We start from the raw sequence: 120,195 nt of genomic DNA on the forward strand, positions 1-120,195 counted from the left end.
ATGAGTCGTAATGTAAATATCTGTGTTTTCTGATGATCTTTGGTGACCTCCGTGAAAGAATCATTCAACCCTCAAAGGAGTCACGACCCGCAGTTGAGAACCGATGTCCTAGGGCATCTCAGGGTTCATGCGCGTCAAGGTGGGCAGGCAAAGGACATCACTTACTGTGGTTGCTTCAGGAGCAGCAGGCTGGGGGAACAGAGTGAGACCTGCCTGCAGTGTTACCATCAGTGCTGGGGTGATGGGGGGGGGGCAGGCGACTGCTTGGCTCCTCATATGCCAAGGGAGACATCCGGCCCCTTCGTGTTCCTCAGAGCAACCCTCACGCTGAAACATAACTCAAAGGAAGAAGGATTTGTTTCCCACATCCTTGTTTCAGGGGGTTTTCATCTATGTTGGGGGGGGGGACACATAGGGCATAAGGAAGCAGAGAATTTCATATCCTGGCAAGCAGGAAGAACAGAGCAGTAACCAGTAGGGGCCAGGGCAAGACAGCACCCCTACGAACACACTCCTCGTGGCCTACTTTCTCCAACCAGGTCCAACATGTCAAAGTCAAGGACAGAAGGGAAGGTAAAGGACTGTTCACCTGCGGTCCACATACATGTCTGGGGCCAGGCGTGCCTTCTGCTTGCCTAGCCTCACCCCTGCTAACCTCATTGCTCTGTCTCCAGCCTCACCCCTGCTAGCCTCATTGCTCTGTCTCCAGCCTCACCCCTGCTAGCCTCATTGCTCTGTCTCCAGCCTCACCCCTGCTAGCCTCATTGCTCTGTCTCCAGCCTCACCCCTGCTAGCCTCATTGCTCTGTCTCCAGCCTCACCCCTGCTAGCCTCATTGCTCTGTCTCCAGCCTCACCCCTGCTAGCCTCATTGCTCTGTCTCCAGCCTCACCCCTGCTAGCCTCATTGCTCTGTCTCCAGCCTCACCCCTGCTAGCCTCATTGCTCTGTCTCCAGCCTCACCCCTGCTAGCCTCATTGCTCTGTAGCACTGCCCTACTGTAGCATGAGGGAATCGAGAGTGGCAGTACGGCCATGCTGTGTGTTCTTCACAGGGGACCACAGACCCAGAAAACACTAGAGCTGGGCTGTCTCTGGCCATAGTGGTGTGTCCCATGCACGCATGTGGCCGCTTTCTCTGGCTCATGGTGGGCAGCTCTTCCCCAACTTGCAGCCAATGTTGGCTCCTGAAGTTATGGAGTAAGAAAGTGCCTGATGGTGCCTGCAGAGGTGGTTCAGCAGTCAAGAGCACTTGCTCTTACAGTGAGTCAACCTGGGTGCAATTCCCAATGCCCATACCATGGCTCACAACTATCCATAAACTCAGCTCCAGGGCATCCAACAGGAACATACATGGCAAACATACATGCACACAAGCAAATGCCATACACATAAAGTAAAACACATAGATATGAAAGAAAGAAAGAAATAAGAAAGAAAGAAAGAAAGAAAAAAGAAAGAAAGAAGCTGCCTGGGAGCTGGCTGGCTGCAGCTGGTCACAAAGACCCTCTCACAGTGATGCCGCGAGTGGAATCACGTGCCTTCCTAAAGTCATATCCTGGAGCCTAACTCCCAGCAGCCACAAGGTAATTGTGTCTGGGAACAGGATACTGAAAAGGTAATGAGATCATTAGGATGGTCCCATCCTATAATGTCTAGTGTCCTTCTAAGAAGGTCAAACCGTGGCTCAGCGGTTAAGAGCACTGGGTGCTTTTCCAGAGGGCCCAGGTTCAATTCCCAGCACCCACAAGGCAGCTCACAACTGTCTGTAGCTCAAGCTCCAGGGGACTCAACTCCCTCCCACAGACACACATACATGCTGACAAAACACCGATGCACATAAATTAAGAATAAATAAATCACTAGAAGAGGAGGAGACCAGGATACAGACACCTGCAAAAGGAGCATGGTGTGGGGACACAGCACGAAGGTAGCCATTTGCAAGTCGCGAGAGAGGGAACCTTAATCCTGGACTTCAGCCTCTGGCACTGTGAGCTTTCTGTTTGTGTCAAAGGCCTGTGGTTCTTTGTTATGGCAACTGGAGCCAACTAGTGTTATGCCATAAACTAGGAATGACAGAGATGGTCATGTGACAGTACAGGAGAAGGGGAATATCCCAAAGAAAGACAGGTCACTTGGATAGGACAGCAATTTTCATGGCCCAGGGCACAACCCAGGGCCCAGGAGACATGGGATGGCCTTAGTGCCCACTCTTGCCCAGGGTCTGTGAGGCTCAGCTAGGGCCTTGGGTACCCCTGAGTTAAACCTAGGGATGCAAATATTAGTTTGAGACTGTGTTCCTGCTAGGGACTTGGATACTGTGTGCTAGTGCCTTCTTTGCCCGATGGTCACTGAGTTTGGCATGCCCCACCTCCACCCCCGCCTGCCCAAACGGTCTCCAGGCCAGCAGGTGTGGTGGGGGGAGGGGGAGGGACTCTGGAACCAGGAGGCAGAGGAGCCATTTCTGCTGTTGGCTTCTAGGGATTCTGGGCACGCACACCAGGTCCTTTGGAAAAGCAGAGGCATCTCCTCTGACACCACGGTGTCCCACCCACTCTACCTGTCGCAGTTCCCTCCATCGACATGGCCTTCACTATTGACACTCAAGTCCTTCTTGGCTACCCTTAGCCTGGGAGTCACCTTAACCAGTGTTGCACAAGCGGATCTTGCTCTGACAGGGGACAAACTCCTGCTTTACTCACACCCATGTGATGCTGGAAGGTTGTCAACCCCAGAAGGCCACCCACTTCTGAGCAAGAGTGAGTCTGCAGCCCCAGGCAGGCCAAGAGCATGGCAGCCCCTCCTGCTGCACTTGCCTGGATAGCCTAGTGTCTTCCCTGAGCCTCGCAACCTGGACAGGTTCCCCGCCATGGTCCTTAGGCTGTAGTTTGTAAACCTGAAGCTACTTGTGGCTAAAGCTCCTACTCCTTGGAGTAAGATGTCAACATGCCAAGCAGGGCAGAAGGGAGAGGGGCAGGGAGCATGGCCCATTCCTTAGGCTAAGCGCTAGCTCTGCCACTGCAGGCCTTCTCCCTTCCCCTCCCTCCTTCCCCTCCCTCCTCCCCCTTTCCTTTATTATTTCTACCTTTCCTTCATTGTGTCTTAGTTTTCCCTTCTTTCTTCATTCGCCCCTCTTTCCTTTTGCTTCCTTCTCTCTCTCTCTCTCTCTCTCTCTCTCTCTCTGTCTCTCTCTCTCTGTCTCTCTCTCTCTGTGTGTGTGTGTGTGTGTGTGTGTGTGTGTGTGTGTGTGTGTGTGTGTGCACGCGCTCGCGTGCCTGCCTAGCTCAGTACTTACCCCTGGAAGCCTCTTTTTGCTCAATGTCTTCCCTGTTCTCCTTTTTCTAAAAAAATATATTATTAATTTGTTCATATTACATCTCAATTGTTATCCCCTCCCTTGTATCCTCCCATTCCTCCTTCCCTCCCATTTTCCCCTTACTCCCCTCCCCTATGACTGTGACCTCTTCCCCCTGTATATGCTCATAGAAAATTTCATCTCTTGAACAACTCTGTTGAAGGTACTTTCAACTTCTGCAAAATATCCCCCGTCGCTTCCCCCATGTGATGTGCCTTTGTTACACAGACTCAGATACTGATACAGGGACGGATTCCTACGATAGCATCCAGGCAGGCCCAGATTAGACTCACACAACAGCCAGGGAATGAAGGAAGTCACCGGGAGAGAGAAGCAAAGAACTCAAACCTGGGCTTACTTTTGGGTAAGTTACTCCAAGGGAAAACGCTTTTTAATTTCTTTCCCTTAGCATGGCCCCGATGCATTATGGGTGATTCTGAGTTTGTGACTGATGTGTTCAGTCCAGCACAGCGCACACTCCTGCTCGCACTGGCGAGGCACCTCAGGTACCCCTGAAGTCACTGATTAGTGAGTGGGGGCTGGGGGACTGAGAACCTGAGGTAACAGCCTCGTGAGCCCTTTGGCAGCAGTGGCCAGTGTCCTGCCAGCCATATGCACTGTGTTCTTCAGAAATCAGGAGCTGGGATGCGCGTCACTTTACAGAGAAGGCCTTGTGTCTCAGGAACAAACTATCCAGCAAGCTAGCATTGACTCCTGGACACGTTTGCTTTTCTCCTGCCAGCTGTGCCCTTGAGCCAGGTAACTGGAATTAAAAGCACCTGGCTTGCAGAGCGACACAAAGCACACCTGTATATTGCCCCTCCCACTTTCTCCCTAAAATGGAAAGAATCTTTCGCACCTACCACAGGAGCAGAATTTGTTTTCCTTGGCTTGCTGCCTTTTTGAAGTGTTGGCTATTTGGCTTGTGCGATTAACCACAAACCTGCAGGAGCAGAGGCTCGAAGTGTTTCACTAGAACCTGAAAGAAGCTGGACAGGAAGTGAATGGGTTGGAAGGCAATGACGAGCCGTGCCTTAGAAAAGGGTGGCAGGACCTTCTGGCTTGACAGGAGTGAGAGCGGCTGACTTGGCAAGCTTGGCTCTCTCCACGCCGTGGGCACCAGAGGCACCCCTCACCGTGGCCATGGCATCCACACAGCCTCCGTAGTTTCTCTCCAGCTTATGGCCGTGGCCTTCTTGCAGGGCCTGGCATCTCTCTCCACTGACTTAGCACCATTTCCCACAAACATGAGAGCCCTCATGTCCTCAGTCATAGCTTTGGAGCCTCCAGGGATACCTGTTTGTCACCAGGAGACATTCTCTTCCTCCAGTCCTTCTCCAGGCCTGAGATTTAGCTGTGCCCACATTGCTAGCTCCACATGGATCTGGCCACATACAGTGCCCTTCCATGTCTCTGTGGCTGTGTGTTTTGACCAGCATCCATGTCCTAGGGCTGTTTTGCAATGCACCTTGATGTCCACAAGGGGGCAGGCTCTCTAGCGGGGGCCTTGCTGTGTCTCAGCTGTCTTGAATCTACGCCAAGCATGTGTTCTCAGAAAGCATGACTAAAATTGGGCAACTTTTTTTCCTCATTGAAATAGAGCAGGGCTGTTGTTATCAAAAGCTGTGACAGATTCTGTTTGTCTATAATATGCAGAAACTATTTTTGAAATGACACGTGCTACCACACTGAAAAGGACAGGAGTTCATGTGGGACTTTTTGCTCTGCCCCCCATTTTAAATCCCACTTTGCTCATTCAGAAGTTTGGAGAGGTACAAGGAGGAAAGACTGGACCAGATAATGATGCTTATCTACCTTTGTGGCCTGAACTCTGTGGCCTCTAAATGTCCACTATAGCCCTGGTCCCCAGGCCAATGTGTGTGGAGTATGGAGACCACAGGGCACGACCCCAGTGCCTGGTGGATATTTTTTTTTTCTTGTAAACTTTTTATTGGAGTCTATCCTGGGTTGTGGCTGTCACCTAAGGTGTCTCTTGGGTCTACAAAACCTGCCTTTGAGCCTTCCCCGTCTTCTGCAAGGTGCACAAATGCCTTTTATCCATGCTGTTTGCTTCCCAGTCTCATTTCTCTATTGAATGTGTCATCTCGGGTCTGTGCACGGTGTGCTGAATGCCAGGAGCTGGGCCACAGCTGTCACAGTGAAAATGAAATTGGAAAAAAAAAATGACACACAGGCTGTTTCTTGGCATTCTCGGGAACTGGATGTGTTTTCTGCATTTCTGTGGAAAGGCGCGTGAGCCAGGCTGTGAACGGCAAGCAGACAACGTTCTGAACCCTCAGTCTGTGGGGAAAGGGGACTGGATGGCGTGGATGCCAATTGGCATTGAGCTCCCTGGGGGGAGCCTAGAACCCCAAGCCTAGAACAAACAGCCCCTCACTCTAGCAGTCTCAGGTCTCCAACCCCTCAGGAGAACAGGGACTTCCAGGTGCCTGGACCCTGGGCTTTGGTAACTCTGCTCCCATTTAGCTCAGGCACCAGCAGCAGTGGGCTATCCTAGGAATCCTGTGACACAGCCAAGCACCAGGGCACACCTGAGACTGCTCAGGGAGGCAGACGTGCAGAAGCACAGCAGGTCTTGAGTTTGGGTCCAAAGCCAGGGTCTGCTGTCTCCTAGCTCTCTCATGTGGAACACAGGACCGGCAAGGTCCATCTCACGGAGGTTTTGTGAGTTGTAACCTACTTTATCATCAATTACCTGACACCTAGCAATTCATATCCACTGGTCACAGCTACTTTTGAGTAGGATTTGGCAGGCTTTTTCGGTATGGAGCTGCATGATAAACATCTTAGTTCTGCAGCCCATGTAGATGGCAATGTACTTGTTACCTGTGGTCATGGGGCAAAAGAAGTAACAAGAGCCAGGCATGGTGGCACTTGCCTTTAACCCCAGCCCTCGGGAGGCAGAGACAGGTGGATCTCAGTGAGTTTGAGGCCAGCCTGGTCTACAAAGTGAGTCCAGGACAGCTAAGGCTACACAGAGAAACCCTGTCTCGAAAAACCAACCAACCAACCAACTAACCAAACAAAAAAGTGACGTGGTTGTTTCTAATAAAACTTTATTTATACCGTCTAATTTCTAAGAGGATGCCCCCTTGGGCAGCTGCATAGCCCAAGGGTGGGAGAGCAGCTATGGGGCGTGTGTGTGTGTGTGTGTGTGTGTGTGTGTGTGTGTGTGTGTGTGTGTGTGTATAATAGATATTCCTGTGTAGGAGTCAGAAGAGCTGGTAGGGCAGGAGCCTCTTCAGTCAGACACCACCTCTGGACTTATGGGAGCTGGTAGCCTATATTTCTCATATGAACACAACATGGCTGTATATGAACATACGGACACTATACCGCAGGCTAGCCTCACAACACCCTCTCAATTAACTTGGAGTTTCTACAGTCAGATGTTTTGTTAGGGTCATTGCTAGGCTGAGCCCCTTATGCATCAAGGCAGGACAAACAAGGAGCCCATACAGACATGGAGGGCATGCGGTAGGGCTAATGGAGCTGGCAGATACTGAAATGTGTCCGAGTCTCCCGGCTTCTCCGGCATAGTCACAGATTCAGAGTGGCTCCTGGCTCCTTGTCACTCAAATCACACAGAACTCTCCAGACTGCTTCCAGTGTAATCTTTGGGGGCACCCTCATTTCAGCATGCTTCTCCCTCCAGGATAGGAAGCAGTCAGCCCTCCCATGCTGCTTTCCCCCCCCCCCCCACAGATGGAAGGGTGGGGAGAGGACTAGCCAGAGGGCGTGGCCATGGATCTTGCTGTTCCCAAGGATTTGGTAACAGGTGGTGATACTGCCTTCCCTCCCTACCTCCTGGGATGAGTGCCTAAGTAGGCTCAGTCCTGTGCTGTCAGGCATGGCAGGGCCATGGCAGAGACTCCCCTCCAGGGGTTGATGCTGCAGAGCTGAACCGGATACAGATTCCTGCCCTGCCTCCCTGAGGTGTTTGTTCTGACCCCAGCCACGAAGAGCATCCACCCCCTGAAGACGTCCAATGAAATGAAGTTGGTCACAAGTGCTGCCCCATGTGCCAGAGGAATATGTGAGCCTCCACTTAGGCACTTGGTGCCAAAAGTGGCCCTGAAATGCAGCAGGCAACAGGCTACCTACCCACTTCTCTGGGTGCTCCCAGGTCTGCTAGAAAGACCTCAGGAGAAGGTGACGAGGGCTCTGTGACTGGGTGACCCTGGTCTCCTGTGGATATTAGCCTGGGGGGACTGATGAAAGGTGAGGTACTGGGGCCCAGGTGACAAGGAGCAATGTCACTCCTGAGGACACGGATGTGGTTTGGTCAGATGCCTCTGGACAGCATGTACAAAGAATGTGGCCAGCTCAGGGTTTTTCAGGCAACGTCTCCACCTCCAAGCCTAGGGTTCTGGCTGTGAATACAGGTCCCCTGGGGCTAGCTAAGAGGACACCAACTCGACTTACTGGCAGATCACTTGTAGGCTTCTTGCGAGGGGGGTGGGGGCTTTGTTTGCCAATCGCCTTGGGGCTGTGGGATGGCTTTGCTCAGAAGGGTCTGCAGCTTCCCTCACAACCAGTCTCCTGTGCAGTGAGCTGGGCAGCCTTCTGAAACGCAGACACCAGTCTCCTTTGGTGGCTGCAGCTTATGGTAGAGCCAGAGAGGAGCTGGGAAGGGCCATGGCCCTTGATATGAGGCCAGGGTTTTGCTCTCACGGGTCTCCCTGAGGTGTAGCCAAGGCACTCGACTGAGCCACTTCCTGGGTCTGGAACCCAGATCTCTGGCCCCGACACTCCTTCATTAAGGGTGGCACTGCTTGGCTCCGAATATTTTCTCCCAGGCCAAGTTGCTTGACTTTCTAAGCCTCGGTTTCCCCATCTGACCAGCGGAGACTATAAAGTCTTGTTATTCCAGGTGATGCAGCATGAGTGATGGGGTGCTGTCAGCGCAGAGGTCACCATGGGCGGGGGACCTTCTCTGTCACTGGCCGATGTCCTCCAGCCACGGTTTAAAGCTATAGCCGAGAATGCAGAAGACTCCTTAGGAAGAAGAGTGTTTCACATTGTTTGCAGATCAGTGTTACTCCTCCTGACGTCCACTGCTGAAGGTCGTCATAGTTGGAGGGTGGGGGAGGCAGAAAGATCACATCAAGCTACTGATGATCTCCAAAGCGTTTATTCGGAAGGGAGATAGCATCTACAGTTGACTATCGGGCACGGGGCAGGGGATGTAACAGTCCTGAGGGGAGAGGTGTGCAGAGGAGGGGAGCCTGTCAGGGTGCAGGACGATTGTCTCCTCCCAAAAAGGCACTGATGGGTGTGCACCCTGGAGCAGGGGCGGGGCCTATACACACAGGGTTGGCAGAATGCAGGCGATCTCGAAGCTAAATACAGCCAGCCGAAGGTGAACAGCATCGTTTTGAGGCCACAGCTGCTTGGGGCTCCTCCAGACACGAAGGAAAGGCCCCCAGGAGGCGGGCAGATCTTAGGAAGAACAGCCCAGCCTTTCATCTTAGTGTTTTGTGCAATTAAAACAAAAACAAAATAAATATAACTTAAACTCTTCCTAAAGGGCACTAAAGCCTAGTCTAGGAAAGCGGTTGAAGCAACCTTCGGGGTGTGCAAAGCAGGGCTGACCGCCAAGACATCTGGTAGTCCAAAAGCAGGAGGGCCCGTGGACCCTGCACATAGGTACATGTAGCCTGTGCCATGTCCCAGCGCCTGTGTGGCTGGGACCTTGGGAGGCTCCACCAAGACTGTGAACAGAGTTTACCAGACTGTCAGAGGTTCTGGGAGTAATTCCGTCTGAGCTCTGTCCATCCCAGTGGGGCAGGCAGGACGGGCCTTTGGCAGAGTGGAAGCGGGTTTGGGAAATATAGTGTGGGTGCTAGCATGGTAAATTAAAAAAAAAAAATCCAACGAAGAAAAAAAAGAAAGAAAGAAAAAAACAAACAAAAAATACAACCCTTGGCAACAGAACAACCCTAGAAAGATGCCTTTCTATACCACTTTCCCACCTACGTCACCCCCAGCGCAAAGCACTGCCCAGCACTGTCCTAAGGCTCTTGCTAACTGGCCCCTGTAACAGCATCTTAACACATTATTGTGACAGGTGGCCTTCCTAAGGTGCTTGGCAAGGTTTGCTTTCTTACAGACATTAAATGGTCCCTGGCGTTTTTGTTCGTAGCATGGGTTGCTTTAGCTAACATTTTTCTGAGATGGCAGGAGGGAACTTCCGGCCAGATCATAGGTGTAGACTCTTGCAAGTAATGCCTTCTTTCCCAGAAAAATGTGGGGTCCCCTCAAGCCCTCTAGCAACTGGCTGCCGGGTTGCTACTGCCCCTCCCCCACTCCAGGCTGCCTCCCAATCACGTTGCTGTCACAAGGTTTGGGCTTGTTGATGGGGGCAGGGGGCATGACCTTTAGCAACTCAGCCCACACAGGAGCTCACCCACCCATCCGAATAGGAGGCAGGAAGTTTAGATGCGTTCCTTTTTAAAAATCTGTACTTATACATCCTCGTGGGTCCCACCTCCCGCCCCCGCCAACTGTCACTCACCCACCCAGCGTGAAAGGGGAAACACATGTGTCACATGAGCCAAGAGTTCTTCTAGAAGCCCCAGGAGCTGGAGTAGGAGGCCAGGATGACTGCCCCTGTCCAAAGCACATCTTGCTATGTGCGTACCCCATTTCTCTTGGTCCCTAAGCAGTGCCTGCTGGTCTGACACCCAAAAAGAGCACCTGTATGTGTGACCCAGAGTCTCTCAGTAAAAGAAGAAGTGACAAGCCCAGAGGAGCAAAAGATAGCTCCAAATGGCAACAGAGCTGGGAGGTTTGCCTTTTTTAAAAGTCACACAAATTGTACTCTCTTCAGACTGGCTACCTGTTTCACAGCTGAAATGGTGATTACCAATGGTCCCCCATGGCCCTCCAAGAAGCTCATGACTCCAGGAAGGAGAAGGCTTGGGGCAGCCCTGGGCAGCCCTCTCAACCCTGGGAACTACCCGCATGATTTGGAGAAACACTGGTCTAAGTCCTTCAAGCTGGAAGAGCGAGTGATTTAAGGAAAGTTAGAAACCACTCCAAGAAGCCCAAACCCGGCTTCCCTAAGGCCTAGTGAAACCGGGACTGTTAAGAGGTCCCCCAAGGAGGGAGGCAGGGGTGTGTGACTACTATGGATTTGAAGGGCGTGGCAGGATCTCAGAGCTGCTGCAGGTCCCTGGAGGCTGGTGTGAGCCTTGAGTAACTCTACCCAGCTCTGGACCTTTCCATAGCAGGGCAGATCAAGGTCAGCAAGCCGTGGCTCCAGGAGGCGCCATCATCCCTGGAAAGCTCAGCTTGGCAGAACATCCCCTCTGAATTAATGGGGAGCGATCCCAGATGGAAGGGTGCCCTTCTTTAGAAACAGCTGATCCCGGTACTCTTCCTATCCTTACCCAGATCCCAAGGGTTTAACACCAGCGAGCTGGGGGCCTGAGTTAGCATCTTTAGAAAGGCCACACAGTGTCCCTAGAAGCTGGGGCTTCTCACTGGAGGAGTGTTTGCTCAAAAACCCAGAGGTTGTATTCCCAACTCCCGGAGACCAGGACTCTGGCCTGGCTTCAGGGCCCCTGATAGGGAGGCACAAATGGGGCTGCATATACGGATAGCACCAGCCACTAGGGGGCACCAAGGCTCCACTGGTAGCCAGGCTGGGCCTGATACTTCCGGGGTGTCTCCCAGAGGGAGGTGAGGCTTAATCTCTCAAAACTCTCAGCAGCCAGATATCCTGTGGCCTTCTAGACCCATGCTGGCTCGAAGACCAGCCGAGTGCAGGATGCAGGGCCTAGCTCTGTGTGATCCTCTTTCACAAGGTAGCTCTATTTACGGAGAGTTAGAAATGCCACCTCCAGGTCCTGGTGTAGGAAGGAAAGGAAAGGGGGAAAAAAAAGACCTAGAAAAATCTCTCTTTCTTCTTCAAAGTGTCCTGTAGTGCAGATGGAAGGCTCTGTTCTAGGTGGGCGTTCAAGCAGGGATGAAAGAAGACTTAGGGGGAAGCAAGAGAGATGGGGGGGAAGGGGGGGGAGAGGCAGAAGTGGCAGGCAAGGCGGCAGTGGCCTCAGGTGAGTGGGCTGCCCTGGGACATTTCTGTCAGGATGTCGATGAGGTTGTTCAGCCCGGAGAGGTAGCCATCCTCCCGGTTCCCCTCCTGCCAGGGGACGTCGTGTTGTAGGGTCTGGCCTTCCGGCAGGGGTGTGGTTTTCCCAAAGTCAATCATCCACACCTTGGCTTGCTCCTTCTTGTCATGGATGAAGAGGAGGGAGCTGCCAATGACCTGGAGAGAAGCCGGGCTGTGAGAAAAGGAGCAGGAAATGGGGCCGGGCCGGGGTGGGGGTGGGGCAGGATTGAGAGGAGAGGAGGGGGGTAGACATGACAGGGCCAGGAGGAGGGAGGGGAGAGGAGCAGGGCTAGGAGGGTACAAAGCTGGGGTACCCAGGTATTTGAGGGGCGAAGGAAGGCTTGGGGCTATATGATCCTCAGGGAGGCTTGGGTCAGCAATTTCACTTCCTATTGGAACCAGGGGTGATGGCAACCCGTATCAGTCAAGCAGGCAAGGTGTGCCTGTCAGGCTGAAGGCTCAGTGTCCTACCTCATGGCACTTGAAGAAGGGAGAGACTTCCAGGGTTTCTCGAATGGCCTTCAGCCGGTCCCGGTAGGCGATCTGAGGGCAGAGATGGTTAGCGTTTTACATACTCTGTGTGTGTAGGGGTGGGGCCATGGCATCAGATTGATTTAGTTCATTAGAGTCACTGACTTACAAGTAGCAGTGACCATGCACCATTCACTCCCTCCCACGTCCTCGTCCTCATCTACCCCAGCTGAGCTCAGAGTGACACCTTTCCCAGGCCACTATTAGCCCCTCAACTTCCTCCATGAGGGGGCAGCCCATGCCAGCATACCAGCCAGCAGAGGAGGGGGGGGCGGGGCTCAGGACTGGTTGCCATGGTAACTACCACCACAAAGGCTGTGCCCCTGACTAAAGACGACACACACACACACACACACACACACACACACACACACACACACACACACAGACACACTATCTCTACTAGAGTCACCTCCACAGAGCCCCCTACAGATCCTTCTGTTTTAGCTATGGGGTACCTGATCATCCCCAAGGATCAGCTCTGTGAGTCTCATGCCCCAGAACTACAGGGCCACTAGGGAAGCCCACACCATTCAGGGTCCCTCAATGACCATTTGCACATAGCAGTGACACAGCCAGGCAGGGCTAATCAGCAGTGTCCCTGGAGTCCCTCGCAAGAGCAATCAGCCCCTCCTGGAAATGCAGTCAGTGGTATCACTCCGAGGTCTGAAGTGATCTGAGCAGGTACCCCAGAACAGAAGGACAGGAACTGCAGACCTGCCGTGTGCATTCCAGCCTTATGGGTCTGGGTCTGGAGGCATCAGGAAGTCAGGGACATGTATGTGTCAGGCCAACTTAGGTGTAAATCCTATCTCAGTCTTTTCCTACCTATGTGTCCCTGACCTCTCAAGTCTTCTTGTCTGTCAAATGGAGACAAGAATGCCTGCTTGCTTATCTTTACCAGATGGCTGAGGGGACCTGGTGAAGACTCAGTACAGCCCCCACCTAGCAACAGTAGGCACAGAAAGTTGTTGTTAGCTGCCACAGGTGTTCCATGACGTGGAAGGGCTGTGTGCAGGGATAAAGTGAGCGAGGGGAATGAGTTAGTGTCCCCAGCTTCTCTGGGGACAGCCATGCCATCTTCCTGCAGAAGTATGGGGCTAGCGTTTTGGCATCATTTGCTATGTCAGAGAAAGGATGGTCCCCTGACCCCCAAACCTGTCACTCACCAGGATGTTCTGGTTTCCTTTAGTGAATTCTCTGAAGGCCTCGGTGACCTGCTCCCTTGTTTTGGTCTTTTTGAAGTCACGATTCACAGAGCCATCTTCTTTCTGAGGGGGGGCACATGGGGAGTCAGCAGAGGGCCCATGGGACAGACTACATATGATCCTGACCCTCACGCTGCTCTGTGGAGGTTGCCAGGGGTCCAGGGATGGTACAGCAAGCCAGGTGCAACCAGACAACTGTCAGCCTGTCTCAGGCCCCAACAGAGGCATTCACAAAGTGGCACTGGGTCCCTGGCCACATACAGCCTTAGGAAGTCTTGGCTGTGTGAGGGTAGCTGAGATGACAACAGAGAAGCACCCTGTTCTAAGTTAGGGCAGCAGGGGTCCAGGGTAGTGGACAGCGTCACTTCCTCCTGCTCAGAAGCTTGGTCCCTGGACCAGTGACTCACAGTGTGTCCCGTTAGTGTGTGCTAGAGGCCATCTGTGTGATCAGGTCACCCTAGCATAGGCTTGTGTTCAAGTGACCATCGTTTCATAGTGGTCCAAAGCATGAGAGCGATGATGCACAATGCTGGCAATTTTTATGATATGCAAACAAGCTGTAAAGTGTCTCCTTTACAGGAAAAGGTAAGAAAGAAATGTGCATGTGTGCGTGTGTGTGTGTGCATGTGTGTGTGTGTGTATGTGTGTGTGTATGTGTGTACATACCTACATGTGTGTATGTATATGTTCCTATTGGGGTTCTAGATTCCCGACATTTAGTTTGGGTCCTGCAATGCACGGCAGATCAAGGGGCGGCTATGAAGATTTTCCCAAGGTCCAGGCCCGCATCACGCGTCTGTACTTCATGATTCACCATCCCAGTGTTCCGAGCCCAGCACTCCTTCTGTTCAGGCCAGCCTGGGCAAACACACAGATCTCTGCCCTTTTGAGACAAAGGGGGAGAAACTCTGTGTCCAGCAGGAGCCCTGACACTTGCACCAGTCCACCTCCACTTGGAGACAGGTGCCAGCTGCAACACAGGAAAGCAGCAGGTGGCTGGCTCTGAGGGAGCCGTGGAGGGGATGGCACCTCAGGGAAGCCTCCCTCTTAGGGCTCTCTGCTAGCCAAGATGGGGTGGGGGTGGGGGATGGGCAGGTGATGGCGCACACAGTCGGCCCCTCTCTGGGCCAGTGGATGCTGTTGGCTCTACGATGCAGAAACCAGAGACCAGGAGCATGTTGTGCCTGTGTGACAGGTCCTAGGGCATGATGTTCAGACAGGTGATGGAGACAGAGGAAGTGTGTACATAATTTACATCCAGTCTGAGAGCTAGATATTGCCAAGAGGGAAGGCCGGTTTCAGAAGACAAGGAAGGACGAATGGCTTTCCCGGTCCCCAGCTCTAGAAGCCAGTGAGTCTCTGGTGCCGGCAGGAACTCACATCCACACACCATGTGAGAGAAGGCTGTAGGAGCCTCCCTGTATTTCAGCTACCCAACTCTGACTCCATGCTGGCGAGGGGGCCAGGAGGACCAGGGCCCCTGAGGGGACTACCACCTTCCCTGAAGGGATGGCCCCCTGAGGCGATGAGGAGCCTGCATCCCTTCTCTATGCTCTTAGCTGGGTCTTTCAAATCTAGAAGCTAGGGACCTGGACTGGAACACAGGGACAAGGACAGTCTTCTGAGGTCCTTCTCAGGGCATCCAAGAGAAAAGGATGGAGGATGAGGTTCCCAAGGCGATCTCAGGTAGCCGCACCCCTCCCCTTATCTGCATCCCACTGGCAGGTGAACCAACATCTTCCCTGCGGCAGGCATATAAGCTGGCTCCTATGTAGGTCCTCTGTACAGCTGCACAGATAAGCCACCCCAGCCCCCAAATCCGATGGCCTCAGGCTCCTCAGGCCACACCTCACAGGTCTCACCTTGATGCCCTCTATCCTAAAGCCCAGGGTAGCTGTAGAACTGATAGTTTCCCGCCACTGCATGTAACGCGGTTTGGTCACGGCTCGCTGGGCTTTCTCCTCCTCAGTGGGGGCCTCGGGGTCCACCTCAACCATCTTCTGGTACATGTCCTTCCGCAGGCTAGGCTTTTTCCGGGCCTTGGTGAGTTCTTCCTCCAGGTAAGTCCTGCATGGGAGGTGGAGGACGTTAGTCATGGGCTGGGCCACAGCTCCCTGTGGTCACGTCTGGCGGACTTAAGGGCCTGAGCTGGCTTGTCCAGGACGATGGTCAATATAGTCACATCTAAGATGAGGCGTATTCATCGTGAGAGCCACGCACTGTGTGGGCTGATTGAGGAAGGGTGTCCTCGGCGCGCCCAGAGCAATACGAAGGCCTGACAAGCTCTGAAATCTCCACAAGGAGGCTTTACTAGGGCCAGCAAAAGAAAGAATTTGCTGGGAGAGAGGGTTCCCCCTTGGAGCTCTGTTGTGTCCCCCTGTCCCCACGCAGTGTGAGTCAGGGTGCATCTCTGGCTCTTTGCAGCGGGGTTCTTCTAAGCACCAAGGGTAGCATAGGATCTGTGATGACCTATGCTGGGGCGCACTGCCCGGGGCTCTGGAGCCCAGTCGTGTTTATTTCAGAGATAAAGCTGGCAACCTCTCCGCCTCTCCACACCAGGTCACCGAGCCTCTGATCCCAGGACGACTAAACATGCTCCCTTTGCACAGTAAGCATCGCCTGCAGGCTGACCCCGTCAGGTCACTAAGCCCCTAGAGGAGGTGACATGCAGAGACAGGCCAGGCTCTAAGCAGCCTGAGGTCGGAGTCATAGGCCCAGAATTCTGGGGACATCCTAGCACTACCTCCCCGCCCCCCTCCCTGCCACAACCCCACACCAGCACCTCCAACTGGAAGCGTGACTCATCCCAGTCTTCTCCCCCACTATAGCCGGTCCACCCATGTGCGCCCAGGCAGCAGTCAGCAGTTAGCTGCAGGATAGGGAAGTGGGCCCCCTGTGGCCTGTGTGGGTGTGAGCTGCCTTGAGAGGCACCCTCTCTTCTCTCCTGTCCATTCTTCCCTGTCCCCACCCCCCGCCCCCCAGGCACTGTCCCAACACATCTTTCCACACCATCCTCAGTCTGCTAGTCTCGGCCGCAGAACAGATCGAACACAGATCTACCTCTTACAAAGAAGATTTCAGAACCTCAGCCTCAGCCCCGCCCCCGCCCCCACCCCAAGCCCATTGGTATTTTTATATGGAAAAGGAACCTCCCAACTGCCTGGATATGCATGTATAAATATGTCCTGGTTATTTAGCAAGTGGAGGGCTCAGTCCACTGTCCAGCGTGAGTGTCTGCAGCCAAAAATCAGGCCGTCACGCCATGCTGGAAACCTCAGAGGCTGACCTCCTCAAGGTAGGGGTGATGTCCACTTCTGCCTGAGGCTCTATGCCCTCCAGACTGAGGAGCTCAGCCTGGGCTCTGCAGCTCTCAGCAAGGTCTGGAATCACCTCAGGCCCACCTGCCACAGGGGCCACGGCAGCGGCCAGTCTCCATCCTTAGTTATACCCTGGTGTCAGGTCCCTTTTTTTTTTTTGAAACCAACATAAGCCATCTCTGTGGTCCCTCTCTAGTCCTGTCTCCATGGCAGTTCACTTAACAGGAGGTGGTTGTTTTGTTTCCTTCCTGCTGGCTATGCAGGACCCCACCTGACCAGTGTGCAGCTCCTGCCTTCTCCCCGAGAGGCTCAGCACCCAGCCAGGGCCCCTGCCTTGTCTTCTCCAGCTCAATAGAGAAGATCTTGGCAGGGCCGAGCCCGCATCCTGGTGTCCTCCACACAGCCAGGCACGGTGGGGAGGAGGAGGCATACCCTGCCGGGCGCTTGGCTCACCTGATGCCCATCTTGCAGTCCATCACGCAAGGCGACTCGAAGTCAGCCAGCAGGTCATCCATCTGGTTGTACCGCTCCCCGTCCTTCACCACGTCCCCATGGTAGGCTGGCACGAAGGGTCTCAGCACGTCGGACATCAGCCGGTCCAGGCAGCGCTGTTCAGACTCGCAATGCTTTTTGAGGATGCGGCCGTTGGCAGCTGCCTTGAAGCTCCCTGCAGAGTAAGCGGGAGGAGGGAGGGCTTCTAGCCTCTGAGGAAGCCAGGGAGATATGGGACCCTCTCCCTCTTGGAAGCTGCATCAGGATCCTCCCCACCCCCTCCTCCTGCCTAGAGATACTACAGCACTGAGGGTTGAAGGTACGGACACTTGCAGACAAGCCCCTTAAGGCAAACGGCCTTGAGTCCTGGCCACCTATTCATTGACTGCAACCCTGGCTGCTCCCTGTTTCCTCTGACTCCAAGCTCCTCACCACCAAGGTTATCAACAGGACTGTGTGTGGTTCCACTCACTCCTCAGAATCACTACGAGCACCCCATCCCCACTACAGCTCTACTTAAAAAAAAAAAATTAATGATTCACTTTACATCCTGGTCATAGTCCCTTCCCTCCTCTCCCCCTGGTCCCACCTGCCTTCCCTGCTTCCCTCCTCATCCCTCCTCTACTCCTCAGAGAAGGGGACCAGCCCCCATCCCAGCATATCAAGTCACGTCAGGACTGAGGGCATCCCCTCCCCCTGTGGCCCAGCGAGGCAGCCCCACCAGGGGAAAGCGACGAAAAAGCAGGCAGCAGAGTCCATGTCAGAGCCAGGGCCCACTTCCCTCACTAGGGACTGAGCTGCCCATTGGCTACATCTGTGCAGGGGGCCCAGGTCCAGTCCATGCATGGTCCCTGGCTAGAGCCCACCCCCCCCCCATCTCCACAGGCCTCCCCCTGGGCCCATGTTAGTTCCTGTCCCTTCTGAGTCCTCCGTCCCCCCGCCCCCACTCTTCCTCAAGACTCCCCACACTCCACCCCACGTTTGGTGGTCGCTCTCCGCATTTGCTTCCATCATCCACGCTACTTCTTAACCAAGCAGGTGTCCCCGAGCCTTAGGAGGAAATGCCCGGTGCCTGGACAGGGGACAGAGTGGGCTAAAAAGTGGGTGTCCTAGGCACAGGCCGTCTGGGCAACACTTCTTCAGAGCCACACACTCAGGGAGTATTTACAAAGGGTGTCCATCTGTGTCCTGGTCTGAGTCTTGTTATCCTTTAAAGACCCTACAAGGCCTGTGGCTTCACGGGGGCCAAGTTCATGGGTGGATATGGAGGTGTCCCCAGAGAACAACACATACGATAAGGCTCCACATGGGGGCTAGCTGACTCTGCCAGCGCCTTGGTGGCCGTGGGGTGACCTGGCCGCATCTCCCGCCAGTTCAAGTTCCTGGTGGAGACAGTATCTCCGCTGATACTGTACCCTGGAGAACGAGGTAATGCAGGCCTACACCCTGGCTGCTTACTGACGGGGTTTAGCTTCGCCTCTTTGTCCAGGGTTAGAAAGGGTAAACAAGCTATAAGGAATTGATCTAAAAGTTCCACCGAAGTGCGGCTGGGAAGCAAAGAGAGGGAGAGCTTGGATGGGACAGGTGGGATGGCTGTGTTCTTGGGGACAGAGTGGCAAGAACTTTGGAAAGGTCAACTGTCTGTCCACAGGCACTTACAAGTCAGTGTAAGGCTCACACCTTCTGCCAGGGCCTGTGCACCGGCCTCCCACACACATTCACCTGGGACCTCTGTAGGGGGGCGGAGTCTGCTACCTGCATGTCCTGCCAGCTGGATCCAGGGGTACTTCTTCTTGAAGGACATGACAAAGGGGGACCAGTGCACCATATTCTTTATCTTCCTCCATGACTTGCTCTAGAAAGCAAACAGAGAGCTCTCAGTGACAGGCATTACCACCCTTTCAGATCAGAATCAGTTCAAACAAGGTCACTCAACGCCCATGGCTACCAGACCTGAGGGGCCACACAGACAGCTCAGGCACCCATAGGCGGGCTCCAAGCTCCTTGTTTGTCCTGTAGCAGGCACAGCTACAGGTAGCTTTGCCACAGTTTACAAACAGGTTGAGCAAGGGGCTCAAGGGATTTTCCTTAGGAGCTGTTCAGAGGTAAGTGAAAGAGGCGAGCAATGTGCTCTGAAGCCAGGGCTCCTTAACCCAGACCCTTCCCCATCAGGAACAATGAAATGCGTATTGCTCCTTTCCCACATACCCTCCCAATGGCTCCTTCATCTGTCTGGTTAGGGGCAGACAGCTGGCCCATCAGGTTCTTGAGACTCATGGATACTGGGACTCTGGAAAATGACTTCCTTTGTACCAAAGCAGTGATCTCAGACAAGAGAGGTCACTGTCACTCAGCAGCAAGGTGTTGCTGCACATTTTATTTGTAGATGTTACGGTAAATAACCACTAACGAAGAAGTGCTTCACAGAGGGGCATTCATAGATGATAGCTGAGTACCACATGAGGCGGTGCACACCTGTGACTGATGAGTGCCAGGTGGAACAGTGCACACCTGTGACTGTTGAGTGCCAGGTGGGGTGGTGCACACCTGTGACTGTTGAGTGCCAGGTGGGGCGGTGCACACCTGTGACTGTTGAGTGCCAGGTGGGGTGGTGCACACCTGTGACTGTTGAGTGCCAGGTGGGGTGGTGCACACCTGTGACTGTTGAGTGCCAGGTGGGGCAGTGCACACCTGTGACTGTTGAGTGCCAGGTGGGACAGTGCACACCTGTGACTGTTGAGTGCCAGGTGGGGTGGTGCACACCTGTGACTGTTGAGTGCCAGGTGGGGCGGTGCACACCTGTGACTGTTGAGTGCCAGGTGGGGTGGTACACACCTGTGACTGATGAGTGCCAGGTGGGGCGGTGCACACCTGTGACTGTTGAGTGCCAGGTGGGGTGGTACACACCTGTGACTGATGAGTGCCAGGTGGAACAGTGCACACCTGTGACTGTTGAGTGCCAGGTGGGGCAGTGCACACTTGTGACTGTTGAGTGCCAGGTGAGGTGGTACACACCTGTGACTGTTGAGTGCCAGGTGGGGCAGTCCATACCTGTGACTGCTGAGTGCCAGGTGAGGTGGTACACACCTGTAGTCCCATCTACTCAGAAGGTGGAGACAGGAGGGTTACACAAGCCTAAAAGTTTGAGTCTAACTTAGCTGTTATAGTGAGACACCCCCAACTCAGCCCCTCTCCCCCAGTCACCTTCTAAGGAAGAAAGGTTCTGAGAGCTGTTCAGCAGAGGCAGCTGAGGACAGACTCTGGAGAAGACAAATTTGGCACAACTGGAGCCAGCTGGCTGGCATGGAGGCTGGAGGCAGTGGGAGGTAAACGTGTGCAGGAGGCTACCATGACCAGGGAGTTAGCATGTTCCAGGCCTCTTCTCCCAGTTAGGGCAGGTAACAACAGAGGAAAGGAAGGCAGCCCTGTGACCTGGAGGAATTGCACCAAGGGGCTAGATTGCTCAGCCCTGGCTTTCTCCCAGCAGAGACTTTATCTAAACTCAGAGCACCACCCCAGGCTCTGAGCTTCTAGAGTGGGTTAAGATATCTCTCCCAGATGACAGTGTTTCCAGGTCTGCTACTTTGTCATCTTCTACCCAGCCTCTGTGGCCCCTCCCTGAGTGTCCTTAAAGGTTCCAATGAGTGACAGGTCCTTCTGACCTCTATACCCACCAGGTCCTTTAACATGACTCTGAGGACGGTGGTCAGCTGGCTGAGTGACGTTGGTCAGCTTTGCAGTGACATGTCACCACCTCACTCAATGGCCTGAGTCAGTCTCTGGATGACAAGCCTAATGATATTATTGTGGGTGCTGAGTATGACAGCGCAGGGGACCCACTTCCAGCTGGCATGGCTTCTGTGACACACACACACACCCTGTCCAGTGGTGGATGACGGCAGAACTCACATCAGCAGACAAGCCAACACAGGCATCAGTCCCAGCCAGCACAAGGCTTGCTGTGTGGGTGCTTGTGACAGGCTGGGGTCCTGCGGCCTTGTGTTGTCTGCCACAAGCCCGATAGTGACAAGAACGTGTTTCATCTGTTTCACAGATAAAGCACCTCAGCTTCTGTAAGATGTTGCCCCTAGTCCAGTGGTTCTCAGCCTGTGGGAGGCAACCCTTTGGGGGTTGAATGAACCTTTCACAGGGGTTGTCCAAGACCAGGAGGCATCACAGATAGTTACATTATGATTCACAACAGTAGCAAAATTTAAATTATTAAGTAGCAACAAAAAGGATTTTATTGTTGGAGGGTCATCAGGACATGAGGGACTCAATTAAAGGGTCGCAATGTTAGGACAGTTGAGAACCACTCTTCTAGTCCACTTTTGTCCCTTGCTGGTAAGATCAGGTCAGACCAAGAACCTGCAATCTCTCCTCTGTGCCTGTCCATAGTGAGACCTCTTTCATGGCTGCTCTTGTCTAGGCTTGTGACAGCCAGCACCGGGACAGGAGACAAAGTCAAAGGAGACGTCTCCCTGAGCAGCTAGGGCTCTGACTTGAGCGGACTCTGGCTGGCCACCCGCTTAGTAAAGGAGCCCAAAGCCTTTGTAACATGCTGTTAGTTGTCACCAAACCTTGGTGATGTCCTGTTCTGGGGCTGGTACCTCTCCCAGCATGGTCACCAGGTGACATAAAGTTTATACTCTGCTGGGTGGGATTAGAGCTGGTGTGTGCTTGCCAGCTCTGGAGGAGTGTGTGTGTGTGTGTGTGTGTGTGTGTGTGTGTGTGTGTGTGTGCATGCGCACGCACGGAAGCTCACTGTGGACAGTAAGGAGAGCACCACAAAGGGAGCAGGTGTGCCCAGCAGGAAGGGAAAGGGTGCGGGACTGCTGGAGACGCGGGTCTTCCACTCTGACGTCCTAGCAAGTGCTTAAGCCAACTAAATTACAGGCATGAAGCCTCCGGGCAATTCCTTAAGTGAGTTGAGCTGACCCAATCCCTGGGTTGTTGTCCTCTTGATCAAACCAGCGTAGCTGAGCCTTGTTATGTGTCATTTCTTATCCATCAGACTTCAGGGTTGTACAAGGAACAGGAGGGCCCTGGCTCATCCAGTTAAATCTGGGTCAAAAGGATCAGAAAACAGCCAGGTTGGGGAAGGTGGGTTTTAAGACCCAAGATGAATAAGAGCTGTTGAAATGCCACTGAGATTTGAAATCACTGACGCTCCTCTGGGCAGCTTCACCGCCTGCGCCTCATTGGAATTTGCTAAAATAGCCAGAGAACACGGACAGGGGTTTGTAGTGGGGAGAGGGAAAAAAACCAAACCAAACCAACCAACCAAAGAAACAACACAACCCAGGAGGCCCTAAACCCTCTTCACAACTGAGGCATTTGGAAGTCTGGGGGAGAGAGAGGGAAATGAGAAGTTGGCCACCAGCAGCGAGTGCTACCAGCTGAGCTGGGGCCACTGGATCTGCAGGCAGGAGAGGGACAGCTTGGAGCTTGGGCAGCCATAGCTTGATCCACCTTTTCCGTTTTCCTCTTTCCCATGAGCTGCTTCAGAAGCAACTTGGCCTTCTATGTCCAGTACACAGAGCCTCCTTGGGCCTTGCCACTCCCTACCCTGGCATCTCTGTCTTTCGGTAGAAATGACCAGTGTTCGGAGGACCTGCCTCGGTCCAGGCTGGGCTCACAGGAGGAAGCCTTGGTCAGGTCGGCCTCCATGTGTTTGTGTAGGCTTCCCAGAGCATGCCACGCTCTGGCTGCCTCTCCCTCCTGGCATCTGCGGATACTCTACAGGGGTGTGTTGGTGCCTTAGACCAAAAGGAAGGAATCGTTTCTAAGCGTGGCCCATGTCTTCTTTCACAAAGCAGCCAGAAAAGGAATTACCAGGGATGTGGGCCTCTTCCCCACCTCTTTCAAAGTGCAGTAGCTATCGGCAAGGGCCTGGCATAAAATGGAAACGGAGGGTCCCTTGTCCAAAATGTGGTAGGAATGTTCGGGTGGGGAGGGTGGTGGAGTGTGGCCTTTCCAAGGCCAGGTGGGTATAGATTCTGCTGCACCCCTGACCACACCTTTCAAAAGCCCCTGGCCTTCAGCCTTGCTGTAGCCATGCCCAGGCTGTTGCTGAGAAGCGGAGCTGGAGACCGTCACTGCAGTCCCTGGTGGATCCCTGCCTGCCTGTCCTCCATCTGGCACTGGCTTGATGGGTCCTCTGCCAGGTTGGGGACTCACCACCCCACAAGCGAAGAGCTGAAATGACATACTGCCCTCCCCCCCCAAGTCAGATGTTGTCTAAACACTGCCTAGATGCCACAGTGCTGTTCTGTCTACAGAGACAGGGTGATGGAGCTGAGAGCCGTCAAGCTTTGGTGTAGAAAGGAGCCTCTGTTCTCTCAGTTCCACTGCCCTTGGATGGACAAGGAGAGACCTCGGTGTCCCCATCTGTAACCGGGACCCCAGTGGCCCCGTGGAGTCCCTGGTGATACAGACCTCCCTCCCTCCCTTCTCCCCCCCCCCCCACCACGTGCTCTACTCTGCACATGGCCAAGCCCAGGCAAGCCATAAATATTCACTTTGTCTTGACTTCTGATTCTTTTTGTTTGTTTTATTTTTCCTCCAAGACACAGAGTGCTGGCTATAATTCACTAGACATTTCCAAAGGGCCAGGGGGCAAGTGGGGTGGCCATGAGGTGAGCCAACATGTGATTGATTGTTTATGAAGCTCCACCCACAAGGCCCACAGCGCTAGATCCTGACCATTTAGCCAGCGGCTCCGGACCCCATTGTCTCCATCTGCTTCTGCCTAGACCAGCGGTTCTCAACCTTGCTAATGCTGTGACCCTTTAATATAGTTCTTCATGCCTGTGGTGACCCCCTCAAACATAAAATTGTTTCATTGCTACTTCATAACTATAATTTTGCTACTGTTGTGAATTGTAACGCAAATGTCTGATAGGCAGGATGGTCTGAGGTGACCTCTGTGAAAGGATCATTCAACCCCCACAAAGGGGTCATGACCCACAGGTTGAGAACCCCTGTTCTAGATGCTCTACAAAGTTGGATCCCCAAACAGCTGACATCACTATGGGGGGGGGGAGTCATATTTTGTGGGTCAACAAAATTCATTTCACAGGAGGTTTGGCTCTTTGGGACAGTCCCTTCACCATCTGACCTGGGCCCCCAGCTCACTAGTTCCCTTCCAGCGAGTCTCTCTTATTTCAATCCCCTGATAATTCTGTTCCTATTTTTATAATTTTAAAGAAAAAATATCTCCCCTTCTCCCTCTGTTTAGGGGCAAGAGAGATGAGGGGGGACAATATCTAAAATATCACTGCACATTGACTGTCCTAAAAATCTTACCAGACTAATGCTGGACTGTACACGCATAAGGACACGTGTGTGCATGCAGGAAAATCACATGTTCAGTAGTGTCTGTGGCGTTGCTAGGCCCAGGGCTGACATCAAGGGAAGCCTCACAGTGTTGGCATGCCTATTTACATTTTTGCCCAGAGGCATTAGCGTTGCTCCAGGTCACACAGCCTCTAATTCTTTGCCACTCATTTCTGAAGATTTTGTTTCGGCCAACAGGATGCCCAGACCCCCCTTGCCTCTCCCCTAGTTATAAAACAGCCTCACACAGACAGCAAGCACTTTGTCACTTTGTCACAAGACTGACCTTTCAGATGGGGGAGGCCTGAAGAGACCTGCCCTCCCCTCCCTCTGAGTCCCAGGCTTTTCCCAGAAGGTCCTGGCTGACACACACTCGGGGGAAGGCACACACACTTGAGAAAAAGGGGACTGGAAAGGGCTCATTCTGCAATAGACCTTCTTGCTGAAGTCAAATACAATGGCTTTGAGTTCTCTGTTTGGGGAAATTGCCCTTCCCCCACCCCCTTCTCTTTCCATAAAGGCAGCTAGGGTTTCCCTAGTGATCGGTGCCCGCCCTCTCTGGGGAAAAGCCTGGTGCTTCTCCCAGGACTTAGGGCCAACTTTGTTCATTGTGTTCTCCTGGCAGAGGCCCGAGGAGGGTGGTGTGGAGCAGGCCCAGGCAGGTAGGGCCCTCAGTGGCCCTTCCTGGATCCTGCTTAGAAACTGTGCCTGCCGCAAAGGCCAGTAAGCTGCCCTCCCAGATGACAGAAGGTTCAAGAAAGCAAGCCCCAATCGCCAGTAAGGCAGACAGCTGCAGTTAAAAATAAGGCTGTACTTAAGACGGACCACCTCCGTCTCCTTTAACAAACAATATTTTCAAACCTCCCTGGCTTTGCACTGCCTTGCCACCTAGGCAAGAACTTGCATTGTCCCCACAAGGGGGCAGCCTGGAGCCGTTGTTAGAACTGTTCGGTCTACAGCCGGCCTGCCCAGGGTGGGGGAATTACACAGAGAGCTGAGACAAGGTGAGCCCACAAGGCTGAGGATGCCCTGTGTGAAATCTCTAGGATCAGAAATGTTTCCGACTGTCCCCAGGTCTTACAGTGTGTGCACATTTGCCCTGCTGTATCTTTCATGTGGACCCTCATTCACACGCCTCATCACGTAGTTCCAAGGCGATCCTACACAACACTTTTGGGGCGCCTGCGTTTTGACTGCTTGTGACTCGTCAGGAGAAGCTTAGGCCTACAGTTTCCCCGTGTGTGGCGACTTGAGTCGATCACCGTTGAGAGCATTTCAGGATGTGGCCTAAGGATGCACATTCTGTATCTCTTTCAGAATCTGTGGTTGGTCTTCACCAGCACCAACCCAACTGCTCAGGTGTGGAAGGCATCACCTTGCTGAGGGGCAGCTGTCAGTGTGCTCCTAGCAGCACATCCTGGGTAGAGACAGGAAGCCTTTGTATAGCTGCCCCGGGGCGGGGCCCCTCCTGCTCAGCTGCCTTTTACCCCTGCCACTCAAGGCTCAGTTTCTAGACCGAGCATAGTACCCCAACTGCTGCCCTGGATGCTCCACCAGCTGCTCTCCCTCCCATCCTGTCATCCAGAACCCTGGGGCAAGGCCTTGGACACAGTTGACAAGAACAGGTCGGCTCACACCCCTTTCCCCAGGAGTGCAATCATGTGTCCCTAACCGCCCACAGAGAAAGAGGGTCGCAGCATAGCCACAAAGCTACTGTGGATGTCCCCCTACGCCCACCTCACACTCCCACTCTCTTGTATGCCTGAGACCCCGCAGGGCACGTCATCTTCCTGTCCCCAACCTGTCCATCTCCAGGTAGTGCGGCCCTTAGGCAAAATGCCTGAGGACCCGAAAGGTTTTGGGTTTCAGGCTATTTCTTTCCTTTCTTTTCCCTCTTTGCCCTGTGACCCTGGAATGTCTAGCAACTATCACACGCAGCCAGGACACTAGGGACCCCAGCAAAGAAAGCTCTCTCACTGCAGACCTTGCTTCAAGTCGCTCTTCTCCCCACGTCTGGCTTTCCTGAGCTGCTGCCAAAAAGGGCCTGCAATGCCTTGCAAACCAGGCTTTGTTGTTGTCATCCAAGAACTGAGGTGCCCTCCATGTTCCTGGGCCTCCCTCCCAGGCGGCCCAGCGATTGCCCCCTCTGGTGTGAAGGTCACCATTTGGCTTCTCCCCTCTTCCTCCTCCTCCTCCTCCTCCTCCTCCCAGAACTAAAAATAATTGCAGTCGAAGAGGAGGAGGCAGCAATGGGGAAACGCCTGACCACGCAGAAGCCATGCCTGCACCAGGAGCTGGCCCGCCTCGGCCTCCCTCTGGCTCGAAAGGCTGCACCAGGCCCAGGGAGAGGGAAGTAACAATAGTCGGAAACTGGGAGTGGCCGCCAGGAAGAGCGAAGGGGGGGAGGGGGTTGGGTCCGCTCCTGGACACTTCCTCATGGAAAAAGGCAGAGGACAGAGGACGGTTAGCTTTGTCTGGGAAAAGGAGCCAGGCACCGAGGCGGTCCCACAACCCTCCTCAGGCCCCCACCCCTCCCTGTTTCCCCAGAGATTTTATTTTTACTTGGGTAAATGCAAAAAAACAAGGCTGAGCTACTAGAGGGTGGAAATTTACTGAGGGCCCTTGATGGGATGGACGGTAGATCTTAGGGATTGATCCCTCAGCCAAGATGGGTGAGTGGAGGGCAGTCCCAACACACCTAGTAGGGAGAACTTCACAGGCTTCGGGCCAGAGAGTTCAATTCCTCCTCTGCCTGAGGCTCGGCAGGGTTAGGGCAGAGCCACAAGCGCATGGAAACAGTAACAAGCAACTCATGTGTACTAAGGGCCTTTGACAGGCAGATGCAGCGCCAAGCATTTAATATATATAAAACGAACATATGCTAATGTTATCTCAATGGTGCCGTGGAGGTATTCTCATGGTCCCATTTTACAGATGTGAATACCAGAGACACAGAGAGATTAGACGATTTGTCTGAGGGTCTAGAGATGCTAAGTGGCAAGCCTGTTGAGGGTCCCAGGCCTGCACCATTCAGCTAGGTTGTCTCCTTTGTCATTGGTAACATGCAGCTTTGTAGCCAGACGGACTTGGGCTCAGATCCTGTTAGTCCTGGGTAGGTTACCAAACCTCTCTGAGCTTCAGTTTTCACCACCCTTGTAGGATGGAAATACCACTTGGCCAATGCCATCAGGCGACAATAGGCTGTTCTCAAAGTTAAACAGAACTTTGCCTGTGTGGTGGTGGGGGGACGGGTGGCTCTACACTAAACCTCTTAAAAGTCCTGTCTGCTCTCTGAAGTCAACTACAGCAGGACCCTGCAGGAGATAATGCCCAACAGAGGCAGCTATGGACTGGCTTGGCAGGTGTCAGTAGCAGGGCCCGACACCCTCCTTCTTCTCCACCCTGCTCCCACCCCGACCCCCATCTTTCCAGGAAGAAGGAGAAAGGGGAAGGCCTGTCCAACTCCCCACCAGATGAATAGCTTGCTCCAAACACCTAAGCCACTTCTGAGCATGCGTGAGTGTTCACAGGCAATTCAGACCCAGGCGTCAGGCAGAGGCCACCAGTGGGCCTTCTGGTTCCATCCCAAGCCAGGGCACCGTGGGCTGCCGTGAGCAATGTCTGTTGTTCCTGAGGTAAAAAGTCACACAGCCAGCGAGGGGGACAGGGAGTGGGCGGGGCGTGGGGGAAGACTACAGGCAGGTTCTTTGGGTGGCCACATGCGCATGCGCAATGCGCACAGCCTGCGTTCTCCTAGCTGGAAGATGACATTTTAGAAAGCCAGGCTCTGAAAGGAAGCGAAAGGAGCCACCAAAAGCGGAAGGAGCTCAAATGTCACCTTCGCTCCCCTTTCACAAGCAGCTTGCAGAAGGAAACCTGGTTCTGAAACGCGGCCTCTGCAGCACTCCTGTAACATTCTGAGCCTGTGAGATGAAGAAACCTCCAGGTTACAAGTGCAAAAGCCCAGAGGTACAGGTGGACATGTAGAAGGGACAAGAATTCTTAACTCCAGCTAATTACTGGGAACTCCCACCTAAGGAATTTCTAACAAGGAAACTCTTGAGGAAGGGCTTTACAGGCGGATCACACAGCTATATTTAGAAAATTATTTCCAAGCGAGACACACTGGAGCAATTCATATTTCTGAGAGATAGGGCTGAGTTGCTTGTGGCTACGGCATGCCGTGTGACACAGTGCAGACCTGCTTAGAACCAGAACCGCCCCCCCTCCCCCAGCCCCCAGCCTCCTTCCAAAGGCACTTCTGCAGCCCTGTCCGGCAGAAGCTGATTGTAGCTCCTGACTGGGCCATGAGTCACCCAGTTTCCTTCTCCTGACAGGCTGTTCCCGGTCCTTAGTTCAACAGACATGCCTCTGTTCACGTGCAGACTGCTGGAGGCGAGGCACAGGAAACGGGTTGCCAAAAAGGCACACCAGTGAACCCCCAAGTACGAGCAAGATGCATCACCCTCAGAACATGAGGCCCGGGTCATCCTGACGTCTATGGGGATGTGTGACTTTCATAAACAGTGTGAGTCATCAGCGTCCTGCTTGTATCTGTCATCTTGGGGCCCTGTTGCTGGCAGTGGGTGCTTACTTAGCCTGTTCTCCTCTGTGGTACGAGGATCCCACAGGGCCATCCCAGAGATAGCACACTTGCCTCCTTCTCTCAGAGGAACAAACAGGGACGCATTCCACCTCTGCTAGTGTCCCCAAGGGAACAGAACTGGGGGGATTGTGCTCAACCCCATTGCTCTGGCAGCTTGTGTGCCCACTGAAGTGGGTAGTGGGGATCTCCCACCCAGGAGAGCAGGGGCACTCACAGTGTTCCCTTCACTTTTTGCCTTAGGCTACATGGACTTAACATGTTTGTTGAGATACCACGAAGCATCTCCAGACCGTTAGTTGACAGATAACAAACCCAGTAAATGCCACAGCAATACCCATATGTGTCACTACACTCTCTACCCAAAGGACCTTTGCACCTGGTCCACACAAGAGTCCCCGTCCTGTCTGCACAGCTTATAGAAGGCTCCTTGTTCTCTTAGCCAAGTACCACTCTTTCCCTCTGGGCAGGGAGTGAAAGAGTGAGGGGCGTGAGTGAGTCATTTGGAAACATCTGGAATGGCAGGGGCCGAGGAATGACAAGGGACCCGACCAGAGGATCCTCCTGGCCAAGGATCTCAACCTTCTTTGCAGACTGGATGCAGGCCTCACACAGCTCCAGGAGGCAGGACTGAAATGCTCACTGCCTTTGAGGATCTGGCAAGAAAAGGATGCCCTTGCCCATGTCAACCTGCTGTCTCTTGGGGCAGTGTGTGTGTCCCAGGGCGAGGGTGGGCATCTTATGAACTCTGAATCTGGATGGAGCCTGAGAATGGCACGGGGTGAACATTGTGTCCCAGGACCTCCGTCCTCTCGCAGTGACCAGACCCCTGTTTGGGAAGCTGGGCCCCCCCCCCAAGGCCTCTGGGGACAGTCCATATTTAGGAACTGTAGCATCTCTTCTGGGGAACGGACCAGCTGGTTGATTTATTCCCCTTAACTTTTGATGTTATTATTAGGCACATCTGTCTCTGAGTGAGGTCACCAAGGAAAAACCTAACTAGAGGAAAATAGTTTCAAGCAGTCATCATTTCAATCTTCGGGAAAGGAAGCAAGTGGATAAACGAAGTACCAGAGGATTCCAGAATTCAGGATGACCAAAGAGGAAAATGGAAAGTATGTGTTCTGGGAGGGGGGTGGGACACAAGCTGCTTCCGCTTCCCTTTCCCCAAGCTTAGCCCTTTCCTTTTCCCTAATACAAAGGCCAGACAGACAGACACTCTCCCCCACGCTCAAAGATCCAGGACGGGACCCTATTAGTGATAAGTGACCAGGTGATATGGGACAGAGCTTCCCCCACCAGGGGCCATCGGACTTTGTTCAGCGTTAATTTTCTTTCTTTCTTTCTTTCTTTCTCTAAATTAGTTGCCAACCTTTTGTAAATCAGATTTCATAGGAAAGTCCAATGCCTCTTTGACACTCTGAGTGAGTTGGCAGTCCGGGCAGCCTGGAACCGAACAGTGGCAACGTGAGCTGGGGTCCTGCCTTTAACCTGTTTATCACCAGGCTACCCCTGATGGCACCTGCATTAGGAGGCAACCAAACATGAGCGCACCAAAGAAAAGCCAAAGACCCAGACCTCAAACATGGCGTGGGCTCTTTCTCCATCTGTAACCAGGTGAAAGCAACGGGCACACGTGGCTCTTGTTCTATAGGGAGGACGAGGGAGGGAAGCCAAGGGTAGGGTTTGAGGAACTGAGCGGTGCACCATGGGCTGGATGCGTGTGGCCACATGGGTACAGAGATCAACACATACACACACACACACACCCACACACACACACACACACACACACACACACACACACACAGAGTCAGCCTCTTGAACTGGATTGGTAGCCAGGGAATAAACAGCCCGGAAGCCTCAGAGGTCACCTAGGAGGGCAAAAAGTGAGGCTGAGGTTTTGGAACTTGCCAAGTACACCTAGTGCCCGGGTCAGGTACCTGGTCCCACTGGTTTCGTAGGCCTGGGGCCAAGGACACCAGACCCCATTCATCCCATGTGCTTCTCTCTCTTACAGGAAGTCCAGTTTTCCCCCAACCCTTGCAGAGAGACACCAGTCTATGCCTGGGGACTCTCCTGGGTTCCTACCCTCCATGCCCTCTTTCCCTGCAAAACTGGCCTATTTATGTTTGCCTGTAGGCCATGCTGTTGGGCCTGGGGCAGCCCATCTGCCGAGGATAACCTGCCTCACCCAGGGAACAAAGATCTATTGCTTAAATTGCTTCAACCTCTCCTCTTTGCACCTTCCCGGGCCCTGTACATCTCCCACTGTGTGCCCCTGAATGGCTTCCCAGGCTTGGAAGCTAATGGAAACACACACAGCTAAGTAGCCATGAGCCTTCCGAGACCTAGCTCGTGGCTGAGAAGGCAGAAAGGGAAATCTCGCTCAATATCTATAGCCATAACTGAAGGTGTCTGGCTGGAGGAAAACTGAGATTTCTAGACCAGAATGATGCCTCTTACACTCTGGAGAAGCAAGAACCAGAGGAAGAGCCTCCAAACCCTGGCATGAGCTGGCCACATGGAGATTAAGACATTAGCCTAGCCCCTAGGGACAGAGGTGGACAAAAGCCAAGCTGGCTCCCCTAAGGTTAATCTGGAAGTCCCTGGCCCCATCAGACCATCTGCGTTCTCTGACCTCAATGCTGTTCCTGGCTGCAGATATCAAGGCTGGAGCTACTTTTCTCCCCTAGAGCTAGGTCAGGGCTGGCCAGGGCCAGGCAAATGAGAAAGGCGGGTCCACAAGGCTCTGTCAGCTGTAAGACGAACATTAGGTCAGGAAGAGCTAGAGAGAAAGATATCCTAGGCAGAGCTCACTGCCCCTCCCCCATTCTCTGGGCATTCTCAGCCTGCGCTAGCTTCCTTTATGAGGGTTTGGGAAGTCGGCAGGTTGAGTGAGAACAAGCTGGTCCTGCCTGGCTTTCCCCATGTCCAGCCAGTCCCTTTCTGGAAGTGACAGCCTTGCTACCTCCCTTCTGTCTTGGGAGTCCAGTGGCCCTGGTTTATAATGCCTCCCCCCGCCCCCCATTTGCTCTGTTTTAACTAGCACAACCAATCCCATAAGTATCCACTATGGCTGCCCCACTGTGTTCTTCTGGCTTCAGGCTTGAGCCCCCGGGGAGCGTGTGGCCCAGAGGGGATGAGCGCAGGCCTGATAACCAAAACAGCAGAGGATGCCAGGCAGCTGTATAAATGAAGGCACAGTCATCCGGCTACAGATAAGGGAGGCATTACTTTGGGGGAAAGGAGGGAATACATAAAGGAATTTTTAGAGGGAAATGAGGCATTTCTGTGAAAGGAAAGCAGACCATGGGTCAGAGGGAAGGTAGACGGGAGGTGGCCTTCAGGCTTGGAGAAAGCTTTGGCAAAGGCAGAGCAGCAGGCGGGCACACAACAGAGCGGCAAACCCTGTAGCGCCAAGGGACAGAGAGGGTTAAACTGTAGGGACGGTAAAATGCAAGTATCTTGTTGCTTCAAGTGAAAAGAGAAAAAAAAACTTTCTGAGCTGAACATGAAGAAAAAAGAGCTGTTGACTAACTCAGAGAAAAGCAACATCAACAATAGGCGAAGAAGAGCCATTTTCGTGAAATCTGATTAATTTACAGACGTCTCAAAACCAGAAACTATAGTGTTGTTTTCGGCACTGCTACAAACCAATGCGTAAGTAGACTCTTTCCCAGTTTCCAAAATAAGGGAACTGTTGTAATTAGCAACTGTTTAACTCCGCCTTTTAGAATGATCATATACATAAAATCCATTAGCAGGGGCCTTACTTTCTGCATTTCTTTCCTATTATAATTTACTCATTCATTCATTGATGAACATAACTTTTGTCATTACAGAAATACTGAGTTGTCGTTTTTGTTCTTTTTAAAATATATTTCTGATGCCAGATATGCTAGAAACACCACTGGCCACTTCTGACGAAAAGAGGGCGAGTCATCTGCAACAGCTAAGCCCACGTCACCCAAGCAACACGGCACAGAAAATGTACCACTTGTCCATCAAAATTATCAAAAGGTTAAAAAAATAAAGATGAGCTCTGCAAAGGAGACTGCAGTGGAACACAGGCCGACACACTGCTGAGACAGACGTGCTCCCAAATGTACATGAACTTCTGGGAAAAAAAAATCAGCCCAGGAATATATTTCTACGGTTCTAAAAAGTCTCAGCTTTTCATCTACTTATTTTTACCTCTGGAAATCTACTTAAGGAAACACGCTAAAATGTGGAAAAAGTTACAAACACAAAAATGTTAATGAAGCCATTGTTTCTAATAACAATGGTATTGAAAATAACCCAGCATCCGACAATGGAGGAATGAGTAAATAACTGTGGGGTACTTCCACCCAGGATTTAATCGATCACAGACCTAACTGATCATTCGGTCCTCAACTATAAAGACTGAAACGTGACAGGAAAGTTGTTGCTATGATATTAAGCTGGTGGGGCTGGGGAGGAGGCTAAGCCATAAAAATGTGCACAGTGCATTTCTTTTTGCAGTGCTGACGTTCACATCTAGGGTCTTACAGATGTTAGAGACGTGCTCTACCACTGAACTACATGCAGTGCCCCAAGTGGACTGGCTTTAACAGGCTGCAAAGAAATACAGCCATTGGTAAGAGTGGTTCTATTGAGTGCACATCTCTGCACTGTGTTCCTACGCTGACCTCGATAAGCTCTCTGACCCTTTGCTCTGATTTCTATTTTATTCCATCCTGTTGCATGCAAATGAGCTGCCAGGTGTACTCACTCCCTTTCTAAGTAAGATGAAATAGAAACTGACAGATTAATAAGCAACAGAGGCCAGGTGTGGTGCCACCCGCCTTTAAGCAGGTAGAGCTCTGTGAGTTTGAGGCCAGCTTGGTCTAGGCGGTGGGGTGCAGGCCAGCCAGGGTGCTATAGTGAGAACGTGCCTTGAGTTTGTTTACTTGTGATGACAGCATTACAACGATATGTTTTTATTTACATGTATGGATGTTTTGTATGTATGTATGTATGTATGTATGTATGTATGTATGTACATATGTATGTATACTGTGTGCATGCCTGGTACCCTTGGAAGCCAGAAGAAAGTACCAGGTCCCTTGGAACTGGAGTAAAATATGGTTATGAACTGTCATGTTGTTGAGAATTGAACCTGGGTCCACAGCAAAAACAGCAAGTATACATATATGTATGTGTGTGTATGTGTGTGTATATACATATATATACATACATACACACATATACATACAAATGTACACACAGAGAGAGAGAGAGAGAGAGAGAGAGAGAGACAGAGAGAGACAGAGACAGAGACAGAGAGACAGAGAGATGTTTCTGAGGAAAATAGTGGACTTATCCACAAGCATTTGTGTTCTCTCCTATAATGCGATCCTTGGGCATTCTTCATAGGTATAAAGTCCTCCCAATACAGCACAGACAGTCTATGATGCAGACATAGTATCAACACTTTCTGAAGACAGAGCAAAATCGACACAAAATAGAGACTTTTGTATAAGAAGATACAGGGTCAGACATAGCATCTTTTTGTGATGGTAATGACCGATTGTTAATGACTAAGAGACTAACCTGTGGGATGGCCTATGAGGATGCTCTTAAAGTGGGTTAGCCCATCCCAAATGTGCGGCAGTAACCCATTCCATGGGTTGGGGTCCCATATTGAAGAAAAAGAAAGACAGCTGAGCACTAACACTCATCTCCCTCTGCTTCCTGACTGTGGGAGCATCATAGTCAACTGTCTCTGCCGTGACCACCCCACCCTTGAACTGTGAGCCAAATTAAGCCTTCTCTTCCCTAAGCTGCTTTAGTCAGGTATCCTATCAGGACAACAAAAAGGTAGCTAACACACTACTGGCATCCAATATCATAGTATGCATGTTGTAGAAATAGGTATCGTACATAGTGTATTTATAGTATAGGTACATACACTCTCTTACCAATACATACACACACACACACACACACACACACACACACACACACACACACACCACATGCTATTTACAGATAGTTGTGACCACCATGTGGGTGCTAGAAACTGAACCAAGGTCCTCTGGCAGAGCAGCGAGTGCTCTTAACCACTGAGCCATCTCTCCAGGCCAAAGCTATTTACATTTCTTGGCCTTTCTGCTTTATTACCTAAACCATACGGAGTAGGAAGCATCATGTGCATGGATGTCTAAATCTGGATGTCTTGCGAATCTGCCAGAGAGCTATAGGAAACTCCCACCTATTCCTCGGAGAGAACGTGGCCAATGAGGCTCCTTGCCCTTTGCGTTCATTGTTCTAGTGAACAGTGAATAAAGGTTAAATGAAACACAAAGGATGTCTTTTGACGTGCTTCCTCCTCGTTGGCTCAGTGACAGCAGCACGTGTGCAGGACAGACAGAGCTGGGATGTTTCATTGCCATATGTTGCCCTCCTCCTCCTCCAGTTTCCACGTGACTTCAGTTGTCCTGGTGAGAGTAGCTTTGCTCTGCGGCTGTTTTCAAATCACGGCATTCCTCAGGCTTGAAAGCTCTAAGAAACCAGCTTAGTGGGCTTCAGTGAGGTGCAGTCACCTCACACCAGCCAGTGACTTTTAAAGTGGGAAGGTGTTCTGCAAATATCTAAAACCAACTTGACTCAACATCTCAGCTGCCTTCTCCTTGCGTCCCTCACCCGCTTCCCAGCTTTGCCATCCTTCCTCGTGTCCTTTCGCTCAGAACCTGCCCACCGAGGGCCGCTGTGCGCCCGTCCCACATTCAGAACAACTGTTGTAGAGTCTGTTCCGGTTCATTCTAGATGACGCGCCAAGTCTGTGACCTTCCTATTTAGCCACATGCACTTGGCTGCGGTGTTACCCCAATAGCTAAGGACTCTGCATCACCACCCTGGTGACTGTTGCTTGTTCCCTCTCTTACAGGGCAGAGGACAAGGCCACTCAGGAGAACTGCATTTTGGGTTTGCTGTTTCCAAGGCCACTGCTGGGGACTGTCAAAACTCTATGCAAAAAAAAAAAAAAAGGAAGCCTGGAGCTCTCTCTGCAGCAGCTCATGTGCACCCGCCCCCTGGGTGCTGAGGAGGAAGGTGGTTGCTGTAACCCCAAGGGGAAATACTTGCTTGACACAGGAAAATGGAACACTTAGCAGTTTCCATCAGCAGCCTGAGGGCAGAAGCCACACCTGGAAAGACTTGCAACCAAAGCTCTTCTCCCGCTCCCTCCACCACAGTCACCCCAAACCCAGGCAAAGACTGATTCAGAGCCACATACAAGTCCACTTTTTTTTCTTTCAGAAACATTTCAGCCCTCGGAGAAGTGACTCCCTTACTACTGGTAAGAAATGTCCAGAAGCCTCTGGGAGCTGTGGGGAGGAGGGAGGAAGGAGGCTGGAGTGGGGGGGAATCATTGAGAGAAGTCAGCTGACCAACCAGAGTTCCGGCACCTGCCTGGCCACCCTTAACTGTGGAACTTGGGAAAACTTAGAACCGACTTCCTGTGCACTGGTGGGAATCATCACTGTTGGGCCTACAGGCCCATGTTGCTGTGAAAATCACATAGGGCTACAGACAAACAGAGCTCTTGGGGCCTGACCCTACTGAGTGTCAACTCTCACACATTAAAATCTGCCCAGAGCTTTTCCAAGTCCTGCCTTGGCTCCCAAGCTCTTCCCCTTAGCTTGCTCCAGCCTGGGTCACCCTCTGAGCACCGTCTCAACTTCTGCAGTTTTGCTAGAATATTCTATGGTGTCAAGAATAGGGAATCCCCCCCCCCACCCTGAGTAGCAAAGGTGGGAGGAGCCAAGCCCCAGCCCTCCACTCCCAGACTCTACAATCCAAAGGCAGTCTTCATCTTCAGTGACTAATTTGCCTGCTCAGAGGGTCCGAGCAGCCCCAATTTTCCATGTAGTAAAATGAAGGTCTGGATGCAGTGTGATGCCTTCAGACTCAGACCTACCTGCAGGGGGTTCTTATGCTTAAAGCAATCCAGAAAAACAAACAAACAAACAAACAAACAGTCACAGACGCCTCATCCCATCTCTTTTCACTTTAGCACTGTGCAGGTTAGGTCTGGCTCAGCAAGTCAGCCATCTTGGTTTCAATATTACTGGCAAATTCTAAGGAGACAAAGAGTGGCAGTTTGTATAAACCACTACCCACAGGCCCTGACACCCAGGAGGCTGCTTCAATTGGAAGTGGAGTTCTATTGCCGTTTCCACGTGATACCCCCTTCCCCACGGTGACCCCCAAAAGCAGCTCAACTTTCTGGCAGCCTTGGCTTCCTCGTCTGTGAAACAGGGCTAACGAGACAAGCCCTGTGCCATCCCAGGTTGGTGGGGGGGGGGGGAGGGGCAAGCGAGAAAAGAGAGGTGAAAGTGCTTTGTGAACCACAAGATGCTCTCCAAGTTCGCCATGCTGAGACCCAGAAAACTGCCTTGAGAAGAGCCCAGAAAGCTGGGAGTATTGTGTTCTGATCTGGTCAGGGATTAATGCCGTACCTTGACTTAAGAGGGATTTGGGGTCCTCGGCGGAGTGGCACTCACCTATGACCTCAGCATTCAGAAGGCTGATCCAGGAAAATGGTAAAGAGAGGCCGGCTTGGACTACAGTGACACTCCATCTCAAAAAAGCCAAAGGGGGTGGGGTGGAGAGGCCAGGGTAGCTGCCCAGAAGTGTCCTTGATTTCCAAGTCAGCTTCTCCAAGCAACCACACAATAAATAGCCTGTTGGTTCAAGCAACCATAGGAGAACGAGGAAGATCTAACTCCCTCCCTTTTCTCCTTCTACTCGGTTTGGGTTTTGATCCCTGAAAAGAACACGGACAACCTTAGCATGCCTTGTAGATAAAAATTAAAGGTCACCTCCCTCTTCCCACCTTGGCAGCTGGCTCTGCTGTAGGCAGCACACCCGCTCCAGATCTGTGCTGCGTTGAAAGCCTAGAGCTATGTGACATGTTATTTAACCAAGATCTCAAGGACAAAGACATCCCCCATCAACCTTCCTTCTGATGCTGTGACCCCCAGGAAGGGGACAGAAAGAGTTTCCAAGGCACACAAAGACTCATTCTGCTCATAAGGGTATTTACCAACCCAGCCTACTAGACTGTGCCAGGATTGGCGCGAAAGAGCCGAGCTGGGACAGCTTCTGCCTCACCTCCTGGCAGATGCACCCTTTTCTATTATTAGCAACCCCGGCAAGATGCCACTGGGCCGGGGACACCCCTTTGTGTCGAGGAGAAGGAGGCAGGAGGAGGAACATGTGCAGGAGAAAGAAGCAGGTGGAGCTGCCTGAGAAAGCAGAGAGCAGGGTGAGGTTTCCAACAGTCTTTCCTAGTAGCTCGCTAACCTCAGACACACCTAAACTTCAAAGTTCACCCTGGATGTGGCTTGAGGTATACCCCCTGCCCTGCTAGGCCCAGCTCAGTCAACCTGAGGCCTCTGGGTGTGGAACTGCAACAGTGAAACCGGAGAGGGCTAGAGAAACAGAGGGAGTAGAAACTTGGAGAAGCACACCCCCCACCACTTACCCCCTACCCCCACCCCTGTGACATAGACGTGATGCACTGTAGCGCCAGTCCACTTACACGCCCTCCAGAGGAGAGCTACTATGAGTGTAGTCCTGTTCCGTGCGTCACTTTCAGTCCAGTGCAAAGAAGGGAAACATGTTTGTATTACAGATGAGAGCCTAAGTAACTTGTCCATCCACGGGAAGAGCATGCTATATGCTGACTCAGTGGGTCAAGAGGAGAAGGAGAAGACAGTCACCTCCATCCACACATGCAGACACCCACGCCCACACACATAGCAACTGCTATAACACCTCTGCACTCAGGAAAAGCCTATGCAACACCTATGTTTTGTATATAGCACCTTTTATAAAAAAGAAAATAAAAGAAAAGGGATTTTTTTGTTTTTGTTTTTGTTTGAGACAGGGTTTCTCTGTGTAGCCCTTGGCTGTCCTGGACTTGCTTTGTAGACCAGGCTGGCCTCGAACTCCCAGAGATCTGCCCGCCTCTACCTCCCGAGTGCTGGGATTAAAGGCGTGCGCCACCACGCCCAGCAAGGGATTCTTTTAAAAAGACAATTGCTGGTCAATAGTGGAGTATAGATTTAGGTAGGTTTGTTGAACTCCAGAACATGCCCGCTGGTCAACCTTGTCTAAATGCCAACTATGGTATGAAAAGTGTTCAGATGGGGAGTTCTGTAAAGGAACCAACAAGTAAATGACATTTATCTACTAAACAGGGCACAGTGGCCCAGGGGAAGTAAAATAAAATTCCACAAAAGGGAGCTGGCGGGCACATCTGAGACAAAGTCAAGGATACTGTTTTACTCAGTGCCTGCAGACTCTCTCTGGCTCCCTCGCAGAGGGCTGTAGATATGTTAACAGCGTGCTGCCAACCCAGGGCAACAGCTGAGCCCTAGCAGGAAGCTGAGTAGCCTAAAGTGGAAGAAAGGTCAGAAACTGGTCTCTAAACCACAGCTCAGTGTTTGTACTGGCCCGGCCTTCCCTGGCCCTGTACAACTTCAAGCTGACGTACGTGTGTGTGTGTGTGTGTGTGTGTGTGTGTGTGTGTGTGTGTGTGTGACCACAGGTTTCTCTATCTGTATCATGAGCTTGGGTCATTAACAATTGATAGGAAAAGTGTCTCGCTGTAAATGATACCAAAATGTTCGTTATTATTATTATTATGATGATGATGATGATGACTAATCTCGGTCAGGAGGGGGAGGAAGGGTGAATCCAATACTTGGAGGGCCAGGGGTGCTGGGGATCCAAGCCACGGACCAATGAGTGCGTGCTAGGCGGGCACTCTACCGCTGAGACACACCACCCAGCTCCGTTGACTTTTTAGACATTTGTTGTTATTTGCTATCATGTTTTTGAAACTGTCTCACTTTGTAGCACAGTTTCATGGCCATCCTCCTGCCTCGGCTTTCGTGAGCCACCAGCCTGGCCCCATTTGCCTAGTTGTAATAAAAACAAAAACAAACAAAGCAAAACAAAACAAAAAAACCCAGGGCTGAGCTAAGGCTTTTGTGAGGTTTGTTCACAAGAGACTCACTCTAAGGCACTCTTGTTATCCGGAAGGTGGTTTCCTGTGTGTAGAGTGAGGCCTCCCCAGAGGCACCCACAGGTGTCAATCAATATACTCTCAGATGGAGAAAAGGGGCAGGCAGCCAGGGTGCAGGAAGAGGGGTATCCCCAGGGGCCAAGCCCTAGGCAAGCATTACTCCGAGGGTAAGCCTGCCTGGGAAAGGCTGTCTGTGGGAGTCCCAAGCCACTTTCTCCAGGGACTGTGCTTTGGTCCCCTTCCAAAGTGGCGTTTACTGCCTCTCAAAGTCTTCCTGCTGTTCCACTCGACGGTAACCTTGCCATTTGTGAAAATTAGAATGTACCCACATTCCAAAGAAGCTGTCTCCTGTGTCCCCCCCTCCCTATCCCCCCCAAATCCCTTCGCTGCCTTTGATCTCTTTTAAGTCTGGTGTTTTATGACCCTGGGGTTTGGAGAGGAGCTAATCTGGCCTGAGTCTAGCAACCGCAAGGCTCCATACAGAAAATGGGGCAATTAACGACACAAAAGCAGACACCAGGGACCTCTGAGATGCAGTAACGGTTCTTGAGGAATATCTTTAGTATTCTATTTTCCCTTTCAACTGGTGTTGGGGGGGGGGGAGATAAGAGATGGACATTTTCCTTTATCAGGGTAACTCAAGGCTATACTTAAAACTGTATTAGAACAGTTATAAAAGCAAGCAGCGCTTATGGAAAAGCCTACCAATGTAACTGCAAAGATTATTTTGTTTTCTGAATTAATCTACAACAGACGTGAACTTTTTTTTTTTAAAGTTAAATGTTGCTATTTTAAATCGCATTTCACAGGGAAGAGCCAAGAACGCGTCGGATTTCTGAGCACCCCCCCCTACCCCTTCCTTTCACCGGTGTAAAAGGCCTCATTTTCAGCAGGAGAGAAAATCTGAGAGGGATTCAGAAGACAACTCCACGCAGGGGAGAAGGCGGAAATGTCTCTATGGTCTCTAACTGAGCCTCGGGCCTGCTCGCGCGGAGGCCCAGTCAGCAGAGCCCTCAGGCCGCTAGGGACCGCGCCAGGGTGGCACATCCCATCTTCACAAAGGGTGTGGCCTGCGGGCAAAGCGAGTCCAGGACTTGGCTCCACCCCGGCTTTCCATGACGCCATGCTCTGGGGGAAGGGCCAAGTGTGTGAGAGGCGGGGTGGAAGGCGAGGCACAGAACCAGGAAAGAAGGGCGGAGCCGACTAAGGGGTGGGCAGGAAGGAGGGAGGGCATCGCAGAGGAGGGAGGGGCGGAGCAGAATTAGGGGAAGTCTGAGTTCCTAAGACCCTAAAAAAGCGCTAGACTTCTGGAAATCAGTTTACCTTCCTTGAAGGCAGCACCGACTCTAACTCTAACTCGGCTTGGAGGGAGAGATGGGAGGTAGGAATGTCGGTGGCCACGGAGTTGAAGGCACAGAAATCTGTCCTTTCTATGGCCCGGAGAATGAATGCTAAACAATCCGGTATCTTTACGGAAAAGGAAAGCACCGGCGCCACTATACAGAGAGGAAGGACTAAAGAGTATCCCAGCAAGGACAGGTACACAGAGGCGGACGTCTGTGTAGGAAATGGCCAGAATCGCGACTCAGTTTAGTTAAAGCAAAAGCAAAGTCAGATGGTGGGACTGAGCAGATCTTCTGATGTCCCAGACATAATTTAAAGCCACTTTGTCTATCAGGAGGACTTATCCTGTTCCCTTTCCTTGAAGCCTCTGGACACAGAGAACCTGTCCCTGGGGTCAAGCAAGGGAGAAAGTTCCATGTGGAATGCAAGATATCTCCGCCCAGCTCAGGGCACTCAGGCTTTGTGAATAATGGGTGCAACTGGGTTCTTTCAGATTGTTAAAAAAAAAAAAAAAGTTCCTTAGATAACCAAGTGGCCAGCCTCTGAGGCCAAGTCCCTGCGCCTGCCTTGAGAATCGCTGAAATCTCCACGGGGGAGGGAAGGGGGGAACAGGTAGAGGCAGGGAGGCATGTGTCACCTGTGAGGACATTTAGCTGAGTGCCTTGCTTGACTTGCCTCCTCTCACCATGTCAAACCCAGTGATTTTTTTTTTCTTTCAGAAAACCGTACTTGGGACACGTAGCCCCACAAGCACTGCTCCAGGCCTCTAGAGAGAACCTAATTTTCTTCTTAACCTGGGAACCACAGTCCCACGGGCTCAGCAAGTCGGCTATGATAGACATTACCTTCTTTCAAACGGGTCAAAGGAGGAAGAGAAAGGAATTAGTAATATGCTTTGGGTTTATATTACATACCTGACATTACTCAAGAGAGCTTTCATCCATCCCCTGAGGTGGGACAGAGTTGGGAAGTCCAGAAAACCTGATATGTAGCTCAGGCTAGCCAGATACCAGGCCAGAGAACCTGATATGTAGCTCAGGCTAGCCAGATGCCAGGCTGCACTCTGCAACTGCCTATGGCATATAGAAAAAAACGCCTTCATCAAGGCAAAATTTGATTACAATATTAAATATAAGCTTTAAAAATCAATTTATAGCCGGGCGTGGTGGCACACGCCTATAATCCCAGCACTTGGGAGGCAGAGGCAGGTGGATCTCTGTGAGTTTGAGGCCAGCCTGGTCTACTAAGCGAGTCCAGGATAGCCAAGGCTACACAGAGAAACCCTGTCTTGAAAAACCAAAAGGAAAAAAAAAATCAATTTACAGCTGGGTGGTGGTAGCACACACCTTTAATCTCAGTACCCAGAAGGCAGAGGCAGGTGAATCTCTGAGTTGGAGGCCACCCTGGTCTACAGAGTGAGTTCTGGGATAGCCAAGGCTACACAGAGAAGCCCTGTCTGGGGGGGGGGGGGGGAATCAACTTACATATGTTTGCATGGTACAGTTGGGAGCTTGGCTTTCTCCCTTTTACATAGCTCAGCCTTTGCACTGAGAAGTGAGCAGTACAAGTCCATTTCCTGGACATCTTAGCATCCTGAAGAACGAACATAATTGTAACTCTCAGACAGATGCTCCATCTCCCCTTCCTAAATAAGTGTCTTCTAGCAGGGCATGCTGGCACACAGCTATAATCTTAGCATTCCGAAGACGGAGGCAGCCTGATAGCAGCTCAAGGTTATCCTCGGCTACATAACAAGCATGAGGCCAGGCTGCCCCCATTGCCTTGAAGCTCTCTGGACACAGAAGAAGCCAGTCCCTGGGACTTACAGGTGCCTCAAAAATAAATAATAAATAAATGTCTGTATTTAAGGCTACATCTCAGACGTCCATGCTACGGCGCTATGTTGCGCACAGAATGAATGGTGCTAGCAGACAGTGGCAGGGCCATCTGGAAATGATGGGCTGGAAACATCTCAGCTTCCTTAGAGGCCCCAGGTAGCTCCTATCTCCACGAGGCAAGCACAGACGAGGTTGGCAGCGAGGTGGCTCTTAACCTTGGCCACATACCAGCATCACCTGGGACTTGTTGCCGGTGCCCCTCTCCCAGAGTTTCTGACCTAAGCAGCTTAGAATGCAGGCTGGCACCGAGGCTCATTAAAGCTTCCAGAGCTTTCCCAAAATGCGGCTTAGGCCGGCTCCACCTGGCTAGTGTTTAATCAAAGTGGTCCAAGACGGTTAAGAAAGCGTAAGTACATCAGTCAGCAAGCAGGTCTGGTTCTTGGAAACGGGGACAACTCAAAGACACTTGTGTGCATTCACAGGGAAATAATATATGACGGCAAGGAGGCGAGAGGGCTGGGAACCATGCAGGCAGGCAGACGTTTGCATCCAAGCGCCCACACCTTCTGTCCTCTGTGTGACTTGAGCCAAGCCACCTGATTATTGTGCTCCTTAGTTTTGTCATGCGTACAGTGGGCATGGCAGTGATAATAACCCTTCTTCTGCAAGGTGGAAGATTAGCTGTAGTAGTCACTACCTGAGCCATTCAAGGCCCTCTAAGTGCCATCTATGGCTATTAACAGATAAACTGACCACAGCATTCAAGGCGTTGAATACGTGAAGAAAAGATGCAATAGGCTAGTGGTCCCCTCCCGAGGGATCCCTTAAGAGGTCCCTATTTCTTTGGAAGTAGTTATGAAAACTAAGAGAAACTAGAAGTGGTGTGGGAAGCAGGCAGGGCAGCACCCAAGCATCCAGGACGCCTCTCACTTTTGTTCCCCACCCCAGGTCACTTGTAAATTCCACCTCAGGAGAGGGCGTGTGCTTTCATTTTTTTTATTTTTTTATTTTTACAAGGCCAGCCTGGCTGTATCTGGCTTCACTTCTACCTCCCACAGTAGGTGGTAGACACATTATGCTATCGCAAAGAGTTCTGCAGAAGACAGGTCTGTCTGCCCCAGCCCTCACGCCTACCTTCTTTCCCCACCCTACTGTGAGACTCTGAGAGATGCCCAGCCCCAGAGGAGCAGCTAACAAGGCAACCTGTCACGTGTAAAGCTGGGTAGAAGAGACAGACTCTGGCACTCGGAGAGGTGAGGCGGAGAGTAGGGGGAGGGGCCCCAAGCCTGCAGCAATAGTGGTTCCTGAAATAAAAGGACCTAGTGCTATCATTGCTATAACCTTTCCTTGTCTCTCCTTTAATGCCTATGGCGCTGAGGAGCAGCTTTGGCATATGTTATTTCCTTTGATGCTCAGAACCAGCCCTATAAAGTGGTGATGGCACAGGGATTGAGACCAGTACAATTCACTAAGGAGAAAGCAGAAGCTCAGAGAAGCACAGACTCGGCGGCGGAACCAAGATTTGAACCCATGTCCGTGTAACAAGAACTCGTTTGCTCCACCATGCTGTGTATGCACCTTGCCTGCAACCAATTCAAAGGCCCATGGCAGCTGTGTGGTGTGTCATCTGTGAGTGTGTGTGTGGGGTGTTGGAGGGTATGTGAACATAGAACTAATCCGAGCTCTAGCTGAGTCCCACTAAACTGAGCTAGTTGGGCAACACATCACACCGGCCAAAGGGAAAGGGCAAGATGGAGGAGGACCAAAAGTCACAAAAATCAACCCTGGAGCCTTTACAGCATCTACGTCCACAGCACAGATTTCTCCTCCCCCAAATGCCATTGTCTCAAAAGGAAGTCAGGAGAGGACATCAGACCCCCTGGGACTGGAGTTACAAATGGTTGCAGATCACCATGTGGGTGCTGGGAATTGAATGTGGGTCCTGTGCAAGAGAGAGGAAAAAAAAAGCGCTCCTAACCACTATGACTCATCTTTTGCCAAACCTTTACCAGTCAGCTTGCCTGGATGGGGCTTCCTGGAGGGACATACTGGGCTGTAAGCAGCAGGAGGCTAGCAGGCTCCACTGACTTGCCTACATTCCTGTTCAAAAAGCACGCTTCTCTCAGTGTCGGGGAGGGGATCAGAAGCTACATCTCCTTTTAAATGTGTATGTATGTGATATATATATATATATATAAAACACTGTAGCTGAAGTCACCTACAGCTGCAGTATATTATGGACCTGACCTGGGATCTTAAAAAACAAACAAACAAACAACAACAACAAAAAAACTTTCTCAGGCAGAGTCTCTTTCATGATAGAGGACAGGAGAACAAGCCATTGAGAAAACCAGCCTCATCACAGGAATGGTCTCAGCAAAGAAATACTGTCCATCGGTTTCATGGAGATGTACTGAGTCATCATGACAAACTTTACAGACCAGAAAGCCAAGCACTGATACCCCAAGACTTCCTGGAGGCCCACAGGTAGGAACCAAGTCTAGATCTGCCAGGGCCATGAGCGATCCCACCTCCCAACCTCCACTGTTCATACCCTCAGGCCAGCATTTCCTAGGTGCAGAAGACAAGTCTCACAGTCAGCTGGGTTTCAAGCCTTTCATGGAGAACAGTAAAAACCGATCACATTTCTTCCTCCATCTCATTTTTTTTCTTTTTCTTTTTCTTTTTCTTTTCTTTCTTTCTTTCTTTTCTTTTGGTAAGAGACCAGATCTTGCTATGATGTAGAGCTCTGGCCTCTGGTTAATCTTTCACATCAGCTTTCTGAGTTACCAGGACTATCTGTGTGGGCAGCTTCTTTTCCCTTTCAAAACCTGGGCTGATCCAAACCTTGTGGCACACGCCTTTAATCCCAGCACTCAGGAGGCAGAGGCAGGCGGTTCTCTAAGAATTTCAGGCCAACCAAAGCTATGTAGTGAGACCATGTCTCAAACAAACTAACAAACAAACAGAGCCTGTGTAGATGTTTAAAGAAAGATGACATGGAAAGAGGTCACCTTCCAGGTACCAGGAGGGACATAGTCCTTCATCAGTACAGACACGATCGGTCCTTGTCATTGGGGTTATATGTCTTTATGACTAGATCTGTTAATGTTCCCTTCAAACTCTGACACGTCCTCTTGTCATCTGTGTTTTGTTTGTTTGTTTGTTTAATAGCCTTAGAATGCCTCCCTTCAAAATTTGGCCTGTGCTGCCTTGACTGTTCAGTACCTGCTCTATAGCACGTTTCCAGTCAGCTGGGCCCCACCCCCGCCCCTAGGTGCTAGCAAATACAGGCCCACTCACCATTTCCCAGTCCTGCCGTGTCCTCTCAGGTCTCCTGGCCATTGATAACACAGATTTCACCTTTTAATCCTTGTTCCTTCGGCAGCCAGCTACTGAAGTCCAACTCAACAGTGAAGCTCTGGCCCAATACTCTCCTCTTCCACGGAGGCCTTTCCAGAGAAGCTTAGGCAGAGAATACACCCAGCAAGTCCCGGGGCAGGCATACCCCTCCCTGTCTGCCCACGACACCATAGCCCTGCCCTTCAGGATCTCCCTGCAGCCTCTGCTCTGTGATCTGACCAGCGACACCTCCACCTCCACCAGGCATGGATCTCGCTCAGCAGGAATGTTTAGCATGTAACAGGTGTTTAGCTCAATGTTTATAAAATGAACACACAGGTTAGCCGGTTAAAAGCCTGAGGACACTAGACAAGATTGAGTGTCTCTTATGTAAAATGCTTGGGCCCAGAAGTAGGTTGGATTTCTTTTTTTTTTTTCTTCTGAATTTTGAATATTTACATATATGTGTATATATATAAAAATTATGTACCTTAGAAATAGAACTTAATCTTAACATGAAATTAATCTTTGTTTCATGTATGCCATATATACACAGCCTGAAGGTAATTTCATACAGCATTTTTAATGAGACCATGTTTGGACTACAATTCCATCCTATGAGGTCAGGTGTGGAATTTTCCACTTGTCGGTGCCCACTTTTGGGATTTTGAGTGTTTGGAGAGTTGAGACTCTTGACCTATGCAAGGGAGAGAATTTGACTTTCTTGCCCATGCAGCTCTAGTGCTGACAGCAGGTTGCGGGGCTGTAGCTCGGCAGTGAGGAAGGTTGTTCTACAAGGAGCTGTTGGCAGAGGAACAGGGTGGATGGGGAGTAGGGGAAGAGCAGGGTGAGGACGGAGACGCCAACAGGAGACACTGCAGAAACCAACTCCAGAGTGACGAGGCAAGTTGCCGCAAGAAAGAGACTGGCAGATAAGCTCTCAGACCCCACCCGACATACACAGGGCTTACCAGGGTACAGCCAGAAGACAGCCCCAGGGAGGGCCACGTGAGCCTGCATGCTTCCAAACTGCATGCTTCTATGCCCTGTGACGAAGTGCTACAGGTGGGATGGGCAGGGGACAGCCACAAGGTACCTGTGCTTGCATCTGGACGGCCAGAGAACAGTTCCAGTGCATTAACTACTTATTAGGCCTAATGCCATTTGTAGACATGCATGGGATTTATTAGAAAGGGGAGGTCTCAGTAAGTATCAACACTGGGGTTCGCAGAGATGCTATCAGAAGACTCAGGTCCTCTTGAAAGCTCTGCGGTGGTGAAAGTTCAGAAGCCAAGGTGCACCCTGGCCTTCAGGGAAAGGAGGGGAATTCAAAAGGAAGCAATCACCCAAGTGCTTTTAAGTTCAGTGGGAAAAGATTATCCCCCCTGCCCCATTCTCTGGGGCCCAACCACAAGTAATACACCTTTCATGGAGTTCCAAACATAGTGCAAGCTCAGCCCCAGTAACGCTGGCCAGACTGTAAGCCCCATAGTATTTAGTGCTCAAAGTACACCTACCCATGAGCCCCTTGCCCAGATAGGAATCATCTGTAAAATATAATGGGTAGCTATGCATGACACCAGAAAAAGATGGCTCACGGTCTAAGTATGCATCTCTGCTTCTCCTAAAAGCTTTGGGTTAGTGTTAAGGCTTAGATGTAAGATGGCCCCACAGGCTTCTGTGTTTGAATATATGGTCCTCAGTTGGCAGTGCCATTTTGGGCAGGTTGTAGAATCATTTGGCCATAGTCTCCAGCTGGCAGGCACAGGGCTACAGGGTTTATGATCACATAGCCTGGTCTGGTTCCTATCTGAGTCCTTCTCTGCTTCCGTGTCTACGGGAGTTCCAGTCATGTAGGCCTGTGAATTCCGCCATGCCCTCCTTGCCGAGATGGGCTGTACCCTCTTCAGTCCATCTTCCATTAAGGGGCTCCCTTCAGGCATTTATCATAGTAGTGAGGAAAAGCAACGGTACAGGTGGTAGCGTACGTGTGCCACACTGGCCTGAGGACTCCTCACAGATGGCTTAGGACTGAGATGGGGAACGACAAGGTACAAGGTGCCCAAAGATCTGGAAGGTGGGCAGCAATTCCAGAAGATTCAACAGGCAAAGCCTGCTGGGGTAGGGAAACCGTGGTGTGAAAACTGCAGGTAGTGAAGTCACCCTGGACCGCCTCCCTGACTCATGGAGGAGGCAAGTCATTTGCTTTCTTGGGTTTCTAGTGTATTTGTAGACGGTGAGCAAAAAGGAATACCTTTAAAAAAAAAAAAAGGAACTTTCTATTGCGTCATCAACACTTTGGCTCAAATACGTTCAGCTTGAACCAAAATAAGTTCTGGTCCAGAGGAGAAGGCAGTGATAGTGAGTGGCCACACAGTGAGATAAGAGGTGTAAAGTCGAGCAAAGCTCTTTCAGAGTCACTCTCCAGGACTCCCGTCTGAGGTGAAGACTTGCCACCATGCACACTGAGCTCTTAGAGAGTGGTACACAGGCCTGGGGCTGGACGTCTTCCCTGCTGAGGATGCGAGGCTCACTCAGATCCCTTGTTTCTGATGCCACTGGGGAGTTAATCCCTGCCCCATCCATGGAGACCATGGTGCCATTCACCAGAAAAGAACGCAAGCAAGCCTTGCAACAGAATCCGGCCCAGCCTTTGACAGCCTGAAGCAGAAAAGCTGAGGAGGCTGGTGCCAGCTCAGGCCAGCAGCTCCGGTGCACCTGTGCTCATGTGGAGGAGACTCGTGCCCTCCCACAATCCTGGGACTCACAGATGGGACACCCACATGGGTGCCAAACATGGGCAGGCGTCCTTGCCTGAGCCACACCATAGCTGTTTCTCATTTGCAGCTAGGATGTTCATACCCACAGACACCTGAGGAGTTATCAACTGGGGCCAGCCAAGAAGGCTTTTCAACAGCTTTTCCCCCAAAATCATTTTTTTGTATGTACTATTCATTCACATTTTATGAGGCATAAGTAACATACAAGAGGCATTCACAGAGAATAGATTCCTATGAGTTCTTAATTAATACCGTCTTAACATGTATTGTAAAGGCGTGTGTACCTGTGTGGGTGTTGGCATGTGAGGAAGCCGGAGGGCAGCTCACAGGAGTTCTCTCCTTTTACCACATGGCTTCAGGGGATCCCAACTCAGGGTGTCCAGCCTAGTGGCAATCACCTTTATTGATTGACCCGCCATGCTACCCCCTATTTATTTTTAAAGCGGTACATAAAACCTCCTTTAATTGAAGACTGTGATATTTTGACCCACGTATATGTAATATATTTAAATCATGTTAACTGTATCTCCAAAATGTTAATTATTTCCTTATGGTAATTTTTTAAAAAGCCATCCCACCATCCTTTCGAAATGTACACTACACAATTGTCATCATAAGTTTCCCTATTTGTGTGTGTGTGTGTGTGTGTGTGTGTGTGTGCACATGTATGAGTAGGTGACATGCAGGCACACAAGGAGGCCAGAGACAATGTCAAGTGTCCTCCCCAATCACTTTCTAAATCCTTGTTATTTTTCTTAAGGTTTATTTTTTTAAATTGTGTGTGTGTGTGTGTGTGTGTGTGTGTGTGTGTGTGTGTGTACATTGACTGAAGGTGCCTCTGGAGGCCCCTGGAGTTGGAGCTACAGCCACACGATGTGAATGCTGGGATCGGGACCTGGGTCCTTTGTAAGAGCAATATGTGCTCTTAAGCTCTAAGTCATCTCTCAGTCCGCGTCTCCTTGAGACAGGGTCTCTCGCTGAACTTGCAGCTTGACGACTTAGGTTTTTTATGTGTGTGCTGAGGGTCTAAACCCAGGCTCTCATGCTTTTGTGGCGCAGACTCTTACCAACTGAGCGTCTCTCAGCCTACGTTCCTTGTTTTTAACAAAACAAGCAAGCAAACAAACAAAACCAAAAACCAAACCAAACAAATAAACAAAGAGATCTGGAGAAAGCTTCCAAAGACCCTAAGGTTTTTTCCTTTTTTTTTTTTTTTCAAATAGCGGAAGCTGAAGGCAATATCAAGTCTTGAGCACAAGTTCAAATAAAGGCAAACAGAAAAGGCTCAAGATTCCTGATGGGATATACATCTGATGTTAAGTCCTTCCAAAGTGACAAATCCAGCCAGTGATATTACTGTGACAGAAGATCCCTACAGCCCTTGAGACTGTTCGGCTCCCTACACGTGACAGTTGCCAAGCTAGCTCTGGAAAGCCAGAGCAGACAGCATTCCCCAGGAACTGCTCTTCAGAGCATTAGCTGGTCCTGTGGACCCGGAGGAGAAAGGGAAGGATTGCCATAATCATGGCAACCAAGCATGAACTGACAGGTCCTACTAGGTGCTAATGGGGCTCATCACAGTAACAGTCTGCTCAGGGGGCAGCTGTGGCCACAGCTGCTGAGACCCTCAGAGGTGCTACAGCCGTCTGCTAGTCCAAGGCAGGGTCCTGATACGGCTAGAGTGGTCTTCACCATCTCCCTGTCCTTTGTCACCCGCCAACAATCCTTGTCCACTTCTCTCTGTCAGAGCCACAAGCTACCTCCTACAGAGGCTCAACACAAATACAAGAGGACAGGGGAAGAGAGGATGGTGAGGCCTCCAAAGACTGACTCCAACATCTCCTCCTAGCCAGGGCACAGCCATTGAGCTGCCTTCCAACAGTATACGAGCCCTACCGCAAACGCTTTACTTAAATCTAGTAGATTCCACACCCCTTGCTTGGAACTGAATTTGTTCTGTGACCTCCTGAGAATTTTTAGCAACTGATGATAAAAAAAATCCTCTCCAAGGAGAGATGTTTAACTTCGTGAAAAATCCTAACGCCATTGGGATGCATTCTCTTGCCAAGACATCTGACAACCGGCCTATTTTTAAAGGTCTAGCCAGCAATCTCTTAAAAACACTTTACACATAGACAAATAGGGAATGAGTGACCAAAAAGTAATGAGACCAACATTAGGATTTTGTTTTCTTAAAAAAAAAAAAAAGCCAGAATTTACCCATCCAAACAAGACTCTCTTCAGCGTTCCTCCCACCCTGAGTCCTGAGTTTTTTCCAGGGGTGTTTTGTTTGCTTAAAACCTCCTTGGAAAATGCTGCTACAGAAAAGTCTTTGCCCCGCTTAGTGCTGTGCGGGATAAAGTTCATAAGCATTCGGTCGGCAGCTGCCTTTGTGTGCCAGGCACTGTGGTAGGCCGGGTGGAGGGCTCCCTTAGTAATTGAACAAGGCCTTTCCTGGCAAGGCAAAGGAAGGAAAAAGAACACATACCATAAGCCAGGTACTAGGCAATACATTTTGATAGTTACAGCTAATACACACCCCTCAAACCTTCATAAAAATGCAAAGACTGACGACTGAAAGAAGTTAAAGTGATTTGGCCAAAATCACACAAGCAGGAGATTGTGGTGCTACTGCTGGGCTGGGGGATATGACGTGCCCATGTTGGTGCTCACCACACCAGGGCAGCATCCTGAAGCAAGCTGATGATCCAGGAGAGAGACTGACTCAGAGGAGGCCCCAATGGGAAACCTGACCCAGACCTGGCCACGTCCCATCCTACGTCAAGCACGCGCCTCCTGTTTACCTTTGCATCAAGTCTCTGACAGCACTGTGGGTAAGGAGTGTTTCTTCAGATGTAAAACAGGGCTTACACACTCCAACTATTTACGTCAACCGAGAAAGACAGATCCTCAGGCACGTTCGCACACCCGTGCTCACTCACACAGAGGACCATCTGTCCGTTCAACTTGTCCACCTCACAGGAGGTAAGGACATCGGGTCTTCATTTCAACACGTCCAGACTGGCTGCTGACAACAGTTGAAATAGGAAGCAGACAGATGATTGGGTACATGAAACACAGCACATACATACAAGGAAATATGATCCGGCCTTCCTAAAAAGGAAGGATTTAGAGCCAGACCTGGTGGCTCAAGCCTGTAATCTCAACTACTTCAGAGGTTTAGGAAGAAAGAGCACAAAGTCAAGGCTGTGGAGTAGAGTTCAAGGCCAGCCTGGGGAAATTAGCATGACTCTGTCTCAAATAGTAAGTAGAAGAGACCCAAGGGGATGGCTAGCTCAGGGACAAGGTTCTAGGTTCAATGTCTAAGACTGAAAATATGAAGGAAGGAAAGTAGGAAGGAAGGAAGGAGGAAAGAAAGTATTTGTGACACATGCTACAACACTGATGAAACTTGAGGACATAATGCTAAGTGAAAAAAGCTGGAGGCAAAAGGGAAAATATTGTGGCATTCCACTCCTGTCTGGAGCAGTAAAATTTACAGACAGAAAGTAAAATGTAGCTGGCTGGGGCTGAGGAAAATGAATGGGAAGCTATTATCCAAGGATACAATGTTGCCATTTAGTTTGCAGCCTTGCTAGGGTAGAATCCAGGGCCTTAAAACACGCTGGACAAGCCGGGCGGTTGGTGGTGCACGCCTTTAATCCTCGCCCTCGGGAGGCAGAGGCAGGCGGATCGCTGTGAGTTCAAGGCCAGCCAGGTCTACAAATCGAGTTCCAGGACAGCCACGCTAGACAAGCACTCTTGCTGAGATGAGTTTTACCTCCAACCCCCAGACACTGTTGTGCAAGATTTAGTTCTAGAAACGATGGTGGTGATGGTTGCACAACAGTGTAAGTGTATTTAATGCAACTGAACTATAGAGCTGAAAACGGTAAATGTTTCCCTACTTTAAAGAACTTGAGCTTCTTCTCTTTGGGGGTTAAGGATTCACAGTATGTTCCTCCGAGGAACTCTGGGCTAGTCTGTATGCTCAGCTCCTTCTGTTTTCACCCCAAGTCAGGACAGGAGGCTTCAGATGAGAAAGATCAGAGCTGGGCTGGGCGGAGGTGGGCCAGGGCAGACACTGCATGCACAGTAAGTAAGCAGCTTTTCTAAAATCAGCCCCAGAAAGTCCCTCCACTGCCTAGGACTACCTTAGCCTGAATCAGAAGCAGGAAGGAGAGGGTCTAGAATTAGCAGACACTTCTTATACCCTGAAATTTGCAAATACCGCTTTGGCTAGTTCAGTTGGCTCAATATAGCATTGGGGGGGGGTGGCTTTTATAGGGGAACACTGAAGAAAGACTGTGAGTCCTAAGGCTAAAGTCTTCAGGGGAAATTTTGTTCTGTAACAAATTTCAATTTTTCCTAATAAAAAGTAATGTCACGGTGCCACGTAGACAGTTGATGCCACCTCAGTGACTATGCTCTGCTTGCAAATGCCGTTGGTGATGCCGTCCACCACTACCCGTACCCACCCCATCTGTGCTCGAGGTTGATCTATTTTTTAAAAACAGTTATTTTACTTATATATATGTGTGCATATACGTGTCACAGAGTGGAGTCAGTTTTCTTCTTCTACGAGGTAGGAGCCAGGAATTGAACTCAGGTTGTCAGGATTGGCAGCAGGTGCCTTTCCCCCACTGTGCCATCTCACCAGCCCAGTGCATTGGGTTTTAATCCGCCCCAAACCAACAATAAAACAGTAAGAGTTCAGGAAGCAGACAGGTTTCAGAGGCCCCAGCCACCCCACCACATAGCCTCCTACAGCCTCCAAAGTACTGTTTTGGGCCCTGGGCTTTCAGATATGTACAGAGATGTAATTGATGAACCCACAGGACTAGTAATGGAACAACCCTGGAGAAACAGGTATTTTAAAAAGTTAGTATTTAGCAAGGGGCTACTAGATACATGCCGTGTCTCTATTTTTCAATGGGCCTTCAAAAGTCGGTAATGTTTAGACGTCGTTTTAAATGAGAAAATGGAAGAACTCGCCAATATGCTCAAAGAGCAGGGCTAAGACTCAAAGTTTGCACTTTTTCCATTACACTAGAATAGTTTTTTAATTTTATTTTTTTCAATCCTGTTTGCCTGGTTTCTCAACTTCCCCAAGTTTTCCACAGGTCCCAGCCCAGCCCAATTTTCCGTTGGAGTGAAAAGGCCTTCTTCCCAGCTGCTGTGACCCAAGTCACACAAAGTGGTGGGAAGAGGATCTGTAAACACAAGCCCCCGAAGCCTCCTTAAATAGACAGCAAAGTGGAAAGCATCTGCATCAGAGGAACTTCTAAAGAAAGCCCTCCCGAGCTGCGGCTCTGGGCTCCTTCCATAAGCCACTTCCTGCCCTCACCCTGCACTGCCACTGAGAAGCTGCATTTGGGCCCCAGCAGCCGTGCCCTGCTCCCCAGGCCTCACGGTCTAGGTAATAAATGTGCTGACCATTTCTGTAAGAAAGAGTCACAGCAAGTCACTCCTGGAGCAAGTGCTTGGGGTATCATGTCATTCAGGGGGTTCAGTGTTCAAATATAGAACCCTTAATGCCCCAAATACACTCAGAATTGTGGGTCCAGGAGAGAAGAAGGGAAGGAGAGCTGGCCCATATGACAATACTGCTTTGTGTAAGTATTTGCGAGTGGCAAGTCCTAGGAGCAGACACAGAATCTCACCTGCCACCTAAGCCACTGGCTGTCAGTTTCCTGGGCTGGGGCTCTGGCTTCGTCTGAAATGCCAGGTGCATTGCATTAAGCCTTATGCTGATGGTGCGTTGATCATGGAATTAGCAGATGTGTGCACCCTGGCTTGGCACTGCTTTCCCCCAGGGACCCAAAAGCTCTGGAGGCAGCACTGTCCTAGCCAGGGCGGCGATGGCTGTGATGAAACACTACGACCAAAAGCAAGCTGGGGAGGAAGGGGTTTATTTGGCTGACATATGTTTCCACACCATATTCTAGCAGTGAAGGAAGTCAAGGCTAGAGCTCTACTAGGGCAGGAACCTGGAGGCAGGAGCAGATGCAGAGGCCATGGAAGGATGCTGCTTATAGCCTTGCTCACTCACTGCTTGCTTTCTTCTCTTTCTTTCTTTCTTTCTTTCTTTCTTTCTTTCTTTCCTCTTTTTGTTTTTGTTTTTGTTTGTTTGTTTGTGGGTTTTGTTCTGTTTTGTTTTTGAGCCAGGGTTTCTCTGTAACAGCCCTGGCTGTCCTGGAACTGTGTAGACCAGGCTGGCCCTGAACTCATAGATATCCAATTATCTCTGCCTCCCAACTTCTGGAACTAACAGCGTGTACCACCACTGCCCAGATCAGCCTGCTTTCTTGTAGAATTCAGGACCATCAGTCCCGTCCCACCCCCAGTCAATCACTGAAAAGAAAATGCCCAACAGGCTTGCCTACCAACCGGATCGTATGGAGGCATTTTTCTCAATTGTGGTCCCCTCCTCTCAGATGACTCTAGCTTGTGTCAAGTTGACATAAACCAGCCAGCACAAAGCACCAACACAAGAGCCACTTCTCTGGTCACCTCTTGTGAACGGACAGCGCAAAGAGCTGTTTCCTCAAGAAGTGGAGCTGTGGCTCCTGTGCACAAGGGGAAGGCGGAGAGTTTGGGGCAGAACACAGGAGACACTGGTCCGAGATTACCACAGCCTTCTGGAAGCGGCCGGTCACCCAGTAGTCCATCACGGCCCCTCCCTTACTGTTAAGCCATGCTGGGTACTGCCTTCTGCATGCAGAAGAACAACGATGCTTTAGATGCGGCTGCTTCCTGTGTGCGTCTATGAGGACCACTGACCTGGCCCCTCTCTGGCAGTATTAAATTGTGACTCGTTGTAAACAGTCTAACTACAGCACGTCCAGCGTACTCCTCCCTTCCACGGATGTAAAACCGAACACGGAGCTCACAAATGGTGCTCGCTGCCACTCTGTGCTGTGGAACGCTGCTGTTTTGGGTCCTTACCCTGGTCTCTTTCATCTCATGAAAGCATGTCAGCTGTGCGCTGTGGTTTGAACGTAGCCCTCAGGAGTTAATGAGTTGGAAACTGAATCTCCAAATTGATAGGGCTCCCACATTTGAAGGAGAGCCCACTGGGAGTGGGTTCGGCCTGTATGAGTCATGAAGAAAGGGTCCCCGGGATGGCACCCAGAGGACACCATAGCTAGTGTATCTCTTGTTCTCACCACGTGATAACCCATAGACTTTAGCGTCACTTCCTGTATGGGTCTATGAAATCCACCGCCAGATGAGGCAAGAAGTCCTCAATAGAATGCTCCAGAGTTCCCTGCCCTCCAGAAGCACGAGGCAGTTCTCTTTCTCCCTAGTTACCCAGCCTCAGTTACCTCATCACAGCCACAATGGAGCCCAGGAAGGAGAGCTCTGAAGAAGCCACTGTGTGCCCACAGAACCGTCGCTAACAACCTTCATGTTCAGATAACAGACAGACTATGGATTCAAGGTGGAAAAAATGTTTTTCTGATGTTCTGTCAAACTCAGGGCAAGACTGCACAAATGATTTGTGACATTTTCAGGGGACAGCAGACATGGTCGCTCTAAGACAGAGTCTCAGTGGACTAAAAGCTTTCCTCTTCCAATGCAGCCACCAAACCAGGAAGGACAACAACTCTACACTGAAGTAGGGATGCATAATTTTGAGATGGTCCCTAAGATTCTTGCTTGGCAGTCACTGGGTCCCCTTCTACATCCAATTCTAGTGACCTCTTTACAGCTCCTCAAATCTTCGAAGAGCAACAGCTGAGGTGCAGCATGATGCTCCCAACAGTAGGGGATCACAGGAGCTCTTTAAGGTTTTCACATCTCAGATCATGTAAGCTTCCCTGATCAAGAAGCCAGGTATCACCATGCTTCTGTTACAATGGAAGACATTCGGGTTCTGCCAACAGCATATGAGTGTGAGCTATCTCTACAATGATGTCATCTTAGGTCAACCTTTACACGCTGGTCATCTCTGCTGTCTTGTGTGGTGGGTAGCAATGTTTCTCCTGGTGTCTACCTGCTAAAGGCCAGCAGTACCATCTTGACAAATGTGACAACAAAAACATTTCTAGACACACACACACACACACACACACACACACACACACACACACACAGTGCATGAGCATGTTGCATGTTGACTACCACTAGGTGACTGAGTTTATCAAGCCTTTGATCTGGTTTCCTCAAGGTCAGGACTATGAGGTTGCCAGGGTGATATCACTAGAGGCTCCTTTATGCTTCCTACCTTTCAAACAGCCTGGAGGGGCAGCAGATGGAATAAATCACAGAGATCAAGAGTCAAAATTGTGTCAGCTAAATAAGCACTAGGCCAACGCCAATACTAAAAGAATATAAAGGTCCGTATTTTGGAAATGGACTGTGCAAAGTGAGGCTGGCATTGCTTTGACAGCAGTCAGTGTGTCAATGCCTGGGGGTAGGGAGGACTCCACTTCCATAAGGGACAGTCTTGTGTGACCCTGAAGATGCCTGTGTGATCTTGAGCTTCCCTGATGCAGGAGGCATCCAGCATCCTTCCCCTGACAGACCCTTGGTCACCAGAAGCCTCCTACCTTCCTCATGTAAACTCTGGCCCTTCTGTGGGCAGCAGTGGTGCCAGGCAGCAGCTGCGGCAGTGTTAGCAATGGCAGCAGAGACAGGAAGTGAAAAGAATGCAGCAGGGACCACCTACCACCATCAGCCCTTCTTTAGAATGGGGGGAGGTGGGGGTGGTAGGAAAAGGGAAAAAAGAGAGGTCGGGATACAGGCTGGAGAGGGGAGCGGAGATAAAGGCAGAACAGAAGAGGGAGATCTGGGCGGGAGAGATGGCTCAGAGGTTAAGAGCACTGGCTGCTCTTCCAGAGGTCCTGAGTTCAGTTCCCAGCAACCACATGGTAGCTCAGTCAATCAATAATGTGATCTAATGCTCGCTTCTGGCCTGCAGGTGCACATGCAGACAAAGCACTGTATACATAATAAATAAACAGATTTTTTTTAAAGGAAGGGGGAGGTCAGTCACACTCAGCTTCCCAGAATTCTTTCTCACCTTTCTTTTTCCTTCCCACTCCTCACCCAGCTTTGCCCATTACCTATTCACTAATGCTCCTACCTGCCAGTCTAGGAAATTCAATACCTTGGGTTAAAATCCCGGCTCTACCAATTACTAGAGGTGTGAATATGGGTCAGTTTTTAAATCTTTCTAGGCCTTTGTTTCTACATCTATGAGACTGAGGTAATGAGGCTAACTCATGTTTTGAGTCTGATAGTAAGTGAATGTTAAGCTGTAAGTACAGACAAGGCCATTAAGCTATTGCATATACATTGAAGAAAAACCCTCCAGGGCTTGGCACCCGGAAGGTGCTCACTGGTATCCGATATTGGCTATAACTTACAATCTTGGCAAGTAGACAGTAACCATAACTTACTCCACAGAACATCCCTTATAAAGCCGAGGTTCAGAGTGAAAGCAATGGGCCCGAGGGCACCAGTTTCTCAGAGTTTTCCATCTGAGCATCACTAGCCTGGAGCAGCATCAGTGGGTACTGTTTCTCAGGGTCACTAAGGACGTCTGACATTAGCCAACCGGAAAATAATTCACGTTAGTAATGGTGTGGGGAGAGGGGGACTTAGTGGTCTGAATGTTTTCTAATTGCCCTTATCAATTCCCCCCCCCACCGCCGAAAGTCCTAGCCCCTCCCCACAAGACAGGGGCTCTCTACATTCCCTGGCTGTCCTGAAACTCCCTCTGTAGACCAGGCCAGCCTCAAACTCACAGAGATCTGCCTGCCTCTGCCTCCCAAGTGATAAAACTAAAGACAATGCACCACCATGTCCAGCTAGCCCTAGCATTTTGGAGCTCAGCAACCACAGGGGTTCCATGGTCCAAAACGCCCCTTCTAGCGGGGAAGGGTACTTTGAAGTAGGCGTGGCTCTACATTAGCAACCGAAGGACCTGGATCTCTTCCCATTACTGAGACAATGGAGGGGTGCCTGGAAGTCAGGAGAGGAGTCTTTCCGGGGCCTAATTTTCTAACTCTGCCAGTGATGGCTGGCTACTTTCCACTCAGGAACCAATTGAGTCTAAGACCTCCCCCAGATGAACTTTAAAGCCATTTTCCTACACCTCAACTGTTAAGAGACAGAGAAGAGACAAGGCACTGCCTGTCCCATACAGCATTAGTACAGGAGAGCCAGTGTTTTTGCCACAGAACTCAAAAGGGTGGCTGTAAGAATTGTCCCAGAGCACCACAGCTCTCTGACTTCATAAGGGTCCCTAAGAGAAGCCAAGCCCTCTGGGTGAAGCCTTGGTCACAGCCGCTGCTGCCTCCAGGGCCAGGGCCACCCAACAGTGTTGTCTAGATAGACACTGCTCTAGAGCTGACCAGCACTGTGGCCTGTAAGACAGCTCTGCCTGGATCTACTCAACTGGTTCAATCTTGTTTTTTTGTTCCCTAAATGTCATGGGTTTAGCTGTCAAGAGGCCAAGAGGAATCACCTAAACTGGATGGCTCCTTAGGGGCCTGGTTCAATCTGTGTTCCTACAGCGCTCAGGACGATGCCTGGCATGGATCAACTGTTCAGGAGATGTCTGTTGCTGTGAGAGATGAGCATCTCCTTATGATTCCTAAAACCACATCTCATTCCCGGTTGAAACAGGGCTGAGCTCAGAGCCAAGGATCAGGGCTAGGACGCTGGCTGCGCTGAGATGACACACTTACCTTAGGGGGCTGGGACCCTAAGGCTGGGAAGGACAACTCCACGGTGCATTTCGTTTCATTGTATCCCAGGTTCCTTTAAACCTTCTCTGGGAAAGCCAGAGGCCAGGGTAACAGGCTTTTCCCACGTAGCTGGGTCATTACTAAGTCCCAGGAGGCTGGAGGAGAGTGGAAGATGCTTTTCGGGAATGGCATGGGGGTGGAAAGGAAAGGCTGCTGCTGCCTTAAGTCAGGTAGGAGGAAGATAGGCTTAACCTCCCAAGGCCCTGGCATCCAAGACGACCCTATAGAGGTCCCTGCACCCCACCGGCTGCTCATCCCACCTGGCATACTCACAGGTGTGCTGGGGCTCCAGGAAGGGCCCTAGGCAGGGCCAATGCTGTGAGCCTGCTCATCTCCCCGGCTGGACCTTCTCCAACCCACTGTTTCTATACTCTGAAAATAAAGAGAGCTGAGCTCGGCATCTCAGGACCTTGGACACCGAGGGCTGCCGGGAAAGCCCAGGAAAGAGCTGCCAGGGACGCACAATGCTACAAGTTTTTCTCCTCGCGCCTTGAACTCTCTGTGGCCCTCTGGCCTCCTCCTACCCCCAACCACCTCCCATAGGGAAACAGCCCTGGCTTTTTAACATGCTGATAATAAGGGCCTGTTAGGCCAAGGAGGCGGACACAGTGCCAGCCAAGAGGAAAGTACTCAGTGGCCACTTGCTTAGTTGGCAGGGTTGTAGAAGCAGGAGCCCCCTGCCACCGTACTGTGTGACAGAGAAAGGAAGGGTGCAAGCTAGGGGCAGGAGCTGCTCAGGCTGTGGCTCAGAGAATCATCTCTGGGGGTGTCTGCAGCACCCCTCCCAACCCCAGGTTGCTGAGAACACTGATACACTCACTATACCATTGTATATTCCATTGGCTATACCAAAGGTGTGAGGAATGGCAAAGAGGTTTGCTTGCCGACTGTGTTCAAACCAGAGTTTTCTCAGACACTTAAGAAGATATTTAGCCTATGTCTCAGTTCCCTTGTCTGCAAACAAGAGAGGTAAGTTAATGAGCATTTACGTCATGGGGCCATTTTGAGAGTTAAATAGGCTAAAATATCCATGGCGTTAGAACACCACCTATGAGGTCGTCATCATTACCTTTCCCCATGGCCTTCTGCTTACAGGCCATACTGGGAAAGTCTCCAGAGATGTATACCACACGTGCAAGGCCACATGTGTATACCACATGTGCAAGGCCACATGTATCACCCAGTCCCCATGGGAGAAGCTTTCACAGAAGATAAATCTCTTGCCTAAAATGCTATCACTGATGAGCCAGGCTGGGATGGAAACTTGGCCTGTGACCTTAGCCTCCTTCTTCCCGTTAGTGCACTGTGGCCTGAGGACCACCAGCTTGGGTTCCTGTAAGATGGGGAAGCAGCCCAGAACCTAAATGAGAGAGCCAAATATTCCAAAGGGCCATCTTGCCGCAGCCTGTGGGTTTCTAGCACTTGCAGATTTCCCTTCTGACTCCAACTGAGAGCATCACAGGTCCCCCTCCCCCCCCCCACCCAAGCTCAGACAAACTTCTCCCTGTCCCAGCAATCTAATGACCCTGCCTGTTCGTGTAACTCCATGCCCAAGAACGTCAAATGCTGCCGGCACCATGATCAAAAGCCAGCTGAGCCCCGTACACACAGGGAGACTCCCTGCCATGTAACCTTCAGACCCTCCTAGGAGGAGCATCCCATTTACAAAACCCCAGCGGGAGAATGCCTATCAGGCGCTCTGTGTTCAAGCTTCTTGCTAACAGGCTGGTTTTAAAACTTTGACTTTCTTGTCTTCTATAAGGACCTCCTCAACTCTCACACTCCAAAGACCCACAGCAACCCAGAAAACTGTCAGCAAGGAAGGGAAGGAAGAGTGAGAAAAGTGTTCCTTCCCAGGCGGACGGGGAGCACATCTTCCTTGTGGGGCAGGGGAGCACATCTCAGGGACACTCGCTCCAAGTGAAGCCTCCTGACTTTTCACCACATCGTGGTCCCCTAATTCTGCATCAACCATTTCTTGCTCACCACCGGCTCCAGGATTGGCCTCCTTTCTGCTCCCAAGCCCCGTGCACACATGGAGAGGGAACAGGCAAAGGCAGGAAGTGCTTAGCTGAAAGAGGACAGAGAAAGAGAAAAACACCTCCTCGGTGTTGAGCAGAGCAGTGGCTCTCTCAAGAGAAAGATCGGCTTGACGGCCTTAGGGTACAGAATATTCCTTCTGTTGGGACCTCGTTATGGCTGTCACAAAGCGCTGGCACTGTGTCTTCAGAGAGGACTGGGTTGACCAAACTGGCATAGTAAACGCCTAGACTTAATTCAATCACTTAAACTCACGATTATCACTCATCTCCAGAGCCACTGGACGCGTGAGGTAGACAGTAACAAGAACCCACTCACGCGTGCCTCCCCCACTGTCAGCCTAGAAATCCACTTCTGGTACTTTCTTCGCCCCACCCTTAAGGAACTAGGGATTGGAATTTTATTCCTTTCTAATTATACATCTTTCCCTGCAATAGATAATCTATACTGACCCTGTGGAAGAAAACTGAGTAAAATATCCGCACCAAATGCGTCCTGTGTCTCAGTAGCTTAAACACCGAGGTCTTAACACGGACCCGAGATTCCATTTTGCTTGCCAAAGGCTAAGTGTGTATGTTTAAGTGAGAGAAAGTGATTACGACGAAAAACGGGGAATGTCTGAGTGGGTGAAAGAAAAAAAAACCAGTAGAGATATTGCTAGAAAATCCGACTGCACACATAGTCCTGGCGCCCACGCATGAGAAGGGCGGAGTGCCAGCGTCCTGGGGTGAAGTGCTGAGCTTCGCAAAAACAAAGGCGCTCAGCACCCTGGGCCCTTGAGAGACCAGCCTTCACTTCTCGCTCAATATTTACAGTCATGGGTACATTAGTCGACAGATCTAATGTCCTTCCACCCTAGCCCAAGCCGGTTTGAGCTGCCGAGTTCTCGGGCCAAAGGAGTCAAGACCCAGAGAACCTCATCCAGGGCGGGTGCTGCAGATGCCATCCGCCACCAGGGCATCCTGGTCTGCCAGCCAGCCTCTGGGAGGGGAGGGGTTGGAAGCGGTCATGTGATGTGGAGGCGGCCCGTTACCTAGGCGACAGGGCCCTGACCTGCTCTAAGGCCCTCTGGGTGCCTGCTCTCTTTGTGGGAGGGACAGAGCACAGCCCTTGCACCACGTTTTGGGAAACAACTGTCCCATCGCTGCCACTTCCGCTGGTGTTGGGAGAATGAGTGTGCTTGTGTTTGGATGTCCCTATTTATAGACTAGGTACGGTACTTTCGCTTTTTTGAGGAGCTGGGGATTGAACCAAGGGGTACGAATTAGGCAAGTGCTCCCTCACTGAGCCACACCCATTCCTTTTTTTTTTTTTTAATGACACAGCAGGGTCTTACTGTGCAGTCTCAAACTGGGGATCCTCCTGCCTCGGGTTATAGATATGCATCACCATAGGGGCTTTGGGGAGAATTATGAGGGACATTAAATCTATTGTTTGCTTTTTAATGCTCAGATGCAACAACTGTTGGGGCCAGAACTGCTGGTTTTGTTTTTTGCTTTTTAAATCTTCACTTCTCAGGACCTTACAGTGTCTAACTACACTGACAGCTTACAAATGGTATGGTTTCTGAATTCGATGCCTTAGCCCTGAAACTTCTACTTCCCCAGATTTCAGATGGCCCATATCTAAATATTGTTTGGATCTTGAGAATTTAACAACTCGGTCTTAAACTGAAGTCAGTGTACCTTCTCAGCATAAAAACGGGGCCACTATAGTAATTAGTAATAAATGTTAACAGTACAACTACTTCAGAATGTTTAGCATGCCATAAAATCCTATTACAAATTATTAACTTATTAAAGTAGGTCTCCAATATAATTATACATGACCACGAGAGCACTAACGTGACTTATCTTTTAAAACATTATATAATCTAGGCTATCCACTGCCAATACAACTGGTTACTGACAGTTTCTTGTATATGCTGTAATGCAAATTTCCTGTATTAAATGTGTGTGTATGTATGTGGGTGTGTATGTGTGTGTATATGTGTGTGTATGTGTGTGTACATGTGTGTATGTGTGTGTATGTGTCTATGTATGTGTGTGTATGTGTGTGTATGTGTGTGTATGTGTGTGTGTGTGTATGTATGCTGGTGAAGATGAATGAGATTGGACAAGAACTCTACTCACCTTTTCCTGGCTCGCTATGAAAAACTGAACAGGCAAACGTGAAAGTTGTCTTTCTGGAAAGTGTCACATTTTCTCACTGGGGAAATGTGCACACTGAGGGGGCAAAAGCTTTGGAGATAAAAACAACCGGGGAAGGAGGTTTATATCGCTTGAGACAAAGCAGCGCATCGTTCTGGCAGGCTGACAGCCAGGCCTTTTCCAGAGATTACCAGCTACTTAACTCAGTAAGTGATGGGCACTCCACACCGCGGTACCCAGTGCAGTAAGAGTCTCTTATAAGAGAGGGCCTGTAAATGTCATCCAACCTCAGCATCATTTAAAATCTTGAACTAGAGTGACCTTTCTTAAAGGCTTTTCCCCACAAACACACAGTGGGACAAACTCCCCAAACTCAGACTTTGAGACTTACAAGTACTTCAGTAATTAAAAAACAAACAAACAAACAAACAAACAAACTGTTGCTCTTGCTAGGCCAAGGTGTTAAATGTTTGGGGCAGTACTGGGTAGCCGTGATCAACCACAGAATTTAAGAAAAGTTCAAGGTTAGTAGCTGAAAGACTTCATACTGAGGCCATCCTCTTCTGTAGCCAGCACATCCTAGAATTTTGTAAATATTTAGGAGGTGACATGGCTCACGTTTCCCAGAAACCTTCTGGTTGGTCAGAGGAAGGGAAGAGATTTCAGAAATACAAAACTTGAGTAGAAGGCTCTGATTCCTTCTGCCCCATTCGCTACCAACTTCCTGCGTCAACCCCGGATACACAAGCACCAGTGTACACTTCCAAGTGTCCGCCCCTCCAACCCCCCATGAGAAAGGTTCCAGTTTGTGATTTCCACTTTCCTCTTCCACAGCTGGAAGGTAGGAGTGCTGGGGGTTGCCTCCCCATCTCCAAGAGCAGATATCCATCACTGGAGCCACGCATGAAGAGCACCTGTCAGACATGTCACTTGAGATATGGCATCTCTAGGTTCTGGAGCACCGAGGCTTCTTGAACAAGCTAGCCCAGGGTGCTGGGAGTGCCGTGCCAAAGCCCAGTTTGCTGGGAGGGCCATGCTAAAGCTCTTGGGTGGGATTTTTCTTCTTGTCTTCTTACCCCCAAGCACTCATACGCTCATATAGACATGGACTCAACCAGCTTCTTCCCTCATGCTCCAAGCTGCTAAGGGGCTTTGAGGAGGCTAAAAGTGACCCAGCAGAGCTTGTTGCTGGCCTTGCCGGAAGCACACAGAGATGGCTTTCCCTCCCATGCAGTGAAGGCCAGACAGCTCACCACAAAACCAGCATATTTCAGTGTTTCGGTCCAAAAGCAGAAGATAATTTTAAAAGAGTAACTTGAAGCAAAAGAAATAGTATCACAACGTTGAACTTGACACACATGATAAATATAAAATAGTAATAAAAACAAGCAAGAAAGCTATAGATAAAAAAGCCTAGCGAATCGTGCTGTACTGAGCAGTGGTTCCCTCCAAGTTTAGCTCAGGAGGTGTTCTTTTATCAGCGCCTATCCTTGGGCCCTCTGACAGGAAGACCTTTAGAAGTCTAGAGGTTTGTCACAGACCAAGAAGACTTTGGGTTCCAAACCTGGAGACAGAACGGACACTCTTTTGTTGCGGATGCCCTGGAAGACACAATGGCCTATGAAGAGCGTCCTTCTCTGAAAGAGTGTCCGGCTTTCCATGACATCCCCAAAATGGTGCTGGCCTAGCTCTTGAATTCACAGATAAGGCCCAGAAAAGTCAATTGAGTGCTTTGGGTGACAGGGCAAATTATATGTCATTTTCTAAAGCTGGTTGGGCCCCGTGGGAGGAAGACACCACACAAGCCAACAGACCTTTTCCATTTCAAATTACAAGGATTCCGTGAAGTGTCCAGCCGCCACTCTGTCTGGCTTTCTGGGCCTGGGTGTGTCAGTTGCCACTCAGTTACTGAGGTGGACAGATGACCAGGAGACTAGGGTGGCTGGATACGGCCACCAGCAGCCAGCTAGTGCACCCAGGCATCAGCCCTCAGCTAAACTACCCCTGTGGGCTCAAAAAGAATACTCAGTGTCCACTCTTCCCAGGGTGAGGCATTTCTGTGCTCCACAGACTCATCACAGAAGCTGCTTACATATGAAAAAAAATCAGTAAAAAACCATTGCCCAGATAATCTTCATTTCCAGGCTAATTAAGAGAGAAGCAGTGTGTGTGTGTGTAGGGGCGGGGGCGGTTGTTGAGGAGGAGAGTTTGCAAGCCTATTAGTTTAATTTAGAATAAAAACAACTTTCAGACACTGCCGCGGGGCAGAAAACATTTGTAAATAAAAACAACTGAAAGCGTAGGACATCAGTATACTGCCAATGTGTGCTCAGTGGCTGCTCCACAGTCATAACCAATGTGTGCACGTGGGGAACTAAAGGCCACCAGGACAAGGAAACATAGAGTTCCTCTTGCAAACTGAAGGACTTTGAATTAAAAATATGAGACAAGGGGCTGGAGAGATGGCTCAGCCGTTAAGGGCACTGACTGCTCTTCCAGAGGTCCTGAGTTCAATTCCCAGCAACCACGTGGTGGCTCACAACCATCTATAATGTAATCTGATGCCCTCTTCTGACCTGCAGGTGTATACATAATAATAAAAAAATTGTATACATAATAATAAATAGCTTTTGAAAATATGAGACAAGTAGATAATTCAAAGTACAAGTAAAACTCAGTGGCAGAGCGGCTGGAGAGGTGGCTCAGTGATGAAAAGCATTGATTGAATTTGGTTCCCAGCACCCATGTCAGGTAGCTTATAAGCAGCTGTAATTTAAGGTCCAGGGTATCCAGCGCTGGCCTCTGGCCTCTGAGCACACCTGGGCCCATGTCCACATACCCCCCTCCCCAATACATATAACTAAAAATAAGATTAATCTAAAAATAAGCTATTTGACAGAACCAGATGTAAAAGAATGTCTCTGTAATTCCAGCATTCAAGGAGGCTGAGGCAGGAAGATTGAGAAGTCAAGGCCAGCTTCAGCTGCAGAAACTTGAAAACAACAACAAAAACTTGTGGTAGGAAAAATGCAATATTCAGACCTTGCAGGTAATGCTACAGTTAGTTCATTTTTAGGGTTTCCAGAGTAGCATGGGAAAAAGCTCTTCTTTGTCTTGACCTTCAACCCCATGTGTATTGGCTGGTTCTGTGTCGATTTGACACAAGCTAAAGTCATCAGAAAGGAAGGAGCCTCTGGAAAAAAACCTCCATGAGATCCAGTGTAAGGTTTTATTCTCAATTAGTAATGGGTGGGGGGCAGCCCCTTGTAAGTGGCGCCTTCCCTGGGTGGGTGGTCTTGGGTTCTATAAGAAAACAGGCTGAGCAAGCCATGGGAAGCACGCCAGTAAGCAGCACCCCTCCATGGCCTCTGCCTCAGCTCCTGCCTCCAAGATCCTGCCCTGTTTGAGTTCCTGTCCTGACTTTCTTTGGTGATGAACAGTGATGTGGAAGTGTAAGCTGAATAAACCCTTTCCTCCCCAGGTTGCTTTTTGATCATGATATTTTGTTGCAGTAATAGAAAGCCTGACTAGGACACCATGTTATCCTCAGGGAAACATTGCTCTATGAAGTAGCTAACGTGAGAGGGAAAAGGATACATTTTATGAATATGCTCCTGCATATAAGGTGACCCCTGCCACCACGGATGGCAGTTATCCACAGGAGAAGAAAGGTGATGCTGGCAGTTCATGCTGAGACGTGGGTCAAAGCACTTTATGACAACCTAAGATTCCCCAGAACTCATATCAAAAGCCTGGAGCCGGGCGTGGTGGCGCACACCTTTAATCCCAGCCCTCAGGAGGCAGAGGCAGGCAGATTGCTATGAGTTCGAGACCAGCCTGGTCTACAAAGCAAGTCCAGGACAGTCAAGGCTACACAGAGAAACCCTGTCTCGAACCCCCCACCCACCCAAAAGACTGACTGCCGTAGCTTGCATCTGTAATCCCAGCACTTCTACAGCAAGATGTGAGTCTGGAGAACACAGCTTAACAACAGAAACGACCAGAGAGACCCCCATGTCAAACAAAGTAGATGAGAACCAGCTCCCCAAAGTTGTCCTCTGATCTCCACATGCACACCACGGCATGTGCATGCCTACATACATGTGCACACATGCACAGTACACACACACACACACACACACACACACACACACACACACCATCAGTTTGTGGCTCATCACCATACACTCCCTCCTTATTGTTAAACATGAGAAATGTGCAGTTCCTCTTGTGAAAATGTGTTGCCATGAGGGTAAAGTGAGCCAGTCCATGGGAGACATTTGGAACTGCAGCTGTCGCCTAAGAACCTGCAAAAGTTCTGCATGAGTGCTAGTGTACATTCCATTAAAGCAGCAAACTGATGGCCTCTGCCGATATATGGCAAAGGAAAGTGTGACATGGTATTAAAATGATGAAATAAGAGATGAGCTTCCTATAGTGGTGCAGGCCTGCCTGTTATCCCAATATTCAGAAGGCTGAGACAAGAAGACGGCCACAGACTTAAGTCTAGCCTGGTCTACGGAGTGAGATTCCAGGCCAGACAGGGCTACATCTTAAAACCCTTATCTCAAAAGCTCAAAATAAAGAAAAGAGAAAGAAATGAAAAAAATAAAAAACAAAACAAACAAAAAACCAAACAAAAATTTAGATTACATTTGTTATTTGTTCGTTGGTTGTTTTGTTTTTGTTTTTGTTTTTTGAGATAAGGTTTCTCTGTGTAATAGCCCTGGCTGTCCTGGAACTCTCTTTGTAGACCAGGGTGGCCTCGAACTCAGAGATCCACCTGCCTCTGCCTCCTGCCCGGCCCACATTCCATTTGTATGAAACAAAATTAGGTAATTTACCATAGACTCAAGTATGATTAGAGTGAGTTAAACTAATCTTGTAGCCATGGTTCTCTGTAATGCTTGAGTTTTTACTGAGAAAACAGACGGAAAAACAACAACCTCGAAGTCTCTGCAGACTTGCAGGTAGGGCTTGATGGGAGAACTGCTGTCGCCTGGGTGTATGTGTTTCCCCTCTGGGCACTCAACACCCAGCAAGAAAACACGCCAGCGGTAATCAGTTAGAGGCCACTGCTGGGCCTTAGGCTGACACCTCAGGATGAGGCACCCTTTCTTTCTTCTTCCTTGGTGGGATGTTACCACAACCCCTAATCAGACATCAAGACTTGCAGCAGCCATCCAAGACCACTGAAGGACATAAGACTTCACGCCATGGGTACGAGAAAGAGTTGCAAAGGATACAGGTCTGAATAAGAAACTTTGGTAATGAATCAGCCAATACTGGAGCTGCCTGTGCTGGGAAAAACTGAGATGAGACATTTTCTGTATTGTTTGAGCCAACAGAGTTGCAATTTACCATTAGTAGCCAATTGGGAAACAGGAACTGCCTTCTGATGGAGGCCTGGTGGACCTATTCAGCCCTGGGCTAAAGTTGTGACAGGACCCTCACTGTGTCCCATCCTTGGGAAAGCTTAGTGGAGAGGAGGAAGAAGAGGCCCTGAAAACCCCATCCCAGTTACACAGGAGCCACGCTGGGGCCTAGGTACACATTACATCAAGGAGTTAGCAGCCACGGCCACAGAGTCCCCCACTCATGACCCTCTCCCAAGGATCTTCAGAAGCCTATAGACCACCAGCTCTGCCCTTTCTGGATTCATCCATTCTTTTAAAAAGTTGCCAAGAAAGTACAGGACATCCAACTACGCTGGAGTCTCAGGTAACTAACAAAAAAGCAGGTATGTCCCATACCAGAAACTTCCTCTACCCTCCAGGCTAGGGACAAAGACCTCTGCCACACATCAGACACAGAGATGCCTTCCCTGTGCAGTGACTGTCTGGGCTATCCTGGGTGTGTCTAGCCTGACCGTAGGAGGACAGTCAGTGTCTGAATGGCCTCTTGGGGTGTCTCTCATCGGTCTGGGAATGTCTGATGCGAATTTTATAGTAACAAACAAAAAGTGGCACAGCTCAAAATGTATGTGCAGGGAGGGCGTTACCATGGTCTTGAAAGGTCTGGAAACTATGAGGTAGGCTCTGGAAGAGCCCTGAGGGTAGAGTGGGGGAAAGGCACAGTGGCTCTTGACATTCATCCTTCCATGAGAGCTTGCAACAAACCAGATGCGATATAGACCCCATGGCCTGGTTGTCTGCTGTGAGACACCCATGACTCTAGAGCAAGGGTGGAACTCAACCGTGAGCAGAGGGTGATGCTTTCCACAACCGTCTATAGACTTACCTTATCTGTGGTCATGTTGTCCTCACAGCCTTTCTGCACCAGGCCATGTCACTCGGCATGATTCCCCTCGGGGCCAGGGACAATGTTTAACTTGCTTGGGTGCAGGCCTGTTCCTGTGCTTGCAAACAAGCCCTTAAATAAAGCTGACTGTGAGCTCGGAGCCTCATTTCCTGGAACTTTGCTTTATGGTTCCTGTCTTGCATCTCTAATTGGTTCTGCCCAGAGCCAACCCTAGCCCAGAACTGGGGACATAGTAAGTGTCTGCAAAGAAATAGCTCGTTGGCAGGAAGATTCATGACCAAGGAGCCACAGAATTGACTCACAGCCCGGTGACAGATGAATTTGTCTCCTCTCTTCGGACTGGGTAACTCTAAGGTTTGGGGGTGGAACTGGTCACAGTGACCTTCAAAAGGACAGAAAAGAGAGAAGACACGGAGTGCCTCTGATGTCAGCAGTAGCTTTAAGTGACTTCTTCCTTCCTATACGTAGGACAGGGGGCACCAGACAGAAGTTGCTGGCCAGAAGGAACCAAGCTGGGGCGACTGTAAAAAATTCAGAGCCCACGGCAAAGAGAAAGCAGCTCCTCACTGAGAAGCAGGAGAAAGTGCTAGGAGATGATCTGAAAGGTCAGCCGTCTCCTCCCGCTCACAGTTGACATTCCCTTTAGTTAACGCACAGTTAGTTTCTTATTTGCTGTTTGTCATGGTCTCCAACAGCACAGATCCTCACCGGACCCCCAAGCACAGAAAGCTCCTTGACTCAAGGTTTCCATAGAGCTCCTTTCCCACCAAGCAGCAGCTGGGGCCAGGTCTTTGCTACCCACCGACAATGAGAGGCTGACTGGTTCCCAGAGCCTTTGTACCTTCTTAACATCCAGATATGCTCGGTATTGGATCCGGACAGCATTAGAGGCTCAACCCTACTGAATTGCCTTCTTTGTGGCTCTGCCAGGTTAGCCGGTTAGCAAAGATGGCCACTAAACCCTACCTGGGTATACCGTGGCTCTGGCCCTGTTCCTCGTTGACCCCTTGTTCAGGCCCCTTTTTGAGTTCAAGGTGTCAGCAGAGACCAGAGGGAACAAGAGGGAAGTCGGGTTTCCCAGCCAAGGAGGCCCATGCTTTGTTGATGAGGCACAAACTTAGCTGGACAATTAAGACGTTTCTTAGAACAACTACAGGGCATCCATCCCCAAAGGTGAGTGTGGCTCCTGAAAGCATGGGGAACGGACAGTTTCATCACCACACAGCCAGGAAGGCCCTGCCCGAAGGAACGATGCTCGTTAAGATGCACAAAGAACAGACAAAGATGAAACAGACATGAGGATTCTCCAATTCACTGAGGATTAAAAACAGCTTTATCACTTAAAAACATTGGGCCAATGCCCTGAATAGGCATTTAAGCTATTTCATTGTTAGCCATTGTGTGTGGGGGGGTGTGTGTATGTGTACGAGTATGTGTGTGTGTGTGTGTGTGTATAAGTGTGTGTGTGGATGTGTGTGGCGAATGATTTGAAAGGGTTACTCAAGGGCCAAAGACACTAAGTGATCACACGAGCAGACCTACCTTACCCAAAATGTCAGTCGTGCTCTGTTTGGCAAAGCCACCCAAGGAAACTTCAGGTAAAGGGTGCTTAGCCATAACCTACCCGTCTGGCCCTCCCATCATTTTGTCATGGAGATGCCAAAGGCTGGGCAGAATTCTTTGGGAGTGCTGCCCACGCCCTTCTCAGGGTCCACTGCTCCAGCCACGAGCTGTCCGATGGGAGGGAGGTGTAATTCTCTCCCTCTCTCTCTCTCTCTCTCTCTCTCTCTCTTTCTCTCTCTCTCTCTCTCACACACACACACACACACACACACACACACACACACACACACACACACACGTGTTCTCCCTCTTCTCCAGCCAGCTCCACAGGGCTCTTCTGGAGGAAAGGTTTTTTCTGCCCATAGACTGCATTCCTGGTCTGGCCCCAAGCTCCAGGGGAGACTCAGGAAGCCTCCTCCTCAGCAGTGTGCAGCAAAAGCCAGAGGGTGGAAATGGAAACTTCACAAGGCAGAGGTAACCATGTGGTTTCATACATAGCACCTGTGACTTCCGGAAACCTCAGGGCCAGGGCAACAGCAGGCTTAACCAGCTCCCTCCCATCACGGTAAGGCTCACTAAGAAGACAACCCTTGCTCTCAGCCTGCCGCCATAGCCCCCCAGCAGCCTACGGCCTTCTCCAGGGCTTCCAGGACCCACCCAGGCCCACAGCCCTAATCTGAAGCAGAGTGGAGGGGAAGCAGGTGTGGCCAGCCACTCCTACAAGGCAGGCAACTGAAAAAGGCAAAGACAACCCAGGCTGTGTGTGTCTTCCTGCCAAGCTTCCTATGCTCAAACCTCCAGAGCCCAGACATTTGCAAACATGGTCTGCTGAGCTGTATGCAGTATGCACATCTCACAACCGAGAAAAATCAAGATGCAGAAGGCATGGCAGTCACGGGGCAGGGAAAACACACACACACACACACACACACACACACACACACACACCCGAGGGAGGAAGCTGTGCTTGGCCTGGTCCTACACTCCTCAGACTGTGCCTCACTCAAGCCCACCTGTCTGTTTTGAACTCTGAGCTTTTGGGCTCCTGCCAGCCCGTGGGTCCCTGCTCAGGGAAGTCTGTTCCAGGAAACGCCCCTGCCCTCTGGTGAGAAAAGAACAATTCGGGTCAGAGTATAGAAATGCCATCACTAAGTGTCCAATAGCATCTTATTTCAGAATAAATAGGTGACAATTTCACCAAACCTGCGTTACTGTAGTCTGATCTTCAGTTAACTTCACACCTCCTATACGTGCTCTAGAACCTCCCAAGATGGCATGTGGCAGTGTGGCTGGATGGCTTGTGGCAGCGTGTCAGGAGGGAGTAAGGATTTTCCCTCCCTCTCTTTTTACTGGTGAGTGCTAACTGTCCTGTCACCAATGCCATTCTTCACTGCTATGGCCACAGGTCACAGACCAAGCACTCTGCAAGCTCACTATAGCATTCAGGGGTTCACTGCTCCATCATGCCATACCCAGGGAAAAAGCTATAACATACATACAAAGTACATACTACATATAAATGCATACCCATATGCATACATATCCTCACATAGACACACATAAATGGCATGCTATACATATATAGACATATATACAAACATATATCTACATTCATATACACACACCCATACATACACACACGAGCTTACACAACACATGTATACAAACAGATACATATATACATATGTGCCCCATGTTTATAAGTTGCAAGCACACACACACACACATGCGCATATACAACCATTCTGGGTCTGATAAGACCCAGAAATGAGCAGGCCCTGAACCCAGCTGCTCTTCCCACCTCTGTGCTGTCCCCACCCCCAATCTCCAGACTGACTGTTTCTGTCTGGTTAGTGGGCGCCAGTGCCCACCCCAACCCCACACTTAATGTCCACTTCATGGTTCAGAAACGGAGTGGAATCAGGTTTGGAGTAAATGCTTGAGGAGGAGGGAAGTGGCAATCAACTGCTATTTTTATCTGTTATTCTAAGACCTCCATGCCCCTCTGTCAGGAATGACACGGACTTTGCTCTGGTCATAGGTTTCCGGTCCCATCCCATTTTAGATCCACAGCAGCCAGCTTCCTATCTCCTCACGCCAGGGCTTGGGGCAGAGCTGGGGCCTGAAGGAGCTTCTAGCAAGGAGAGGGGACTGTGTCTGGGTTTTCCCAGACTCATCTCAGGACTGGCTGTGGCATACCCGTGGAGCACAGCACCGTAAGGCTAGATTTACAGGGGATGCCATTCCCATGACATTGGGCTTAGGCTTTCAAGCTGCTCTTTCTACACATGAACAGTTAAAGGATGTGTCCTCATGTTCAGTTGGCTGCTAATGTCCTGGACCTGCCTCATCAAATAATCTACCACCCATAGGCTCTATTTTCAAAACAAATCAACCAAACAACAACAACAACAAAACACACCCCAAAGTTCCAGACATTCATTTTAACTCTCAAATGCTTCCAGTTCTTCTGGGCACATAGTAGGGCCCTATGCCCTGGCTCCTCAGTTTGGTGATGGCACGAGACTTGTTCGGCCAAGCGAATGTAAGCAGAAGCGATGCGTCGTGTCTCTGGGATGCAGCTTTACACCTCTGCGGGTAACCTGCCATGCCTGTTCCCTTTGTCGTGGCGCTGAGCATCATCAGTGCAAGAGCAGAGTAGGACAAGAGGGAGCCGACCCATCTCCTGGATCAGGTCTGTAGCATGGAAGGACGCTTTGTTGCTTTCAGGAACTTAATGGGAGGCTGCCCATTACTGCAACGCACTTATCTCATCCTGCCCTCCAGAAGGAATCGCATTGCCAAGAGAAGAAAACAAGAATGCAGCAATGGTGTGTGTGTGTGTGTGTGTGTGTGTGTGTGTGTGTGTGTGAAGAAGAGGCCAGAGCCAACTCCCTGTCACACATGCACACACTGTGCAAGCCTGCCTTGTCTTCTCGTGTTTGCATGACCAGGTCAATGCCTTCAAAATTCAAGCTAATCAGGGCCACCTCTGAAGACACTTCTCTTTCTCACAGCCTCGGACCGTGGTGGCGTCTGTCCTCCGTTTCCACCCGAAATCTGTACTTACATCTCTACAACACACTTAGGGAATGCATGCTCCTTTCTCTGGGAAAACCGGAGGAAGCAATGTTTATGAGAGGAAGCTTTACAATTGCGCCTCTTGACGAGGGCCACCAGCCCTGCAGAGCTACCTAGACACATATCTGAGTCTTTTGTTGTTGAGACAAGGACTCACTGTGCCACCCTCGCTGCTCATGGGCTCAAACAATCCTCCTGCTTCAGCCTCCTGAGTTGCTTGGATGTGACAGGTGAGTGCCATGGCACCCAGGCAAGAGCGCTGCCAAATATTCTACAGTGTCTCCCACAGCAGCAACAACAACAACAAATTAACTGTCCCAAAATGCCATTAGCGACAAGGTTGAAAGACTCAGCCCTAGAATGAGAATGTTTGAGGTCCCCCCCCCCAACTCCTGTATTGCTGCAATTTTAAGCATGTCACTTAGCTTCTCACGCACTACCCACTGTATAATAGGTGTCCGAGTATTGTAATGTGCCCTCGGCCACTGACACGCACAATCCCGTGTAGCTATTGCTAACTGCCAGTGTGCATTAAGTGTGGGCTGTGTAGCTCAAGGGTCAGTTCACTCATTTCATCACCTTCTGAAAGATAAAACCCTGTTGTGGAGGAGGGGAGGGGGGAGAACGCATATGCATGCATAATCTGTGCCGCTTTTGGTACATTTCTTACTTTAGTTCTGTGCAAAGGACAGGACCCGGTACAGCTTGGTTCGCAGAGTGCTTGTCTGGCACGCACAGGGATCCCCCCGGGGAGAGCAGAAGACAAACACACTCACCCATCTAGAAGAATTTGAGTTCACTGCAAATACCAAGGCCATCTAGAGGAAGGGATTTGAGTAAGAGTTTTTGCTAATAGCCAGCTGCGGTCTCAGGGCTAAATAAAACTCAACACAAACATTGAATTTTAATTTGAATCATCAATAAAGCAAGTGAGATTTTTAATTAAAAAAAAATCTGTTGGACAACACCAAACCATCTCCAGTTTCTCCAAATGTATCAAACCAGAAAAATACTCAAGGCAAGCCATCATGTGTCTCACGGCCCCTCCTCTCGGAGCTGGGTAGTTCCTGTGGACCTTTGGGAGAGCGTGGACGTCAGTGGGCATCTGCCTTTCTAGGACTATTTCTCCTTCCGAGGCTTTAAGGATCCGAGTGAGAACCCTTCACGCCCATATAGAAAACAATCCTTTCTTTGGAACAACTTAGCACAAACTCACCAAAGGAGATTTTTCAAGCCCTATACTAAGGAACAGACCACACACCTTTTCAGTCCTCGTGATTCGTTAGAATCCGGGCTGAGGCACTTGCTTGCTTTCACAGTCAAAAAATCCAGCGCACTACTGGCCAGACCGACAAGGCCAAACACATTTTGAGCACACACGGTGGCGTCCCCCCTGATTCCGGATGAAGACAAGCCCCCCAGCTGGAGCTCAGGCTGGCAAAGCCCCAAGAAGGAGGAACCCCGAAACCCGCCGCCACCTTTAAAGAGAATGACGTTAGTCACCAGCCGATGAGGCAAACACCTTTAAATTATATACTCATTTTCCATGACATTAAAATTAAAAAAGGAGAAGCGTTTCTAGAGCCTTTAACACAATTAAATCACAAAACTGAATCCAAAGAGCAGGCCTAAGCTGTAGAGACCAAAAGGCAAGGACCACTGGTAGAAGCCGGCTACCCCCAGAGCCGGGGGCACTGGTCCTCATCACGTGACATGGGCTTCAACCGGACCCACCCTGTCAGAGCAAGGGGGAAGGTTGGAGAAAGGGAGAAACCCTGTGTGCAACCTGACGGCCTGTGGGAGCAGGCTGGCATGGGGAAACACACTCAGGGTCTCTCCTTCCCTTCGATGTCTTATTTATTTTTATTGGAGGAGGGGCGGGGTATGTTTTGTTTTTCCAAAGAGACCCAGAGGGAGCCGAAGACAATGGTAGCAGTGAGGAGACAACTGGACATCTGCTTGTTTGTTTGCTTTTATTTTCAGGCCCAACAACCCACAGACAATTTTTCTTAAATACGGAACCTGAGTCAGCCTGGGAGGGGTCCCGTGGAGACAGGGTGGGACAGGACAGGACAGGACGGGACAGGATGGATTCGTGGGCTGGACTGCCACCCTGCCACCAAGAGTACCCAACCAATGGGCAGTGTTCTAGGTTGGACTGGAAGGTGGTAAGAGCAGAAAGGCCCCCTCACCTACCATTCCCTAGGAGGCAGAACTCACACTGGGGCCCAAGGCTTTGGACACACTGCCCTGTTCCCATAGCACTTCTGTGCAATTCTTCTTCCCCCAGTGCTAGAGCTGGAACCTAGGACCTCACACACAGTAGGCAAGCACTAAATCCCTCATCCTGTCATTAAAAAAAAAAAAGCCAGACCACTTAATAGAAGGATGCAGTAAGAACATAAAAGGGTGTTTACTACCAGGAGCCATTAGGTGTAAACAAATTAAAAGCACATTAGAAGTCTATGGATGTGGTAACTCTGTGGCAGAGCACCTGCCTGACACAATTGGGTCCTAAGTTCAATCCCCAACACCCCTAAATAAATAGATATTTACAAACAAAAGGGCAACCTTTATAAAGCCTCACTGTCCGAATGGCTCAATTTTAAAAGAGTAACAATGCCCAGTGCTGGCTATGATTGGAGACGATCCCATCACTCACACTCTTAAGAGAGTGTAAAATGAGATGACCATTCTGGAAGGCAGTCTAGCAGTTTCTTGAAATTAAATAAATAAGCCAGAAAAAAAAAAGAAAGAAAGAAAAAAGAAAAAAGAAAGAAAGAAAAAAAGAAAAAGAAAAAAATTAAAAAAAAAAAGCACACCTCAAACCTAAGTAAATACACATCTCCCATGGATAGGTTCCACCAACTTCAGGGCAGTTGTTGTGGAGAGAAATGAGTGCGTGCTTCCACAAAAGCACATTCACATGTTCATTTGATACAGTCTGACACTTCAAACTCAGGAATCCCCAAGAGGCCACCATCACTCCAACCAGACTGACTGTACCCCAGGACTGGTCACCCACAGTCCCGAATGGCCTCTGCAGTGCTCCCGTGGGGGCAAATGCTATGTTCCTTTGTCTTTAAGAAGAGTCGCAGTGTCCGTGGAGTTCAAGGTTCAGTCTGAGTAAGGAACCCCAAGGCAACCAGGTACGGAAGCTGGGGTCTCTATCCCCCGCCCCCCACCTCCACCCCGGAAATAAAGCATCCTCCTTTCTCTCACCCAGCCAAGAATAGTATCCTGATTTAGGTAAGGTCTGTAGGCAAGTAAGCTATCCTGATTGCCCTCAATTCCAGCTGAATTGCTAACGTGTTACCAGTCTCCAGCAGTGGTCATGCGGCTCACTCAAAAGGCCAGTGGCGTTGCCAGGGTCCCCTTGCTCCAGAATGCGGGGATGCTGCATTTGACACCCATCTGCCATCCCTGTCCTCTCCTTCTGCGGCAAGCAGAGTCCCTGGGGATAGGGCTACAGGATGGGTACCAGGGGGCACGACTGTCAGCTACTCTGAGCCTGGCTCTGGCTGAGCAGCTGGGAGAGCAGCCGGGAGTTACGATCTGCTCCGGCCATCTTTTTCTTCCCATCGCCTGGGGGGCTGCAAGGCAGCTTCCTTAGTTGGTCTTCCCCACAGTTACATCCACTGAATCCATATTATTAAACAAAGACACATTGATTTGGAAGGACAAGCCCTCTCTCAGTTCCACCTCCAGGAATAGAAAACTGATTCTGAACCAGACTCGAACGCTGCTGGGAGCGGCCACAAACACACACTGTCTTTCTTTCCTTAGGTGTAGTATTACCCGTGCGACAATCAGATCAGGGATCTTAACCATCTCCCAGCATTCCATCCATCTCTGACTGTAATCAATACACTTAAGACTAGGTCCTCTCAAAGCCCACGCCTCACCCCAAAGTAACTCTGGGCTCTCTTGCACAGAGCCCTGCCACCTTCCTTCGATCTCCAGCAGACTGCCTACAGACAACAGAGGAGATGCAGCAAGTGGGCTCAAACCCGAGCTATGAACTTGGAACTGGCAGTCTCCTCGACTAAAAGGAGGAAGGTGAAACATGCCTTACAAAAAAAAATCAAGCAAAAGCAATTTATGCAACGTGCCGATGCACTGTGCCAACATACAAAACCTACTCTAAAAACCACGGTTGCTATACTCTTTATCGTCAGTGTGCATACTAAGGCTGTTCAGCACTGCTAGTGGCTCATGACAAGTGGTTATTTCACACAGAATTTGCAGGAAAATTATGGCTCCTGGAGAGTTTCATAAGAAATACCACAAGTCCAAGTTGTCTCCATCCCATCTTTCCTAAAATATTTCCAGAATCAGAGGCACAGGTTCCCAAATTACAGTCAGAGGGGTCTCCAGCAATCTACCATGTGGACAACTCAAGGCACTGTCCCCTCAAGCTAGTCACTGAACCCCTAAGGTTCACCATCACTTAACTTCCAGAAGCTCCTCCTGTCTTCCCAAAGCACCTTGGCGTTCGAGGTTAACAGTGACAACCCAGGAGCTGTAGATCAGGCTAGAACATCAGCTAGAGTGTTTTTCCCTCAAGGCTGGGGGGTGAACCCAGAGTGTCCTACAGGCGAGGCAAGCGCGTTGCTATCGAGCCATATTCCAGCCCCAGCCTTAAGCAACTTGGTGTAGCTCCCCAGAGAAAACAGCAAGCTGCAGCAGGCAGGAGATGGCTTTCTGGGGAAAGCTGACTGCTAACGTACTGTGTGCAATGCCGCAAGGTAAACAGTATCCCAGACGCTGCTCCAGAAGGCTTTCACTTGAAATTAAAACTAATTACTGACCTGTAACAAGCTCTTTTACAGTCTTCTTCCTCCAGGACATCTGCCTCTCCATCCTGTCCACGACAGAAGGAACCTGGAGAGGTGCAGAGATGCCCGTGCAAGCTAGGCCCGAGACACACAGCGCCAAATGGGGAGTTCAGCACCTCCCGAACCGACAGGGCCTACTAGGCCTTTACAAGGTTCTCTGGACTGCCTAAGGGTTGGCGTCATAGGTGTCTGTATCACATCACAGCCAAGAAGGAAAGGAGCTGCTGTACCATGCACCCCAGCCATAGCAGAGGTACAGGGGAACCCACAACTGTGGGGTTGTCAGCCTGTGCTACTGGGATAGAACTTGTCACCATATTATTCAGGCCCCGAAGGGTCTTTGGGGGTCCCCCAGACCTGCCTGTGACTCAGAAGGGAGCTGGTAGCCTTCAGATTCGTCAGTTCTGCCCAGTCACCCAGCTGTATTTCCATCCCACTCCACCATCCTAGCCCATGGCTGATGGCAAAGAGCAACCCTGGAACTTAGGGAGTCCTGGGAGAGGCAGAGGTCAGAGGGTGGGGCCACACAGGCCACAGCTTCCTGGTGCCAAGTCTTTGTGAAATGTATAGGTGTCGGGCATCACTAGTCTCTAGTCAAAGAAAGCACCTGCAACTCAGAAGGACCCTGCTTCAAACATGTGACAAGGCCAATCTGCATACAACGCTCCAGGGATCCATACACACACATGCACATATGCAACACACACACACACACACACACACACACGTGCATGCACACACGCACCACGCACACACATCTCAGTCGTTTGTGTTCACAAGCCACTTGAAGACAGCAGAGGATTGGAGGGAGAGGAAGGAAGGGTGGACCTCCCACACCCCTAACTCTGGGCTTTCTGTGCAGTGTAACCTCAGCCACTTTCCATCTCCAAAACAGAATAAATAGGTTAGTCCCCAGAGCCAGTAACCAGACACCCTCTGCCAACAGCTGAAAACAGAGGATTGTTTGTAAGACGTCACGTTCTGAGTCCTAGTAACCAAACTCAGGGATCTCCTTGACGATGTAAATTCCATTGTCTAGTTTGTCCTGCACCTGAGACGAAAGGTCGTGATGCAGGACACTCTAAAGCACAGAAAGGGCTAGTGCTTGATCCCCAGGCCCACCCTGCATCATCTATGAGTCACATAGTCTTGTCTCAAGTCCCACGGGGAGGCCATTATCCTCCTGACAGGGGTGAGGAAACAGACTCAGACCCCCAATATCTCGGCAAAGTCTGAGACAGAGCAAGGGTGTGAATCCAGGCCTGGCTGGCTCAAGAGACTACTTTGCTTCTCTGCACCACAGAACCTGCCTGTTCCAGCACAGACCTTTTTATAAATCTCAGCATCAAGGCTCCTGAACCGCTTTATTTCTTAGACAAGGGAGAAGTGCTTACATTAGAAATATTCCCTGGGCGTCTTGCTTCACTTTCAAAGGAAAGAGGACAGTCAGTGGAGGTTGCAAGACCAGTACAAGAGGCTGAGGGCTGGCCCTCATGTACTGAGCATCTTGTGTTATTAGCAGATGGTCTGCTAGGCACTTCAAACATACACATGAGACTCAAGAATCTTAGCTGGGACTTGTCCATCCTATTTTGTGGAGGATGAAACTGAGGTATTGACAAGTTAAGCATCTCTCTGAGATCACACAGTAAGGGAGTGACAGTGCTTAGTTAACCCTGACTCAGAGACCGGCCTGTGTCCACAGTTAGGCTTCTTACCCAGTATCACTCAGCCCCAGTACCTCCCTCAGGTTTTGTGATATTTGTGGAATAGGACTCCCTCTATCCCTCCAGACTGTGTCCCTCTAAGCAACTGAGATCCGGTATGAGAAGCCCAGGACCCCACTGTGGCCTCCCAAGTATAAGATAACTGCCCAAGTCCCACATCGTCCCTTAGCTGAGTACCAGTTTCTGTGGAATTACACACACAGCCACTCCTGAGCTGGGAAGGTGGCTCTCTTCCATTCGGGCCTCACAGAGCCTTTTGAATCCTGGACAGCCTCTGCTTGAGACTTCCAACAGAGGCAGCGATCCATCAGCCCTTTACCCCACGCTCTGTACCCAATGGTGGCTGTCCAAACCCAACTCCTCCTCAACTCCCTGCTCCACATCACATACCGAACTTCCTGAGTTGCACACGCCCACACCGAGTCATTATTTATTAACTCATACTTCATGAGCGTGCTTGGCCAATGGCAATACGACTTGTTCGTGAGTTTTGCAAATTACGCACATGTCTGTTGTCATCACCATATTTCAGAGGGTAGAGCTGCAAGGACAGAGGCAGCATCAACAAGCCACTCTCTTCAGCAGGTACCAGCAGGCAGGAGCGCCATGTAAATGCCAGCTATTTTGGGCAGCCACTGAAAAGGAGACCCATCTCCATGAGAAGAGATGCAGAAGTTGCCAGATACAACCCAAGGCTTAACAATACAGAAGTGGTACCCAGCACGGGTGGGTACAACTTATACTAGGTGGTCCATGAAAACTCAAGCCATGCTTATAATCGCAGCATTCAAGAGGCAGAGGCAGAGGCAAGAGGATCTTTGAGTTCAAGGCTAGCCTGGTCTATAGAATGAATTCCAGGACAGCCTGGGCTACACAGGAAAAACCCTGCCTTGAAAAACCAAGAGGAAAACTCAAGCTTCAAGCCTGAATTTCTCTCAGTTTTCAGACCATACCTGAGTCAACCAACACAAGGCTGGGACGTGGGTTGCTACCATCAAGCACCCTCAGATCCTAAATAGGGTGCAGCCCCACCTCATCCATCCGGTCCTGCCCTGAAAATGGGAGACCCCTGCTTTGTGACATCACACCTGCTACATACAGCCTCCTGCTGTGCCCACTGATGAGCAGACCGTAGCATGAGGGGGCATCGTATCCTGATGATTCTGGCCAGGATGGCCACTCAGGCAGAAGGAGACTTTAGTCTAGCTGAAGAGGAAATGGGGTGTCACCCAGACTGTCTTCCCGTTCCATATTCCTTGCTCTCTGCTCTGCCCGTGTCAGGACCCGCCCTGCTGTAGACACAATGATCATCTGTAAGCAGCCTTGCAAGTTCTCATTAAGCAACGCCTCTCACTGGCTTAGTGCTCGCCCCGCCCATCCCTCTTTTAAGACAGCTTTTAAAAGTACTGTCACAGTCCTCAAACTTAAAACTAACTTAGGAAGGAAAGACTATATGCTCTCCTGGAAGCCAGGAGCCACTAGCATCCTCAGTTTGCTAAACCAGTCCTAGGTACACTCAGAAAAGTTCTTAGAAGACCGCCAGCAGGGGCCTTCCAAATTGCCTGAATAAGCGAGATAGCACTAGGAAGTGGTTCCTACAGTGAAGCGAGGAGGAGGAGGAGGAGGAGGAGGAGGAGGAGGAGGAGGAGGAGGAGAAGCAGGCGTGCTATGGTTCACACCTGTAATCCCAGCACTTAAGCGGAGGAGGAAGGAGGAGCAGGCTACAAGATGACACCTCAAAAACAAACAGGCAAACAAAGCCAAGGAGAAGGGAATGGTTCGGCCACCTCCTACAGATGAAGTTCTCATAAGTCACACTGTGCAAGTACCTCTAAAGGACTTTGTAACCATTTCTCAAACACTAACAGTGCCCTCCGGTCCTTCCCGCTTTAACACATAGCCACCAGTGTGTGCTCCCGGCCCTCAGCTCTGTGACCTGTGGTCTCAGGATTATTTGACCCTGACAAAATCTCCCTGCCATTTCTTAAGCCACTGGCAGGGAGTTCGATTTTCCATTTGGCATTGTTAAGAGATTAAACTGTGTAAGTCACTGTAGCACACAGCCTTTCTCCAGCTTCCTGCTACCAGATTCAGGTGAGATAAGGATTACAGAAGTGATACTCCCACGTCCCCTTCCACCCGGGGCCAGCACCCTGTCCCCACCGCTGGGGAGGCCTGTGTTACTAAATCTGCCTCTTAGATGGCTGGCTCATGAGAAGCCAGCACTCACGTGTGCATCAGCAGGGGATTAGACAAACACCAGCTCCCACAGAACTGGGGAAGAGACACTGAGAGGAGATGCTGCCCAATTATACATTTCACAACCCCGGTCATCAATCGCCATAGCAAGGAGAAAAACAAATTGAACTGAGCCTGGAAAGAATGTGAGCAGAAAGGGGGGGGGGGTCACTTGCTGGGAGCTGCTTGACACGGGGTGGGGGATGGGAAAGGGAGGAGGAGGGGGGTGCGGGTGGGGACGGCGGTGATGGTGAAGTGACCTCCTCTGTGGTTGCCCAGGTCCCAAGAGAGACTGCAGATTGAGTGGGGTAGATAGCTAGGCACCAGGCAATCGGCTCACGGCCCTCTATACCCACACACCCACACACTCACATGCACACCCACACACTCACATGCACACCCACACACTCACATGCACACCCACACACTCACATGCACACCCACACACTCACATGCACACCCACACACTCACATGCACACCCACACACTCACATGCACACCCACACACTCACATGCACACCCACCCTCCCACTCCTCACCCCCACCCGGCACTGAAGCAGGCTGACATTCCCCACTGGTGGGCAAAAATGTCAAGCGCTAGCCGTATGCGGTGCAGTGCAGCTTCCTGGATAACAGTACAATCATTTATTTATTCTGATTAAACGGGTTAGAGGAAGAGAGGGGCAGGATGTACGGAACTCTTTAGGATAGTTAATGAGAGGAAACTACACTCAAAAGCCCAAAGCTAAGGGCAAGAGCGCCTCGTGTATGTCCCCTCCATGATGCCTTAGGACCAACTTTATAAAGTAAGCAAGGGGAGTGACTTTCCAGGAGGACCAGCCCCCTGCATTGCATCAACCAGTATCTTCTCTAGGTTAGGCCAACCCTAATCTTGGTCAGAGGTCAGAGGTCAGTGAAAGTATCTCCACAACTGCGCCTGTCATTCTGTATCATTTCATTTTTCCTTTCTATCCAAATCTTCCCGCAAAAGTAAGATGGAAGATTAATAGGCTAGCAGCAAGCTTCGCGAGCTTCCAGGAGGGTGATGACAGTTAACCTCCACCACCCAGCATGCCTGAACCAGTTCCTACTCACTCCGAGATGAGGAAATACAAACAGAGCCTCCTCCCACCCTAGATGAAATCATACACAAGAGTGGGCAGTAACCAGGCCTCACCAGCGCAGGCCATACATGGGGCCTATAATCATGGCTATCCCGGAGGGTGACATAAGACAGTCCCAAACTCAAGGCCTGCCTGGGCTATAAGGTGAGTCCAAAGCCAGCCTGGGCAACTTAGTGAGACTTCACCTCAACATTTTTTAAAAAGCACTTTGAAGGTCTGCAGTCCCAGGCCTGCAGTTAAGTGCTTGCCTAGCACGCTCAACGCCCTAAATCCCCTTCCTGGCACCAAAGAGATTGGCTCTGCCGCCACTCTCCTGCAGAGCTCCTTTTTGGCTATTTATAAAGCTTCCTTTTCTTTCATTTTTCTGTACATATTTATGCGTACATTTTCCCATGGGTTCCGGGTATTAAACTCAGGGAGGCAGGTTTGCATTGTTGGGGGGCAAGGACCTTTACTTGCTGAGCCATCACACTAATCCCTTCCTTCCTTCCTTCCCTTCTTTCTTTCAAGTTATGTTGGCTAGTATCCTGAAGAGAGACCTTTTGTTGAGTGGGGTTCTATCACATGATATCAAATTAATATAGTGTCCAAAAAAAAAATCTCAATAAGGGGAAAAGAAATGTATTTCTGACCAAGAATTCTTCTTAGAACTATTGTGAAGCATGTCAGCATGTTGCTGACTAAGGAAATGAGTAGCCTAAACTAGTCCTTGCTGCATAAACCCTGGGAGTTCCTACCTTTAAATAGGAAATGCCAGGGGAGTCTCCCCTGAGTGACCTTCTACACAAATGTGTCAAGCCGACCTGGGTCCCTGACACCCATGTGGAGCAGGTGCATCTGTAGACCAGGCTCTATAACCCTTCTCTTTTGAGGCCAAACCATAAAAGAAGTTCTCAAGCCTGCGTATGGGTATTAGGGACTGAGGTGGACACTAAGACCAGCTTTATCATAAGTGGCCAGTGAAGCCACACTGAGGGACACCAACTGTGCAGTGGCTGGGGGATTCCAGGCTTTGGGAAACAAATTCGGCTGCAGCCTCTCAGGCGGAGGCAAATCACTCTGTATGACTGTGCTGGGTTAAAAATTGGACAGCGAGGCCTCGGAGATGTGACAGAGACTTTCTTCCACAGAACCTAGGGTTTCCCCTGCCTTTCCAGTGCTTACAATCCTCCAATAGTGCTGTCACTTATTTACCGAGACACTACTCTGTGACACTGCCTGAGGCACTTTATCAACACCGTTGCATGAAACTCTCAGCGCTGGTTCTCCGATCCTTTACTGACCATGTATGGTCCAGGCCTTCTAAGCCCAAATCTAGCTTGCTTATCCTTGAAGCATCAGGATCAGGGAGGTCAGCAATGAACCTGCCTCCGCTGTGCTTATTTGCCCTTCATGACTTTTTAGGACTTCAACACTTCTCCTGTGGCTAGATAATATTAGACACCCTTTTCTCTCCCTCCCTCCCTCATTTGACAAGTATTTTATTTTTTCATGTTATTTTATTATAGTTGCTGTACGCATGTGTGTAATGCGTATGAGCATGCATGTGTGGCACAGCATGTGTGTGGAGGCCAGATGACAACTGTGTATAGTCACCTTTCTCCTTCTACCTTTATGAAGAAGGTTCCAGAAATTGAACTCAGGTCGTCAGGTTTGCACAGAAGTGCCTTACCTACTGAGCCATCTCAATGACTCTTAACAAATATTTTAAAAGCACAGTTGGGTCTTCAAAGGTGAGTAAGGAAGCCACCCACTCAAGAAGCAACAGGAGGGGCTGGAGAGATGGCTCAGCGGTTAAGAGCACTGTCTGGTCTTCCAGAGGACCTGAGCTCAATTCCCAGCAACCACATAGTGGCTCACAACTATCTATACTGGGATCTGGTGCCCTCTTTTGGCCTGCAGGTGTACATGCCGATAGAGCACTCATTTGCCTAAAATAAATAAATAAATCTTAAAAAAAAAAAAAAAAGAGGCCACAGGAGAAGAATGTGAACACGGAGTCGTATGACAACATTAAACATGTGCCAACTGTGCTGCTGTTTCTGTAAGATGTGACCATCGGGGGAAAAAGAATTCTGTAGCTTCCCGACTGTACAGTGTTCTGGACACGTAGACAGTGCTCATCATGGAACCAGGAGAAAACATTTTGCTGTGTTTTAAAAAATGATATCACACATGCTTATGTGTCTTGTCTTCCAGGCAAGGGGACTCAAGCTGCCCTTAAACTAATAGCTCACCTGGAAATGGGTTAGAGCTACTGTGTCCCCCAGGGAGACAGGATGGAGGAGGAAGGCTCAGGGAAGACATGACAAATAGGACATCAGCTTGACCCTGTGACAGAGCTGCTCCGGCCAAGGCTGACGGTTGGGACCTTGAGACCAAGATAGCTGAATCTTCCAGACCTCCAAGATGGCCGTCCACAGTCAGAGGGACACCCACTATGGTTCTTAAGGAAACGCTGAGTGCTCTGCTCATCCTGTCGAAACCACCTGTAGAACCATCATTAGTTGGCTCAGTGAGTTAAGAGTATATGACCATGCAACACTCTCAAGGTCCTTTAAAATCCCAAAGGGGCATGTGGCACTCTAGCAAACTTTTCAAAAAACCAAAGTGTTTAATGGTTGGTAGGAAGCAAAGTTCATGAACAATGAGTCGCAACACACACACACACACACACACCACATACATACACACATACCACCCCCCCACAACACACACACACACACCATAACACACACAAACACACATACACACACATACACACACACACACCCCACACATACATACACACATACCACCCCCCCACAACACACACACACACACACACACACAGACACCACACATACATACACATTTACCACCCCCCCACACAACACACACACACCATACTACACACACATACCATAACATACACACACACACCACACACATACATACACACATACCACCCCCCCCACACAACACACACACACACCATACTACACACACATACCATAACATACATACACACACACACACACACACGCCACACATACATACACACATACCACCCCCTCACAACACACACACACACACACACACACACACACACACACACGCGTGCACACGCACACACTGTATTTGTCATGGAGCCTAGAGCACTATCTTTAATGTCAAGCTGTCTGTCTGCTCCTAGCCAAACCCATAGATTCCGCCAATTGATAACTCCACCACAGTATAATTTATTTATTTACTTATTTTTGAGATAGGGATTTGCTATACAGTCCAGGCTGACTGCACACTGGGAATCCTTCAGTACCAGCCTGGGTGGGGGTGTGCTGAGATTACAGGCACACACCATCACACCTGGCTTCACAAGGTAATTTAGAAGAATTCCTGAGTTAATTCTGAATCACCTGTTGATTATCTGAAACTATAGAGCTTTCCCCACAAGATTAAATTCTCTCCATTAAATTCTTTAAAAAAAAAAATCTACCTTTAGGTGGCTTAGTTGGAACCAGACAAAATCAAACAAGCCTAAACAATGTTATCAATACTCCTGGTAATTTAAATAAACTATATAAAATGAATCTAATCTGTAACAACATTCAGCAAGCATGTGCCAACAAAGTCGGGAAGGCAGCTTGGTAGCAAATTCAGCTCTTGGGAATAGAGCTCTGAGAATGATTTACTCCATACTTGAAATCCACTTCTCTACAGTCAAAAGCTAGCAGGCTTGCTATTTTCTTATTTAAAACCTAAAGGCAAGGCATGCCTCCAAATGTATCTTTGCAGAGCTTAAACTGTTCTCATTAAAAGTAATGTTGAGACTCCACCTTTCTTCCTCCATATCTATTTACTGGTTGATGGCTTTCATCGCCGATAAGACAAACGCTTTTAAGGGATATGTTGATTCTGTGTCAGCCAAGCCTCAGTTTCCAAACTTACACATTGGGGGGGCGGGGACAAAGGTTATTATCTGTAGCCAGAACACATCCATTGGGGTTAATGCTCTGGCATCCTATCAGCACAGTCCCTAAGCACTGAGCGATTACTATGAAAACCTCCGGCATGGTGCCGATGCTTTGATCTCATGGTGTTTTGGTTGGTTGGTTGGTTGGTGTTTGTTTAATGTGAATTTACAAACAGCCAATCTTCTGGTAAAGGGAGGGAACTGAGACAGGGCCGTCGATCAACTGGCTTCAATAAAAGCACACTTTTAAAGGTGCCTGGTTTGGACCTTGGTACCAAGGTCCATGCCGAAGGATCCTGGTCACACTCCCAGACATTCTGCTGCATGCTTCACACCGCCACATTTGGGGCTGAGTGTCTATAATTAAGCATTTGCAGAAGACTGGAATAAGATGGACCTTTTAGCTGGGCGTGGTGGGGCACGCCTTTAATCTCAGCACTCAGGGAGGCAGAGGCAGGCGCATCTCCGTGAGTTCAAGCCATCTTGGTCTACAAGAGTCCAGGACAGTGAAGGCTACAAGAGAGAAACTCTGTCTCAAAAAACAAAACAAAACAAAACATGGGCCCCCTTGAATCACCCTCGAATTATGCACAAGGGAGGAAGAGAAAATGGTACTAGAGAGCCAGGGTCCCCCCAGTGTGTGCTCTAGGTCCTGATGCCTTGAAGCTTGGTTTCGTTATCAGAATAATGCCCAGAGTTTCAGATAAATGACTCCAAGGCCTCTAGATCTAGAAGTCCCTGTGGGGGGGGGGAGGGGGGGCAGGGGGTACGGGGGGAGCGCCCATCTTCAGTTGGGAGTGCTTGCTGCTTTTGCAGGCCTGGAGTGCCTTTCTCAATATCCAGGGCTCCAGGGCTCCCACACACTCCCCTGACCTCTGGAAGCACTTCCACACACTTGTGTTTACACACACACATGCACACATACACAAACGAAAAGAAAATAAACCTTTTTAAAAGTTTCCACTTCAAAGTGCTCGGCACTAGGTAATCAAACAAAAACACCACACACACACACACACACACACACACACACACACCCATCTCAAACAGGTTACATTTTGCTATGTGTACAGGTTTGTTTTTCACTAAAAAGAAACAAAGCTACTTTAATAACTCCCTCAAAATAAAGATCAAAGAAACAAAATTCCAATGGCCTTTAAAAGTAGTAAACACCAAAACCCAGAGGTTCTCTGGTATTTTACTTCCTTATATAGCCTACAGGTACTAGACCACTGTTTCTGGATAAAAAAAAATATATATATATATATATATATATACTTTTTTACATTTTGATTTATGAATTTTTGCATGTATGCATGCATGCATGTGTTTGTGCATGTGTACGCATATGTGTGTGTGTGTACCTGGTGTGTGTGTGTGTGTGTGTGTGTGTGTGTGTGTGTGTGTGTACCTGGTGTGTGTGTGTGTGTGTGTGTGTGTGTAGCTGTGCCTGCCATAGACAACTTGCAGGACTCAGTTCTCTCCTTCTACCATGTAGCTTCAGGGTACTGAACCCAGGTCATCAGCCTGGTAGCAAGCACCTTTACCTGCTGAGCCAAATTGCTGGACCCTTGTTTCATTTTTGTACACACACATTATTGATAGTAAAATTCTGGAACAAATCAGTCCAATCAATTTTATAAGGTAAGATGCTTCTTATTATAATATCATGCTCTCTACCTGGAATCTCAATGCCCCAGACTCGTGAATAGAATGATATGGGAAGATCAGAAAATAAATCATTTCTGCTACGGGAAAAAAGAGAGAGAGAGAGAGAGAGAGAGAGAGAGAGAGAGAGAGAGAGAGAGAGAGAGAGCCGCACCCTTGCTCAGTGCCATTTGGTTCTGTTCAGATCTCAGGAAACAGGAAGTGTGAACGGTCCTGAATCGAAGCTGCTGCAGACAGATGGATGATAGTTACCTCCAAGCAAAGCCCAAGTGTGTGATCCTTAAGACGTAGATGTGATGTCACACCCCTGCCTGTACACTCAGTCCCACATGAGTCAAAGTGGCCGAGGAGGGCATGTGGGAAGGCGGGGCAGTGGTGAAAATCCTTTGGGTCTAGTTTTGGTCTGAGGGCCAGGGTTGGTTACGTGAGCATGTCATTTCAAACCTACATGTTTGAGTGAATGGGTGTGAGTGTGGGCGGGAGTTGAGTGTGAGCATGTGTAGGCATGTGTTAGTGCATGTGAGCAATGTGAAGGTGAGGGTGAGCATGAGTGAGCACGTGTGAGGGAAAGTGGGCAAGTGTGAACGTGCCCGGATGTAGTGTAGCAGTGCTGTGCACATAAGCAAGTTCAGGAAGACCTCCGATGGGTGTTGAAGAAGCACAAGCAAGGCCACTTAGGACAGCCCACGGGCCTCCCAGGTTAATCAAGACGTCTTGCCTTCTGCAGACAAAATAGCAGTCTCAAGTAATGAGTGACTTCTGACCCACTGAGCACATGGTTTGGTGTTCCAGATACGCTTCCCCATCACAATTAGTCTAAGAAGAGACATCTGTTCATAGCACAAGCTCTCAACCAAAACACAAAAGTCCCCAGGATCCCATAATTTCCAGTTGGTTACCCATACTCCTCTGAGCCCAATATGTGCATGCACACATATTCTATTCTCTCTCTCTCTCTCTCTCTCTCTCTCTCTCTCTCTCTCTCTGCCTCACATGTTTCAGAAAGCAAGGCTGGCAGGGGATTCCTTTTTCCCTGACTCCAAGCTGTGGTTCTCTAAAGAAACCTGTTCAATGGTGGGAGGCAGAGTGGGTCAGCATCTCACCTCCGCCTCTGGGCCTCTTGCCTAACTTGAAAACCCCAGTTACCTCCCTGGTTACTCATTTGGTTTTACTCTGACAAAGAGGGGAAAAGAAGTTTACCTGCCATTATTATCTCCCCTTGAACTCATTCCCAGACAAGACTTTGTTTTCAAACATGGATGTATCGGGCTGTTTTGATAAGCAGCAGGTAAGAGCTCCTCAGCTACCACAAGAAAGGGCTGAGTGGAAAATGGGTAACAACACAAAGCTATTTGGGCGTGCCAGCTGTGCCTCAGGGGTTTCAAAGCAAATGGGAGAAGCGGGAAGGAAGACCCTCTCTTACTAGCAACTGCTGAGCAGAGGGCAGAGAGATTGGGCCTCGCCTTCAAAGAGAAGCATTTTCCATCTACCCTGAGATCACCATCCCCACCAGGCAGACTGCCTGCCCACAGGTGATTCGCTGGTGCCTGGCAGCAGGTGCAAGATGCCCGGAGCCCTGTCCTGGCCACAGAACGACAGGCTGATTAGGACTCTACTTTGCATTCACATCTGCCTCTAAATCATCAGCAGAAAGCAGAGTTTCGGGGGGTGGGGGGGTGGGGAAGTTGCTGATCTTCAAAACTAGACCATGATTTCTGAAGCGGAAGCTGAAAAGAATCGTGTTTTTAAGAGTCCAAAATTTCTTAGTAAAGCACGGTGAGCCAAACTGTAACGCACCCACCAAGGATAGAGAACGTTATTGGGGTTACAAATGGGTGGAATCTCACATTCAAGACGAAACCAGAAGAAGGCTACCCACTAAAACACCAGGCGGCTTTCCCCCACAAGTTAGCCCGACAACCCCTCGCATGCCAGGCAAGGAAATTCCCTCATCCTCCCTTGGAGAGGCAAGAGAAAGGCTGTACCATTTTAGAAGTGCCAGCTTCAACAATTACATCCTCTAGAAGAGACTGACACCTCAGCCCAAAGCTGAGATTAACCACGTAGGAATGAGCACCTGTCACTGCCATAGGCAGGCCAAGAGTGTCAGGTACCCGAGCACACATGTAAAAGCGTACCCAAGACGGACCTATCATTCCACCTTGTGCCCCTTAGGAGACAGCAGGTGCCTCGCTCGGACAACTCACCCTCCTGCCTCACTTACCAGTGAGGCTCAGCAGTTGCTCACCCCATAGATAACCACACAACCACATCTTTCAGAGGTCAGGGGCCTGTCACAGAACCCTACCTGTCACACTTTTGCCTAGCAGTAGAGGCTGAGGTAAGGCAACAGATATCCTCGTCAGCCTGACTGAATCATGAAATGAAGTGTTTCGTTTTACCAAGTGAAAGCAACATGCAGCAGCTTTGGTCACTCGTACCTTTCGGAAATTAGGAAGCGCTACTAATGACTGACATTCACCAATACAATCTTCCTCCAAACCTGCTTTCAAAGACGTGAACAGTAGCAATGATTCAAACTCTACTGCCCGGTCTGCAAAGTGCATGGTTGGTGCCTCTGTGCCCACAACAAACCCGCCTGTAGAGAAATATCACTCGTGAGTCTACCGCTCAGCAAGAATGCCAGAGTGCACAGAATACACGGAACATCCAAGGTCTGCTGAGGGCATGAATTCTAAAAGCAACACTCACCACTCGAGGCTTCTGCTGGTCCAGAGTATGCAAAAAGGCTGAGTTGGGGTCCAGGGTACGCTCAGGGTCGCTGGAGATGTCCTCCTCTGAGTCCTCATAGGAAGAGGAGAAGCCAGTGGAGGAGGCCGAGGAGGACGACAGCTTCCTCAGAGGCAGGGGACCCCGGGGGCTTCCTTGGATCTCCTCTAAGCCCCCATCCTCCTGGGCACCCATGTCTGTGATAATGACTGCAGGGACGGTGGGGGTGCTGCTGGGGCCGCAAGCCTCTTTTAAGGAAGCCTTGTCCTTCTGGTCTGGTGGCATCTCTTGGAAGCTAGGGGGAGTGCCTCTATCCTGCATCTGGCCTCCCCAAGTCCCCTTCAACTGTACCCCCGTGTCACACGTCCAGATCAAGGGGGCTTCCTCCATGGCACTCGGCCAAACCATCGAGCTTGCAGGCTGCATACCCATCCTGTCCCCTGGGAGGCAACTAGGTTCTTTCAAATCTGTTGCCGCCTCCCCAGGTGGTAAAGGTTCCAGCATTCTGCCGCAACCAACTCCTGTCTCTGCATCCCTGATCCCTGGCTGTGTCACCTGGCTGCCCCCAAGCAAGCCCGGTGCTGGAGACCCTTCCCTCACAATGTCCAGGATCTGCTGGGGTCCTCGGATCCCTGGGATCCCACTTCCTGCCTCCTCAGGACCTCCGGAGCAGGGGTCTCCAGGCAATATAGACTGTCTGTGGTCCTCCAAGGGCTCTGAGTTTGGGGCATTCACAGTACTCTCTTCTGGCCTTTTGATGACTTCAGGTGTCCAGGAGCCCTGCCCACCCACACACTGAGTTCCTCTTCTCACCCTCCCAGAGGGTTCTTGATTCTGGGTCCGGCCAGGCTCTGGGCCTGAGCCTGTCTCCCTGCCCAGAAATTGCCACCGTCTCTCTATCTGGGCCTCCCAGGTGCGCATGCCCCCCAGTTCGCAGGCTGCCTCCCTGAGGACAGAATCATGTCCAGGGTGTGGTCCAGCGGATGCTGCTGAAGCTGCCAGTTTAGTGGCCGTTGCTATGCTGCTTCCAACGCCCTCCAGCGAGGGAGCAAGCCTCTTGTCAATTTCCATGGCTGTGGGGGAGCCACAGCGAGGACTGGCCGGAGTATCACCTCCCTGCATCCTCACTGAGGCACATGGACTCTGAGTCCCTAACCTGGTCGGGCTGGCTGGGCCTAAAAGAGGGGCCACTCCCTCCTTGTCCTTGGAGGGGTGTGTGCTGAGTCTGCTTCTCCTCCCCGAATTGGCGTCTGGGGTCTCTGTACATTGTTCTCCCCAGGACTTTGTCCTCCGTTCCTCACTTGGGGCGCAATGGGCCAAAACCCTTCCGGGGGGCTGGCTGCTGCTTCTGAAGGGGCACGGGGAGGGTGAACGAGCCCTGGCCAAACGCGGGCTTCGGGGTGCTTGGATGGCAGAACTCTGCGCCTGGATTTGCGCCTCGAACATGCCCACTTTCTGGGTCACCTGCACATTTTGCAATTCGCGCTGCAGAATCCGCAGCTTCCTTTGGGCTTCCTCCGGCCCAGGTGGGGAGAGGGTACGGGACGCCACCACCTGCTGCGCGTCCCCTCGCAGGCGGCCAGCCCAACTGGGACTGCTGACGCCACTGCTGTTGCTGCTGCTGCTGCTGCAGCTGCCGCCGCCACCGCCGCTGCCGCTGCTACTATTCAGCCTGCGCCGGCCGCTGCGCCAACCCCCAGGACTCCTGGGCTCCTCTAGCGACAGAGACTCTGCTGGGGGGAAGAGGAAGGAGGCGCCGCTCGCAGGGCTGAAGACGCTGCCGGGGCTCAGGGTGGCCCTCCCAGAGGATTGAGGCGTCTCGCTGCCGCTGGGCCGGGGGGCGCCACTTTTCAGCTCGTTGGTGCTGTTCATGATCACCAGGCTATTGAGGGCATAGCAGTACACAGCCATAGTACTGAGTCCGCCCGCCGCCGCGGCTTTCCGTCCCGCTCCACCAACGGTGCCTCCTCCTCCTGCGGCTCCCGGCTTAGTCCCGGCGGCCCGGCGGCCGTGACTCCGCGCGCCAGTGGAGCAGCATGGCCTGGGTGGCAGGCGCCGGGCGCGATCACGGGCTCGGCCCCCGCCCCAAGCTCCATAAACGATCTCCCGGCTGTGGAGAGACAAGGAGAAAAGTCAGGGTTCCCAAAGGCATTGAGGAGAGGGTGGCGAGAGCCCACCCGCAGAGGCCAGAGGGAGCCCCGAGCCCCCCCCAACCTGCTAGCGACAGGGTGCCCCTGGGTGTCTAGCCTATAGGGGCTGTGATGCTCGGTGAGGAGGCATGCTGGGCCGCCTCGATGGCCTCTGCTGGTATTTTCCGGCCGTGGTCCACCTCCTCCAGCTTGTGATACGCTCTAAGAACACTTAGAATCCCGAATTCTAAGATTAGTCACGGTAGCCACGCGGATGGCCGAGGGAGGAGGTACAACTGCTTGGTTCCTAAGCGAGGCTGGCCAGGTTCCCTTTGCCAGAGCAAACACCGGCTGTCGAGGATGACAGGCAGCCCTGCTCCACCCTCTCAGGACATCAGAGACCAAGTCACAGGGAATCTGACCTGGACCTGCCTTCCCCAAACCGCTGCTTGAGCTGAGACCTGGAAGGGCGCTTGTGTGTTTTCTTTCCTGATCCTGGACTTAGGGCTATGCTCTCGGCCTATGAGAGGCCTGGGAGAGCGCCGGGCACTTTTCAGCACTAGCTTGATGCCTGTCGGTCTCCAAACAAGTGTGTTTTGTGAAATGTGGGCGCGCACGCGCGCCCAGGACCAAAACTCTGCAGTGTCCAGTACCGGAATCAGTACTGGAGGCCCCCTACTGTCCCATCACACCCTGCAGCTTTGTGTGTGTGTCTGTGTGTGTGTGTGTGTGTGTGTGTGTGTGTGTGTGTGTGTGTGTTGGGGGGGGGGGGCGGTGCGCGTGCTGGTAGCCGCTTAGTCCTGCGCATCCTGAGGACTCAGCTGCCTCTGTAGGCTCCAGAACTCGCACCCCTCCGAGGAACCGTGAGCTTGCTTGCACGGCTGCAGCCCGGAGGCCCTCTAAGTGTGCAGGCCTAAGAATTTGCAGCACTCCGGAGTCCGGTATGCTAAGCTCCAGAGCTGCGCGGCCGAAGGCAGGGCCTCGCGCATCCCGGGCAGCCTCGCCCGGCGCCAGCGGAGCCGCCCGGCAGTCCGAGCCCCAGACGCCCGCAGCGCGCCGGGGAGGCGGCGAGGCGGCGCGGCGCGGCGCGCTGCAGCGGCCCGGAAGACGGTGGGAAAGTCTAATCCTCCTCCTGTACCCCCAAGGCCACTCCACACCACACTCCCAAATTAAACTCCCTTCTCAGTCTTTCTAGTCCTCCCCTCTGCACTGTGTTCGCACCCCGGAACACCCAGAAGAGCCCCAGCACAGATGGAGCGGAAAGAGGGTTCAGAAACAAGGGCCAGGAAGGAGCCACCACGCTTACCTGCAATTGCTCAGGCTCCCAGGTCCTATGCAGGCGGCATGCCCCAGGGATTCGGGGCTCGTACAGACCAGGTGGCTTAAAGCAAAAACCGCTCCCAAAGGATTTCCGCAACAACTTATGGAAGACGAAAAAGCTGGGGTGCAAAGAGAGTGAATGTACCAGCACAGGGGCCAGGCGATCCCGGAGGAGGCAACACCAGGCCGACCCTGTGCGGCTTCTTGCTTGGTTGGAGATACTACCGCTGTCAGCGTCTGCTCCCGGCTACTTCAGTGTTTGTTCAATGTAAGATTTAAAAAAAAAAAAAAAAGTTGAGGGTTGGGGGAGGAGGCAGAAGGCGGGGGCTTGGGGGAGGAAAGCAGGAAGGAAGTTGTGAGCCGTCTGGGGTTGAACTCAGCGGAACAAGTTTTTCTTTTCTTCTTTTTTTTTTTTTTCTATTGCTTGGCAAGCTCGAGGGAGGGAAACACTTTTTCAAAAAAAAGTTTCCATTGTTAGCTGAGAGAGAGAGAGAGAGAGAGAGAGAGAGAGAGAGAGAGAGAGAGAGAGAGAGAGAGAGAGAGACTTTTAACTTCTGCGGGTTAAAGCTATAGATTTGTTTTTCCACCCTCGATTTTGCTGGTGTCTGGTTTTATAAAGCTACTTTTGAAAACTGTTTTTTTTTTAAAATAAAGTTTTGCGTATTTGTGCTAAACAAAGCCGCTAGTGGGGGAACTGTTTAGCATTTTAAAAAGGGGGTAAAATTCTGCATAAACAGCTTGTGTGTGTGTACACTACACAATAGGCACATTTTAAGACGTATATTACAGGGCATTTCGTTGCATAGTTGCAGATTTTAAATGCATCAGGGTAGTATTTTTGGAAGGCTCTGAGCTGCTGAAGGGTTTGTATGTGACTGGTGGATGTGTGAAGAAGCTTCATGCTATGCATCTGTCTATAAATGCACAAAGCAACTGTGCTATTCGCAAATCTTCGCACTCAATTCTCAGTTATTTTAAGAAAACGCATGGTCCTGGAGCTGAGGCCTGATCAATATCTGAAACCGCTTGGCTCAGTCTCCTGTGAATTTACTCTCCCAATTTCAAGGGTTCTAGTCCACCCTCAAAGAAATGGGGTGGGGTGGGACACCAGTCAACATTACAGGGCAGGGGAACACCGGGGCCCCCCATACACACACACACACACACACACACACACACACACACACACACAGCCCCAGTACAGCAAGTGTGTTTTGCATAATTCCCCAAGTCTTAAACTCTAGCCTTTAGTGGAAACAGGGAAACACAGCTGTGCGGCTCAGGAGCTTTAAGACTCCAAAGCTCGAATCCGCCCTTACATCCCGATTAGCCAAAACTCAGATGGAGAAACCTGACGGCCTGTAGCAAACAGACGGCTTACTTGTTTACGTAACAATACTGTTGGCGTGAGCAAAGCAACCTGCTGCAAGAGCTCTTCCAGCCAAGAATTCCTGGAATCAGACATGCTCTTTTCTGATTTTTTTTTTCTTTTTAATGCTGTGAAAGGACTGAACCTGATTTCTCTCCCACCCTCAATGGAGCTGAATAAAAAGAGCCCAGTGTTTTGTGTTTTTTTTTCCTAGCGTTATCCCCCAGATAAAGAAGCCACCTCTACCTATACTTCTTCCGTGGCAAAAAGAGTTATCCAACCCAGAGGACTCAAGCCCTGAAGCCTAATCAGAGAGGTGACTGCCCTAGGAGATGCCAAGAACTATGACAAGTGTCACAGTAGCAGCAACTGCACAGCACACACGGGACACCACTGAGAACCACCTTTCCAGCCCAAGGGGCTGCTCCCGGTCGCTGTCAGCTCACATGGGTGATTCCATCAGCCTTCGCTCGCTGAGAAACGAAGGCCTCCCCAGTGTGCACCAAGGGGTGACCCTTGGCCAACCAGCTGCTGTCAGGTACAATGTGGAGACAGGACTTCTGGCTTGGGTGCAAGGGACAGTAGGTGATAATGCGAACCATAGCATGGCAGCCTTTACATCCTATCACAGAATCTAGCTGGCTTCCACAATGTTAAAACGAATGTAACATTTCAATGTAGTATTTTGCTATTTTTTCCAGACACTGTTTTAGGCACATTATGAATATTTATTCAGGACTGGAGATATAACGTAGGCAATAGGATGCCTTCCTAGCGTGCACCACGCCCTGCAGTCTGATCCTCAACATACGTAAGCCAGGCATGTTGGCATAGTGACCCACGCCTGTAATCCCACACCGGAGAGGTGGCAGCAGGAGGGTAAGAAGTTCAAAGCCACCATCAGCCATATATGGCACTTTAAACCATCTCAGGGCCATGTGAGATCCTGTCTCAACAACCCTGCCCTGCTCCTAACACATACACACACCGAAGAGAGAGAAACACAAGTTACGTATTTCCCACCTTTTGTTTTTTTGTTTTGGTTTGGTTTGGTTTTTGGAGACAGGATCTCTCTGTGTAGCCTTGGCTGTCCTGGATTCGCTTTGTAGACCAGGGTGGCCTCGAACTCACGGCGATCCGCCTGCCTCTGCCTCCCGAGGGCTGGGATCAAAGGCATGCGCCACCACACCCGGCTTATTTTCAACCTTTTAACAACATTGTCAGCTAGGCATTGTTACAGGCCTCATTTGGCCGACACCCCTCCCCCTCCCGACCTCCCAGGACCGCAGCAGGTAAAGCTTGACCAATGCCCATGTGGACTGTCCGCAGGCTTCACACTTGATGCTACTTCTTACACCAGTTATGTACAACTAGTTACCTTACTCCAGAACTTTCCTGACGCCCCATTTGCTCACTTTTGGAATGGAATTTTAACGATCAACACTATAAAATTAATATGGAAGGAAAGGGCAGCTATGTAAAATCTTCAGCTCACATCATATTTAATAATATAATCCAGTGCTCTACAATAAGGGGCTTAGGGTGTCTGCGCTCACCACCTGTGTTCAACGTCATACTTAAAAAGTTGAGGGAGGAGGATGGAGAGATGGCTCAGAGGATAGGCTGCTCTTCCAGAGGACCAGAGTTCAATTCCCAGCACCCACATGGCAGCACAAAACTGTCTGTAACTCCAGCTAAAATAAAAATAAATACTAAAAAAAGAAAGAAAGAAAGAAAGCTGAGTGAGGTAGAACGTGCCTATACTCCCAACACCCCAGTTTCAAGTACATTATAAATTCTTAGCCAGTTTGAGCTTCGTGAAACCCTTTCTCAAAAAACAAAAGCTATGTACTTGATGTCTTGGTGTCGTCACACAAGAGAAGGAAATAAAAGGCACTTAATCTGAAAGAAGTAAAACTATTCTTTTTAGACAATATACATGTCTGAAGGGGGAAAAAATCTAGTGAAATGTATAAAGAGCTACTAGAAACATAAGTAAAATAGAAAATGTGTTATATTTCCATTGTTATTAAGAAAGAGCCGGAAGAAAGAAAGAAAGAAAGAAAGCCAAGCCTAGGTAGTTGAAGCAGCAGAGATTTATTTCCTCATAGTTCTAGAAGGTATGAGATTAAGGTACTAGCTGGGCTGGTTTCCTCTGAGGCCCCTCTCCTTGGCTTCTCTCTTTCCTGGATCTTCACATGGTTTTCCTCTGTGAGTGCCAAGGCTATTTCTCCTTCCGGTAAGGACTTGCATCATATTGGATTACAGCACATCATGCCTCGTTTAACTTTAATTGCCATATAAATGATCAAATTGTAAACAGGGCGTGGTGGCATATACCTGTAATCCCAGCACTCAGGGAGGCAGAGACAGATAGATCTCTGTGAGTTTGAGGCCAGCCTGATCTACCAAGCAAGTCCAGGACAGCCAAGGCTACACAGAGAAACCTTGTCTTGAAAAACAAAGCAAAGCAAAAGACCAAATTATAATCTCGTTTTGAGGAACTGGAGTTAGGACTTGAGCATGTAATTACACTATAACAACAAAGTTGAAAGAGGCAAGATCGACAAACGTTACCAATTATAGGCCTCTCAGAAATGTTTAAATGTTTAAAACAATAGTACCTTTGTAATAATGTCAAAGACTATGGAATACATAGGAATAAACATGATAAGCCATGTATAAGTCTTATAGGGAACACACACACACACCCCACTGCTGGGGGAAAAAAATAAGACCTGAATAAATGGAGAGATATACCATGTTCATGGACTAGAGAACTTGATATTCATTTTTTGAAAAAGATTTGTTTATTTATTATTATGTATATAGTGTTCTGCTTGCGTGTATATCTGCACACAAGAAGAGGGCACAAGGTCGCATTATAAATGGTTGTGAGCCACCATGTGGTTGCTGGGAGTTGAACTCAGGACCTTTGGAGGAACAGTCAGTGTTCTTAACCTCTGAACCATCTCTCCAGCCTGAGGACTCCATATTCTTTCTTTCTTTCTTTTTTTTTTTTTGTTTTTTGTTTTTTTTTTTTTTTGTTTTTCGAGACAGGGTTTCTTTGTGTAGCCTTGACTATCCTAGACTTGCTTTGCAGACCAGCAGACCAGGCTGGCCTCGAACTCACAGCGATCTGCCTGCCTCTGTCTCCCGAGGGCTGGGAATAAAGGTGTGTGCCACTACACCCGGCCCAGGACTCGATATCCTTGATGCCAGTTCTTCTCAAATTTATTAATAGATGCAAAGCAAACACAATATTTCAGTGGATTTTTGTTTTGTTTTTATTTCATCATCATCATAGGAAAACAAAGATTTAGAAGAGTCAAAACAGCGTTGACAATGAAGTAAACAGAAAAACTAACATCACCTGCTGTCAAGGGGTGCTATAAAACCCAGAGCTGGCAAGACAGATGGCTCAGCAGTTAAGAGCACTGGCTGCTCTTCTAGAGGGCCTGGTTTCAATTCCTTGCACCCACATGGGGGGCTCACAAACATCTGTAACTCCAGTCCTAAGGAATCCAGCCCTCTACTGTCCTCCACAGGCACTGTATGCATGTGTGAACACACACACACACACACACACACTCAGGCAAAACGCCCATATACATAGAATAAAATAAAAGGAAAAAAGATTTGTGAGTGTAAAACCATAAAACTTTCATAAGAACACATAGGAGGGCTGGGGTGTTGTTGCTCTGTTGATGAAGTGCCTAGGCTGGGCTTGAGCTGCAGAGCAATATAAATTAGGTGTGGTGGCATATGGCTGTAACACCAGTGCACTAACTAGGTGTGGTGGCATATGGCTGTAACACCAGTGCACTAACTAGGTGTGGCGGCATGTGGCTGTAACACCAGTGCAGTGCACTAACTAGGTGCGGCGGCATGTGGCTGTAACACCAGTGCAGTGCACTAACTAGGTGTGGCGGCATGTGGCTGTAACACCAGTGCACTAACTAGGTGTGGCGGCATGTGGCTGTAACACCAGTGCAGTGCACTAACTAGGTGCAGTGGCATGTGGCTGTAACACCAGTGCAGTGCACTAACTAGGTGCAGTGGCATGTGGCTGTAACACCAGTGCAGTGCACTAACTAGGTGTGGCGGCATGTGGCTGTAACACCAGTGCACTGGGGGCAGAGGTAGCAGGATCAAAAGTTCAAGATCACACTCTACTTCACAGCAAGTTCAAGGCCAGCCTCTTATACATGAGACCTTGTCTCAAAAAGAAAAACAGAAAATCTCTGACACTTTAGGTAAACAACTCTCTCTCTCTCTCTCTCTCTCTCTCTCTCTCCCCCTGGCATGACTGCCTAGCTGGCTAGACAATGAGTTCCAGGGGTGCACCCCTCTCCACAGCCCCCCTCCAGTCCCGGGATTCCAGGTTCTTGCCACCACTCTTGGCTTTTTATGTGAGTGCTGGGGATCTGAACTCAGGTTGCGTGCTGGCGTGGTAAGCAGTTTGCCAAACTAAGCCATCCCTGAGCCCCAGTGCTTATTAGCTACATACAAATTAATCACACTACACTATAATTTTATAGTTCAAAACACACAGAAGTGGGCATGTGGTACATAGTTATAATCCCAGCATTCAGAAGGCAGAGGCGGGAGGATCTCAAGTTCATGTCCAGCCTGGGCTACATAGTGAGTTGCTGTCTTCAATAACACAGAGAAAACATACACAACAAAAGAACAGCAATAATTTTTAAGTGTTACGGAAAAAATAAAAAGTGTCTGGGGAATATAGCTCAGTGGAGGAGCGCTTGCTTAGCATGTGAAATGTTCTGGGTGTACTCTCCAGAACTGGTTAAAAAATACATACATACATACATACACTCACACACATATGTTTGTATACATATATGTGTGTATGTGTATATATGTATACATATATGTATATATGTGCACATATATGCATAGCAGCTTTATTTGAATTGAAAAAATCGGACTATGTATAGACATGAACAGATATGAGCTGGGTGATGCTGGACCGATGTGCATGAGGAACAAGGACTCTTGACCATCTCAACATGGGGAAGCTTTAAATAATTAAGCAGAGTGGAAGAACTCAGACTGAAAAAAAGTATTTTCCTATATGATTTCATTTAGAGAAGGAAAAAAAAACCCCAACGAACAATAGAGTCAGAAAGCAGATGGGGAACTGTTGTGGGGGAGGGGCGAGAAAACGGAAAGACAGACAGAGGGACTAGCTTTACAGAAATATGTATGTGTATGTACTTGTGTGTGTATATACCACATATATGTGGGTACAAAGAAGGGGGTGGTTAGCTACCCTGCCACTGGAGGTGCACAGGTAGTGAGCCGCCTGACACAGGTGCTGGGAGCCACGTCCTCCTTAGGAAGAGCAGCAAGTGCTTTGAACTACTGAGCCATCCTCCAGTCACAAGTTCACTCTCCTGGTTAGAGAGCTGACTTCAGAAGGATATGCATATGTGAAAACGTATCAAATAGAAAATCAACAATAAGTGCATTTTACTTAATGAATTAAAAGTTCACTTAGTAAGTTGTGAAATATGGACACCTTATTTACTATCGATCATAGCAAGATACCTTTTTAAAAAGCCAGGCAGAGTGACACATACCTAGCATCCCAGCACTCAGGAGACTGAGGCAGGAATATCAAGGGTTCAAGACCAGCTAGAGAAACACAGCAAGACCCTGCTTTTAAAAAAACAAAACAAACAAACAACAAACAAGCAGCTAAAAACAAAACAAAAACCGCATACACCTATGGACAGACACACAGCCTTAGAAGAGGATGCTATTGTCTCCAGCTGGTGCCACACCTGACACAGTCTTATTTACCTTCTTGGTAAAATGTCACCTTAGTTTGCTCTCTGGTGCTGTGATAAAACACTGACCCAGAGAACTTGAGGGAGAAAGGGGTTTATGTGGCTTACAGTTGACAGTTCATCATCCAGGGAAACTGAGGCAGGAGTAGAAACCATGGAGGAACACAGATTACTGGTTTGGCCTCAGGCCTAATCAACTACCTTTCCCATATAATGAAGAACCACCTGTGTAGGGATGATAATGCCCAGTGGGCTGGGTCCTCCCATAGTGGGCTGGGTCCTCCAACCTCAATTAGCCACCAAGAAATACCTCACATACATGCCTATAGGCCAATCTGATAAAGGAAAGGTTTTTGTGTTTTTTCTTTTTCTTCTCAATGTGTCAATTTGACAACCAAGATCAGCCATCACTAATTCGGAGTCACTTATTGATATAGTCACTGTGTGTTCATGGACCAAAGCCATGGCACTGTTCCACTTAATACCTAAGCCTGCTATTTGTGGAACTATATTGTACCAGTTAATGTTCCCAGTTTTGTCCTCTATCAGGGCTTTTCAAAGCTTAGGACCCTAGTTTAATTCCCTTCCCACCCTTAGACCTTTAGCCCTACACTGAGAAACTTTAGAACCGAGTCAGGCCCTCTGTGCAAAAGAACCAAGCAACCAGCACAACATTAGGAAAGGGGCTGGCTTCCCAGCACATCATAGGGAAAGAGGCTGGCTCCCCAGTACATCATCAGGAAAGGGGCTGGCTTCCCAGCTGCAGAGAGCGCAAAGAATGTTCCACTACTGCCCTTGGCTGGAGCAAAGGTCTCATTAGCCTTTCCCTCACTCCACAACCCTTGCTTTCCAAAACCCCATGGGCCCAAGGCATGACTGAGGCCAAGCTTTGCCCCTAAGGGAGGTCATCCCATCTACTCCCCAGGCCTTGGGCAGAAACAGCAGAGCAGCTTTGCTCAGTTCTGTCCCGGGGAGGGCCTGGGGACTACAAGAAAGCATTCATCTGGGGGAGCCACTGTTGCATGTGAACTGTGCAGTCAGGCCTATGGTCCGTACAAGGAATACAGTCTCTACCTTCCAGTCTAATGTGAGCACCAGGACATTGAACATACCAGGCTCACTTTTCAGTCAGTGCTCAGCAGATAGAAGGGGGCATAGTTTGCACTGACTCCACAGGCTCTTCTACCTGGCAACTGGAACTCAAGCTTTAGGTCTGTCAAAACAGCACACATTATAATCCTGCTCTGAGCTGTTAAATAGTGCACGTTAAACACTCCAAAAGTTATGCCTTCTTAAGACTGCACTAGTTGAGGGAGGCGACCTGTGATCCTGCCTAGCCATCCCTCTCTGCTCTATCTTCAGAAACTCCAAAGTGTAACAAGCCCCAGACAGCTTTGCACACACATTCAGGCAGATACAGCTACGTCATAGATGCCGGTCGGCAGCCCACAAGTCCTGCCAGGAGAATGTGTGAGCCAGGCTCCCTGAGTGGAGATGCTAGGAACCAGTGTACTAATTCTGAGCCCATAGTTGACTAGCCCGTGGTGCCATCCACAGGCTGGTTGGTGCCCGGGCATGAAAACACAAGTACAGTTAGAGTCTTCTAGTGGGATTTCAGCATCTGTGTCAGAGAGACCAAGTGAGGAAACCTTGGGGCTCATGAGGCCTAAGGGAAAGCTCCGAGGGAGATGCCAAGAACAAACAAAGGGCACATGGGGAGACAGACAGGAGAATGTGGGACATGTGTGCTGAGCAGAAAGAAACTGCCTGGTCAGCCGGGTGTGGTGGCGCACGCCTTTAATCCCAGCACTCAGGAGGCAGAGGCAGGTGGATCCCTGTGAGTTCGAGGTCAGCCTGGTCTACAGAGTGAGTCCAGGACAGCCAACGCTACACCACAGAGAAACCTCATCTCGAAAAACCATGGAGAAAGAAAGTCACCCCCACTAGCTGGAGGTACCCCAGCTGCCGGACCTGTGAGGCCTTGTGTCAATCCTTAGGTACATGAGTTCAGGGAGTCCCACCCAAAAACCTGTACCTACTTGTGTCCACCCACCCAAAGGTCCACAAGCCTCCATGTATACACTCACACAAACACACACATGTGCAGACACACAGAAAAACATTTATCTAAACACACAAACGCCTGTGCATGCGCAGTCTTGTGGCCCTTCGCCGTTGTCGGTAAGTGACAGAATGAGGGCGAGCAAATGCCCACAGCAAGTGTTATGATTCCAGGGAACACCCACGTCCCCTGTCAGGTGCCTTTCTGAGCACATCCTGCATGATGATAGCTCCTTTTTTATTCTTCCACTCATTCAATATTTACTAAGCCCACCCCTGGCACTCTGCCGCCCTTCGCCTCCTCCCTTCTGATGCCTTATGCCATTTGCATTTGCAATGCCTGGGATAAAGAAAGTGCTTAACTACCTGCTAAAAGACCAGTGTCTTCCTTGCCTACTAATGGGTTTCCTATGAGCTCTATAGTGAGACTTCTGAAATTTTGGTTTCTTAAAAAACAAACAAACAACAACAACAACAAAAAACACCCCACAGAAATATTATAAGAATAGGTTTTCATTTTAATGCCAGGTGTGAGGATATGGAGCTGCTTAGCAGCAGCTGACTATGATTTGCCTCGTGCTCTAGCAGCTGCAGATGGTTTCTGTGACCGTGTGATGCTTGGAATTCTGGGAACTTTTCAGAGGGTATGTAAATGCTAGGGCTCCAAGAGGTGGGGGTCTGTAGTTTGTTGTTGTTGTTGTTGTTGTGGGGTTGTTTGTTGTTTGGTGGTTATTTCGTGGCTGGATGGTGTTGGTTGTCATTCAGGGGGTTGGTTGCGGTATGGAGGTCAGTGAGAGACGGAACCCAGGACTTTATGTGAGCACCATAGGTGCTCTTCCACTGATAGCCCCCATCCCCTGCATTCTGGCTAGTTTAATGTCAGCTCAGCACAGGCTAGGGTCATCAGAGAGGAGACACTGCAATTGAGAAAAGACCACCCCAAAAAAATCCAGCTGTACGGCATTTTCTTAATTAGTGATCTTAGCGTGGGAGGGCCCAGCTCCTTGTAAGTGGTGCCCCCGCTGGGCAGGTGGGTGGTCCCGGATTCTATAAGAAAGCAGGCTGAGCAAGCCATGATGAGCACACCAGTAAGCAGCACCCCTCCATGGCCTCCGTGTCAGCCCCTGTTTCCAAGTTCCTGCCCTGCTTGAGTTCTTGTCCTGACTCCCTTCAGTGATGGGAAATGATATGGAAGTGTAAGCCAAATAAACCCTTTCCTCTTCAAGTTGGTTTGGTCACGGTGTTTCATCAGAGGAATAGTAACCCTAACTAAGATACCCTGTCATTGACAGAAATCTTAAATGATGGTGGTGTGGGAAGCAGCCTTAGCATCCTTCTCTGCGGTAGATGTGCTTGTGCGGGGACCCTGGAGGATAACACCATGAGGTGAGAACAGGAGCATCAGTGTGTGATTCCCATGAAGTTTCTGTGCAGCATTTTCCTTGAGGCTTTGATACAGTGGGCCTGGAAGTCCAGGAAGAGGAAAGGAAAGCAGATTTATCATTTGAGGGTTTGTTTGTTTGTTTGTTTGTTTTGTAGTTTTTGTTTTTTGAGATGGGATTTGTGGCTTTGACTCTTCACCTCCCAATCCTCCAGCTTCTGCCTCCCAAGTGCTGGGGCTAGGGATGCCTGCTGCACGCCCAAGCCCTTTAAGGTTTCAGGAATGGGAAAGGAGAGTCGTTTCTATCCTGAATATTTAAGGACAGAAGTTTGAAATATGTCACCTTGCAACATTCTAACAGTACAAAAGCTATCTCTGGCAGAAAGAGGAAGTATCTCATGCCTCCATTTCTCCTTTCCCTCACAGTGAAGGGAAGGCAGAGATTATATCTCTTTGCAAACGGTCCGCAGGCAGTGCTTCAGGTGCTCACAGACCTTCCAGGAAGATAGCCTGTGTAGCTGCTTCCCAATTCATGAGCATCTTGTTTTGAGCCCTGGGCGCTGTTATTACCATTCACATACCCAGCAAACCATTACTCAGTTTTCCAGGCGGCGGAAAAGGCAAGGCGAGGCAATGAAGAATGTCGGACTTGTCTTAGGAGACTCAGAAGGGAGCTGAGCTTAAAAAGAGTTACCATTCAGTGTGGTATGTGGTCTCATTGCTGTCTAAGTACCCGGGAATCACAGGTGTGGGCTGACCTGGGGCTAAGAGAAGGCGTGAAAATACATCAGGCGAGGGGTAGTGTTTCACGGGGCCATCAAGCACGAATAGACATTAGACAGGCAACACTGAAGTCTTCTAATAGCAAGGGCACATTGCGTGCCAGGGCATTTTCACAGAGAGGCAGGGACTTGGGGAAGGCGCAGTATAGGATGAGAGGAGCTCAGATGGTAGGGAGGAGAGCAGAGGACGACGTTCTCAGGCAGGTGGGGACGTTAGCTGATAAGTATGTGTTCTCGTTTGCTTTTGCTGCTGTGATAAACACCACAACCAACGCCAACTGGTTCTGGCTTCTATATAGATAGACTTAAGATCGACCTTGGCTGCGTTGCAAACACAAGGGCAACCTGAGCTATAGGAAACCTTGTTTCAGAAAGAAGGAAAAGATGTAAGGAGGAAGAAAAAGAGAACTAATTCTAAGTAGAGTGCCACTTCTTTGTTTGTTTGTTTGTTTGTTTTTCCAGACTGGGTTTCTCTGTGTAGCCTTGGCTGTCCTGGACTCACTTTGTAGACATGGATCCACCTGCCTCTGTCTCCCGCATGCTGGGATTATAGGTGCTCGCCACCAAGTAGAGTGCCATTTAAACTAGCACTCCACAGTAAAAAAAAAAGACGGCAATAAGGAAAAAAAGAGATTTTTAAAAATCCTATTGTTAAGGAATTGATTTGCAACTCAATTATTAATTCCTAGTCTTCGCCATTAAGTAGTAATAATCACATGGATAGTTATTTAGATGCGTACAAGGTGCCAGATGCTGTTCTCAACACTGTATGTCATGGGCATGTATTAAGCATTTAATTATAGTGCTAATCCAAGAGGAAGACAATATTACAATCTCCATCTCATAGGCCCTGACGTGGAAGGATGGAAGGCTAAAGAGGCTAGGGTGTGGTAGTTTCCCAGCCCCGGTGCATGTCAGCGATAGCTTGCCTAGAGTGCCTGAGGCTGTGGCTTTTATCCCCAGCCCAGAAAACACATACATAAATAAATGAATGAGAACTGAAATGAAGTTTGGCTTGTTGTAAAACGTGGAACAATCATTAAATAATCATCTAAACACACCCCCTAAAAGGGCATTAGAAAACATAATTGCTGAAGCCTGCTAGCGGTAAATGTCTGTGAGTCCTTCATTGCTAGCCAAGAGAAGTTTGCTTCTTTTATTTGGAAAAGGGGTACCCTCTATCACATATACAGAGCCAAATTCCCCTGTTAGGAATAAAAGTGTCAGTCAGTGAGCAGATGCTGGTGGTACCCAAATGATCCAACTCACCCACCCCGTCATCTAGCCACCACCTTTTATCTGTTCACCTACTCCACACCTACCCATCTACTCACCACCCACCTATCTGTCCACCTACCCAACACACACACACACACACACACACACACACACACACTTATCTGTCTATCTACCCATGATCCACCACACCCCCAGACACACACACCTATCTGTCCACCTACCCAACACACACACACACCTATCTGTCCACCTACCCAACACACACACACACCTATCTGTCCACCTACCCAACACACACACACACACTTATCTGTCCATCTACCCAACACACACACATACACACACACACACATACCTATCTGTCTATCTACCCATGATGTACCACACCCCCAGACACACACACCTATCTGTCCACCTATCCAACACACACACACACACACCTATCTGTCCACCTACCCAACACACACACACACACACACACACACACACACACACACACACATGTATCTGTCTATCTACCCATGATGTACCACACCCCCAGACACACACACCTATCTGTCCACCTATCCAACACACACACACACACACACACACACACACACACACACACACACTTATCTGTCCATCTACCCAACACACACACACACACCTATCTGTTCACCTACCCAACACACTCACCCACCCATCAATCCTTTCACTTGTCTAGTCATACAGAGGCTTAAGTTCCTATTGTGGCTGGCTTACTTAGGACAAGTTAAGATGTTACAAGGGAGCAATGTCCTTGATCTTGGCCTTAGGAGTCAGGTGTCCCGGGTGTCAAAGCCTGTCAGCGGCAGTGCAGTTGCTGTGTAATTTGGGGCAAACCTTTGAAACTTCTCTGAGACACAATTCTGATTCTCTAAGTAATTTTATAAGTAGAAGACAAGGTTCACCATCTCCTTACCCCACCCTTAAAGGAAAAGTATTCTCAAGGGCATCGTAGTGCTAACAAGCTCATCTTAATTATAAAGTTACTTAAATGAATACAAACGAGTTGTAAATAAGCTGTATTACGAGAAGTCTTCCGCAAGTACAAAACCAAAATAAATTATAAATTAAGACCTCCCCTCCCCCCACTGCCTCCCACTCTGGCCTTTAAACCCCTTTAATTGGCAACTTGTCAGGAAGACATTTTTACCCAACATAACCATAGGGCTCCTAGCACATCTCTGTGGAGAGAGACACGGAGCAGCTTCACTGTACAGGAATAAGAGTCTGGGGCTGAGGTAGCTCAGTGGTCTAGCATGCATGGGCTCCGCCTCTAGCAGGGAAGGGAGGGAGGGAGGGAGGGAGGGAGTCCTCAGCTGACAGGACTATCCAGGGAGGTTCTGAAAGCCTTGGGAGGTAGGGTCTAGCTGGTAGAAAGCTGGTGGTCACTGACGCGGTTACTTGAAGGCTATGCTCGGTCCCGAACCTTCTCGATCTCTGACGCTGATCCTGGTTTGCTCTGACATAAGTAGATGCTAACAGCCACCTGAGCTGCTTTCCACACCTTCCCTCCACCCCACAACTGAAACCATGAGCCAAAATAAGCCTTTCCTCTTTTCAGTTGTTTCTGTCAGATGCTGTCACAGCAACATGAGAGCAACTAGGTATTAAGTGTGGTGCCCTCCAACAGTGCCCTTCCACGCCTTTCTATCCCATTTCTTTCCCAGGAGCTGCTCTGATCTTAAAGCAGTGGTTCTCAACCTGTGGATCACTACTCTTTGGAAGGTGAGGAGGAGTCAAATGGTCGCCTAAGACCATCACAAACGACATGTTTACCTTATGATTAGTAGCAGTAGCAAATTTAGTTATAAAGTAACAAGGAAAATCTTCTATGACTGGTGGTCACCACAGCGTGAGGAACTGTATGAAAGGGTCACAGCATTAGGAAGGTTGAGAACCATCGCTCTGGAGCAGATTTTACCACCTTATGTCCTCAGCCTGAGAAACAGCCAGACACTGGGCGTGGACACTGTTACCTTTGCACTCTGCAGCCCCAACAGCGGTGAATGCTCAAGTTCGTTGAAAAGAAGGGATGGAAATCATTGGATAATATTATTTCAGGGTTTCGAAACTGATGAGAACAGTTAGACTCAAAGAGATTAGCTGACACACCTACAGAGACTTGTCTGGACTCAGTTGGCCCGGAGTTAAGCCCGTGTTCACTCCACTCCTCACCTGCTGTGGGTGGAGTTCTCAGGAAGGAGAATTGAAGTACCTCACTCTAAAAAACAAGGACTTCTGAGAACTCAGGCGAGAGGGGGCAGAAGAAACAACAGCAGGGGGCGTGAGATGGAGCTGGAGCTGGGGATGAGTCAGGCAAGGGCTCTGTGCACTGTGAATCTCTCTACCTGTCTCACCTGGAGGCAGGAGGCAGCCACATTCTTACATGAGCCCCTTGTTCTCTGTCACAGGTGGCCAGTGGCTCCCAAGGATTCTCCTGTCTCCTCCTCTCACGCTCCTGTTGGAGGGCTGAGATTACAGACCTGTGCACTACCACTCCCAACTTCTCATGGGTTCCTCACTTTTGTGCAGCCAACACCTTACCCACTGCCACCACCAGCACCACCGCCACTGCCACCGCCACCGCCGCTGCCACCATACCCCCTAACCTTGTGGAGTGATGCCCTCTGAGTATTAACACCCCTAGGCTTCTGGTTGCAGGGAGGAGAGAGAATTGCCTCCAGGGTGAAGTTGTTCACATTTCACTGGGACCACTTCTTACAAGAGAGATAGGTACAAAACATTAGCAGCCATGACCATAGCCCCTGGGAGTTAAGGTCACTGTCCTTATGAATCTGAGGTGCGCGGACAGAAGGAGACTACACAGATTCACAGGACATATCCCACTACAGACAGACATACTTACTCAGTGATAAAAATGAAAACAATATGTACCTCAGGGGTCCTTAGAAGAGTTGATAAGATAGCTAGGGTGAGTGAGAAAGGGCTGTGAGCACATTGTAAGCAAATAATTTTTAAAAAGATTGTTAGCCAGGTGCGGTGGCGCACGCCTTTAATCCCAGCACTTGGGAGGCAGAGGCAGGCAGATCGCTGTGAGCTCGAGGCCAACCTGGTCTACAAAAGGGAGTCCAGGAGAGCCGAGGCTACACAGAGAAACCCTGTCTCAAAAAGCAAAAAAAAAAAAAGATTATTAGCAGCCGCCGGGTGTGGTGGCATATGCTTTTATCACAGAGCTTGGGAGGCAAAGGCAGGCAGATCACAGTGAGTTCAAGGCCAGCCTGGTCTACAGAGTGAGTCCAAGACAGCCAAGGCTACACAGAGACACCCTGTCTCAAAAACTGAAAAAAAAAAAAAAAGAAAAGAAAGATTATTATTATTATCTATAATAAAATTAGTGTTTATTCAGAAATAGACAGCATTTGTGTCATTAATGAATATAATTGTATGTTTGTGACAATGGGCAATGGACCTTTCTCTGAGATCTCCTATAATTAAATAAAGAATGGAAACTCATAAAACATGGGCTTCCATGTGCCCAATGGAGACAGTCTTTGCTGGCTCTGACCTGCTTATCAATTTCGTCACTAAAGTCCTTCGAGGTCCAAGTCAACTCCGCCACGTCAACTTGATTTTCTCATTATTCAACCCAGAGATTGTGGCCACTCCAGCAGCCCCTGCGACTGAACCTGGAGACTCAGGATGAAATCATCGCCCCAAGCCCTCAAACACGTCCAAGTATGGAGGAGGAGGGGGGTGATGGGAGATTCTGGGCTGGCTTCCCCGCCCCCTGCTCGGGATCCCTCTTCCAACCCAGACACTGACTAGATTGATTTCCAGGTCACGGTCTGTGCTGAAGTCATTCTTTCCAGACTCTGAGCCATCACCCAAGGTAAACCCTCCCAGGCTTCCCCCAGACCTGTCTGTCTACGCCCAAGCCAGGCTTTGCCCCCACTAGTTGGGGCATGTATGTACCTTGGTCCTGCTGAGCTTTTGAACCTCAAATGATTCATGCTGTGCACTTGAGTGGATGCAAAAAAGAAGCAAACCGTTCCAGTGGCTAAAGGCAGCTGGAGGAAGTCAGGTTGGGGACAAATGTGACATGAGTCTGCATTGCTTTTCTTATTTCTAGAGACTTTTTCTGGAACTTGGAGTTTAATGGAAGCAGACTTTGTCCCTGATAGCTCCCCAGCCTTAAATGCAGAGGGGTTTTTTTTGTTTTTTGCCTCTTTTGGTTTTTGTTTTGTTTGGTTTTTTTTTAGCATTTCCCACTGTGATTGAAAAGTCAGAAAATGCCATTGTGAAGAAAAAGGGTAAAATGGGGGAAGTGAAGAGTAACTGGACTGATTTTGGCCAAAGCGAAGGCTCCAGGGCAACAAGCTAAATTTGGTCAACAATGCGAAGGTTCTGCCTCCCTGCAGGAACTGTGTGTGCCATCCAAACTGGAGGACTGACTCCTGACAGCTCCCGAGTCACGGCAGGCAGAGCCGGGCTGCGCTGCCTGCCAGCCTTCCCTGTCTCACCTTCTCCACAGGAAACCAAGGGAGGAAAATGAGAATAAGAGGAAGTGAGTTTAGAACAATTACGAGGGAACACAGTTACCCAAACATGAGAAAAATGAACAGATAAAACATTAAAGAACCCGCAGTGTGAGGAGAAAGGGGGAAATGAACACAGCGTGCTAAGAAATGATCAGGAGCCATGGGAGAGGGCATTGGAACTGAGGCAGGAGACTGGCCACCTCTCCCTATCTCCACACTGTACAGCCAAATGACAACATGAACCCATCCATAGACTGAAGACCCAAAGATGGGTGCTGTTACAGGTTGAAAGCAAGATATCCCCCATGGGCTCATACTTGGCTGCTGCTGGTGTCTGGGGAGCCATGGAACCTTAGAGAGGTAGGACCTCGCTGAAGTCCCCAGGAGATGGGCTTTGGGTATAATGGGCTTCCTTTCCTGCCTGGGCTCTCTACTTCCTGGTCCACAGAGAGATGACAAGACACATTCCAAGCTCCCCCTTCCAACGAACCCAGTTGCTTCAGCTGCCTGTGCCGTGATGGATTGTTTCCCCTGAACCACGAACCAGAAGGAATCCTTCCTCCCTTAGGTTGCTTCCATCAGGTATTGTGTGATGGCCATTAAAAAAAACTAAACTAAAAACCCCACCCTGGTGGTAAGGGAATGGAAACAAAAAGGGAGAGTGATTTTGGACTTAAGCGAAGGAGTTACATCATTATAGAATTAAAATATGCATTAGAAACAAGAAAAAACGATGCCATTGAAATCTTAATTACAACTTTCAGGAGAAGCCAATGATAACCAGTGACTACAGACAACAAAGGCAAGGATAGGGAAAAGAGAAAAAAGTTAATGTAAGGGCAACGCATGGACCTACAGTAAGGGAGCCCAGTACAAGGAATAAAAGATACACTCAGAAGCATACTCAGGCATGTGGAGGTGGCTCCCCAACAGCCTGAGTTTGGTCCCCAGAAGCCACATGGTGGAAAGACAGAACTGACTGCTATAACGTGTCCTCTGACCTCCCCATGCATGTCATGGCATGTATGCACACATAAACAAATGTAATTTTAAAAATGTTGTGAAGCCGGGCTGTGGTGGTGCACGCCTTTCATCCCAGCACTCAGGAGGCAGAGCTAGGTGAATCCCTGTGAGTCTGAAGCCAGCTTGGTCTACAAAGGGAGTCCAGGACAGCCAAGGCTACACAGAGAAACCCTGTCTCGGAAAAACGAGGGTGGGGGTAGGGTGGGGGGGGGTTGTGAAGTGTGATTAAGTATATTTCCCTGAGATATGGGACTGAATATAGAAATAAGCAGACTCGTGTAGTATAAGAAAATATGATATGGAATGTGGAGTGGTGAATAAAGTATGCTATAAGTAAGAGTAGAAAGTGATGCAGATTTTGATGGTGAAGAGATTCTTTAGGCGCTGGAGAGATGGCCCAGTGGTTAAGAGCTCTTGAGGAGAACCAAGGCTCAGTTCCCTGCAGGCAGCTCACAGCTGTCTCTCATCCCAGCTCAGAGGATCTGATGTCTCTGGCTCCCACAGGCTGCCTTCTGACTCACCTGCACATAACCCACATGCAGACCCAAACACCTACACACGATTACAATTAGTGAAAACAAATTCACAGAGAAACTCTTCAAGCCTCTTCATGGGAAAGGCAGGCCGTACCAGGGAGCCAAAGCTGGCGGGGTCCAGTTTTCCTCACAGCCACATCCAAGCCCAAGTGAGGGCCAGGAATCTCTCAACAGGCATCTGACCGCGCAAAAGAAAACAAAAGCCTTGGCATCAGCTTGTCAAGTGAGTTATACACACCCCCCACAACTCTGCCAGTTCCACTCTTGCAACACAACAGGGAGACAACACAAGTATATGCTCAACAGACAGTGTCACTCCTGGGGTTTGTGTGTTTGTTTGTTTGTTTTGTGGGGTTTTTTTTGTTTGTTTGTTTGGTTGGTTTGGTTTCTGAGACAGGGTTTCTCTGTGTATCCTTGACTGTCCTGGACTCGCTTTGTAGACCAGGCTGGCCTCAAACTCACAGCAATCCGCCTGCCTCTGCCTCCTAAGCGCTGGGACTTAAGGCTTGCGCCACCACTGCCCGGCTGTTTGTTTTTAAGACTCATTGGAAGTGCGGCGTGACAGGTACACTAGGAAACGTGGTTCCGCAGATGCATCGCATTGAGTCTCTCTTCCTTTCCTTCTGGCACTCACAGCCTTGCTCCTGCACTCTGCCTCTGAGCAACAGTCCCTGTTAGCAGCAGCACAAGTATCTAATTAAGGTGGAGGCCTTTGGGTGATTGGTGCTTGCCCTGGAAGGAGACTGTGGGACCCTTTTACTCTTTGTCTCAGTCTTTGACCATGAAGCGTGCAGTTTTGCTCACTATGGCCCTCTGCCATATGTTAACTGACTCTTCCACAGAAATCTAAGGGGCATGGGTGCTCTGGATCATAGACCAGACTCTGAAGCCATAAGCCAGCATAAGCCTTCTCACTTAAATAAATTTACTAGTTCAAGAACTTGTTATTTGAAGCAAAAGGCTATCATGGCTCTTGATTTAAACATGTATGAATTGAGTTTAAAAAAAACCAACAACAAAGCCATGTTTAAAGCAATCACTAGCAGAACTCTATTATAGACCTTGGGGGCTGTCTACCATGGCTGAAAGACCTTTTTCCCTGTCAAAGGGAGCTATTGTCTCGTGTGTACTTCCCTGAAGGTAGCAGGTCTGACCACATAACAAGGGTGGGATGAACCTCCACTAAAGAGGCTGAACTTGTGCCAATGACGCAGCCAGAGGCAGAGGACATCCCTGCCAGGCACTCCCTGCCACCCCCTCCCATAACATCATAAAATGTCTGGCCAGCAAACAAAGGAACGGCTGCCTTTCAGAATAAGTAATCCTGAATTGGATGTCTTCCAAGACACACAGAAGGAATCCCTCTGGCCGATGAATCGTCACAGAGTTGCAGAGCAAGAGGGATCTGAAATAATCACCTGAGATGGCTTTTGTCTCTGAGATGAGGAAACAGAGGCCTCAGAGGTGAAAGAGATGGTGTGCAAGGTCACAGAGACTCAATAGCTGATATCCCCGCTGCTGTTTCTGAGGCGGCATGGCTACTCAGGACAACTTCCGGCTCCAGCTTCTGAAGGTGGGAGTGCAGTGGCCGGCAGACCCTAAAGTGTGTCTTAAGCTTCTTCATCAGAAGCCTTGGTTTGGGGTCAATTAAAGGGAGGAACTTCAGAACGGACATGTGCTCTGTCTTCCAGAACATTCCATGCTCAAAATTTGTAAGGGTAAAGTATGACACCTGGGTCTAGACGGGTTCCCATTACAGAAGCTCCTGTACTTGCCCCTGGGTGGGTAATAAAGCACACTGAGAGTCGGTTTTCTCAGCAGAGCAAATGACTTGACATTATCAGCCTGGTGACACTCTGCTATCAGCTTGCCAATGCTGAGACAGCAGTTAGCCCTTTTACTGGGTTTACTGGGTGTTTCTAACTGACCAGATAACTCTGCTTTTCTGTGATACGGAAGCTCCCGTGAGCTAGACCTGGGCAGACTATCTGCTGTCTGCTGTTCTGGGATACACATCCTTAACATCCTGGCCTGTATCCCCACCGCACAGGCCCGTAGTGATGTGTGCAGCACCTGCAGCGGGCATGAACGAAGCGCTACGAATTAAGAAGTGACAAGGCATGTGCAACACGATGGGTCACGTCTATAGTAGCTGCACGTGGGAGGCCAAGGCTGGAGAATCCTAAGTTTGAGGTCGGCTGGAACTACGCAAGATGAGCTCTGTCTCAAGAAACAGTGTTTCAAACCCCGCCCCCCCCCCAAGAAAACAACTAGTCAAGCCACTGTTAAGTAGCTAATGCTTTATTCTTTATCTTGAGGAATGTCTCTGTGACTACAGGAAACTTCAATATGTGTAAGAAGGTGACTTTTTCTTTTTTTTTCTTTTTTGAGACAAGGGCCTGGCTGCCCTGGAACACTGTACGTGAACTCTCAGAGATCTGCCTGCCTTTGCTGAGTGCTGGGGGGACTAGAGACATGTGCCACCACGCCCAGCTAAGAAGGTGACTTTTATAAGACTGAGTCAGCAAGCTATCAAAGACTTGAATTTTATTCTTAGGGCCCCACAGCTGGTCTGTTGATGGAGAGCGGTGTCTAAATCAGTAAGCAGTGCAGATGTGCACAGAAGCAGCAAGAAAAGATCTGTTATTTTGAATTTCACTTATTTATTTATTATTTACCTACTTACTTGTTTACTGTGAGTGCCAGTGAAGATCAAAGAACAGTGTACAGCAGTCTGTTCTTCTACCACGTGGACACTGGAGGTTGAATTCAGGTCATCGGCATGGTGCCTTACCCTGCTGAGCCATCTCACGGGCTCCTGGAAGGAGTTTTGAAAGCGAGGAAATGAATGTTTAAACTGTGTCAAACATTATACAACCTATACATGCCGGATTTGTTTTGTTTTATGTTGTTTTTGAGACAAAATCTTGCTACGAAGATCCTGGATGGCCTTGATCTCACTATGTAGGTCAGGCTAGCCTGGAACTCACAGCAATCTGCCTGCTGTGCCTCCCCGAAGCTGGGATTAAAGGCGTGCGCCACCACGCCCAGCTTTGGTGGTGCTCTTTAGGGTAAGTTATGGAACCCTTTATAGCTTTACTGGAGGAAGTCAGTTCCTAGGGTGGGCTTTGAGTGTTTATGACCTCACCACACTTCCTAATTGCTCTCTCTGCTTCCTTTGTTGAAGGAAGTTGAAATGTGAGAGCTCAGCTTCCAATTTTTGCCATTTTGGACTCCAACCCTATGGAGCTATAAAACAAAATAAACTTTCTTCTCCAAGTTGTTGTTTAAAAAAGAAAAAAGCATTGAGACAAGTGATTTTTTTAAATGATTTATTTATTTATTTATTATTATGTATACAATGCTTTGCCTGCACTAACAACATCTGCAGGCCAGAAGAGGGTATCAGATCTCATTATAGATGATTGTGAGCCACCATGTGGTTGTTAGGATTTGAACTCAGGACCTTTGGAAGAGCAGAGCAGTCAGTGCCTCTGAGCCATCTCTCTAGCCCCTCCAAGTTGTTTTTGATCATGATATTTTATCATAGAAACAGGAAAACTAACAGGAGGCCCAGCCCTCACTACTCAACTCCATCATTTCAGAAATTCCAGGAGGATAGTCAAACATTGGACTTTTATTTATTTATTTTTCTTTTCTAAAGTCCAGCATTTGTGTCAGATTTTCAGAGTGGTCTACTTCTCATGAGAAGTTTATTTATTGTTTCAAAAGAAAAGACAGCAGAGAAGGAAGAGAAGCTCAGTGGGTGAAGTGCTTGCCACGAAAGTAGAGGATCAGAGTTCGAGTCCCCAGAACTCTTGTAAAATCAAGATGATCTAGCCCATGAAGGCTTAGCTCCAAGGCTTGTTAATCCCATAGAGGTGAGGAGAAAGACCACCAATGCCACTCATGGCCAAATTAATTAAAGCAAGCTTTTTAAAATTTGTGTACATGGGCCATCTCTCTCAGGGTTCAAAAGATCAGCGTTGGACATGAGGAAGATAAGGGTTTTTATAGTTCAGAAACAGGGTGTTACCAAACACGGCACATTCTTTCTAATATTAAAATTGCATGTGTTGTTTTAGTATACTTACTAGGTGACAGGTGTTTAAAACAAACAGATGCCGGCATGGTGGCATGTGCATTTAATCCCAGCACTCAGGAGGCAGAAACAGGCAGATCTCTGTGAGTTCAAGGCCAACCTGGTCTACATATTGAGCTCCAGGCCAGCCACGACTATGTAGTGACTTTGTCTCAAAACAAAACAAAACACAAATAAAACTGGGCACAGCCTGGGATAGCAGCTGCAGAATCAGGGTGTAGGGTCTGCCATCTTTACAATGCATGAGGAGAAATCTAAGGGAGTCTTCCCCATCTGAAGAGGACATGGCCACTGCATGTGGATCTGTCCCTCTGGCCTGACACACTGATTTCAGTCCACAGTCATCACACTGAGGGCCCCTCCCTTGAGGACTTTTAGATGAAGTCATAGCACAGAATGACACTGAGCCACATGAAACTTGCAATGTCCCTAACAGGTG

General features: G+C 49.7%; 1 protein-coding gene and 1 long non-coding RNA gene across 5 annotated transcripts; one reads left to right on the forward strand and one right to left on the reverse strand.

Annotated features, from left to right (window-relative positions):
• Positions 1 to 8,487: 8,487 nt before the first annotated feature.
• ITPKB (inositol-trisphosphate 3-kinase B) lies at positions 8,488 to 97,562 on the reverse strand. 3 transcript variants are annotated; one of them, XM_084791828.1, is made up of 8 exons: positions 96,911 to 97,562; positions 93,458 to 95,585; positions 18,792 to 18,891; positions 16,998 to 17,211; positions 15,090 to 15,294; positions 13,189 to 13,290; positions 11,960 to 12,031; positions 8,488 to 11,644 (listed from the first exon to the last, which is right to left on the reverse strand). In XM_084791828.1, exons 2-8 carry the CDS (start codon positions 95,384 to 95,386, stop codon positions 11,429 to 11,431), a joined length of 2,838 nt encoding a protein of 945 aa, XP_084647954.1. In that variant the 5' UTR covers positions 95,387 to 95,585; positions 96,911 to 97,562; the 3' UTR covers positions 8,488 to 11,428. The 3 variants fall into 3 exon arrangements, with proteins under 3 accessions (XP_084647954.1, XP_084647955.1, XP_084647956.1); XM_084791829.1 differs by lacking the exon at positions 96,911 to 97,562 and adding an exon at positions 96,027 to 96,326; XM_084791830.1 differs by lacking the exons at positions 93,458 to 95,585; positions 96,911 to 97,562 and adding an exon at positions 46,525 to 46,959.
• On the forward strand, positions 97,054 to 112,162 carry LOC311603148. Of its 2 annotated transcripts, none has more exons than XR_014780969.1 (3): positions 97,054 to 97,192; positions 98,508 to 98,831; positions 112,008 to 112,162. It is a non-coding gene; the product is annotated as an uncharacterized lncRNA (long non-coding RNA). The 2 variants fall into 2 exon arrangements; XR_014780970.1 differs by lacking the exon at positions 112,008 to 112,162 and adding an exon at positions 107,460 to 108,467.
• Positions 112,163 to 120,195: the final 8,033 nt, after the last annotated feature.

The sequence above is a fragment of the Acomys minous genome (genome assembly GCF_964271855.1).
Source record: "Acomys minous genome assembly, chromosome: 1".
In the NCBI taxonomy this organism is placed as follows: domain Eukaryota; kingdom Metazoa; phylum Chordata; class Mammalia; order Rodentia; family Muridae; genus Acomys; species Acomys minous.

Coding starts and splice junctions, on each gene's coding strand:
- ITPKB (XM_084791828.1), bottom strand. CDS start 95,386: ATGGCTGTGTACTGCTATGCCCTCAATAGCCTGGTGATCATGAACAGC. Junction 17,212..18,791: donor CCAGCTGGCAGGACATGCAG/GTAGCAGACTCC, acceptor CTTACTCTGCAG/GGAGCTTCAAGGCAGCTGCC. Junction 13,291..15,089: donor TTAGGATAGAGGGCATCAAG/GTGAGACCTGTG, acceptor GCCCCCCCTCAG/AAAGAAGATGGCTCTGTGAA.